Source organism: Hevea brasiliensis, chromosome 17 (genome assembly GCF_030052815.1).
Source record: "Hevea brasiliensis isolate MT/VB/25A 57/8 chromosome 17, ASM3005281v1, whole genome shotgun sequence".
Taxonomy (NCBI): Eukaryota; Viridiplantae; Streptophyta; class Magnoliopsida; order Malpighiales; family Euphorbiaceae; genus Hevea; species Hevea brasiliensis.
In genome coordinates, this window is record NC_079509.1 from 9,777,201 (window position 1) to 9,920,648 (window position 143,448).

The 143,448-nt window shown below is 34.8% G+C and overlaps 10 protein-coding genes, 2 non-coding genes and 1 pseudogene across 27 annotated transcripts; 4 read left to right on the forward strand and 9 right to left on the reverse strand.

Moving 5' to 3' along the window:
* Positions 1 to 3,126: 3,126 nt before the first annotated feature.
* Positions 3,127 to 3,233, forward strand: LOC131175712 (small nucleolar RNA R71). The gene has a single exon (XR_009145901.1). It is a non-coding gene; the product is annotated as a small nucleolar RNA R71 (small nucleolar RNA).
* Positions 3,234 to 6,399: 3,166 nt separating this feature from the next.
* Positions 6,400 to 10,419, reverse strand: LOC110660521 (uncharacterized). Its single transcript, XR_009145396.1, has 5 exons — positions 9,624 to 10,419; positions 8,721 to 8,884; positions 8,429 to 8,511; positions 7,331 to 7,389; positions 6,400 to 6,941 (listed from the first exon to the last, which is right to left on the reverse strand). It is a non-coding gene; the product is annotated as an uncharacterized LOC110660521 (transcript).
* Positions 10,420 to 10,543: 124 nt separating this feature from the next.
* On the reverse strand, positions 10,544 to 12,718 carry LOC110660445 (transcription factor MYB35-like). Of its 3 annotated transcripts, none has more exons than XM_058139831.1 (4): positions 12,462 to 12,718; positions 12,148 to 12,288; positions 11,747 to 11,876; positions 10,544 to 11,573 (listed from the first exon to the last, which is right to left on the reverse strand). In XM_058139831.1, the coding sequence occupies exons 2-4, from the start codon at positions 12,278 to 12,280 to the stop codon at positions 10,724 to 10,726; spliced, it is 1,113 nt and encodes a 370-aa protein (XP_057995814.1). In that variant the 5' UTR covers positions 12,281 to 12,288; positions 12,462 to 12,718; the 3' UTR covers positions 10,544 to 10,723. The 3 variants fall into 3 exon arrangements, with proteins under 3 accessions (XP_057995814.1, XP_021674463.2, XP_057995813.1); XM_021818771.2 differs by having other exon boundaries at positions 12,455 to 12,718; XM_058139830.1 differs by having other exon boundaries at positions 12,439 to 12,718.
* A 7,020-nt stretch (positions 12,719 to 19,738) lies between these two features.
* Positions 19,739 to 24,442, forward strand: LOC110663992 (hydroxyproline O-galactosyltransferase GALT6). The gene is made up of 7 exons (XM_021823502.2): positions 19,739 to 20,920; positions 22,152 to 22,384; positions 22,462 to 22,752; positions 22,836 to 22,964; positions 23,051 to 23,224; positions 23,765 to 23,872; positions 23,990 to 24,442. The coding sequence occupies exons 1-7, from the start codon at positions 20,059 to 20,061 to the stop codon at positions 24,197 to 24,199; spliced, it is 2,007 nt and encodes a 668-aa protein (XP_021679194.2). The 5' UTR covers positions 19,739 to 20,058; the 3' UTR covers positions 24,200 to 24,442.
* A 156-nt stretch (positions 24,443 to 24,598) lies between these two features.
* Positions 24,599 to 41,306, forward strand: LOC110663993 (transcription initiation factor IIB-2-like). 2 transcript variants are annotated; one of them, XM_058140269.1, is made up of 7 exons: positions 24,599 to 25,416; positions 38,461 to 38,485; positions 39,511 to 39,640; positions 39,736 to 39,866; positions 39,939 to 40,027; positions 40,840 to 40,916; positions 40,986 to 41,306. In XM_058140269.1, the coding sequence occupies exons 1-7, from the start codon at positions 25,064 to 25,066 to the stop codon at positions 41,114 to 41,116; spliced, it is 936 nt and encodes a 311-aa protein (XP_057996252.1). In that variant the 5' UTR covers positions 24,599 to 25,063; the 3' UTR covers positions 41,117 to 41,306. The 2 variants fall into 2 exon arrangements, with proteins under 2 accessions (XP_057996252.1, XP_057996251.1); XM_058140268.1 differs by having other exon boundaries at positions 40,840 to 41,306.
* Positions 41,307 to 55,060: 13,754 nt separating this feature from the next.
* On the forward strand, positions 55,061 to 58,276 carry LOC110663996 (AAA-ATPase ASD, mitochondrial-like; annotated as a pseudogene).
* Positions 58,101 to 67,187, reverse strand: LOC110663994 (DDT domain-containing protein DDR4). The gene is made up of 12 exons (XM_021823503.2): positions 66,325 to 67,187; positions 66,102 to 66,212; positions 63,943 to 64,029; positions 63,803 to 63,840; positions 63,440 to 63,521; positions 62,330 to 62,436; positions 61,990 to 62,146; positions 60,098 to 60,190; positions 59,807 to 59,930; positions 59,614 to 59,656; positions 59,276 to 59,464; positions 58,101 to 59,200 (listed from the first exon to the last, which is right to left on the reverse strand). The coding sequence occupies exons 1-12, from the start codon at positions 66,742 to 66,744 to the stop codon at positions 58,453 to 58,455; spliced, it is 2,199 nt and encodes a 732-aa protein (XP_021679195.2). The 5' UTR covers positions 66,745 to 67,187; the 3' UTR covers positions 58,101 to 58,452.
* A 1,313-nt stretch (positions 67,188 to 68,500) lies between these two features.
* LOC110663995 (HIPL1 protein) lies at positions 68,501 to 78,916 on the reverse strand. Of its 5 annotated transcripts, none has more exons than XM_021823506.2 (9): positions 78,761 to 78,916; positions 78,561 to 78,690; positions 78,324 to 78,451; positions 77,172 to 77,329; positions 71,369 to 72,166; positions 71,067 to 71,292; positions 70,734 to 70,912; positions 69,373 to 69,614; positions 68,501 to 69,185 (listed from the first exon to the last, which is right to left on the reverse strand). In XM_021823506.2, exons 3-9 carry the CDS (start codon positions 78,397 to 78,399, stop codon positions 68,783 to 68,785), a joined length of 2,082 nt encoding a protein of 693 aa, XP_021679198.2. In that variant the 5' UTR covers positions 78,400 to 78,451; positions 78,561 to 78,690; positions 78,761 to 78,916; the 3' UTR covers positions 68,501 to 68,782. The 5 variants fall into 5 exon arrangements, with proteins under 5 accessions (XP_021679198.2, XP_021679199.2, XP_057995197.1 ...); XM_021823507.2 differs by having other exon boundaries at positions 78,561 to 78,644; positions 78,761 to 78,910; XM_058139214.1 differs by lacking the exon at positions 78,324 to 78,451 and having other exon boundaries at positions 78,761 to 78,914.
* Positions 78,917 to 79,440: 524 nt separating this feature from the next.
* On the reverse strand, positions 79,441 to 85,575 carry LOC110663998 (protein EARLY FLOWERING 5). The gene is made up of 9 exons (XM_021823509.2): positions 85,219 to 85,575; positions 84,595 to 84,688; positions 83,458 to 83,543; positions 82,751 to 82,800; positions 82,575 to 82,644; positions 82,412 to 82,493; positions 81,922 to 82,319; positions 81,091 to 81,624; positions 79,441 to 80,074 (listed from the first exon to the last, which is right to left on the reverse strand). Exons 1-9 carry the CDS (start codon positions 85,297 to 85,299, stop codon positions 79,850 to 79,852), a joined length of 1,620 nt encoding a protein of 539 aa, XP_021679201.1. The 5' UTR covers positions 85,300 to 85,575; the 3' UTR covers positions 79,441 to 79,849.
* Positions 85,576 to 86,820: 1,245 nt separating this feature from the next.
* Positions 86,821 to 89,649, reverse strand: LOC110663999 (protein NUCLEAR FUSION DEFECTIVE 4). 8 transcript variants are annotated; one of them, XM_058139515.1, is made up of 3 exons: positions 89,243 to 89,649; positions 88,566 to 89,071; positions 86,821 to 88,424 (listed from the first exon to the last, which is right to left on the reverse strand). In XM_058139515.1, the coding sequence occupies exons 2-3, from the start codon at positions 89,040 to 89,042 to the stop codon at positions 87,255 to 87,257; spliced, it is 1,647 nt and encodes a 548-aa protein (XP_057995498.1). In that variant the 5' UTR covers positions 89,043 to 89,071; positions 89,243 to 89,649; the 3' UTR covers positions 86,821 to 87,254. The 8 variants fall into 8 exon arrangements, with proteins under 8 accessions (XP_057995498.1, XP_057995494.1, XP_057995497.1 ...); XM_058139511.1 differs by having other exon boundaries at positions 88,566 to 89,122; XM_058139514.1 differs by having other exon boundaries at positions 88,566 to 89,139.
* A 1,002-nt stretch (positions 89,650 to 90,651) lies between these two features.
* LOC110664000 (protein NUCLEAR FUSION DEFECTIVE 4) lies at positions 90,652 to 92,872 on the reverse strand. Its single transcript, XM_021823516.2, has 2 exons — positions 92,283 to 92,872; positions 90,652 to 91,988 (listed from the first exon to the last, which is right to left on the reverse strand). The coding sequence occupies exons 1-2, from the start codon at positions 92,751 to 92,753 to the stop codon at positions 90,822 to 90,824; spliced, it is 1,638 nt and encodes a 545-aa protein (XP_021679208.2). The 5' UTR covers positions 92,754 to 92,872; the 3' UTR covers positions 90,652 to 90,821.
* A 1,961-nt stretch (positions 92,873 to 94,833) lies between these two features.
* On the reverse strand, positions 94,834 to 96,818 carry LOC110663972 (LOB domain-containing protein 27-like). The gene is made up of 2 exons (XM_021823478.2): positions 95,477 to 96,818; positions 94,834 to 95,249 (listed from the first exon to the last, which is right to left on the reverse strand). The coding sequence occupies exons 1-2, from the start codon at positions 96,226 to 96,228 to the stop codon at positions 95,147 to 95,149; spliced, it is 855 nt and encodes a 284-aa protein (XP_021679170.1). The 5' UTR covers positions 96,229 to 96,818; the 3' UTR covers positions 94,834 to 95,146.
* A 1,139-nt stretch (positions 96,819 to 97,957) lies between these two features.
* LOC110664001 (uncharacterized) lies at positions 97,958 to 108,403 on the reverse strand. Of its 2 annotated transcripts, XM_021823517.2 has the most exons (17): positions 108,209 to 108,403; positions 105,475 to 108,124; positions 105,259 to 105,387; positions 104,970 to 105,161; positions 104,794 to 104,846; positions 104,351 to 104,654; positions 104,002 to 104,140; positions 103,765 to 103,917; positions 102,332 to 102,445; positions 101,896 to 101,943; positions 100,714 to 100,910; positions 100,380 to 100,595; positions 100,004 to 100,279; positions 99,749 to 99,896; positions 99,522 to 99,655; positions 98,869 to 98,955; positions 97,958 to 98,790 (listed from the first exon to the last, which is right to left on the reverse strand). In XM_021823517.2, exons 2-17 carry the CDS (start codon positions 108,097 to 108,099, stop codon positions 98,704 to 98,706), a joined length of 4,902 nt encoding a protein of 1,633 aa, XP_021679209.2. In that variant the 5' UTR covers positions 108,100 to 108,124; positions 108,209 to 108,403; the 3' UTR covers positions 97,958 to 98,703. The 2 variants fall into 2 exon arrangements, with proteins under 2 accessions (XP_021679209.2, XP_021679210.2); XM_021823518.2 differs by lacking the exon at positions 101,896 to 101,943 and having other exon boundaries at positions 105,475 to 108,403.
* Positions 108,404 to 143,448: the final 35,045 nt, after the last annotated feature.

Genomic DNA, 143,448 nt, shown 5'->3' on the forward strand with positions numbered 1-143,448 from the left:
ACAGCTCCAACAGCAAACTCACTTGCATCACACATGATTTCGAATGGCAAAGTCCAATCCGGGGGTTGCATGATAGGAGCCATTGTCAATGTCGTCTTTAACCTGCAAAAAGCAACCATACAATCTTGATTAAAATCAAATTTAACATCATGATTCAAAAGATTTGTTAAGGGTTTAGCAAGTTTAGAAAAATCCTGAATAAATCGCCGGTAAAACCCGGCATGTCCAAGAAAACTCCGCACTCCTTTGACAGTGGTTGGAGGTGGCATTTTTTCAATAATTTCTATTTTAGCTCTATCCACTTCAATTCCCCTATTTGAGATTAAATGCCCTAAAACGATTCCCTCTTGGACCATAAAGTGGCATTTCTCCCAATTCAACACCAAATCATTATCAGCACACCTCTGCAAGATTTTAGACAAATTAATCAAGCATGAATCAAAATTAGTGCCATATACTGAAAAGTCATCCATGAAGACCTCCATAATTTCTTCAATAAAATCAGAAAAAATGGCCATCATGCACCTTTGAAATGTGCCAGGCGCATTACACAATCCGAATGGCATCCTTCGATAGGCAAAGGTGCCATAGGGACAGGTAAATGTAGTTTTTTCTTGGTCATCAGGATGGATTGGAATTTGAAAGAAACCAGAATATCCATCTAAATAACAAAAGAATGAATGCTTGGCTAATCTTTCTAACATTTGATCCATAAAAGGAAGGGGAAAATGGTCTTTTCTTGTAGCATTGTTCAACTTCCTATAGTCTATGCATATTCTCCAACCTATAACAGTTCTAGTGGGTATCAATTCATTATTCTCATTTTTAACAACTGTCACCCCACCTTTTTTTGGTACAACATGCACAGGACTCACCCACTCACTGTTAAAAATAGGGTAAATAATTCCAGCAGCTAGTAATTTTAGAATTTCCTTTTTCACAACATCCTTCATTGTAGGATTCAATCTTCTTTGGTGTTCAATGGAAGGTTTACTATTTGGCTCAAGGAAAATCCTATGCATACAAACTGTTGGACTAATTCCCTTTATATCATCAATTGCATAACCCAAAACTCTTCTATATTCTCTCAAAACTCTCAATAATTTTTCATTCTCAATATCAGTCAAAGATGCATTAATTATGACAGGATATGTTCTATTTGGTCCAAGAAAAGCATACCTGAGGTTGGAAGGAAGAGGTTTAAGATCTACCTTTGGGGCATCCTCTACCTTTAATGATGGTGGTTTGATTTCCAAAGTTTGCACTTCTTCAAGTTGAAAAATTGTGGCTTCAGGATGTGGTGGAGAGCTCTCCAAGTGTTGTGCAAAAGCAGCTATGTTGTGATTATCATCATTAATGCTCCCACCATGGACTAAGCAATTTTCAAGAGGGTCTTGTGGATAGCTTTTTCTGAAATGCTCTTGAACAATCTCATCAATGATGTCTACCCGCAAACAAGACTCAACTTCTTCATGTTTCCTTTTCATGGCTGGATTGATGTTGAATATCATTTGATCATCTCCCACTCTAAGTGTCAATTTCTCACCCTTTACATCAATTAATGCACCAGCTGTTGCCAAAAAGGGTCTTCCCAATAAGATAGGAAATTTTGTATCTTCTTCCATATCTAAAATGACAAAGTCCACCGGAATGTAGAATTTCCCAACCTTGATAGGCACATTTTCAAGAATGCCTTCTGGATACTTAATTGAACGGTCAGCCAATGAAAGATACATGTTTGTGGGCTTCAACTCTCCCATATTTAACTTCTCATAAATTGAAAGAGGCATTAGGCTGACACTAGCTCCAAGGTCACATAAGGCATTTGCCACACAATTATCACCAATATGACAAGGAATGGAAAACACACCCGGATCTTTGAGTTTGGGAGGTAACTTCTTCTGAATTATAACACTACATTGCTCTCCCAAGTTGATGGTGTCATAATCTTCTAGCCTTCTCTTGTTGGAAAGAATCTCCTTCAAAAACTTGGCATAACTTGGCATTTGGGATAGTGCCTCAGTGAATGGCACATTGATATACAACTTCTTTAGCACTTCAAGGAATTTGCCAAATTGTTTGTCTAGCTTATGCTTGATGAATCTTTGAGGGTAGGGAAGGGTGGGCTTGTAAGGTTCAGGTGGGATGTATGGTTTCTCTCCCTCATCTTGCTCACTTTTGCTTTCTTCTTCTTTTTCATTTTTCTTGCTCTCAACTGAATTTTCTTCTTTTGTGCTCTCTTTTTCTTCTCTCTTGTTTTCACTCTCTTGACCAACTTTTTTACCACTTCTCAAGGTTACAACCTTACATTGTTCATGAGGGTTTTGTGGTTGGCTAGGTAGTTTCCCATAGGAATTGCTTCCCGATGAGCTTGCTTGTTGAGCCAATTGAGTCTCCAACATGCGGTTGTGGACTTGTAATTGATCCATAGTTTGTCTCATGTGTTGCATTTCTTCCTCCAATTTGCTATTCATCTTACTTTGTTCAGCAAAAAATTTCTCCATCATGCTTTCCAAGGTTGGCTTCGGTTCATGAGGTGGAAGGGATTGTTGTGCTCTTGCTTGATATCCCGGCTGTGGTTGCCTTGTAGGCTGAAATTGAGGCTAAAATTGAGGCCTATTTTGCTGCACATACTGCTGGTTTTGGCCTTGTTGAGCAAAAGTTGCTTGTGGTCTCCATGTTGAGTTGTTCACATTAGAATAAGAATTTCCCATAGGTTTTTGTTGATAACCTCCTGCATAAGCAGCTTGTTCTTGCAAATAATCATCACCATAAGAAGAGTAATCAACTCCACAACTTTGAGTTCCATATGTGAAGGCAACTTGTTGCATAGTTGTAGGAGTTGAGGTTGTTGCCTTTGTGCAAAAATCACTAAGAAGCTGAGTCAACTGATCAAATCTTGCATTCATGTAGCTAACTGAGTCAAGTTCATAAATCTCAACCTTCTTTGGCTCAAGTGCTCTAGGATTTCCCCATAAATGGGTATTATGAGCAATCTTCTCTAATAAATCATAGCATTCTTTACTTGTCATTCTCATGAAGTCTCCTCCTGCTTGTGAATCAATTGTGTTTCTTATGGCTGGAGTAACTCTGGTGTAGAAATTCTGAACAATCATCCATTTCGGTATTTCATGATGAGGACATTGCCTTTCAAGCTCCTTAAATCTCATCCAAGATTCATACAAAGTTTCATCATCCCTTGATTTAAAAGCTACCATCAAATTCCTCAAATGAGTGGTCTTTCCAGGTGGGAAAAATTGAGACAGAAAAGCTTGAGATAGCTGCTCCCAAGTAGCTATAATAGCTTGTGGAAGTGAGTCATACCACTCCAATGCTGAATCTCGAAGAGAGAATGGAAATAAGGTGAGCCGAATAACTTCATCTGAAACTCCAGGCTGCCTTTGTGTACCACATATCATCAAAAATTTCTTCAAATGAGAATGAGGATTTTCAAGTGGACTACCTCCAAATTATGAATTCTGAACCATTTGAATGAGACCAGTCTTTAACTCAAATTGATTAGCTCCAATGATAGGTCTGTTATCTCTCACATCTGCACATCTAGGAAAAGCATAATCCAACATGGATCTTCTTTGAGGATCATTTTGATTAGCAACTGCATTTTGCCCGTTTTGCTCATTTCTTCCATTGTCTCCACCAATAGCTCTATTTTGATTCTCCATATTTTCAATTGTCACCTCTTGCTCAAATCTTTGTTGTTCTTCTTTTTCTGCTTCTTTTCTTCTCTTGTACTCCTTTTTGTTGGCTCGACAGAATTTTTCAATTTCTGGGTTGAACAACAATTCAGTATCACTTGTGCTTTTCGATCGTCTCATAAACAAGAAAAGTACCTGAAAAACACAAGGAACAATAGTGAAAATAAAAGAAAATAAAAATTCTAATTAGCTTAAAACAATTAAAATCCAACTTAATAACAAACAATTCCCCGGCAACAGCGCCAAAAACTTGATACGGTGTGTCCGCAAGTGCACGGGTCACAGTAGTATAGTTTAAAAAAAATGATATCGATCCCACAGGGAATTGTGCTTAAATTGGAAATAAAAGTATAAGCTAATTAGAATGACAAAAATTAAAGATGTAAAATGAAATTTGGAATTAAAATTGGTATTTGAGAAATTAAAACTAAATCAAACAATTAACTAAAATTAATTAAACTAGATTACCAAAAAATAATTTGAAATTTCTATTTATGAAATTTGAGAGGAATTAAATCTAAATTCAATAAAAAATAAAGTGATTCTAGATATTGGATTTTTCAATATTGTTTGCATGTGGTTTATCCCTAATTTAGCCAAACACATGAGAATTGCAATTTTGAGGGAAATCAATTCTTAAATTTTTGAAACCTTTTTCAAGCATTTCAAAGTTGGTTTTCATTAAATCAAACCCTGTTTTCACGGTATTTCAAACCTAACAAAAACCCATTTAAAGCTCTAATTGATTTTTGGAAAGTTCCCCTTAATCTTCTTAGCTTATCTCTAACACCAAGAAAATAAAGTTTATTGCAAGATTATCTATCCCTAATATTCACTTTTCAGTCCATCTATTAAGGATTAAAGCTTAACTTAATGAGGGCCCATTCATCAAGCAAGGCAACAAGCTCACAAGCAATAAATCAAAATGTAACAAATCCCATTTAAATGGCTAAATCAGTTCAAAACCACAATACAAATCAATATTTACAAACCCATCTCTAGAATCTCAATCAACTACTCACAAATCATTGTTTAAAGACAAACCCAAATGTATAAATGAAGAAATAATGGAAGTGTAAGCTAAGGGGTAGAAAAACCCAGAAATATGCAGCAGAATCTGCTGCAGAAAAGTGCAGAAAACGAGTTCTGCAGGCTGCTGGAAAAAATGCAGAACGTGCTTCCCTCCTTCTCTTTCTAATCTTGCCAAAAATGCCTCTCTTGCTCTCTATGGAAAGAAAATGATAAAATGAGACTTTATATAGGCTAAGGGTCTGCCCTAGAATGGGTAAAAGGGGGAAGGTTCTAGAGAAAGTGAGGTAAAAAGCTGGAGTAACGGAAATGCCACGTCAATTATTTCCAGTAAAAATGACATAAGCCGAGTCAGTTGTGTCGTGGGTTGTGTCGCGGGTTGTGTAGCTCTCGGCCTGAATATCTGACGACCGACACAACTTGCGACATAAGCTAACCGTTGTCTTTGCAAGTTGTGTCGCTCTCGGCCATTTTTTACTCAACTTCAAAATTTTTGCAATTCGACTTTAATCTCCTCCAAATGGCTACTCTGATCAAAATACATCAAATTTCTCCAAATTTACCCTACAAAACAAATAAATTCCAAAAATTAAACTAAGAAAAGTGAAAATTGCAAAATTGACTAAATAAATACTAATATCTATAATAATGGCTATGAACAAGGGTAAATTATGTGCAAAAATTACACCTAAATGATGATCTAAAATGCATGCATCACATTTAGCTGCTGCTAAGAGAGTGTTGAGATACTTGAAAGGTACTACTGATTATGGTATATGGTATCTAAAAGGAAGATCTGTCAAACTTGAAGGCTATGTGGATAGTGATTGGGCTGGGTGTGTTGATGATTCAAAGAGCACATCAAGCTATGTTTTTTTTCTAGGTTCAAGTCCTTTCTCTTGGAATTCTAAGAAACAAGAGGTGGTGGCTCAATCATCGCAGGTGAATATATTTCAATGCTTCGCATAAACCAATCAATTTGGCTTAGGAAGCTGTTGAAAGATTTGGGAATAGAGCAATGTGAGCCTATGGTTATTTGGTGTGATAACAAATCTGCAATTGCCATTGCAAATAATCCTATTTAGCATGGAAGAACTAAGCACATCAAGGTGAAGTTTCATTTTCTAAGAGAGGCTATAAAGAATTTAGAGATTAAGCTGTTGCATTGTAGATCTGAAGAACAACTTGCTGATATACTTACTAAAGCTTTGACCAAGAACAGGTTTGAAGAGCTGAGGAAAAAGCTTGGAGTATCAAGGAAAAATCTCAAGGAGGAGTGTTGACTGAAATGTGATTTTTCCTTGATACTTAGTTGCTTAATTTAATGCTGGAACTTGTACTGAAAATGCATTTTTTACTGATGTAATTTTGCAGCTGTGTTATGTAACTTTTTACCATACTTCCAGCCATGTTTTGCTTATTTTTAGTTGCTAGAGAAGTTAGTTTTTTGTAATAAGTGTAAACAACTCTCTCATACCTATTTTATGAATGAAATTCTAGCTCTCAATGTAAGAGGAATGTTCTGCTGAAGAAGATTTTTTTTTCTTCTGTTTTGCTTTGGTTTTTATTTCTCTGTTCTTGAGAATTTTTTTTCTGCTCAAAATTCAACAAAACCCCAATAACTGAAGTCCAATGCACCAGACTGTTTCGCATATTATCTCCAACAAAATAATCGTATTCTTCAGATGTCTTTTAACTACATACAATCTCAACGCTACAATGCTTGATTCAGTCCCTGTGATTCCGTTTTTTTCAACAATTCTACAGCTTAAATTTGTGAGGATATTCAACGTTTTCAATTTAAGATATTGCAAAGAACAACACATAACTAGCAATGAATGGACAAAGCTACATTTACAATGATTTAAAAAAAAAATAATTTCTGGTACTGCTTGGATTCTGGTCATCTTCAACTTGAGACCTTCCAAACAATGGAAAGACCCATAAATGGAACATTTTAAAAGGTGCCAACATTCAATTGGCATGGGTAAAAACACTGAGCAAAGGAGGATACACCTATGTAAGCTCAGTATGCCTGATCAACAAGACTGAAGTTGCAGAAACAGAGCCAAAATATCAAATCATGTTAGTTCATAGCTTCTAATTCCATGGACTTAGCTGCTGAGCATCTCCAAATGCTGACGTGCCACCAGTTGCTGCAGGGGAAGGAGAAGATGCAATGTAGTGGTCCCTAAACTAGGTCGAGAGGGGTATGGAACCTGCAAAGAATTGCAGCAACAAAATATAAACACCTTGAATCAATATAAAGAAGCTAAAGGAAAGACAAGGGTAACATCCAAATGCAGCCACTACTCAAATCCTCCAATTGTGTTGTAACAGAATAGTGTTCTAATATCATATATCCAGATGCAACTCCTGGATGATGTGTGATATGCAAGTACATAAGTGTATGATTAAGCCCAAAATTTATCTAAAGGGGCATGATTGGCATGTGCCAAATAGCTCAACTCTAAACTTTAAGCACTTCTAACCTCAACATTTTGGACAAAATATTTGATAAAGCTATTAACCTCATATGACATTGTAAATTGCCAATCCCACGTATTTTTACTTCTTTTGAGTACCCACAGCAACTTCTTGGCAAATAAAATTGATGATCCTTTTCTGCTGCTTATTCCTAGCCCTGCAATCAACTACCATTGGAGGAACCAATATTGAATTGCTTTTATTGAAGCCTTCATTCTACCTAGTTTAGTAGCCTACAAATCCCTTGTGCAAGTAATCCAATCAAGAATGGTATAATTTTTGACGTCTCAATGGACATGTTTGAATGACTAAGATCACATAAATTATTAGGTGATCTAGAAGCACAGCAACCCATGAGGCACTCACCTTGTGGGTTCAACAATTGGAAACTACATAAATGTCCTAGGAGCATGGGATCCTAATAATTCCTCCTGGGAGAATGTCTAAAAAAAAAGGCATGCTTCAGACATTATAATTAATTCAGACACTCAACTTGAAGCATCAATTGACTAATCAGGCTAGGTGCCAATCCGCTACAGTTAGAACAAGTTCCAAGCAGATGACACAAGTTATTGTAATTCATTACATAGTAGATAGTACACACTGTTATCTGTGTACATGTACAAATTACAAACACGTATGCTCAACTCAATTAAGTATAATCCTAAACTAGAAGCGTCAGTCATATTGAATTTTTTTTTCTTTTCTTTTTTCCTATTTGACGAGCAGCTAATGGTCCGTGAACATGCACTAATCACTTCTATTTTATGCACAGTGGATGTTCTCATATAATTTTATTGTAAAGGACCTATATGTCTACAACTCTAAATTACTGAAAACAAAACATTGATTTTTTTTGTCTTTTTTTTGGCTGTCATTCCCATTTTCAATTCTGGCTGTCCTTAATTTGGCATACTTTGAAACCTGGCTTGGATTAGGGTATGAAATTAGGATGAACAGGGCAAAGTGTTGAGTGTTGACAGTCTATCAAACATGTAGTTCAGAAAGGCCCTTAATCTAGTTTAATCAACAATTAAAAGATCACTCAAACATGGAAAATATCTAAGGAACATCACAATAGAAGGATACAATTGTAGTGCATTACCACATTGTGCTGAACGTAAGGAGGCTTTCTTAGTGGAGATTCTGATGATGAGATGTACTGTTCATTTGATGTATTTGATGGGAATGATTACTAGGATTTGAAACATCTTCAGTTTCTCCCTTTTCCATATCACCACCAGGATTTCCCTCTGAGCCCATCCGAGGAGTATTATGCCTACTTATTGACAAAGAATCATTAGCAACATCCACTTGAAAAGGGGCAGATGGGCGAATTCCAATTCCTTGCATACTATTTCGTCTCTTTAATTCCTCCTCCACATTCAAGATCGGTAAAGCACCACCAAACAATTCCAAATTCTTCATTTCTTACAAATGAAAGGGGAAATGGGAGTCCAAGAACAGCATGCAACGATTTACATTCACATGATAAAAAAATCTCTTGTTCCACACAAGATGAGGGTAAGATAAGAGCTCATCTGCTTCAGCACTTGTACAAGATTATGCTTCTTCGAGTTCAAAACCAGTAACTTATCCTCAACTTCCTTTTTCCTTTTATCCTTATCATTTACAACATCAACTTTGCACGTCTGACGATGCATAATCACAAATACATGATTTGAGAAAAGTCATTTACTATGGACGTTAATAATTACAAAGAATAACTTAAATACAAGAAATCATTGAAGATACTCCCTCTTTCCCACACAAAGAGAAGTTTACTTTTTTTTTCGCATGGATTTAAAAAATATAGTTAATAACATTAAACTAATAATTTTTTTTTTAGTTTTTTTTTTTCTATTATACCCTCTGTTCATATATTACTCTATTAAAAATTAAATAACTTATATTACTGAATTATCTTAGAACTAATAGACTTTACTTTTTCAATGCATAGATAAATTAATAAATAAACGATTATTTCAAAGAGGAAAGTAGCAAAAAGGAAAGTAAGCTATTTTGTGGGACGCAGTGAGTACAATGTAGCATTTTACCTTCCGTGAAGATGCACGTAATTGTAGGAACGTTAGCAAAATTTATCAAATAAAGGTTTACTGGATCATTCAAAGTTTTAGGGAATCATCAAAGCGCTCGCATATGCACTAACATATGAACCACAATGAAGATATATTTGGCCTTGTGATTTGGTTAATTTCAAGCAACCACATAGGCCTTCCATAAAATCCTTTATTTCCAAGATTCACACAACAGAAGATCTTTGATAACGCAGAAAAGACAAAGGTTGAGCGACAAAAATCAAAATGAACAAAAGAACATGAGATAAGATGCGGTAAAATACAAATGGTGAAATTTTCCATTGAAATACACCTCCGTTTTATGATTCGCTGACAAATCAATCTTTTCAGGCTGAAAATTCCCATCGGCATTAACCGCCTCATCATCGCCTTTCTCAGGAAGCGAAAAATCCGACAAGCCCTCTGGTTTACCCGAGCATTCACCACAATCTCATCCTTTCTGATCCTTGACCTCCTTAGAAGCTGAACTTCTGGAAGTCCCCTCCTCCTCTTCACGATTAGTCGCGTCGCCAGCTTCCAACTTAAGTTCAATTGGACTCACGGTGTCCTTTTTATCAGCGTTCGGGTTATGATTTGAAGTGATGGCGACGGCGTTGGTGGAGGAGCGGAGGTGAGTGAAGGCCTGAGAGCGGCGGTGTAAGAGGGATTTGAAGTCTTTGAGAGAGATTTTACGGGTTGGCATTAGCCATCGACAAGGTATGTCAGGGACTCTGTGGAGCTTCCCCCTGTACAGATAAATCGCCCCCATTTTTCCCTTCTCAGTAGGGTTCTATAAGATTCTGTGTGTGTGTGTGTGTGTGTGCCTGTGTTTAGATTCATAGCAAAGTCCGCCATTCGCTGCCGCTGATTTTCTTCGTTCTGTCAATCCCAGCATTCATATCAATCTACTTGTCGTTGCTTTTTACTGAAGCAAAACGACCTGTCGTTGCTCCATTCGTCAACAATACTACGTCGTTTATGTCTAAAGCGGAAGCGGGCTTCGGCTTTATTTTCCTGATCCAGCCTTAACATTTTGGACTAGACCATAAAAGCTCAAGCGCACATCATTATTAACAAGAATGTATATATATCGGATGCATGGAATAATTTCAACTATACTGTAAAGAAAGCATTCACCATCGAAATACTAGATGAATGGCAAAATCAAGAGTGATGACTTTACCTTTTTGAGAACTGGATTTTAGTGATGTTGAAATAGGTGATTCAAATGACTAAATGAAATTAACTTGTTAATTAACAGAATGATAGCAATAGATCTTAGCCTTTCAATGTCCACTGCAGATTGAAATTAGAACCCATTAAAAGGCATACAAGAAATACATCCTTGTCATGGAAAACCTATAGCTTATTCCAAGTTCGGCTTTAATTCTTTTTGACTTGAAAGTAATTAACTTAGTAGGAGAATGGCTCCTCTACTAGGTTAGGAAAATCCAAGAAATTCTCGTTTCCTTGATCTAACATGGCTTCAACGAACGAAGAAGTATGAGAGGAAGGTGGGAGTTGGAAGCTAGTGCTGGGAATTGCCAATTCTATTCCTTCAGCTCCAACATCGCCTCTCATAGTGACCTCGCTGCCAATTTGACCTTGTGCTATCACCTTCTGTGCTTGGCTAGTTAAGTAATTTGATGAAAGCTCCGTCGCGTTTTCTTTTTCTTGAGAATGATCACTTGGCATAAATGCATCTTCAAGAAGAAAATCACGCCAACTAAAGCTTGGTGTGGATTTTTCTCGGTTTGCAGTTGAGCAAGTTGAAGAAGAAGAGGATGATGATGATGACAATGAGCCTTCTTTAAGGAACTGATCTGAGATGATCTCATAGTTGGAGCAACTCGAGGCTTCCGTCACCAGTTTTATAGCTTGAAGTTGATCAAGAAGATCCAATGAGTGGTTGCTATTACTGATAGTGTTTTTACTGTTCAAGAAACATTCTTGGATTGGTTCCACTTTAGGGGGCACCAAATGGTTGCTGATGTTTGCAATAATTCCTTCTGGTTGGTATGGACATCGCTCTGCAGGTTTGGAGATAAAAGCATTCTTAATGTCTCTAGTGAGAGACCCAATTCTAGTTCCATATTTTGGAAGGCAACCAATGTTTCCATAGTCAGCTAAAATTTGAGAGAATGGCTTATGAGTAACAGGGTCTATTCCCATTTCAGAGAGCTTCTTTCTTAGCTTGGTGTTCCAGTAGTTTTTCACATCATTATCAGTTCTCCCTGGAAGTTGTTGGGCTATGATAGACCACCTGGAACCCAAAAGAAACAAAACCCAAGAGAGACGGAGTAACTAATTCTTGTAAGAAGGCTGTTAAAACAGTTGGGATCAGTTGTATATAGTATCATTCAGTCCTCTCCTCTACAGGCTAAAAGGCCATATAAAAATCTAAGATAATTAAACAAAAGACTGCACCCAACCCACCTGCTACCTATGGCTGCATGAAGCCTGACAATGAGCTCCTCTTCCTGGGGTGTGAAGTTGTCGTGCTTGAGATCAGGCCTCAGGTAATTAGTCCACCTAAGCCTACAACTCTTTCCACATCTCCTAAGTCCTGTACAAACGTGCATGCTTATGTATATAGCATAGCATATGATAGCTTTCACATTAAAAATGACCAAAAATTAGCTATAATCACATAACTGCAAAAACATGGAACTGTAATATACAACTTAAAGATACAGCAATTTTATTCAGTATAAGGGGAAACTTGTGTTCCGCCTTGTCCTTTTTTGAACTTTAATTTGCTCACTTCATTTCCCAAAAAATGGTAGCAGAGCAGTGATTCCTAATCCTACTGATAAGATAAACATCAATATTGTAACCTGCTTTCTTGGGAAGGGCGGTCCAGTTTCCAGTCCCATGCTTGGATACATAAGCAAGTATCTTTGCATCTTCCTCTGCCGTCCAAAGGCCCCTTTTCACATTCAGCTTGTCACAACAAGGAGGTCTCCCCATGATTTAACCTACAGATTATATATGCAAAGTTATAAAATCAACAAGTACAGAATAAAACAAAGGGATGGAGAAAAAAAGAATAAAGAAGAAGAAATGTTATCTGTCGAATGTTAATGATATAAGAGATGTAATAGTTATAGTGATTAGAACTTCAGAACTCAAAAGCCTCTTTACCAAATACCCCTTTTGAGAGTGGTAGAAATCAAGGAGGAGGAAGAATGCGAGTTTAAATGTATAACAAGTGTGGAGGTAAGAAAAGCATGAAGCCCTGCTCCCATTTAACTAAATCTATCTGCATGATGTGCAGAGATCATTTCTTTCTCTTTCTCTTTTCTTTTTCTTTATAAATTCACCACACATATATAAATATGTATAGCAGAATGCTTGGTTTCAAGAGCATTTCAACAAGCTGGTTCGAATTGGGTAAAATTTTTGGTTCAGCTTAGTGTTAATCTAAGTAAAAACAGTATAAACTATTCATTAACAAGATAAATTAGTAACTTGTGTGAAAAGGAAATGACTTGTATGCTTCTAATTTCTAATAATCACAAGTTTGATAAGAGTAACTAATTTATACAGGAGATTCAACTAATTTAAGAAATCAAATAGCTAGTAGGCACCCACTTGAGTGTATGCATGTAGTAATTGTGAGCTCCGACCACAACATTAGCATGACTCATATTTATGTATCAGAATCTGAAAATGCTGAGGTTGTCCTAAATTATATATGTCATCAAGAGTAGTAACTAGCTAGCAAGTTCTCATTTGGAAAACAAATAATTTTCAATGACAAGAAAAAGTTCTGGTTAAGTGCATTTGGATGTGGTGGCAGTTTCTCTCAGTCATTGTCATTATAAATTAATTGAAAGTAAAAAATAAACTTTAAGAAAGACTAATTAAACCTTGGTTAATTTGCTTTTGGGATAGCTTTTATAAAGTAAGAGAGTAACATGTCTAAAAACATTTGAAAAAACAAAATTGCTCCCTTTAACAATTAATTTATGAAAATATGACCACCAATAATATAAATTAATTATTTTTTATTTTAAAATAAAATCTAAAATAAAAATTAACATGATGGGTATTTAACTTTCTATAGTCCACTCCACTTGGTGACAACATTTTGGTGGAAAATGCACTAAAAATCCCACTTTTGCTAAGTTCATAAAGTGTGACTATCACTTAATTTTCAACTAAAGCAAGGTATTCATATCATATTAAATTGTTGGGTTTTGGTGGTAAGGCCATTATGAGTGGTAAACTTTATGAGGAGGTTTTGGATTCTTGTTCTTTTTTTCTTCTTTTTCTCATTATTTTTTTCATTAAACTTGTCATGTTTAGATTGACTATAAATGAGAAAGTATACTAACCGGGCATAATAAATATATTCATGTTAAGTTTTTCCTAATAATTTTTTCATTAATAATAAAAAATTGTATTATATATATATATATATATATATATAAAATTAATTATGAAGAGGTGTCACCGCCCATTTCATATGGTAAGAGAACATATTACTCGTCAACCACATGCTTAAATGATCTTATTTGCCCCCATTTAGCTTATTAATCACACAACATTTTCATGAAAAATATTTTTTTAGAATATTTTCTATATATAAATTATTTTTCGTGAAATAAACAGAGTCTAAGGCTTCATTTATTATGTGGAAGATATTCTTTTAAGAAATAAATTATTTTTCTTGTTTAGTATGACATTAAAAATCAATTAAAAATAATTAAATTTATTATATGAAAACTAAAAAAAAAACTAATTGGTTACTAGTCCTCGCGATCTTAAGAGCCTAAAGAGGTATTTGGTTCACCTGTTGAGTGCAGTTAATAGACACACATATAATTGAACTAGAGTATTTAGTAAGTTTTAAAAAATAAAGCTGATAGCTGATATGGTACCCATCAGCTAACTACAGTTTGTATCAGCTCTATTTTTATGGCCTATTTAGTTTAACTATTGAATATAGCTGATGGTTGTTAGCTTATAGCTGTTACTGTTAGCTGATGATAGTTGATTTATATTAAGTGTTTGGTAAAATTATATTTAGTTGTTGCTGTTGATATATGAAATGACTAATAAGGATATATATTATATAATTTATTTTATTATTTAAATAAATATAAAATTATAAATTTATTATATTATATTATTTACTTTATTATTAAATTAAATATATAATTATTAAATTAATATATTATATCATTTATTATATTATTAAAATAAATATATAATTATTAATCTATAGTATAATATCATTTATTTTATTATTGAAATTAGAAAATAATTATTTAAAAAAATTAAATAACTTTAAAAATATAGATAAAATAATAAAGTAATTATTATTGTTAATAAAAAAATTATAATTAATTTTAAGTATTTAGATATAAAAAAATATTTTATATTTTATATTATTAATAAAAAAATATTTTAATAAAATTAAAATATTAAAATTATAAATAAAAAAGATAAAAATATTAATAATGTTAATTTTCAAGTTAAATAAAAAAAATAATATGGGTAAAATAAAAAATAAAACCAAATCAGCTATTCTTTATCAATAATAATTACTTATTATTTTATCTATATTTTTTAAATTATTTAATTATTTTTAAAAAAAATTAATTATTTTCTTATTTCAATAATAAAATAAATAATATAATAGATTAATAATTATATTTTTATTTTAATAATACAATAAATGATATAATATATTAATTTGATAATTGTATATTTAATTTAATAATAAAATAAATAATATAATATAATAAATTTATAATTTTATATTTATTTAAATAATAAAATAAATTATATAATATATACCCTTATTAATCATTTCGTATATCAATAGTAACAGCTAAACATAATTTTATCAAATATTTAACATAAATCAACTATCATCGACTGCTAGTTATTAGCTATCAGCTAACAGTAATAGTATCAGTTGTATTCAACAATTAAACCAAATAACCCCTAAATGAGCTTCCAATAATAAAAAAAAAATGATATTAAGTAAGCATTGAAAAAAGTAAATAAATTTTTAATTTTAAAATAAGAACTCATTTTTCTAAATTTAAAAATCATTTTCCATGAATGAAAAAATAATTTTCTCTACAACATTATATTTTTAATTTTTTTACTCTCAAACAATAAAAATATAAAAACATTTTGTGGAAAAATATTTTTTTTAAATAAATGAAGCCTAAAATTCAAAATTGTCAAAAGTTTTTCACATCCTATTAAGTAGGATATGATTAATTTAAAGAATTTATACCAACAGAAATAGACTAATAATTCATATGAAAATTTTATATATTGAATCTCTGTTTGGAATGTAAAATTTTGGAGGAATTCAATTTAATTATTTATTTTTGCCTAATTCTTATGTTTATAATAAAAAAATTTTAATTTTTTATAATTTTAAAAAAATAAAATTAATATATTATTATGTTACAAATAATTTATTCCAAATCAACTCATTGAAATCTGATCGCAGACCACACATCAAACATTTATTGGCGGTAGTATTCATCTAAAATAGATAATTACTAAAATTTTAATTAGTTTAATACTCCTATCTTAATAATTAGCTCACAATGCATGCAAGCAAAGCAATCAAATTAAGATAATTATAACTCAAATTTGAAATTTTATAATTTTTATTTATTTTAATTTAATATTAAATTTGTGTTTAGAGTCATGAATTTGAATTTATGGATTTAGATTTGAATCAAATATCTTACTTAAAAAGCTTAAAAAAAAATTTAAATTTCAATCAAATAAAAAAAATAAATACTAAAAAAAAATAAGGATTTAAAATGATAATATTAATCATATTATTTTAAATTTAAATTCAATCCAATAATTTTTTATTATTGAATACTTATCTCTATTTTAAATTTTAAAATTGAAATCCATTCTGTTAATAAAAATAAAATGTGTATAAAACTATGAAATTTTAAATTTTAATTTTAATTAACTAAATAAAAATTTATTAATCTAGCAATTATAATTATTTTTTTAAAATAGTATAATAAAGAAACTTTAAAAAAAATAATAATCTATCTTGCCAATCAAAGAATCAATGGAGGAAATAGGAAATAAAGTTAATTAAGATATTATAATTTAATTAAATTGATATTTATTTTTGAGTGATACTATGTCATTACCATTGAAAAAAAAAAATCTTAATTCACTGTCAACCTTTATATATAACTAGTCTTTGAAGCACGCGCGCATCAAATGATTTATAATAATAATTTATATATAAATATGAAATTTAATTATTAAAAATATTAATTTAATTAATTCAATAGTAAAAATATTTATTAATTTAAAAGTTATTATATTTTTATAAAAAATTTATATATTATAATTTATCTAATTATGACATAAAATATTAAATTAAATTACTAATTTAAAAATATAATATAATATTAATTCTTTAAAAAATATAAATGTATGAAAATATTACTTAAAAGTTAAAATAATAAATAATACTACGTGCAAGTTTTTTAAGTATTAAATTTATTTAAACTCTTTTTTTTTAGTTTTTTTTATCTATATTTTAATATTTCAATAATATATAATTAATATTTTTTTTTTGTAGTAAGACTGTAAATATATCTACTGGTTTAAAATTTTCATATTTCAATAATTTATAATTAATGTTTTTTTTTTTCGTAAATCTATAAATATATTTACTGGTTTCAAATTTTCATTCACATACTTAATAATTTATTATTTGATTGATATACTCGTTAACTTAATTCTATAATAATATTTTCCTATCTAAAATAAAATTATATAATCTTATAATAATTTTTAAGATTATTTCCAAAAAATATGTACCATATAATTTAATGTATTTTCATTTAAAAGATAAAATTTTTATTCTTATTAAATTATCATGGAATTTTATTATTTCATAGTCTCTATATCCATTATCGAAATGCTGTCATGTCAATTTTTTTTTATTTTAATTAGTATTAATGTCACATTAGCATTTTGTTAGAAATTAATATATAAATATATTTTGTCTGATTATTGAAATTTATTTTTAATAATTAAATGTAATAGGTTTTATAACATTCAAATTGGATTAGGATACAAGTTTCAATAATGATATTTTTTTAATTATATTTTAGTATTTATCCCATTAAAATTTGAAAAGTATACTTTTTTATAAATAATATGATTTTTTATAATTAATAATTTACAATGACATATATTTTTTATAAATATAAATTAAAATCATTTTTTAATTAATTTATAAATTCACTCCCTAATTTTTATTTTTATATATTATAGATAGATCACAATTTATTAATAAAAATAAATTATCAAATTTTAATAATTAATTAAAAAATTTTGTCTTTAGAATAAAAAGGTCATAAAATTAAAATTAGAAACATTGGATGGATTATGACTTTAAGTTTTAGTGAAATTGAAATTGAGTTTTTTTTTTTTTCAAAAATATAATTTAATATTGAAAAATATAAATTTACAGTTTTTATTTTTTCATAAAATTTTATTTTAACTTATAATAAAAAATATAAGTAGAATTAAAAATTTTAAATTTATTAAAATTTTAATATTAATTTAAATAATAAAAAATAATATATAATTATAAATAATGTAAAAAAATAAAAATATTTTTGTTCATTTAAGGTTGACCCCTCATTCTTATATTTATATATATCTTATATATTATTTGTATAAATGAGAAAAATTCAGTGCTTGGGTATCTCATATCATTTATGGAGAGTGCATATATTAAACTTATATTGGAGAAAGAATTTTATCAAAGTTGTCATGATTTTAACAGTGGTCTATTCTAATCATTAAATTCTGTATACATGTGTATCTAATCTATTCAACAGAAAAAAATAAAAAATTATGTGAATATGAGAGATATGTGCATAATATCTAATTAACTTAATGAACTAGCATTTTAACGACCCACGTCGCTTATTAAAAATACATATTTTAAATTTATATAATAATAATTCTATTAAAATGATCGTAATTTTAATATTAAACGTTAAATATATCTAATTTATTCTATAAAAAAAAAAAGAAAATTTCCAAGATACATTAATTGCACTTGCAATTCATTGGGCAATGATGGTCAATTCTTTCAACATCACCACCATCAACTTCATTGATGTTATTCCAATGTATTAATTAATTATTGTGGGATCACTTGGATTATTGCTAATGACACTTTAACTATCATAAATAGGATTTGGGTGCTAAATTTTGACTAGAGCAGACTTCTTTGAAGTTTATTTTGGGTCCAAAATCCTTGAATATTGAATTGTATTGCTTTGACTTGTTATAAGCATTTATCATCATTCTTTCCCTCAAAAATAATCCCAATGGAATTAGTCCAACTAATTTATCATTTCTCTTTCCCAACTCACAGTCTAAGTTGATCAAAAATAATATATATTATATATTTTTTTTTTTTTTTTATATATACACAGTATTTATTATAATTAAAAAAAAATAATTTTTTAATTTTTTATTTTTTTTTTTTTTTTTTTTTATATTATTATTTTTTTTTATTTTTTTTTTTTTTTTTTAAAAAAAAAAAAAAAAAAAATAAAAATCATTGGTGAGGGAAAGACGAGTGTAACAACGAATGGTGTGGAAGCACCTGTCTGGTAAGCCCAGCTGAGGTGGCATCTAAGCACTGCTTCCTTTTAAACACAGGTCGACTTTTCAAAATACCCAGAATAAAAGATTCCTCTCTCATTAATTTTCGGTCACCCACTCGCAACACTTGTATGTTGATAACCTACACGCCCTCCTCTTTATTTTTATTGCTTTATATAAAACACATTCTATAAAAAAATATTAATAAAAAATAATTTAAGTTTTTATTTTTATATTATTGCAATTAAATAAATTATATTTTTAAAATATTTTTTTAATAATAATTTCATTTATAATATGAAATTTATTATAATCTTTTAATTATTCAAAGAATTTATAAAATAAAATCAATAATTTATGAAATTAAAATATTACTATTAATTAAAAATAAATAATATAAATAAATTATAACGGACGGTGTTCGAATAACACGCTATGCAAGAACGAGTACAGAATGACCCCACAAGGCACAAGTAAAACCAATTAAAAAAAAAATTTAAAAGCTAACGCACTGAAAAAGAAAGGAGAAAAAAAAAATCCTCAATTTGTCTGTTACCATAAAAGGGATAGTGAGATGATTATATATAAGTGAAATGGTAAAAGAATTTAATTTTCTTAAAAATAAATTATAAAAGTTTACCATTTTTTAAATTTTTATAAAATTTATAATAGTCATTTTGAATTTGTAATTTCTCTTCTTTTTTTTTGTTTTCCCTGGTTAATCCGTGATCCTAATTCGGAGAGGAAAATTCCTCTCTCTCTCTCTCTCTCCCATTCACATTCCTGGAAATAAAAGCTTGACGTGACCGACTTGCTCAAAATGCCCCCATAATTAAAAATTTTGCAAAGGAGGAGAGAGCAATATCTTTTGCGGTTTTGCCCGTTTCATTGCATTTCAAATCTTCTCTCTCTTCTCTACGCGTTTCTTCTGTGAACGTTTACGTTCTTGATCACCTAATTGGTTTCTCTTCTTCTGCCTTTGGACCCTCTATAATACCTATCTTTCGCTTCTGTCTCCTCAATTTCTCTAAACCCAGATTTTGTTTTCCCTCTTTATTTCAGAAATTAGGTTTCTTTTTTTCGTTTTGATATTTGTTTGCAATATGAAGAGGGGCAAATCGGAAACCAGATTGGATAAATTTGACATGTTTGTGTCTTTAAGCAGGCAAAGATCGATTCAAATCCTGATTGGTGTTGGTTTTTTGTATATATGCCTCGTAACTCTAGAAATCCCTTTTGTGTTCAATACTGGTTTCAGTGCTGTCTCTCAAGAAACCCTCACTCGCCCTTCTATGCTTCAAAGCGAAGAGGATTTGCAGGATAGAGATGCTCCAACTCGTCCCCTTGACTGGGTCTCTCATAACTCGGCCCAACCAACTCAGTCCCAAAGTACCTACAGACCCGTTAAAATGTTGTCAGGTTTGAATTTTGATCCGGAAACATTTGATCCTACTAAAAAAGATGGATCCGTGGAGCTTCATAGGACTGCTAAGACTGCTTGGGAAGTGGGAAGTAAGCTTTGGGAAGGGATAGAGTCGGGTAAAATTAAGGTTTTGGAAGTTAAGAAGCCCCAGAACCTATCCGAATCGTGCCCGCATTCGATTTCTCTATCTCGTTCCGATTTTTTGAAGCGAGGGAAGGTCGTGGAGTTGCCATGTGGGCTGACTTTGGGGTCGCACGTAACGGTGGTGGGGAAGCCAAGGAGGGCCCATGCTGAGAACGACCCAAAGATATCGCTGGTGAAAGATGGTGGAGAGCTGGTGATGGTTTCGCAGTTTATGATGGAGTTGCAGGGATTGAAGATTGTGGAAGGCGAGGACCCGCCAAGGATTCTGCATTTCAATCCGAGGCTGAAGGGGGATTGGAGTGGGAAGCCGGTGATTGAGCAGAATACTTGTTATAGGATGCAGTGGGGGACTGCTTTACGTTGTGAGGGTTGGAAGTCTAAGGCTGATGAGGAGACGGGTGAGTTAGTGTCTACTTATTGTTTGTTTGCCAATCGTGTTTGATAGATATTTGATTTTTGTTGATTTATTAAGGCGTGCATTAGAGTTTGAAAGTAGTATAATTGTATATGCTAGTGAGTTCTTAGCCGGTAATGGACATTGGAGATGTTTACTACGGATTATTGTATTATGCTTTTTGTGGTTGATCAGTGGGAATGAATTAGTTATAGTTTAATAACACGTGAACGTGGCTTATAGGTTAGTTAGAATTAGGATGTGCTTTTTAATTTTGGAGTTTGATGCTGTGAAGGGAGATTTATTGTTATGGAGTTAACACAAGGTGAACTTGTAAAGAGCTTGTCTTTCGGTATGTATTGCTACCTCAGTATTAGGATGATGGGTTATAATTTTTCCCCCCCATGAAAGTGAGAGCCTGAAATGATTATCTTTGGTATTATACTGACTACTAAGGAGAAGAGTATTAAGCTCATGTTTGGGGGTGGTGGGGAATTTTAGCTCATTCTAATGTAATTGGATCCTACTATCCTAGTTTGTAATTCACTAATTTGTCTGATTTTGAATGCTTTATAGGTAAGAGGTTTTGTTCTTTTGGAGGACCCTTAAATGTTAGACATGCACAGTTGAATTGGATCATTGTAACTATGTGCTAATGGGTTGTGTAGGTTATGTGTCATCTTATCAACATGGGAACTTTGAAATAACCCTTTTTTAGCAGTCTAGGCCAGACATTGCCAATATTTATCTTTTACTTATCAAAATGGGGGGAAAAGATGACCACTGGAAAGGTAACATTACTCTTGATGAAATTGGATGTTTGAAAGGCCTCCTAAATAGAAGCTACATTGTGGATGCTTTTTACTGATTCTATATTACATTATGATTTATGATATGAAATTAACAAACAATTTTCCTTCCCTTGGCCTCCCTCGGCCTCCCTCCCTCTCCCACCAAAAGGAAAAGAAAAGAAAAGAAAATCCTCCTTCCATAGCCTTGGCAACTGAATAGAACATGCACATTAAGAATGCAGCTTTTTGTGGCTTAGCGTGTTCTTTTCCCCCCACTTCTCTCTCTGTTTCTAGTTGTCTTTTGAAATTGCTTTGGCAGTGATAAAAAATTTCTCTTTATTTGAACCACTTAATAATTTTTTGTACAAGTCCTCTTTTTTTTTTTTTTTTTTTTTTTAATATTTTCTCCAGTTCCACCAGAGTAACTCTTTACATTGGTTGCAGTTGATGATCAAGTGAAGTGTGAGAAGTGGATCCGTGATGATGACAATCGCTCAGAGGAGTCAAAGGCTATTTGGTGGTTAAGCCGGCTAATAGGCCGAACTAAAAAGGTGTCTGTTGACTGGCCATTTCCATTTGTAGAGGAGAGGCTGTTTGTTCTAACTCTTAGTGCTGGTTTGGAAGGTTATCATGTCACTGTTGATGGGAGGCATGCCACTTCGTTTCCTTATCGCACTGTGAGTCATAACCTGTGGTTGTTCTAATATCATGGTAGATGTGGGCATTTTGTAATATTGTTTGGTAATGCTGACAGGGTTATACTCTTGAGGATGCCACAGGGCTAACTGTGAATGGTGACGTGGACGTTCACTCTGTATTTGCTGCTTCGTTGCCCACAACACACCCAAGTTTTGCTCCTCAGCGGCATTTAGAGATGACAGACAGATGGAGAGCACCACCTCTTCCTGACGGGCCAGCAGAACTTTTTATTGGTGTTCTTTCTGCAGGCAACCATTTTGCTGAGAGGATGGCTGTGAGGAAGTCTTGGATGCAGCACAGGCTCATTAAATCTTCAAATATGGTAGCTCGGTTCTTTGTAGCATTGGTATGTGAAAAAACATTAGCAACTGCATTTTTCATTGTTCTTACTATAATTGAAGGTACTTATCTGAATTTATGTTTGAACAGCATGCCCGGAAAGAAGTGAATTTGGAGTTGAAGAGAGAGGCAGAATTTTTTGGTGACATTGTTATTGTGCCTTACATGGATAACTATGATCTTGTGGTATTAAAAACAGTTGCCATCTGTGAATACGGGGTAAGGGAATACTTCTATAATTACTAGAACATTTAGTAATTCCTTCTAATATTTATTTTGTATAAAATAACTTTGGTTTTTCGCAGGTCCGCACTGTGCATGCAAAGTACATTATGAAGGGTGATGATGACACATTTGTTAGAGTGGACGCAGTCATTGATGAAGCAAGAAAAGTTCCTGAGGGTAGGAGCTTGTACATTGGGAACATAAATTACTACCATAAGCCTCTTCGATATGGTAAATGGGCAGTGACATATGAGGTATGGGTAACCCAATTAATTGCTTCATCCTTTAATTTTATCAGATAGCTAATAAGACTTGGTGCATTCAATTTTATGTGAGAGGTCACTGATACACATTGTTGGGTTGCATTTAGTCTGTCTAATGTTTAGATTTTATGTCAATGCTAGCCCCTTGGTTGTGATGGATGTGTAGCATTACTCATGCTATATGTATTGGAATCAAATCTGAAGGAATAGATCTATTAGTTTACCTCTTCAAAAAAGATCATATGCGATGCACTGTACTCTGGGTTTAAATGATGCTTGTCTTGATCAAGTTGTATGCGTTGTGATAATCCTGGATTTGAAAAGCTCTCTCCTATATCCCTTCCCATGTTTATTAATTGTTTGTTTCACAATTGAAAGAAAAAAAATGATGGCATTGATATTTCGTCTGCTGTTCTTTAACTTGGTTGTTGAACTAACATTTTCCTTTTCCTCCTCCTTTTTCTTCTTCTTTTTGCCGATGATTCTTTTGGACGTTCGCTTGCCATTTATCCATCGTTTTTGTGGTTTCAGGAGTGGCCAGAGGAAGATTATCCTCCCTATGCAAATGGGCCAGGCTACATTTTGTCTTCTGACATTGCCCAGTTCGTTGTTTCTGAGTTTGAGAAACATAAATTAAGGGTAAGTAATCCCCCATCTACACACAAACACACACACCCCAAAAGAAAAAACGCATACACAGAGAGAGAGAGGACAGGTAAAACATTGAAACTGATTTGCACCGTGGCCTTTCTGCAGTTGTTCAAGATGGAAGATGTGAGCATGGGAATGTGGGTGGAGCAATTTAACAGCACAAAACCTGTGGAGTATGTACACAGCTTGAAGTACTGCCAGTTTGGATGCATTGAAGGCTATTTCACGGCACATTATCAGTCCCCAAGGCAGATGATCTGCCTTTGGGATAAACTGCAAAAGACGGGAAGGCCCCAATGCTGCAATATGAGATGACAAATCCTTGACACCATGGAGGAGAGTTCAGAGTGCTGGAACATGGGGTGATGGTCACAATATTTGGTGACTGAAGCCGGTGGAATACTACAACGATGGATGATTGTCTGAAGAAGTTGGCATAGGTTACAGAAAGAAGTTTTGCAGCCATAGCATCAAATATTGTATATTCTGTGATGTTGGCTTAGTTGTTCCTAAGCTAAACAAATTCCAGTTCAAATTCATTCATTGTTTTTTCTCCCATTTGCTTTTTATTTTCCTGTTTAGCCCTTACGTTCAGGAACATGGAAGATGATAAAGATAATAGGTGCCATCTTTATCGGTAAAATATCAAATTAAAATTGATAAATATGATTGCTGAACAGTTTCAGGAGTCAAACCGTCCAAGAGATCGGTTTCAATCCATTAGCCTTGGGTGTGAAATAGATGGTCTTAGAATTTAAAATGCAATTTTTTTTTTACGAAAGAAGAAATTAAAAAAAAAAATGTTTCGGCTCCCAATCAGGTGAAATCAAAATCGAAATCCAACTAAAAAAATGGTCATAATCATGCAGGTTCAAACTTCTCTGATCATAAATCAAAACGTGCTCAAACTGGCCATGGCCACCTGTCCTGAAGAGATGTGGGTCTCTCTCTGTCCTTTGTTATGACTTGTGTGCTTGACTGGATTTTCCACCAGGATAGCGGTCTATCTGTAAACAACCTGTTCAATATAAACTATAATAATTAAATTATTTCTTAAAGGAAAAAAAATTGCTCCTTTTGTGCATATGCTAACGGACAAACGAACAAAAATATAATATTGCAAGACCACACTGTACTCACTCTCACGCAACAGAAGATAGAGAATAAAAAGGACGGAACATGTCGGACTCCTACTGCCCTGACTGTAAGCGACTCACTGAGATAGTCTGCGATCACGCCGCCGGAGACACCATCTGCTCCGAGTGCGGTTTGGTCCTCGAAGCTCACTCCGTCGATGAGACATCCGAGTGGCGTACTTTTGCCAACGAATCCTCCGATCACGATCCTAACCGTGTTGGTGGTCCCATTAACCCTCTCCTCGGCGATGGTGGCCTTACCACTGTTATTTCCAAAACGAATGGCTCCTCCAATGAGCTTCGCTCTGGCTCTATCGGGAAATGGCAGAGCCGTGGCGCCAATTCTGATCGTGGTTTGATTCAGGCTTTCAAGTCCATTGCTGCTATGGCCGATAGGTGTGTATCATCATCATCACCTTTGTCTCACTGCTCATAAATTTTGTGTTATCTCTGATTTTCAGCCTTGGAGAACTGCTATTTCTTAAAGGGATTTTTTAATCATTCTTTAATAGCTTGTTCAGCATTCACATGGATTGCTAGTTTCCGCTGTAAAATTGATGGCAGACTGCGAGAATTTTTAGTAACCAAAAAACGTTAACTCTGAGCTTTTGGTGGGATAGCTATGGAACAAGCCTTTTTTTTTTTTTTTTAATGTTAATTCTACTTTATTCTTTTGCTTCCTAAACTTGTGGAGCTCTCTTTACCTGAAGATTTCTGGAATTTTATAGAACATATGGGATATTGAGAGAAATTAAAATGAATTTTCCTTTGTTTGATCAATATATATGATTTATAGTGATAAAATGGTAGCTTTTTTGAAATGAATTAATGTCACGACCCAGAATTTTGTGTCGTAACCGGCGCATAATATAAATATTTTTAAATCATGCAAGTCTTATTTGTCACGACCCAAAATTTTGTGTGATGACCGGCGTATAATTTAAGTATTCTTAAATCATGCAAGCCTTATCAGAGTATCTTGAATAAATATATTGTCACATACTAATCTCAAAAAATGATAAAATCCAAATAAATAAAATACTAAATAAACATCATGAATATCTCATAAGTAATTGCGGAGTCTCTATAGATTTCAAATAAAAACTTAAACTGTTTAATAAACTAAACTAATCATGAGAACAAATCATGAGAACATACCATGAGAACAAATCAAATATTGTCCCTTTCTAGTAAATAGGCTGAATATTTGGATCAATTACAGAATTCTATTGATCTGAAACAGATAACAGACAGAAAAAATGTGGTTTGAGCTAATGCTCAGTGAATGATAATTATAGCACACAACGAAATAGAAACAGACAGACGCTTGATTAATTTCACAATAAATTTTCTATTCAATAAAATTATGCTCATGCTATCAAAATCATTAATAAAATAATTTTATAAAACATATATGTATTCATTCAATAAAATTTTATGGTATAGTATACTAGGGTGATGATACCCCACATCACCAAATGCCAGATGGTAAGCGCGCTACCATATATTAGATACCTTCCTCCTTCTTCACATATAATGCAAACCATAAATTGCAATGATGCGTGACTCAACAATGCAACCTAATACCGTGATGTTCACACGGTGGAGCCAGATAACAGATACAGATACTTGGCATAGGTACCAATTCAAAAGAGAAAATCAATTTGTACAAATAGATCAAAATTAATAAAAAAATTTCAGATAGCAAATAATAACTGATAGTGCAATTGCAACAGTTTGTTTCAATAATTTCAGAGAGTCAATAAGATCAAATAAATCTTGAATAAATTCAGTGTAACACATCGGTAAATTTTATAATCAGATATCAATCAATATAAAGACATTAAAGGTGTGTTCTCGGAATCCTAATGGCTCTAATGCATAGATAATTGACAAAATGAATTATTTAATCAAAATTGGAATAAAATTCAATAATAAAATAAAATTCTAAAAAATCACATTAAAATAATTGTTAAAATATTGATTTAAAATTTCATTTAATAACAAATTTAATGCTAAGAAATTTTAAAAGAGATTAAAACGGTGTCATGTGCTATAATTTTCACTCACATGGAACCTCCAAGACAATGGTTATTTTCAATGGAAGAGAGACAATTTCAACTGACAGATTGAATATTCGAATCTTCTACACACCCAAAATATAAAAGAAAAATTTAAGATAATAATAAAACAAAATAACTTTAATATATATATTTCGATGGATGGTGGAACGACAGGGACGTGGATGGTGGGACGACAGGGACGCAGAACAATTATATATATACACACACACACACACACACACATAACAATAATGAAAGATGGTGAAAATACCGGTTGAGAGTATTTGGTAGAAAAAGGAGGTGATAAATAAGTTTTGAGAGCAAAGTTTAGCAGAAAGAGATTATTAGGGTATATATATTTTAAGAGTTCCATTAGGTGTAGACTGTGATAAGAGTTATTATTGAATTGGGTTGTTCAGATTACAGATATATATTTAATTTTAAAAATAATATTTTCATAAAAATAAATAAGCAGGTCATCCAATAAAATATTCCTTTTTTTAGATAATTATATTAAATTATTGTTAGCTAATTAAAATAAATAAATAAATAAATATATTAAATATTGGGTTTCCACATACTTTCGCCCTTAAAAGAAATTCTGTTCCTGAATTTAAACAGACAAAATTCTAACTTAAAGAATCAAATACGTGAGAATATTTGGCTCGCATTTCAGATTCTGCCTCCCATGTTACCTCACTACTTGAGTGATTATGCCACAAGACTTTGACCAAAGCCACTTCTTTAGACCGGAGTTTCCTAATTTGTCGATCTAAAATCTTTACTGGTTGCTCCTCATATGACATATCATCCTTGAATTGTATGGTTTGAGGTTGCAAAACATGAGATGGATCTGGACATACTTCCTAAGCATAGAAATATGGAAAACTGGATGTACATGTGCAACACCAGGTGGAAGGCCTAAACGGTAAGCGACTGCTCCAATTCTTTCCAAAATTTCAAATGGACCAACCTCATGATTCCTTTCATAGGTGAAACTCTCAGAAATACATGATCACCAACCATAAACTCTACATCTTTACGCTTAGCGTTAACATAACTTCTCTGTCGACTTTGAGCAGTCAAAAGTCTATCACGAATTAGTCGAATCTTTTCTGAAGTTAACTGTATCAACTCTGGTCTAGTAAGTCTTCTTTCTCCAATTTCATCCCAACAAATCGGTGACCTACACTTTCGACCATATAATGCCTCGTATGGAGCCATCTCTATACTTGCCTGATAACTATTATTATAAGAAAACTCCACTAAAGGCAAATGATGATCCCAACAGCCACCAAAATCCATAACACATGCACGAAGCATGTCCTCCAACGTCTGTATGATCCTTTCTAACTGTCTATCTGTCTGATGGTGAAAAGCAGTATTAAATTCTACTCGTGTTCCTAAAACTTCTTGGAATTTCTTTCAAAATCGAGAAGTAAACCGAGTACCACGATCAGAGACAATGGAAACTGGAACACCACGAGGACTAACAATCTTGTTTATATACAACTGTGCAAGTTTAACAAAGTCATATGTAGTCTTCACAGGAAGGAAATGAGTAGATTTTTTCAATCTGTCTACTATCATCCAGATTGCATTGTAACCACCTCGTGTACTAAGGTAAACCCACAACAAAGTCCATGGCAATGTACTCCCACTTGCACTCGGAAATAGGTAACGGGTGAAGTAACCCAGATGGTCTCTGATGTTCTGCCTTAACCTGTTGACAAGTCAAATATTTAGCAACAAAGTCTGCAACATCCCTCTTCATGCCACCCCACCAATAATGCTCTCTTAAATCACGGTACATCTTAGTTGAACTTGGGTGTACTGTGTAAGCAGAATGGTGTGCCTCCTCCATGATTTCTTTTCTCAACTCATCACCACTAGGGACACAAAGTCTAGCGCTATAACGAAGAGCTCTATCATCATATAACATGAACCCTTGAGCTTGGCCTTGATGGATACAATCTATAATCTTACACAACTAAGAATCATTCTTCTGAGCAGCCTTAATTCGATTAATCAAGATAGGCCTAACTAAAAAATGTGCTAAGAATGATCCAGATATGATTTCAAATTCTACTCCCTGATCTAGCAACTCATGTAGTTCACCAATCAGAGGCCTCCTCTTGGTAGATATATGAGCTAAACTATCAGAAGACTTCCTGCTTAGAGCATCAGCTACCACATTAGCTTTTCCAGAGTGATACTGTATGGTGCAATCATAATCTTTCAACAATTCTACCTATCTACTTTGCCTAAGATTAAGATCACGTTGGTCAAAGATGTATTTGAAACTTTTGTGGTCAGTGAAGATTTCACAAGTCTCACCATACAAATAGTGCCTCCAGATTTTCAAAGCAAAAATTACTACAGTTATTTTCAAATCATGAGTTGGATAGTTCTGCTTGTGCCTTTTCAACTGACAAGAAGCATATGCAATAACTCGTCCATGTTGCATCAAAACATATCCTAAACTAACCCTAGAGGCATCACAATAAACTGCATATCCCCCCTGATCCAGACAGAAGAGCTAACATTGGTGTTGTAGTCAAACGATTCTTAAGCTCTTGAAAACTCTTTTCACAAGCCTCAGACCACTGAAATTTCACATTCTTCTGTGTCAACTTAGTTAAAGGTACTGCAATACAAGAGAAGTCTTGAACAAACCATCTATAATACGCTGCTAAACCCAAGAAACTATGAATCTCTGACACATTTGTTGGTCTAGGCCAATGAAGCACTGCCTCAACTTTCTTCTTATCAACACACACCCCATCCTTAGAAACTGTATGGCCTAGGAAAGCCACACTATCTAATCAAAACTTACATTTTGGGAACTTGGCATATAGTTTGTGTTCTCGTGAGGTCTGAACGACAATTCTCAAATGCTGCTCATGCTCTTCTTTTCTCTTTGAGTACACTAGAATGTCATCAATGAACACTATAACAAACTGATCTAAGAAAGGTTTGAAGACTCTATTCATAAGATTCATAAAAGCGGATGGGGCATTGGTAAGACAAATTCATAGTGTCCATACCTAGTCCTCAAGGCAGTCTTAAGTATGTCTTCTTTTTGACCCTCAATTGATGATACCCAGATCGAAGATCAATCTTGAAAAAACACTTTGCAACTTGAAGTTGATTAAACAGGTCATCTATGCGTGGAAGAGGATACTTATTATGCATAGTCACCTTATTCAATTGCCTATAATCAATGCACATTCTCAAAGATCCATCATTCTTCCGTACAAATAACACAGGCGCACCCCATGGAGAAACACTAGGGCGAATAAACCCCTTATCTAGTAGGTCCTGTAACTACTCCTTCAACTCCTTAAGTTCTATAGGTGCCATACGATAAGGTGGCATAAATATGGGCTCAGTTCCAGGAACTAAGTCTACATTAAACTCTACCTCTCGTTCCGAGGGTAAACATGATAAATCTTCTGGAAACACATTAGGGAACTCCTTAACCACTGCAACATTCTCCAAACCTGCATCTTCTACCTGAACGTCTCTAACATAAGCTAGATACCCCTTACACCTCTTTTGCAACAATCGTCTAGCACTCACTGCTGAGATAAGATTATTAGAGGCTATACTACGATCTCCCTGAAAGTGAAATTCTGCCTCCCTAGGAATTTTAAATAGTACAACTTTATTATGACAATCCAAGAAAACGTGATAAGTGGCTAACTAATCCATGCCTAAAATCATATCAAACTTAAACATATCCAAAGAGATAAGATCTGCAGCTAATTCCCTATCTCCAATGTGAACTATACATCCACTATACACCATATCAGTATCTATTGCATTCCCCATAGGTGTTGATACAGATAAAGGATACTCTAACAAAGTAGGTGGTGTACTAAATCTCATGGAAAAGTATGGAGAAACAAAGGAATGAGTGAAACCTCGATCAAACAGTACTCTAGCATCAAATGAACAAATAGAAAGTGTATTTGTCACTACTGCATTAGATGCTTGAGCATCCTGCTGAGTCAAAGCAAAAACCCTTGCTTGACCTCTACCACCAGATGTCTGTCCCTGAGTTTGAGCATATCCTCTACCACCAGAACCTCAACCACCCTGACCATGACCACTAAAACCCTAACCTCTACCACCATACTGTGAAACTGGCTGAACTTGAGAGGGAGCAGGATGTGCTGGCTGACCAGCACTCTGAGTTATCCCACTAGTAGGATAGTCCTGTCTACGGTGTCCCAGTTGTCCACAACTAACGCATGCTCCAGTGACCCATTGATAAGTGCCCTTATGTAGCTTACCACAATGCTGACAAGGAGTGGAAATAGGCCCAGTGCTAATCTGACTATACTGAGCATTCCATGCATGAGTCCTCTGCTCACGTCCCTGACCAACTCCAGATTGATGTGCTGTATTGCCAACTGTAGACTGAGAACCCTGCTTATTACCCTGATAAGAACCCTGATGACTCTGTCCTCTATTAAACTGATTACCCTAACCATCTTTCTTAAATCGCTTGCACTGCTTGTGAGCCCAACGTTTATCATCATACATCTCCATCTGTCTAGCCCGATCAACCACCTCCTTATATTTAGGTAGTCATAAAGGAGCTACACAATCAATTAGCCTGTCTCGTAAGCCCCTTTCAAACCTGTGAGCTTTCTTCTTCTCATTTGGAATCAAGTGTTTACCAAAGCGGGATAATTTGGTAAACTTCATCTCATTCTCTGTAACTGTCATGTTGCCTTGCTTTAAGGTTTCAAACTCTAAAGCCTTAGCCTCTTGAACACTAGGAGGGAGAAATCACTCTAAGAAGAGAGAATGAAACTAAGGCCAGAAGATAGAACGTTTGGGTCGCCCATTCTTCTTAGAGAGATACCACTCACAAGCAACTCCCTTAAGTTGATTTCCTGCCAACATTACCATCCTAGTACTACTATAACCCATTTTGTCATAACACCTCTCCATTTCATCTAAAAAATCTAAGGGATTAGCTAATGCATCATCTCCAGTGAACTCCTTTGGTTTTAGCTTGAGAATGTCTGTAGAGTTAAGGAATCGAGCCCTATCCTGAGTTGGTGCTGAAATAGGGCCAACCACTGGTTGCTGTGGTTGAGTTGTAAGGTACTTAGTTATAGTATTAATAACACGATTCACTGCGTGCAATCCCGTTGCTAGATCTGCCACAGTAACCTGACCAGCTCTAGGTGCTTGAGCTGTAGTAGCTAATTGGAATGGTTGTGCCCCAGTCTTAGCCATAAGCATTTATTCAGATGTTTGATTAATACTTTGAGGTGGTACCTCCCCTATTGGATCAAGATTTGCACCATTAAGACCCTTGGCCCTAGTTCTCCTCTTATATCTAACAGACCCAGGCACCTATTCATTTTAATAAACAAGCATTAAGTGTGAAAATGTGAGTCAAATTAAGACAGGTGAAAAAAGTATAAAGGACGCAGATATCTAAAGCAATTATAAACTGAAAAGACGTTAAGGATCCTATGCTTCGCAAGTTTACTAAACCTCAACTAGGCTCCGATACCAACTTTGTCACGATCCAAAATTTTGTGTCATGACCAGCGTATAATTTAAGTATTCTTAAATCATGCAAGCCTTATCAGAGTATCTTGAATAAATATATTGTTACTTAGTAATCCCAAAAAATGATAAAATCCAAATAAACAAAATGCTGAATAAACATCATGAATATCTCATAAGTAATTGTGGAATCTCTACAGATTTCAAATAAAAACTTAAATTGTTCAATAAACTAAACTAATTATTAGCCCGAGGAAACATGAATTCGAGCATACCATGAGAACAAATCAAAGATTGTCCCTCTCTAGAAAATGGGCTATATATTTGGATCAATTGCAGAATTCTACTGATATGAAACAGATAACAGACAGAAAAAACGTGATTTGAGCTAATGCTCAGTGAATGGTAATTATAGCACACAACGGAATAGAAACAGGCAGACGCTTGATTAATTTCATAATAAATTTTCTATTCAATAAAATCATGCTCATGCTATCAAAATCATTAATAAAATAATTTCATAAAACATATATGTAAAAGAAATTCATTCAATAAAATTTTATGGTACAATACACTAGGGTGATGATACCCCACATCACCAAAGGCCAAAGGGTAAGCGCGCTACCAGATATTAGATGCCTTTCTCCTCCTTCACATATATTAATGCATATGATATATGATACTAATACAACTCAACTCAACTCAACTAAGCTTTTATCTCAAAAATTTGAGGTCGGCTATATGGATTCGCTTTCTCCACTCTAAACGATTTTGGGTTAAATTCTCAGAAATGTGTAATGCTTCTAGGTCATGTTGTACTACTCTCCTCCAAGTCAATTTAGGCCTACCCCTTTTTTTCTTTCTATCCTCTAACCTAATGTACTCTACTTGTCTAACTGGAGCCTCCATATGTCTACACTTCATATGACCAAACCACCTCAATCTCCCTTCTCTCAATGTATCCTCAATTGGCACCACTCCTATCTTTTCTCTAATACTCTCATTACGGACTTTATCTAGTTTAGTATGGCCACTCATCCACCTTAACATTCTCATCTCTGCAACTCTTATCTTAGACGCATACGACTCCTTCAATACCCAACACTCACTACCATATAACATAGCCGGTTGTATAGCTGTACGGTAAAATTTTCTTTTCAACTTATTGAGAATCTTGCGATCACATAAAACTCCCGTAGCATGTCTCCATTTCAACCATCCGGCTTTAATCCTATGACTAACATCCTCCTCACATCCCCCATCTACTTGAAGGACTGAGCCGAGATATTTAAAGTGATTACTTTGGGACAGTGCCATTCCATCCAAACTAACTCTTTTCCTATTACCAGTTTGGCCTTCACTGAACTTGCAATGCATGTATTCTGTCTTCGTTCTACTTAACTTAAAGTCCTTTGACTCTAGAGTACTTCTCCAAAGCTCTAGTTTTTTATTGACTCCTCGCGTATCATCTATCAGAACAATATCATCCACAAACATCATGCACCAAGGAATACTCTCTTGTATATGTTTCGTCAATTCATCTAAAACTAATGTAAAAAGGTAAGGGTTTATAGCTGATCCTTGGTGTAATCCAATTGAAATCGGAAGATCTCTTGTGTCCCCTCCCATTGTGGCACAATAGTAGTTGCTCCTTCATACATATCTTTCAACACTTGTATGTACCTAATAGATATCCTCTTTTGTTTTAACACACTCCATAAGGCATCTCTTGGAACACTATCATAAGTCTTCTCCAAATCAATAAAAACCATGTGTAGATCTTTCTTCACATCTCTATATTTCTCCATCAAGCTTCTACTGAGAAAGATCGCTTCCATAGTTGAAAGATCAGGCATGAAGCCAAATTGATTGAGAGAGATAGAAGTATCATAACGTAGTCGATGCTCCACAACTCTCTCCCACAACTTTATAGTATGGCTCATGAGTTTACTTTCCCTATAGTTTGAGCAACTCTGTATGTCTCCTTTATTTTTTAAAATAGGTACTAAAATACTCCTCCTACATTCATCAGGCATTTTCTTTGAGTTTAGAATCTTATTAAATAATTTAGTTAACCATACCACTCCCATATCTCCCAAACACTTCCACACTTCAATTGGTATTCCATCGGGCCCACAGGCTTTACCCACTTTCATTCTCTTAAGTGCTTCCTTTACTTCTAAAGATCTAATCATTCTAGTATAATTCATATTCTTTTCTATTATTCTATAGTCTATATTCACGCTATTACCATTTTGACTATTATTAAAGAGATCATTAAAATAATTTTTTCATCTTTCTTTAACGTTCTTATCTTTCATCAACACTTTTCCTTATTTATCCTTAATGCACCTAACTTGATTGAGATCTTAACATTTCCTTTCTCTCCTCCTTGCTAATCTATAAATATCTTTCTCTCCTTCTTTAGTTCCAAGTTTCTCATATAACTTTTCAAAGGCTTGTGCTCTTGCTTGACTAACTGCCTTTTTTGCCTCTTTTTTTACTATCTTGTACTGTTTATATGCCTCATTAGGTAATTTCTTATACCATTCCCTTTTTCTCTTCACTGCCTTTTGTACTTCATTATTCCACTACCATCTCTCTTTTGAGGGTGGTCCATGTCCTTGACTCTTCAAGTACTTTTCTAGCTACTTCTCTAATCTTTGATGTCATCTTTATCCACATATCATTGGCCTCCATATCCAATTTTTATGCTTCGAACACGAGAAGCTCATTTTTGAACTTCACTTGCTTTACTCTTTTGAACTCCCACCACTTTGTTTGAGCTACACTATTTCTTCTGACCTTACTTGAATTATTCCTAAACTTGACATCCAAGACCACTAACCGATGTTGACTTGTTAAAGCCTCTCCTGGAATGACCTTGCAATCCTTGCATAGAGCTCTATTTGTCTTCCTAGTTAAGAGAAAATCTATTTGGCTTCTATGTTGCCCACTTTTGAAAGTCACTAAATGTGACTCTCTTTTTATAAAGTAGGGATTTGCTAGTATTAGGTCGTATGCCATAGCAAAATCCAGGATGCTTTTTCCCTTTTCATTTCGACTGTCAAAACCAAAACCTCCATGAACATTCTCATAACCTTGCTTATCACTTCCTACATGTCTATTCAAATCTCCACCAATGAAAACCTTCTCTTCATTCGGTATGCTTTGCATTAAATCATTCATATCTTCCCAAAACTTTTATTTACTCTCACTATCTAGTCCTATTTGTGGAGCATAAACACTAACTACATTTATTGTTTCTCCTTCTAGTACTAGTTTTACTAGTATAATTCTATCTTCTACTTTTTTTACAGCTATTACAGCGTCTTTCAATGTCCTTTCTATGATTATGCCCACTCCATTCTTGTTTCTCTCATTTCCGGTAAACCACAGTTTATACCTTGAATTACCTACTTTCTTGCTTTTCTCTCCTACCCATTTAGTCTCTTGAATGCAAGCAATATTCACCATTCTCCTTTCCAAGGTATCCACAAGCTACATTAATTTTTCTGTAAGTGATCCAAAATTCCAAGTACCAACCCTGATCCTCCTCCTATCCTGTTCCTTCCTAATTGGTCTCCTTCTATGATATTTTCTATTGTTTTCTATGTCTATCTTGTGTTCTGTTCCACTATATGTTCTACTATATGTCATATGGACTAACTTCTTTACCCACACCAGTCCATGATGTGGGAACCCTTGCTCACTTAACACTACACCCGGGTGCTGGCATGGCGCGTCACTTTCGGGCATATTTCTCACTACACCCGGGCTCCGATGTAGAGCGTCGTAAGTAGAGGATGCCCCAATGTTTATATCATTTGAATCCATATCATAAGGTGTGACGAAATTTTTACTCTGATTGTCACCTACCGCAACTCTCATCCTTTATCCAGGCTTGGGACCAGCTAAGTGCAAACTACTTAGGCGGAGCTAATGCATATGATACTAATGCAAACCATAAATTGCAATGATGCATGACTCAACAATGTAACCTAATACCGTGATAGTCCACATGGTGGGGCCAGATAACAGATACAGATACTAGGCACAGGTACCAATTCAAAACAGAAAATCAATTTGTACAAATCGATCAAAATCAATAAAAAAATTTCAGATAGCAAATAATAATTGATAGTGCAATTCTAACAGTTTATTTCAATAATTTCAGAGAGTTAATAAGATCAAATCAATCTCGAATAAATTCAGTGTAACACATTGGTAAATTTTATAGTCAGATATCAATCAAGATAAAGACATTAAAGGCCAGTTCTTGGAATCCTAATGGCTTTAATGCAGAGATAATTGATAAAATGAATTATTTAATCAAAATCGAAATAAAATTCAATAATAAAATAAAACTCTAGAAAATCACATTAAAATAATTGTTAAAATATTGATTTAAAATTTCATTTAATAACAAATTTAATGCTAAGAAATTTTAAAAGAGACTAAAACGGCGTCATGTACTATAATTACCACTCACATGGAACCTCCAAGACAATGGTTATTTTCAATGAAAGAGAGACAATTTTAACTGACAAATTGAATATTCGAATCTTCTACACATCCAAAATATAAAAGAAAAATATCAGATAATAATAAAACAAAATAACTTTAATATATATATATATATATATATATATATATATATATATATATATATATATATATATATATATATATATTTCGGTGGATGGTATAATGACAAGGGCGTGGATGGTGGGACGACAGGGACGCAGGACAGAAAGCGTCCCTGTCGTCCCACCATCCACCGAAATATATATGTATATATATATAACAATAATGAAAGATGATGAAAATACCTGTTGAGAGTATTTGGGGAGGTGATAAACAAGTTTTGAGAGCAAAGTTTAGCAGAAAGAGATTATTATGGTATATATATTTTAAGAGTTCCATTAGGTGTAGAATGATATAATAGTTACTATTGAATTGGGTTGTTCAGATTACAAATATATATTTAATTTTAAAAATAATATATCTATAAAAATAAATAAGCAGGCTATCCAATACAATATTCTTTTGTTTAGATAATTATATTAAATTATTATTAGCTAATTAAAATAAATAAATAGATAAAATATTGAGTTTCCACAATTTATTTTTATTTCGGTAGTTGAAAGTGAGAATAGATGTTATTGTATTGGATTGCATTTATAGACATTGCATGCAGAACCTTGTTTGATGTGTAATAATGTGTTCAAATAACATGTAATCCGAGATTATCGACTTGCCATTTGTGATCTTCAATTTAGTAATATGTGCAAATTATTCGGTATTCTAATATGGACATCACTTAAGCTGTCAACAATTTTTCAATTTCTAAAAAAATGTTTTCTTTGACTTTTTTTGGGAAATTAGAATTCAATTTAATTGATTTCATTTTTGTTAATTCCTATATTTGGAAATCTAGTGGCTTTCTTTGAATAAATCATTCGTAAAAAAAAGAATTATTCCATTTCTTTAAAATGACTATTTTTTAAGTAAAAAATAATTAAATTATTTCATTCCAAAATATAAGAATTGATAAAAAGAAATCAAATAAATTAAATTCTTGTATAATTTCCAAACGGTGAGAGAATTCAATTCTTATTTATTTAAAAAAAATTTCATTTTAAAAGAAATAAAAATCAAGCAAAAAATAAAAATAATTATGTGAGAATTGAAATTTTTTCCAAATGAATCCTTAGTAATTTTTTTAATGGAAGAAATTTTCATGTTATACTCTTGCTATATGTTTTGAATTGTTATGCAATCGTGAAGGTAGTAATTGTATATGTTAACTCATGTACTCAATGGACAATGCCGGTTTCAGGTTGGGACTCGTTACAACCATAAAGGTGAGTCGGTTACTTAAATTTATCTCCATATCTATTTGGTTTTTAGCCTTTTTATCCCTCTTTTAAAAAAATTTAAATTTTATTATTATTTCATATCATCGTGCAAGTTTAAATGCGTTATACCACTTGCAAAACAATTTTCTCTGATCATGGTGAGTTGGTGACTCTGGTGTTTGTCCTTTTAAACTATGGTTCAATTAATGGAAAGTTGGTACGGACGAAATGTCAAAGTGCATGAGAAGAATATAGAGCAGAGGTTAAATGGCTGTCTTTTCTATGAGCAGTATGGGACAATGCAGTTCTCTGTTATAGGGGAAGATTTGGTCTAAATTAATTGACTGAGCCTTATATCAAGTGTTAATCAAGAATCATTGATTAATAAGTTTGAAATGGAAAGGCTAGGTCTTCAGAGATGCTTTGAAAATCAAGTGTGAGAATAAGCCACATATTATAGTATGTCTAGAGGCGTCTTATTCTCGAGTTGATGATTTTGTATGACATGGGAAATGACTTAGTATAGGGAAGTGGCACTGGAAGTAGCTAATACTGGACGCTACCTCCTTTTAATGTATCTGCCAAAATTTGGTGATGTCTAGCTTGTTTAGCAGCCAAATTCTTCTCTTACATGCTAGCTTTGTTGCAACTCATATCCTGTTGAATGTGATAAATACAAATTCTATACTTGATCTGCAAAGCTTTTAAGTTTGTTTTTCTCATAAAATGCTTAATAGAACTAGCATTAGGCATGGTGCTTCTGATTTGGATTCAAACCTTCGTCACCAGCATTTAAACGACCTATGAATTAAGATGTGGAAGCTGTTTCCTTTCTTGAAGTTTAATGCATTTCCATTGTGTTCATATTGTATTTTATGATTTGTTGATTGATTATACCTCATTTTAATGAAATTCTTGGTGATGGAATTTAACCAGATCAAGTAGTCTTACTCTACCGTGATTTCCTTAACTTTTGATTGTGAGTGGTTATCTTCTTTGGGTTTCTAACCTTTTCTTATTTTAATCATAAGGATCGAGCTAATGAAATATATAAGAAGGTAGAAGGTCAGAAACCTTTAAAAGGGCGAAATCAAGACGCAATTTTAGCTGCATGTCTCTATATTGCTTGTCGACAAGAGAACAAGCCACGAACTGTAAAAGGCATGAAACTTTCATGCCTCTGTTTTGTCAATTAATTGGGTTATTTATTTCCCTCTATGCATATGGGAGTTACTAAATTTGTGCATGGCTTCTAGAAATTTGTTCTGTTGTCAATGGGGCTGCAAAGAAAGAAATTGGCCGGGCAAAAGAGTTTATTGTGAAACATCTGGAGGTAGAGATGGGGCATGCTGTGGAAATGGGAACTATACATGCTGCAGACTATCTGGTTAGTTTGTTCTTTTCTTTACACCTCTTGCTTGCTTTCCTGTACTTAATGTAGACTATCTTCATTTTGCAGAGACGTTTTTGCTCCAACCTTGGAATGATCAATCAAGCAGTTAAGGCTGCCCAAGAAACTGTACAGAAATCTGAAGAGCTTGATATAAGGTTAGTTCTGGTTTTGTCTGCTTTACATATATTTTTTTCCCCTCTCTGTTTTATGTTGAAAAAAAAAATGAAACTTATATCCTAAGCAATTTTTACAGAGTATAATTTGAAGACCTTACAAGTATGCTTGTGCATATCTCAATTCAGTAATGGTGTGCACAACTGCCAATCCGTTGATTCACAGATTACTAGCACTAGGCTACCTTTTGCTTTTGCCAGGCACTAGCTCTTGGTTAAATGTTTTCACCTACTGGTTTGTCTTCAATCAAATTGGTAGTTTCCTTCTGGAACCACTTATATGTGATTGTTGATTCAGGTATCAAAGGATCAAATTTACTTGAAAAAATTTGCGAGTGGAAAAAACCCAGTTCCCAGGAATCATACCGTACTTGTTTGACTTAGGTAGTCTGTCTTGATCTTCTCGATCACATGGTCCCCCATTAGATTGTTTGGTTCTCTCTCATTTTCCTGCCTTATATAGTATAAGGATATGATAACTTTTGTCAGACATTCTCTTCACTGTTTGAATAAATCCTTTAATTTATTGGGATCATGATATGTAGCACTCCATGAATGCTGCTTTTCTTGAACGAAGTGGGAAAGGGGTTATATTGGAGGAAAAGCATACTGATCATTGTTGGAGTTGATTGGTCATAAATTACTTTGAGAAACATATTTAAATTTTGTGACTAATTCTCTGTGTGATTTGAGAGGGGCAGGGGGTAATGTCTTGCATTGTCTTTTCTGAACATCAAAGGTCACGCTGGATATTTGGCTTGGACTGGAAAAACAATTTTCTATTTCTTCCGCAGGAGGAGTCCAATATCAGTGGCAGCAGCTGTTATTTACATTATTACTCAACTTACTGACGATAAGAAGCCTCTCAAAGGTTTGGAAGACATGAGTCCTGATACCCATCTTCTTTTCCCAAAAAATAATAATGCTTTTATGTTTGCAGATATTTCAGTTGTTACTCAAGTCGCTGAAGGCACCATCAAGAACTCCTATAAGGATCTTTATCCTCACTTGTTACAGATAGTACCAAGCTGGTTTGCCAAGGAAGAAGATATAAAGAATCTTCATCCATAGATCTATCTACCCACAAGGAGATTGATGATTATACTTAAGTCACAGGATTGAGTTTTGGACATGTATATCTTTATGGTTATTTTATACACAGAACAGGCTTTTTTTTTTTTTCCTTGTATGTTGTAATCTAGCTGGAATTTTCAGCAAGCATTAATATTTAATAATAAATTTAGTTAATTTATTTGACAAAGGAAAAGTGTTCCATATGCTTAGCTTTTCTTTTGTTGCTTTGCTCATAAGATGCTTGATGCTTAAATATCCCCTCTCTCTCTCTCTCTCTCTCTCTCTATATATATATATATATATATATATATCCCTTTCCCTAGTTCCAGATAAATCTGATAATGAGACCAACTTTATCTCTCTGCAAGTCACTCACTTAAATATCAAAAATTTATGGGGAAAAGCAAGCTTTTCAGTGGAAGGAATCGGCAAGTTGCTAGTGAACACCTTCTGGTTTAGTATTCTTTTAATTATTATTATTAAATTGCAACCATATCTAATTAATCATGTTTAGCAGCATCTATGTTGAGTATTTTATAAAGACGAGAATTGAGATGTTTGTGTAGGAGATGGACCTGCTTCTGCTTGCATGAAAAAGTATTATAATCCAATCAAGGAATTTTATAATTAAACCAAAAGTGGCTTTACATGATCCACTGCGTCCATTTCCTTTTTCTTGTTATGGGACACCAGCTAGGAATTCAATTTCCTCTACAGCTAAACCTCATTTCATCTTTCTTCCTATTTTCCAGAATTTATTTAAATTTATGAATTATTTCTATTCATGGACGATATATGCTTTCAAATTCAATTCCTGTTTAACTTCATTGACAGTCAGTCAATTGATATTTTCATAAACTTCAATTTCAGTATCAATTTGTTATTATTTAAATAAGTGTATTTACATTACAAAAATTTTTAAACTTCATTTGAATATATATTTTTTCTTTGACAATAAATAACAAATTATGATTATATAATTTTTATTTCAAATTTTAGACTCGTTTGTTTCATATAAAATATTTTCTATATTTTTTAACGCTTGAGACACATAGAAAAATAAATTAACAAAAAATATTTTTCTAATAAAAGGGAATATTAAGCTATTTTTAAGGAAAATGACTTTTTTTTTAGAATTTAATAATTTTATTAAAATATAAAAATATTTATACATATATGATATAAATATATATCATTAGTTTAGCATTGCTGATGTCCCAAAATATGTCCAAGAGGGGGGGTCAATTGGACTTTAAAAACAATTTTCGGTTCTTGCTCAAAACCTTTGAAAATTGCAGCTAGGTTCAACTAAATTAACTAATGTGAAAAATGAACAATATAGCTCTATTGACAAGTTGACTCAAGGTTAAGCTATATGCAATCAGTATACTGATATAACAGACTATATAAGCATTCAGTAAATATATCAGTAATCTGAATACGTTTTTAACACAGCAACCAGAGCAGTATACCAAATATTCCAACTGACAGCAAATCAAACAACATGCAGATTAAATCAGATATCAGCAGTTTTAGCAGTAAACTAATTTTCTCAGTCTGCAGCAAGATCAACAGCATATGATATCAATTTTCAAATCAGCAAAAGCATATCAATCATAAAGTTAAATTGCATAAATGTAAAGAGCAAGGGTTGAGAAAATGAACACTAAAATTTTTATAGTGGTTCGGCTTTAACTAGCCTACATCCACTCTCTCAAAGATCCCACTTTGAGTCTTCACTCCACTATTCTTCTCTTTTCAAGGCAAGAGACAAAGCCCTTTACAAATCTTCACACCAAAGCTTTTACAAGTAGCTTTACACTTCTACCAAGTGTTATCCCAAACACTTTTCACAACCAAGCTTCAATAGGTGCTTGAATGACCTCTCACAAATGATAATAATGTGTTTAAAACTCACTCTCACTCAATTACAACATAATCTATAAAGAAGAGTTGAGTAAATAAGCCAATGAAGAGCAATAAATCACTTTGAGCACTTTGAATGAAAGCTTTAAAGATTTTGAACAGTAGAGGGACTTTCATTAAGTGCAAAATGGCCAAAGGAAGGTGTATTTATAGCTTTGGAACGTTTTTTACCGTTGCAGAACTCATTTGAACGTTACAGATACGAATTTCAAGAAAATAGCCGTTATTTTGTCGTTTTCTGCGATGTTGTGCAGAGTTGAGACAGTTAGCATACTTGAGAAAATAGCAAACCAGTTAGCATACTAAAATAGTAGCAAACCAGTTAGCATACCAGGAAAACTTTTCTGCATAACTTTCAAAACTATAAAACTTTACACCAAATCATAGTTAAACACTTTTTAGGCCAGTAATGATTAAAAGAAAATCTTTTGAGAGATTGAAAATAAGCATCATTAACTTTTACTCCTCAATTCTTTTCACAACCAATTCTAGAAAATAACTAACTTCTATACTAGATGTACCTTCAAATCTGATATTTCAATGCAGCCTTAGAAGGTAACCTTTTCTTCTTTTATCTCCTTTGATTCGTCCTGTGTTATCCTTAGAATGTCATTATTTCTTCAAGAGCACGAATCCATCATGAAATCCTTAGTCTTTTTCACAACACTTAAAACAATGTTAGTTTGATTCTAGTTGAGTTTTGGTATCATCAAAATCTATGCTCCTTTGAGCTTGTGGGGTCAATAATCTCCCCCTTTTTGATGATGACAAAACTCAATTGAATCACCATGCAAATGTAAATAAGTGTGAGTATGTGTATGAATGTATATGTGTGAATAACTCCCCCTATGTATGTGCTTATATCAACAATTAATCACAAATAACTCCCCCTTAATAATTTTAATGAAATATTCATAAGCATTTTCTTAAGGAGTCAAGTGTGACTAAAGATACTAACTAAATATGCACAATATGCACACTAATCACAAATTATATATCATTCACAAGTGATATCAACAATATGCACACCATAAAGTTATATCAACAATATACTATTCACAAACTATATCATGCACCATTAATCACAAACTATACTTATGCACACTAATCACAAATTGTATATCATTCACAAGTGATATCAACAATATGCACACCATAAAGTTATATCAACAATATACTATTCACAAACTATATCATGCACCATTAATCACAAACTATATCAAGTATCAAGATTACCATTCATTACTTTTCTCCCCCTTTTTGTCAGCATCAAAAGAATATGGGAGAAAGCATGTCAAAATTCAGTCTAAGTGCAGTGAATAAACAGTCAAAACAGTCACTGATATAGCAAACTAATTAAAAGTTCAGAAAAACCAAAAGTAGTAGACTAAGTAGCAAACTAACAGACAGACTGTTAGACAAAATTCAATTAAAATTCAGTTCATCCTTTCAGCCTAGAACTTCTTCTGATTGGTTTTGGAGCAGCCATTTTCAGCTTTTTGGGCTTGACAGGTTTGTCACTCAAGGTTTGAAGAATTGCAGCAGCCAATTTAGTTCCGGGTGTCAAAGGAACAATAGGCCCAGCTGTGAGCTCAGTGACAATAGTAGTACCAGACTCAGCTGCAGACTTTTTGCCAGTTTTAGTCTTTTTGCCAGAGGGTTTACCAGTTTGCTCTTTCTGCTTACTGCTTTGTTCCTTTGGAGCTGTTTTTCCCTTTCCTTTTGCAGGAGCAGCAGGAGCAGGGGTCTCTGGTTCTGCCTCAGACTCTGAGTCACTCATATCTTTCCCACTACCTTCTTTGCTGCCTCCATTTCCATTCTCATCATCAGAATCATTGTCATCTTTTTCTGCTTCAGCTTCTTCCTTTTCTTCCTTTTCTTCCTCTTCCGTTTCTTTCTCTTCCTCTTCTTCTGTTTCTTCTTCTTCTTCCTCTTCTGTTTCTTCTTCTTCCTCTTTTTCTTTCTCTTCCTCCTTTTCTTTTTCTTTCTCGGCTTGAGGAACAGAACCAGTAGCAGCCTTACTGGTTTCTCCAGCCTCAGTGGTTGAAATACCCAAATGAACTTTGATTTTAAACAATTCTTCCACAATCTTGTACATTAACATCAAAGTCCCATCAACTTTAGAATCAAGAGCATTCATAAGAACAGTTTGAAAACTTCTAAATTTCTGTAGCTCTCCAAGTTCCATTTCAACAAATTCTCTCAAGTTGTTTACTTCCTCCAAAATACCTTCAACATTAATAGTGCCACTTGCATTATCTTTGGAGCTAGCACCTTGTTCAAACCTAAGCTTTCTACCATCATCATCTTTTTGCAAACTTGTGATTGGGATCATATTGGTCCTAAGTTTCTCGGTTTCCAAAGGTATCCCAAAGTCTCTAAACAGACCATTTAGAAGATGGGCATAGGGTAGCTTGTAAGGTGGCTTCCATTTCATGATTTGCTTCAGCATAAAATAGGCAAGATTAAACTCAATTTGGTTCACTATATGCCAAATTATGCAGAGGTCAAGAGTACTCAAATAGTTGGGACTACCAGTTCTAGGATTCAACACATAAATGATAAAACTATGAAGAATTTTAATGTGTTGATGAGCATGAGTAATGCTAGTTTTATCCTTCACTTCCCCTTTAAACACCTCACCCTCAAAATCTCTTTTGTTAAATCCACCAACAGCAAAAACATCTTTGTGGGAGCAGATTTTGTTCCCACTGTTTGGAATTCCTAGGGCTTTAGCTAATCTAGCTACTGTCACTTCATAGATTTTCCCTTTCATTTTCACCTTAAAAGACTCATCTTTGTCAGAATCATCAACCCTCAAATTTTTATAGAATTCTTGCACTAAATCCACATACACTCCTTCAGTGTCAGAACACAATTTATCCCATTTTTGATACTCAAACAAGGATTGCAAAGGAACAGAAACTTCAATAAAAGCAGGCCAGTGAATATACCTTGGCTCATGAATAGCCCTCTCCATATGTACAACTGGAGCTTTTGAAGTCTTTTTCTTTTTGGTTCCCTTTTCTTGAACTGGCTCACTGGTTCTTTTCTTGGGTGTTTCTTTTGGTTTGCCAATTACCAGAGGAGCATCTTTTTGTGGAGGAGGTGACGCAGGAACACTTGCGTCAGTTGAGTCCGATGATGAATATGTGGGGATTTTGGCTTTCCCTTTTCCTTTGTCTCGCGCCATAACCAATCTCAGAAGCAAAATAGGCCGTAAGGACAGTGAAGACTGAGATTATAAATTCAGCGATGTGAGCAGCCAATATATATTTATATATATAATCAATCGAAGCATATCATCATTCATTTAGCACAACAGAGCGCAATGGCCAAAAAAAAAATTAGAACAGACAGCAAGAGATATTTGGGTTCTTACAAATCCATGGCAATCAATTTATTATTATATACCACATTTTACGAAATGTTAATGCCCAAAAAAAAAATTAACAACTGAGCGCTAAAACAGAACAAACAAGCGAGAGCAAATCAAACAGAAAAAAAAAAATTATCAGCACATTGCGAAAGCAAATAAAACAGGCATAGATAAAATGTAAAACACGATTCCATTAAAGGTTTAGATTTTATACCTGAAATATACTGAAACAGAGAGTGCGAATCGACTTAGGCAAAAAAAAAATCCAACAGCAAATGATTTCTTTCGGCAGTTTTAGTGAAATAAAGGAAACGAAGAATTTTGGGGATTTTCTTTCTGCAAACAATCAATTTAATCGATTCACTATCAACAGGTTTCGGAAATATTTAAAAATGATGAAGGGAGACGATGTCTTGAAAGGGTGCGACCGAAATGGGTTTGCAGGTGGAAAGGAAAAACGCAGCCGTTCGGGTTCTGGGAGACGGAGCGACGGAAGGAAATGAAGTTTTGAATTTTAAAACTTGAAAAGACACAACTGTAGGTTTTTGCAGGGAATAGGTAGCGTGTAGCAGAGGAGAGACGGCGAGAAGATTGATGGTTCAGAAAAAAAAAAAATTGAATCCTGCGCAAATTAAAGTGTTAAAAGTCCATTTTGCCCTTAAATACATAAAGATGCAATACTCTAAGTAGAGGGGTATTTAAGTAATATGGGCTTTAAACATGCAGAATAGGCGCTCGAAAAAAAAATAATTTTAGAGTTTTAGTGCAATCAGACCTGACTTCCAGTTTGCCAACGAAAAAGTAGGAGCAGTGGTAAAGCATTCAGCAAACAAGAAAATTAGCAAACGGATTAGTATGCCACTGTGATCAAATTCTGCAGATTACTGTTCACATCTGATAAAATCCAGAATTTTTCAAATTGCACCAAAAATATCAGAATGCATCTTTAACACTACAAACCAACATATATCACTTCATTTTCATATGGAAACATAAGAATGCATCAAAACTTAATCAAAAGCATCAATCATACCAAGTTCTCTTCTTATTTTGCAGAAAATTTCCTCATTAAGTGGCTTTGTAAAAATATCAGCAAGCTGTTTTTCAGAAGGGACAAATTCGATTTGAATATCACCATTTTGAACATGATCCCTAATAAAATGATGTCTAATTTCAATATGCTTGCTTCTAGAGTGTTGAACAGGATTTTTTGATAGGTTTATAGCACTAATATTGTCACATCTTATGGGAATGTGATCAAATTTAATTTCAAAGTCTTCAAGCTGTTGTTTCATCCACAAAATCTGTGCAACACAACTTCCAGCTGCAATATATTCAAACCTGTAGAAAGTGCAATGAAGTTTGCTTTCTTGTGCCATGAAACTAATGCATGACTTAGAAATTGACAAGTTCAAGTGCTTTTTCTCATTCAATCTACTACCAAAGAAAATCTGAATCACTATAACCAATAAGATCAAATGATTCACATTTTGGATACCACAAGCCAATATTGTGAGTGCCAATGAGGTATTTAAAAATTCTCTTAACTGCTACAAGATGAGATTCTTTTGGACATGACTGAAATCTTGCACATAAACATACACTGAAATGAATATCTGGTCTAGATGCTGTTAAGTAGAGTAAAAAACCAATCATACCTCTATAAAATTTGTTATCTACCTCTTTACCTTTTTCATCTTTCTCCAATTTAATTGTTGAGCTCATGGGAGTTCCAACACTTTTCATATCTTCCATTTTGAACTTCTTTAGCATATCCTTTATGTACTTGGACTGATTTATAAAAATTCCATCATTCATTTGCTTAATTTGCAATTCAAGAAAGAAAGTAAGTTCACCCATCATACTCATTTCAAATTCACTTTTCATCATGTTGGAAAATTTCTTACAAAGAGAATGGTTAGTAGCACCAAAAATAATATCATCTACATAAATTTGCACAATAAGCATGTCTTTTCCAATTTTCTTAATGAAAAGAGTAGTATCCACTTTTCCTCTTTTAAAATCATTTTGAAGCAAAAATTTACTAAGTCTCTCATACAATGCTCTAGGAGCTTGCTTTAAACCATAGAGAGCTTTAGTAAGCTTGTAAACATGATTTGGAAAGTGAGGGTCTTCAAAACCAGGAGTTTGAGCTACATAAACTTCTTCATCAATATATCCGTTTAAAAATGCATTTTTAACATCCATTTGATAAAGCATGAAATTCTTAAAACATGCAAATGCACACAACATTCTAATAGCTTCAATTCTAGCAACCGGAGCAAAGGTTTCATCAAAATCAATACCTTCCTCTTGGTTGTATCCTTGAGCTACTAGTCTAGCTTTATTTCTAACTACATGTCCTTTTTCATCCATCTTATTCCTAAATACCCATTTAGTTCCAATAACAGAGTGGTTTTTAGGTTTAGGAACAAGTTTCCAAACTTTGTTTCTTTCAAATTGATTTAATTCCTCTTGCATAGCAAAAAGCCAATTTTTATCATTTTGAGCATCATCATATGTTTTGGGTTCAAATTGAGAAACAAAAGCAACATTACCAAAATATCTTCTAAGTTGAGCTCTTGTCATCATTCTTTGTGATGGACTATCAAGAATGTCATCTTTGGAATGATTTCTATGATACCTCCATTCTTGTGGAATATCTTGATGTTGAGGTTCCTCAATTTGTAGTTCTTCCACATTTGGTTGGAAGTCATCTTGAATTTCAACATTTGTGGAGCAAGGGAGTTCTTCTTCTTTGTCATTTTGATCATCCTCCACTGGTTCTTTTGATTCAAGCTCATCATTATTCGAATTCTTTGAATTTAGAATCTGCTCAATTTCATCATCACAAGAATCTTTCCTTTGCAAGGAAGTGTTAGCATCATCAAAAAGTATATGCATTGATTCTTCCATGGTCAAAGTTTTTCTATTGAAAATCCTATATGCTTTGCTATTTGTTGAATACCCTAGAAATATTCCTTCACAAGATTTAGCATCAAATTTCTTGAGATTGCTGTCTTTGTTATTCAAAATGTAACATTTGCAACCAAAGACATGAAAATATGCAATATTGGGTTTTCTTCCTTTCCATAGTTCATAAGGAGTTTTCTTTAAAATAGCTCTAATGGAAACTCTGTTCAAAATGTAGCATGCTGTATTTACATTTACGCCTTGAAATATTTTGGTAAACTGTTTTCATTCAGCATTGTTCTTGCCATTTCTTGCAAAGATCTATTTTTCCTTTCAACAATTCCATTTTGTTGTGGAGTTCTAGGAGCTGAAAATGTATGATAAATACCATTTTGAGAGCATAAATTTTCAAACAAATTATTTTCAAATTCTTTTCCATGATCACTCAAAGATGTAATACAATATCCTTTTTCATTTTGAGTTCTTTTGCAAAAAGCTTCAAATATATCAAAGGTTTCATCTTTATGAGCAAGAAAGAAAGTCCATGTGAATCTTGAAAAATCATCAACAATTACAAATGCATATGCCTTGCCTCCTAGACTTCTAGGTGTGATTGGGCCAAAAAGATCAAGATGCAACAATTCCAATGGTCTAGACGTAGTTACAACATTTTTTGATTTAAAAGATGATTTTGTATACTTACCAAGTGCACAAGCTTTGCATTGAAATTCTTTTTCAAATCTTAGCTTTGGAAGTCCTCTAACAAGGTTCTTTCTAGAGAGCTTAGCAAGTGTACTCATGCTAGCATGTCCTAATTTTCTATGCCATAACCATGCACTATCATCTGAAGTCATAAAGAATGTTTCACAATTTTCTTCAAGACTTGTTAAATCAAGTAAGTAAATATTATCTATTCTAGCACCAGCAAACATAACATTATTTCCATGAATTTCACAGTGTGTGGAAGTAAAAATCACTTTAAAACCATTATCACATAATTGACTAACACTTAAAAGATTATACTTTAATCCTTGAACTAATGCAACATTCTCAATGCAAGGATTTTTACCAATAGTTCCACATCCAACAATTTTAGCTTTGCTTTTATCACCAAATTTCACATAACCTTCTTCTTTCAAGGTAAGAGAGGAAAACTTGCCTTTATTTCCTGTCATGAGCCTAGAGCAGCCACTATCAATGTACCAATGTTCTGTTTCCAAAGATACTCCTTAGGCACTGAAATCGCTTAATCGTTCTTAGTTACCCAAGCAACTTTGGGTCCTTAAATGTTAGTAACATTAGGTAGGGTTCCTTTAGGCACCCATACTTTCTTTGCCTTAAAGGTTCCTTTCCTAATAGGACAAGTATTAATCATATGACCTCTATGATTACAATAAAAGCATGTAATACTCGGTTGAGAAAAGGATGTAGCTTTAACAAAAAATTGTTTGTATTATCCATACTTCATAAATCCATCATAACCAATTCCAGATTTTTCATTTGTGGATCTTTGATTCCCAAGAAGTATATCAAGTGTTTCTTTACCTTTTGTAAATTTAGATAAATCTCTTGTCAAAGATTCAACTTTTTCTTCAAGAATTCTATTTTTCTCAAGAAGTTGTTCACACACTTCTTTTGATCTTTGAAGCTCATCATTAACTTCCTTAAATAATTTCATTTGAGATTTATAAAATTCATTTTCCTTTGAAACTATACTTAATGAAATATTTTCTGATCTTAAAGTACAATTTTCATGAACTAAAATTTTGCATTTCTTTTTAAAAGTTCTATATTTATCATATGTCTTCACAAATGCAAGTTCTAATTCATCAACATTAGAAAGTTCAAGATTTACCTCATTTTCACTATCTTCGATGTGTGAGCTTTCACCTTTTTCTTCAATTGCCATCATACAAGTGTTTGCAGCCTCTTTGTCACTTGTTTCATCATTTGATGAAGAGTCACTATCACTCCATGTTGCTGCCATTGCCTTTTTGCTTTTGTCCTTTCTAAACTTATTTTTCTTCTTCAAAGTAGGACATTTTGGCTTAATGTGGCCTAGTTTGTTACACTCATAACAAACTATTTCACTTGAATGATTTGGAGTCTTTGGAGCATATTTCTTTGTGAACTTCTTGTATTTGCTTCCACCTTTTCTAAATGCTCTTTTGAATCTTTTGACTATCATAGCCATATCTTCATCATCATCACTTGAAGCACTTGAATCATCACTTGAACTAGCTTTAAGAGCAACATTTTTCTTTTTCTCATCTACTTTTTCGGACATGAAAGCTATGCCTTTCATTTTCTTTTGATTACCTTCATTCGCATCTTTCTTATAAATCATCTCATGTGCAATGAGAGAACCAATTAGCTCATCATAGGTGTACTTTCTGAAATCCTTGGTGTCTTGAATAACAGTAGTCTTTGGTTCCCACGTCTTTGGAAGAGACCTCAGAATTTTCTTTACAAGTTCTTGTTCTTCAAATCTCTTTCCAAGAGCTTTAAGTAGATTTACAAGGTCTGTAAATCTGGTACTCTTCTCAAAGAATAGTTTCACTGTGTTTCATCTCAAATAATTCATAATCACGGATGAGGAGGTTTGCCTTTTACTCTTTTACCACATCAGTTCCTTCATATGTGACTTCTAGTTTGTCCCATATCTCTTTTGCAGTTTGACATCCTGAAACACGATTATACTCATTAATATCAAGAGCACAATGAAGAATGTTAATAGCCTTGGCATTTATAGAAATTTTCTTCCAATCATTATCATCAAATTCAACTTCAGCTTTAGGAATTTGTACAGTTCCTTCACTGGTTTTATAAGGAATATAAGGACCATCTTTAACTATTCTCCAAGCATCAATGTCAACAGATTGTATAAAGTTTCTCATTCTAGTTTTCAAAAGGAGTAATTTGTGCCATTAAAAAGTGGTGGTCTAGTGATGGAATAACCTTGACTAAGGGGGCAGTATACGTGAAATTTCTAGATGAACTATCCATGTGTGTGGATCACTCAAAGAGGAATAAACCTCAAGCAAGAGAGACAAGCTCGATACCAAATTGATGTCCCAAAATATGTCCAAGAGGGGTCAATTGGACTTTAAAACAATTTTGGTTCTTGCTCAAAACCTTTGAAAATTGCGGCTAGGTTCAACTAAATTAACTAATGTGAAAAATGAACAATATAGCTCTATTGACAAGTTGACTCAAGGTTAAGCTATATGCAATCAAGATAATCGATATAATGACTATATAAGCATTCAAGAAATATATCGAATCAATACACGCTTTTAACACAAAGAACCAGAGCAAGATACCAAATATTCCAAGCGACAAAGAAAATCAAACAACATGCGATTAAATCGGATATCGTAGCTTTTAGCAAGAAACTAATTTTCTCGATCTGCAAAGAAGATCAACGATATGATATCAATTTTCATATCAGCAAAAGCATATCAATCATAAAGTTAAATTGCATAAATGTAAAGAGCAAGGGTTGAGAAAATGAACACTGAAATTTTTATAGTGGTTCGGCTTTAACTAGCCTACATCCACTCTCTCAAAGATCCCACTTTGAGTCTTCACTCCACTATTCTTCTCTTTTCAAGGCAAGAGACAAAGCCCTTTACAAATCTTCACACCAAAGCTTTTACAAGTAGCTTTACACTTCTACCAAGTGTTATCCCAAACACTTTTCACAACCAAGCTTCAATAGGTGCTTGAATGACCTCTCACAAATGATAATAATGTGTTTAAAACTCACTCTCACTCAATTACAACAGAATCTATAAAGAAGAGTTGAGTAAATAAGCCAATGAAGAGCAATAAATCACTTTGAGCACTTTGAATGAAAGCTTCTGATTTTGAACAAGAGGACTTTCATTAAGTGCAAAATGGCCAAAGGAAGGTGTATTTATAGCTTTGGAACGTTTTTTACCGAGAACTCATTTGAACGTTCTGATACGAATTTCAAGAAAATAGCCGTTATTTTGTCGTTTTCTGCGATGTTGTGCAGAGTTGAGACAGTTAGCATACTTGAGAAAATAGCAAACCAGTTAGCATACTAAAATAGTAGCAAACCAGTTAGCATACCAGGAAAACTTTTCTGCATAACTTTCAAAACTATAAAACTTTACACCAAATCATAGTCAAACACTTTTTAGGCCAGTAATGATTAAAAGAAAATCTTTTGAGGGATTAAAAATAAGCATCATTGACTTTTACTCCTCAATTCTTTTCACAACCAATTCTAGAAAATAACTAACTTCTATACTAGATGTACCTTCAAATCTGATATTTCAATGCAGCCTTAGAAGGTAACCTTTTCTTCTTTTATCTCCTTTGATTCGTCCTGTGTTATCCTTAGAATGTCATCCTTTCTTCAAGAGCACGAATCCATCATGAAATCCTTAGTCTTTTTCACAACACTTAAAACAATGTTAGTTTGATTCTAGTTGAGTTTTGGTATCATCAAAATCTATGCTCCTTTGAGTTTGTGGGGTCAACAATTGCAATCAAATAATAAAAAATATTTTCATAAAAATTATTTTTATAGAAAATATTTTCCATATGCAAGTTATTTTTTACGAAACAAATGGAGTCTTAATAATTAATTTAACTTTTAAAATTTATATTTATTTTTGACTTATTTAAGATAAAATTTACATTTTTGAAATAATCTAATATATTTATAATTAATTATTAAATTTATCTTATTAAAAATTATGTTATTATTATTATTATTATTATTATTATTATTATTATTATTTTCTTAAAGAAAATTAATAATATCGTTTTAATTGCATTGATTTTGGGTTAATGTCACATCTAATTTTTTTCCTTTGATTTTATTTTCATGAAAAAATTAAATAATATATGAAATTTTCTTAATATCAATTAAAGTTAATGAATATGTATGATATATCTAAATAAATTAATGAAGGGCGAGTGAAATTTAGGTGTAAACTAACTTATAAATCGATAATAATAAGGATTTTAATGATATTTAAATTAAAATTTAAAATTTTTATAATAAAATCAAAATTAAATGATTTCATTAATACAATAACTTAAATTAAGTATTGATAGATGAAATTATCTTTTAGTTCTTTGGTCCTTTTACCTTTTTATTTTATTTTTTTTTTCAGTAATTTTCATATTTATATATTTTAAAATAAATCAGTGCTTGTACTTATATTATCTCAGTTTTGTTTTCTTATTTGAGAAAATTTTAATATTTTCTCATCTACAAGGATTTACTATTCATTCATTATGAAGATTATTTATTTATTTATTATATTATGGAGTTATTGATTGTTTTAGTTTATTATTTAAGTAGAGTGAAATGATAAGGATAATAAATTTTTTCTTTCATAAGTGTATCAAAATTTAATAATTTTTAAATCAAACTTGTGAAAAGAATTTAAAGTCAAAAAATGATAAATTATCATAAAATAAAGTATGTTTTATACTAAACTATTCACTTAAATATTCTATTAATATGATCAAATATTTTAAAATATGATAATTGCTAAATTTTTTATATAAAATTATAATAACATAAAACTTTGTATTTCATATGAGACTTGGGATTTGGTATCAGGAAAATCAATTAGATTTTGATTATTTAATTTTACTTTTATTTTGATTTAAATTAAAATATAATAATAATTCTTTTTTTTTTTTTTTTTGTTAATTAGTTCAATACTATAGACGGATCTGGGTTTTGAGTTAGGTCAAAATTATGGGCAGATCAATAATTGTGGAACTGAGTTGGAGCGGTTCTGCCCAGTCTGAGAACAGGAGAGAAACTGGAAAAGCGACAAGCAACTTTCCAAAGAAGAGAAATAATGGGCGTGCTACCAAAGCACTTGAACCATAACGACTAAGCCACGTGAGTGAGATGACTGACCATTTGTCCTCTTTTGGCAGATGAAAGTGACCAAGTCAGATCAACGAGTCTCAATTGCTGATGTTCAGCTCAGCCATCAGCTGCGGAAGCTATCTGTGGTGGATGCCCATTTGCTAAACAACTCCAGCCCTCATAATATTCATGAACTTATGAAGTCAATTATTTGGTGTGCATCGAACAAGGGTGGATAAAATAAACTCTTTTGCACCTTTGAATGGATTTTCTCAAGAGAATCATTAGTAATAATTAACCAACTGATTTTGTCTATTTTCTTTGAAAATTAACACCACCACCGAGACCTTTACCTCCATCCAGGACCACGTGTCCAATAATGTGCCAAATTCAGAGCTCTGTTAGAAGAGGAAGTGTACTGTGTACTTGTGTTATGGCCATTGATTAGCTGCACTATACACTCAAGGACCGATAATACTCTGTAAGAGCCAGGCTTAGTCAGTCTTGACTCTTTTTGCATGCCTTTATCATCTTGACTCTTATTGCTTGCCCTTTGTCGGATTGAGTATCCATACAAATTACCCAAAACTTAAACTCGACCGAAATGGGATATCATATACCAAATTTGAACTCATTCTAAATCTCATTATATAATATTTAAATTCGACTTTTTAGGAAATTGACCAATCAAATGGTCACACCAAATCCTTTGCCACCCTGTTTATTTCTATGACCACCATCCAAACTATCCCACTAATCAAAGTATGATTTTCACCCAGATAATGACACCAAACGTAGCCTATAGAAAAACAAGATCCGTTGTTGCATTAGGCTAAGAGGAAGAGGGAAAACAAAGAAAAAAAGAAGGGGGAGAAACCCAGAGAAAGAGAGCAAAAGAAACCATGTTGGCAATTGCACCTCAAACAATGACTGAGATGTGGGCGACAATGGGCTCAACAATTGCCAGTTTCATGTTTCTTTGGGCTATCTTTCGTCAATACTGCCCATAAGAGGTTCGCCGTTACTTGGAAAAATATAGTCAAAGAATCATGAGCTTCTTCTACCCTTCTATTAAGATTTCAATCCATGAGTACACTGGGGATCGCCTCAAGAGAAGTGAGGCCTATGCTGCTGTTGAGGCTTATCTTGGCGTCAACTCTTCCAAGTGTGCTAAAAGGCTCAAAGCTGAGATGGGTAAAGATTGCAGTAACTTAGTACTTAGCAGGGATGAGTATGAGAGGGTTACCGATGAATTTCGGGGGGTTAAAGTTTGGTGGGTTTCCAGCAAGCTGGTGTCACCTAGCCAGTCTATGTATCCTCAGCAAGAAAGGAGGTGTTACAAGCTCACCTTTCATTAGAGCCACAGGGAGATGATCGCTGAGGCTTACTTGCAGCACGTGGTGAGGGAAGGGAAAGAGATTAGAGTGAGAAATAGACAGAGGAAGCTTTACACTAATAGTACTGGCTACAAGTGGCCAAGCTACAAGCAGACAATGTGGAGCCATATAGTGTTTGAGCATCCTGACACGTTTGAGACGATGGCCTTGGAGCCTGAGAAGAAGCAGGAGATTATTGAAGATCTCGTTACTTTTAGCAAGAGCAAGGATTTCTATGCCAGAATTGGAAAGGCATGGAAAAGAGGGTATCTCCTCTATGGTCCACCAGGGACTGGCAAGTCTACTATGATTGCTGCAATGGCTAACTTGTTGAACTATGATGTTTATGATCTGGAGCTCACGGCAGTGAAGGACAATACAGAGCTAAGGAAGCTTTTGATAGAAACTACCAGTAAATCGATCATAGTGATTGAGGATATAGACTGCTCGCTTGATCTTACTGGTCAGAGGAAGAAGAAAGCAGAGAAATCTTTAGATGATGAGAAGTTAGAAAAGGAAATTCTTCGTAAAGACCTTAAAGAAGAGGCAAGCAGCACGGTGACACTTTCAGGGTTGTTGAATTTCATTGACGGGTTATGGTCAGCTTGTGGAGGTGAGAGGCTAATTGTCTTCACCACCAATCATGTGGAGAAGCTGGATCCTGCTTTGATAAGAAGGGTAGAATGGATAAACACATTGAACTTTCTTACTGCAGTTTTGAGGGGTTCAAGGTGCTTGCATGGAACTACTTGAAACTCAAAGCACACCCTCTGTTCGAGACAATTAAAGGGCTAATGAAGGAGACCAAGATTACACCTGCTGATGTTGCAGAGAACCTAATGCCGAAGTCCCCATTTGATAATGCAGTGAAGTGCCTATCAAACTTGATTCAAGCCCTTGAGGAAGTAAAAGAAGCAGAAGCTCTTAAATCGGAGAAAGAAGAAGAGGCGGCAGCATCAAACGAGAAAGCAGAGAAAGCAGCAGCTAATGAGAAAGTAGAGTACCCTGTCAAGGTGGAAAATGGAGAAGCAGAAAAACCATAATCAGTCGGCGTTGTCATTAAAATTATTGTATTAAATATTCTGCCCACGTAAATTTTCGGGTACAAGCTTGAAGAAATTATTATCATGTACGAGTTCCCAATATCTGTTTGCAACAAGTCCATTTATAACTCAAAAACTAACATCACTGGAGCGTCTGCATCATGTTACATATAATTAGAAAATACAAACAGCATAATAAGTTTCACCCAGTCATCTTCAGCTTAACAAGAGAACAAAGCTCGCATTGTCGTCTCAGCATTACAAACCCAGAGAATGGTGGCAGTACAGTAACAGTAACAGTACAGGAAGAATGCTCATTCTTAACTGGGAAATGAAACATTAGTCACCGTTTGAGGGAGGATGGTCCATTACATAAAAAGATTTCAGATCCAACCAATTTATCCGCAGACAGCCAAGCCCAAATGATCAAATGGGCAGATCATTGTTGTTATCATGAAGGATAAAACTACAGGGCTTGAACATCTAAAAGCCAAATTTTTCAGTTACAATATCAGTTAAGGTTATTGTACATTAATTGGATAACATAACGAAATCCTGACGAATTCTCATTCACCCGTTGTAGGTTTTCTATGAATGTAGGCATACTAAAAAATGACTACCTAATCTACATAGCTCTTGGCATCAAGCCGTTCCCTTCTGCAAATCCTGAATGAATTGCATAAGGCTGTTTCTTACACCCTGGAAGAACTTTGACCATAGTTTCCCTCCACAGGCTTATCACAAAATTTATATTTTTCTTCAACTATCGTACATTAAGCTTCCCTAGAGAAAACCAACAAACCTTGTTTTCTAGGAGGGAGGGAAACTTAAAAATTGTCTCTATCTTCATCTTTCATTATTGTGTTTGAACCATCATCAAAACCAGAGCCTGGGGCAAGTTCATTTAGATCAAGGAAACGCCGCTTTCTTACACCCTCAACTTCATCTTCGCCCAGGCTATTGGATTTCTCTGCTGCTTGATTTTGCTCTTTCTCAACGGTCTCAGTGTAACCTTCATCAGGCTGATCAACTTTCATATCTTGTTCTTCATCCTCATTGTCATCAGAATCTTGACTTCCAGCCGAATACTCTCCATTCTCACTAGCATCTGAGTATTCGTCTGATGGATTTGATTTTTCAGGTTTCATTGATTCTGTTTCTGAATCTGACAGCACATACTGACGGTAATTAAGCCGGTTTCGTGTAGCCCTTTTACTGCGTCTCAAACCTGATTGAAGCTCATCAACAGACCTTAATTTAGTTTCCCTCCGTGTTCGGCCTGGCAGTTTCTTAAATTTCTGGGGCTCATCACTATCCTCACTGATACTTGATGAATCCTCTTCTTCTTCCTCTTCTTCCTCTTCTTCACCATTTTCTTCATCCCACCGATACTCCTCATCCCCTTCTGAGCTGCTTGACAGCTTCCTCCTCTGTTTACGTTTCCTCAAGTATTCCTCATCATATACAGCTTCTCCAACTATGTCATCATCACTGTCGAAGTCTGCTTCATTATCAGAAACTGCTTCAACAAACTCTTTTGCTGAATACCGTTGAGGCCTCTGCCTTCGCCTATTGCTGCAAGCAATTATGCAATGGTAAGCTCATGGTTCAATTACAAGGCAATGCAAGAAGCTGTGTAACTTATCCTACCTTCGGTCCAATAATTCAGGTTTATTCTCTTCATCACTATCATCATAACTGGGTGAATTGGGGTTTGTCAAACTGAAGGTGTCATGTTCAAAGACATGTGAAGGACCACTCCATCTACCATTTGTTGAAGCTTCAGGTTTGATAATACCTTCTCTTCTGTGAATAGGCTCTGGGGATGGTGGTTTTCGCCTATCATAAGGGTGAAGAATGCAAAGGATTTAATAAATTAATAATGCAAGTTGGTCCCAATGGAAATATAACTTCCTCCCAGAGGGGAAAAAAGAGGAAAAAGGAGTAAATAAAAAAACAATTTGAGCAATATTTAATAAAATTCGTACTTGGTTATTTTAATAGCCTCATTGATTGACCGGTCATAATCATCTGCAAAAACATTTGGCAGAAATGTTCAGATTTCATGCATCCATCAGTTTATGAGTAATTATCATCAGTAGAAACTTTTATCGCTCACTGTCTAAAAAAGAAGTCTAACTCTTGCTTATGTGTTTAATAATATATATTTTTTTATCTTACCAAAAGTATAAGTAACAGGTTTTCTGTCACGAAGTGAACGTCCTAATGAGAGACCATCCACACTCAAAAAGTTATCAAGAAGTAGAGCCTGTCTATGTTGCTTTTTCAGCAATCTTTCTTTCCTCTGAGTATTCACAGAAAAAGCAAACAAGATGATTTCATTACAGGAAAGCAAAAATTGATGCCAAATATTATTAAGAAATATAAATCGAGTCAAGAAAGCAACATTTTTCTCTTTCTTGGTCAACATTCAATCAAGTAAAAATTTCAGTCAAAATGCAATTTTAATACCTTATGAACCTTCTCAATCTCAGGAAGCATGTCATTCTTTAGCTTCTTCCCTACCGAAGCCTCTGTTCTATTTTTACTTGTAAAAAGCTTCTCCTGCAGCAGCAGATGGACAAGGCCAAATGAGAAAATACAATAAATAAACAGCAACAGATGGAGAATATCGAAATATCATGCCAGCAGGCAGCAGCAACAAATTTGAAATTCTTCCAAATCTCATTACACCAAATGGACATACAAGAACCATTGTCTTTGCCAACACCAGGCAGAGAACAATGTCCTAAAAATAGAGACAGAAGGCATGGCAAGTTGGCAAAAAATAAAATGGTACAAAATTTGTCAGCTATAACAATGTTGCACTCCATCAACAAAGTTCCCAAAAATTATTGAAGTGCTACTCACAAGCAGAATGGCAGAATCAATTGCCAGTGTATACATCTTTTTATCAACTGTATACATTATAGAAGAAACGCCTAAAAAAACCATTATTCAGCACAAAAAAAATGGATATAAAATCTCCCAAGAACAAAAGGGGGGCTACAAAATCACAAGAAATTTAATTTCCAACAACTACACTCCCAAAAATTGTATCATACAACTAAAACAATTAAAAAAAAAATTGTATTCATAAAAAAATTAAAAATAATTTGTAGTACTTGGGTTATAGTATATATGCCTACCTATATAAAAGAACTTATGGCAGTAGAAAACTATATACGACATGGAACAAAAAGCTAGTATGCACAGAAAGCCAAAAAATTATTCAGTAAAAATAAAAATGATTGCAGTTTTTCAAAGAAACCAGGGAAAAAAAAAAAGAAGAAGAACAAGAAGAGAGAGAAAATCTAGCCTAAAGAAAGCAATTCCACCAACAAAGAGAGATTCAAAAAACTGTAGATCATATAAGGTCAAAGTTCAAAGGAATAATAATGATAAGTTGCTAATCCAATCTCAACTACGCATTTATTCACAAAATTATTCCAGATATCTTAATATGAGTCTACAAATCCAGCTTGTAGGACAAGCCCTGACAATTAACTTGCTTCATTCTTTCTACATATCACAAATGTCTATTCACACTTAATATATATAGGTACGTATGCGTGCAAGTATGCTGCATTTATGCGAAACCTTTTCAATCTCAAATTATTTCCTCCTGAAACTCTGAGAGGCAATTAGGCTCCCTTGTCTATTTACGCAAGGTTAAAGGAACATACTGGGAGAACACCACTCAACAGACTAGCCCACCACTGCACATTCAAGGAAGCTTATCTAAGATCCATCTTCCAAGTATAAACTAAATCTTCTAAAAGAACACTTGGCATATTTTTCCTAAAACGCTCAGAATTATAAAAACCCAACACAAACTAGTCTCACATGTTAAGTATCCCTATTTCTTTGTAAGAGTAATCCCTTCTCCATTAAATCAATAACTAACATTCTTAACATCCAGAATTTCATCTGTCCCCTTCTATCAGAAGTTTCCATTTATAATATTAAAGGTGCAGCAGACTGAAGGGACAATTTGTATGGAAGGCAATGTACACACCAAGATTAATGCATAATTACAAAGGTACTTTAATACATTTAGGCACATCAAAACATTGCAAATTGCCATCCAAGAAGAACACAACAACATGCTCTTTTTCAAATGAAATGATGGATATACTCGAAGCCCACTTCAAGTCATCAAGCATACACATTCATTCTACAATATAAAATAACAAAATATGAAAGGAGATCTTCTATGGCCAAAAAAAAGAAAAAAATGTTGAAAACCAGTAACTAGCTTTGATTTTGCTGATCAGAAATTAAAAAAGAAAAAAAAAAAAAAGAAAATGCATGGAAATTTAAACAAGGCAGGTGTAAAAAGACAGGCCATCCAAGTAACTTACGGAAGCATCTTGAAATTCATCAAAATTAGTTGCAACTGTTTCCCACTGGTATGTTTCGTTGGGAAGGACCTGGGAACCTTTTGTCTTTGCCCTCTTCACCTCAACTTTTCTTATTTCTCGGTATAACCGATGACCAATTATTGGATCATCTTCATACCTGAACCAACAACAAAAACGTAGATTATAGAACTTCATGATATATGACATCAAAAACTTTAAACCAAACCAAGATCTTAGAGTCTTGCACAGAAACAAATGAAGTTGATCTTTTACATCATTTGACAGTACAATACGAACTAAGAGTACTCTAAATTGAATGATTTTTGGGGATCTACATTACCAGTAATTAATTCCTTGTGAATCACCCCCGACTCGCTCTTTACGAAATACAGAAAGTTGAATACCATGTTTAACGGAGTTGTCAATATAATTCCGAATGTCTTCTTGCTGCAAATATCGCTCAGATTCAATTCCTTTACTAATATACCAATAAAAAGAGGTATAACAAAGTTAATGAATTTGCCATATACACTTAGAATTAGATACTGTATATAGGCTATTTGTCGAAATTATGAATTGACAAGATATTCAGAATATGGATGTGAGCTAAATAAAAAATGTACAGGGGAAACATTCCTACAAACTAGAGCAAAGATTTAATCTTAATTGAAATTGTAGAAATGCCCTAAGATGTGAAGGAATGCAAAGGTATTACAAGTCTACAACTAGAAGAATTCAAAGTAGTTGAACTAGGAGTAAAATTAGGAAATAATTGCTAGAAGAAGCCAAAAATGAATGCTGGATTGTCATAATAATTAAGGAAGAAAAAGTTGAAGAAGATGTTGCACAAACAATAAACAGTCAGCTGCTTCTACAATGCGCATGTAAGCATAAACATATGAATACATTCAAGAACTGATCTATAGGATATCTCATAAAGTGAAAACTTGTGCCAAGACGACAAGGCCAGATGTGTCCAAAAAAAAATAAGAGAAATTATTTATGAGAACATTGAATGGAACAGTTCTTTACCAACATGAGTTGCACAACAGAGTGACGCGAAGAAATTACAAATAAATACACCAGTCAGGACACATTTAACTTAAATTGAAGGGACAAGAAAACAACACAAGTCAATGCACTTAGGATTTGAGCTTTGTAAAAACCATAAGATCAACAACTAAAGGAAAACATCTTAGATGCAATCAAATCTTACAAGGAGATTCATTTATCAGCACAAGTAATTTGGAACCGAGCCCCAATTAAGTTAACTTCTCCTTCTAAAAATATCCAACTCCATTATGAATAGTGCAATATTTGGTCCATGAATCAGTATATATTATAATATTATAATGCTCATTTAAGCTTTAATAAGATTCAGTAGAAAGTTGAGTGTAGAAAGAAATTTAAAAAATAACATTGTAGGCAGCAAGCAAACATCCAATAATACCTCAACACGAATGTCACATAGCGCTTTCAAGATCACCACACGGACCCCAGGATCAAGAGTTTTATACACTTCAATCTCAACCCTAAGAGAATAAAGTTACATGAATAAGGAAGATTAAAAATAAAGAGTTTGTTTGGAATTGCTATTGAGAAAAATATCATCTTGAATATGTCAATTAGAGGTCATTAAAAATTGTTTTTAAGATAAATTTGACATGTTTTAGTTATGAAAACTCCAAAACAGGTAAACAATAATTTCAAACTACTTTTTGCAATGGCATCTAAAAGAGTGCTTTCCAGAAAAGAAAACTTCAACTTCAAGGCCAAAAAGACTTAGAATATTCTAAGGTGCAAAAATGCTCACCCATGTGACGCAACTATGGGAAGTTCCCCATCTGCAACCTGCAACAAGATGCAAAACTCATCTTAGCAAGTTACAAGCTGTAAAGGGTCGGTACTATTATTGTTAAATGTCTGTTAAAAGAAGTACAATGACTGAGTTACCCAGTGCCACCAGTCTCTTAATTTTCTGCACAAAACAGTGATCCAAGTATCTCGTGTAAGGGCAATCCGGGTAATAGGAGGGATTGCCTGTAAAAAGGATAGATCGAAAGAAATAAGTATGGTAGTTGCAGTAGCATGCAGTATTTCTATTGATCATGTATTAACCATCAAGCAGAAAATGCATGAATATGCAGGTAGCACTCGATTACTATATTAAAAACAAAATTTATATGATTAGCTGAAAATTTTCAGCATAAACAATCAAGGCTCAACTCAAACTACAACTGCAAAGTAGATTTTTTTAGCTACATGCAAATTCCATCCTAAGTCACAGAGAAGGAAATCCAAGAAAAGGAATAAAAGCATTAGCAAGTATAAAACAAAATTTAGAAATCATGCTTCCATCTGCAGCTTCTTCCAGGCTTCTTATCCTTCTCTAGATCAAATTATCTCAATCTAGTGCTCAAACAATTCAAATTAAACTACTATTTTCTGGTGCATATATTCTACATATTGTATAGGATCTAACAATACAGGGGAAATTATTACCAAGTCAACAAGAACTATCCTAACAGCATATGCACTGGTGAAGAATAGCCTACATAAGAATATGCAGATTAACCATAAAGTAGTGAGGATCCTACATATACCCAAACAGCCCCCAACAAAATGATAAGTAAATTACTTCTAGAAGCAAGTGACAAGAACATTAGTAACGATAGGAATTCCACAAGGTTCTGAAATATCATCATTTCGAATTAAAACAGCTTATAATCTGTCCGAGTTGTATGAATTTCTCTGTAATAATCACTAGTCATCAGTGTCATTTCTCTTCCAAAATAATTATCATAGTCATGTCATTTCTATATACTAAAAATCCAGCCATCCATTTGTACACAAAATTATGATAACCCATAAACCTATCACTTTAAAATCAAACTTTGAGGGAGGGGGGGGTGGGACGGAGAACTAAATCTTGATGTGCATCTATCACCAACACTTTTATCGTAATCTGCAATATTGAATAATAAAGTTTTATCCAATTAAATTAGGTTGGCTTTGTTAATCCTTCTTTGTAGTGAGCTCTGAAAGACTGAACATTTCTTCAGCACATATCTAGGCATGCAACAACTTGTGTATCACAATGTGCAACTGCCTCTGAGAAAGCCAACAAAACTGATAGCAGAACTCCAATACCTACCTCAAATAAAACACTCATCACTCATAAAACTGAACATTTCATAATATCACATCACAAGGCCCTGGTACTAAATATCTGCAGATTCAAAACAGTGCTGTAGCCACCAACACCACTCACATCTAAGTGGTCAGTGGCACAGGCACCAATCTTGCTTCCTGCGTCAAGTAGTTCCAAATCAGCTTGTGCCTAAAAGACTACAATTCTGTCCTAAACATGTGATGCAAATAACCTCAAGAAGCACCTATGACATCATGCCAAGGACTTACACTCTCCAGAGTCAAATCTCTCTCTCTCTCTCTCTCTCTCTCTCTCTCTCTCTCTCTCTATATATATATATATATATATATATATGCTATCAGCAACATGCAACTGCCAGCATATTTCAAAAGTGTAATCACAACTAAACCTAAATTTCAAGATTCAAAAACAAAGTGCTTCTGCATTTCAAACCAAATTTGGCATACAAAAAGAATTTAATTGTTTCGAGTATTTAATTTCCCACAATAATCCTCCTCTTAGCATTTTTTTCCTTCATGGCTTTCAATTCTGCCAGCCAAGCAACATTATGTCAAATCTTTTACTCACATGAGGATAACCTAAATCAATCAATAACTCCGGCACCATTCATGTAAAGTGTAATCAACTCTAGCAATAATAGGGATGAAAAAGGGCATGTCCTGCATCCCCTACAACACTTTACATGATACTGACACTATCATCAGCCAGTTCTCCACTCAACAAAATCATAATCCCAAGTTCACACATACAATCAGCCAATTCACTTCCTCTGCATCCGAAGTAAAACATTTTTGGCACACTTAAATCAAACAAGAAGTAACACCTTCCAAGTTTCTAAAATTAAGCTTCTCACAAGTGCACATTGCCAAAGTGTGAACCGAACAAAGGCACAAGAAGTTTGATTAAGTAAGAATAAACTAAAAACATCAAAAGCACCGACCTTTAGCAAGGGCATGTGAATATCTCCCAAAGTGTCATTTGGTGTAATCAAAGCTGTCTCGAACTCCTCGGCTGAAAACTCAACCTGTATATTCAATAAAGGCCTAAATACCTGCAACATGAAAAACATAAAAAAATCAAATCACAGGCCACCAAGACACAAAAAATGCAGGTAATTAAAACCAACAAAGTTCCCAACTTTAAGAAGCATTAGAAAAGCTCACATGCAAGAAATTAAGTACGGAAGCTAATTCCCACATGGAGCGGAGGCTCCACCTCGGTAACTGTGCTGGCTCAGGCGGCCCAACCAGTGGGGTAATGATCTTACTGCTGGCGCTGCATTGCTCTTTCTGCTGCGGCGACTCATCGCATAGCTGCTGTTGCTGCTGCTCCTTCTTCGGTTTCTGCTTTCGCTCGATCGCAGCCTGCTGCTGGGCAGCCTGAAGCCTCTTGGCGGCACGTAGAGTACAAGCGCGGGACGGTCGATTGCTCCTGTTGGTGGGAGGCGCCGAAGCCGGAGACGGAGACGGCACCAGTGGTGGAGTTCCCTCGTCATGAGGGGCGGAGGAGTGGTTTAAAGCAGTGGCGGAGTGAGGGGCGTCGTTTAGGAGGATCGGAGAAGAGGAAAGTTGTTCGCGGGACATGGTTGGAGAGATCGAGAGGGTTTAGGGAAGCTAATGTGAGATTACATGTAGAGGATCAAGGGTTTGCATTGGAGAGAGGAATCAAAGGAAAGAAATAATTTTTGGAGTGAGAAAGAGAAAGGAGAAGAAGATTGAGGACCAAAAGTCCAACCCATCATTTTTCTTCACATATACATAATATTTGCATATATGTTCCGTTGTGTTTGGCTGAGTTAGGAGACCAGGAGGTGAAATTGAAGGGAAAGGAAGGGAAAAGAAAGATAGGCAAGGGAAGGGAGAGAAGCTAGACAATGCCTGGGATTTTGTGTAGGACTTGGATTTTTATTACTTTTTAACCGCTTGAATTTACTAATTTCTTCTCTCTTTTATTTAGAATTTCAACCTGTTGTTCTCAGAATTTGGTGTTCTTAGGGTTGATAATGAATAGTTTGCTCTCCTTTTGTGGATTTTTAATTTTTAATCGTGGGTAATTGGCAATTTGGCAATTTTTACAATTAGGTTTTTTGATGAATTTATTACGCATGTAATATAAATTTAAATACATATAAAAATAAATTTAATTATTATTAAATTAAATATTTATATTAAAATATGAACACAATTAAAATTTGAGTTTTAAAAAAATTAAATAAATATTATTTTAATAATAATTATTATAAACAAATATAAAAAATAAAATAACTTTAGAAAAATTAAAAGACATCTATCAGAAAAGCATTTTTTTTTCCAATTTTTTAATTAAATTTTATAAATCGTACATCTGTTATGTAATAATGTTATCTAACTCCAACAAGAGATCCATTTTTTCTTAAAAGAAAAGATATGTAAACCCAGTTTAAGCCCAATGATATGCATATGCTGGAATCGGTTTTGGGTGCAAAGTGAAAGAACTCAGTAAACTTATTTCACCAATGTTTTGGGCCTTGCGACAAGGAATCCGTCGTTTATTAATTTCAGCTAAACGTTACCGCACTTTGTTAGATGATGACTGCCTAGAATGACAGGGGAAACTTTTCCCCTTTGATTCGCAAAGGAAATGGAAAGAAAGCTTTTCCTGTGTTCGTGAACGACATGGAAAGAAGAAACTTGAACTTTTACATCTTTTCAACGTGAAATCTCTTGATTTGCCATGAAATCAAATTTCATAAACGATTTGTACAGTGTCCCAGAAGATTAATCATATGAAAATAAAGCAACTTTTTGTGAGAATTCACATTGATATGCATATAAAAAATCAACGATCACATCCATGAATAACAGGGAAAACTTTTCCCTCGTCTCAAAAAATTGTTATCATGCATGGATTCTCTTGATTTGCCATGGAATTAAATTTTCATAAGCCATTTGGGAAATTTCCCAGAAGATAAATCATATGAAGATAATAAGCAACTTTTCAGGATTCACTCTGATCTGCATCTTAACGTCAAAATACTAATCCTGCAGCCATCATCACTACCATAACTACATCAAGAATAAGACTAAAACGAATGCCTACAGCAAATGACCTGCAGGAACCTCCGAAATTGACAGATGACAACTCCACCAAAAGGATCAGTTATTCTGACCAACGACAAGTCGGTTGAAAGAAGAGGTTGCATTGCATCGACCAGCCAAGAACGCTGGTTGCTGATGTGTTTCCTCTTTCTCTACACTTCAACTGCATGTTGTTGCAGCTTTATTCAACTCATCAAGTTTTACAACGCTTCTCATTTGGATTCAGCTTTTGTTTGATTAACCATAGATAAAATAACAAAAGTACGAAATGGTATAATTGCCATTAAATTTTTTTGGTTCTCTGTCTTGTAAAAGAATACTTAAATACCAAGTATTTGTCAGATGAAAATGGAAGATCAATAAGCCGGGCAGACGTGCACAGCTCTCACTGAATTGCCATATGAGTCGCAACTCACGAAAGGACAAATGTGAGTGTCAAAACCTGAATATGTTTCATTAGTCATAGGTTGATGATACTTCTATTAAAGGAATACACGAAGAACTAAGAAGGCCCCGTTATACTGCATACATCAGTTGCTATACGCTAGATAACATCCAACAAAAACAGCAATAAAGAGGAGAAAAAGACCAAAATCCTGCTATATCGGTAATGAGACTGGCCTGCATTTGAAGGGGGTGATGTGGTAGGGCCTGGGCTTGCAACGTTTGTGACATTTTCCTTAGAACAGGTGTAATTGCAGCGACTTGGACGAACAACTCTATAAACACCACTGCTAGCTAGAACAAAAATATCCTTGCGGTTGTCCTCTCCAAATGAGAAAATGTAACCCAAGGATGGAAAGTTACTTCCAGCTACAGATATGCACTGGATGGGAGAGTCCTTTGCACAACTGAAGGGAATTTTGCTGGTGGTAAAGTTACCACTATCTTCAGGGGTTTCAGTAGCTGCCCACACAGCACCAGCATACAAATCTGCATACAAGTACCTAAAAATATAAAACAGATCAGCTAGCTACAGTTAACAATGTGAAGTAAGGTGGTGGTAGTCCATAACCATATGATTTTTGAGAGTCTGCTTGAGCACATAGTCACTTCTAAGGGGCACCTAACTCATCATTATCAATTAGAATGGCTCTGTAGAACATTTGAGCAAAATGTACGTTGCTTACATACCTCCCATACATGCATGGATCAGTCATTGAGCGATAGAAATATCCCCCGGTAATTGATGCTGACCCTTCATTCTTGTTTACTTCAGAGTGGTTGTATCCCATAACAGGAAAAATTGGGCTTATGTTGTTCAGAGATGTATTTCCACCAGGTGATGATGGAGGATTATAAGGATAGGGGCCCTCATAAACACGCCAGCCATAGTTTCCCCCCTTTGTTATGATATCCACCTCTTCATATAAATCCTGCAGGCCAAAAATAAAAGTGTCAAACATTTTCTACCTTCAGAAATTAATTGCACAGAATTGGATTGTCCAACTTAGGCATCTCAAGAATCTTTGCATATGACTCAAATAGACTGATACAAGACATAAGCATAACCATTACAAAAGTGTAAATGATGACATCCATTGTTATTTTGAAAGGTCCTTGTTTCCAACACTTCTGTCCCCTAATACTCGGTAGACTAAATTAGTTCCCATGTATTAATGAAACATCTAAGCATAAAACAAAATAACAAACTTATGAATTAACAGAGATTTTTTTGAACCAATGACATAGCAATTACTTCCATAGTGGCTATGTAAACTGGTTGATTAGATATCTTCTATTGGCACTAGAAATGGCAGTTTTTAGGAAATGGGCCATGGATGTGTTTTTTTCGTTAGGAAAGAGCACCAAATATTTAGCAAAAACATTAAAACTTTTTTTCACTTGCAGTTCCAAAAAGTATTGTGAAAGCTTTACATTATATTTGAAAAATAGTCCACAAAAATTACTAAATAGTATTTGAAAAGTCTCCTTCCCCCAAGGAAAAGGAAGCAATATGTTCAGCAATAAGACTAGCAAAGTTTTAGCTGATTGGTTCTATCCAATATTCTTTTAAAGCAGATCAATGTGTCAAAAATGATTTTAAAAACTTGTCCAATGTAAAATGAAATCTCCCTGACACTACTACATCTGTTTTTGGTAGAATGGTTAATTATAATCTTATAGAATAGTGCTTACCTATACAGGTCCACAAAAATTCACTAAAGAACTCCCAAAGGAGAACTTCAAATGTTTCTTCCCTTTACAGGAAAAGTGACATGACCTGAAGTCACCAAACAAAAAAAATAACATGAAAGCCAGGAATGAGTGATGCCATGAAAGCCATCATCTTGATGGGAATAATATCTTCTGCTAATCTGGGAACAGACCTACTAACCATTCCAAGTTCCAACTACCTCACCCTTTTGCTACTCAGCCAATGCCCAGAAGCATGATTTTCAAGTCAATGCAAACATAAGGAATAAATAAAATTGAATTACAAGATTTGCGCTAACTAATTGTCAAGATTGTGGGAAGCAAAACACATCACAGACCTGGCCAACATCTGCGCACATAAAGTAGGATGGCCTTTCTGAATCAAAGCTGCAGCGCCAAGGATTTCTTAAGCCTAAAGCCCATATTTCTGGCAGCAATTCACTGTCTTCACTAAATGGATTGTCTTTAGGGATAGAGTAATTTCCCCATAGACCAAGGTCATTAATTTCTTTAGCACCTGCAAAAGTGGTAATTATGAGCTCTGCAACAAGGCCTCTCAACACAATGCTTTCCTAAAGGATGGGGAAAGAAAACTGAAGCTGCAATGCAGCAATTGTTCACACAAACCAATGAAAAACTACTTATAGAAACAATTCTGTTCTGACACTCACTTGGTATATTATCAACATCCAATCGCATGATCTTTCCAAGCAATGATTTCTTGTTTTGGGAAAAATTGTAAGGGTCCCCTGCATTATCTGGTCCACCCCCATCTCCCATCATGAAGTATAAATGCCCATCTGTAGGTCCAAAAAGAATCTGTCCTGCATGATGCGATGTGAATGGAAGGCCCATTGTAAGTATCCTTCTAACTTCCAATGGTTTCGCAGTTGTTGCCTGGAAAAATTATCAGAAGTCAGAATCACTGAATTAAAATAACATTCCAAAATTATTTGTGTACAGAGATTTGTACCAAGGAAGCCTCAACGGCTGTACTGTTTGCAGTATATTCTGCAATAACACTATGATATTGGCATGGCTGTGCACCATTATCAGGAGCCAGCTTTGAAGGATCACAATTCACATCTGAATTACATGAACATCTTCCAACACATCCTGGCCACCTGACCTTGTCACAATTAAATGAAGCAAAGAATCGACCATTTTGTGCAAAGTTTGGATGAAATGCCATACCCATCATCCCAAATGCATTGCTAAAATAAACTTCATCAGTTAGATCAATAAAAGGACTAGACTCGTCAATTTCCAGTGTTCCTCCAGATCCCTCTTCAGGAATAGTCGCCAACCAAATCTTACCTCGTTGGCTGGAGAAGAATGCACGGTTAGAGCCATCAGGATGAGCAACCATATTGAGGTAAGATCCATTTCCAATTTTCTCAAGGCACAAACCAGCTGGGGGACTTGGTGAACCAGTGTTATTGAGTATAACAGGTTCACCATTAAAACATACTGATCCATCAGTAGATGCACCACCAAATGCTTTGCAGAAATCGGTTTTTGATTGCCAGAGATCAGTCAATTTGCTAACACTGGAATTGACAGGTAATCCAGCTTGGCCTTTTAGTGAAGGGGCAAAAGGAGAATTCAACACAGATACGTTTTCACATGCATTCCATACTTTAGAGCAGAAGTCATTCACTAGTAGGCTAGACTGAGATGAATTTCTAGAAATAGTGGAATTACAGAGAAAAGGAACTGGTCGGTGCACAGAATTGATTGTAAATAACTCTGATGAAAAGGGATCACATCTCTGTAAACCATGTTAACAAAGATATCAACAGAGTGAGAAAATTATTTAAAAATTATGCAGTAGTTAAAAGATCATTTGATATGTGTAAATTCTCACTAGCTTTAAATGCATATAAGGTATTCTTATCTTTGCAAAAACTTCAAACAAGTCTATCAATAGACATTTAATTTCATTTTATACAAGCTTGCAGTAATTAAGCCTCTGTTTAGTTCCAAATTGTTGGAATTGATGAGATTTTACTTTAATTTATGGAATATAATTATGACAAAATCATGTGATTGATTAGCTTAATTGGTGCTTGTATTAAGAAGTGATTTAAGGAGTGCTATATATTTTATATATTCCATTATAAATATGGACTCTTATGTACTATGCTAAGAACACTAAGAACAAGAAAATAAAAATGTAATCCTTTGAGGTTCATTCCAACTCTCTCCCTTTCTCTCCCTTTTCTTCTTTGCTTTCTAAAAATTCAACATGGTATCAGAGCCAGCAGAAAATTCTAGGGTTTCTGCTTTCTTATTGTCATCCTTCTTCACAAAGCAATTGGTTTCAGTCCCAAAAGCTATTTTCCTTCTTCAGAGTTTGAGTCCCAAAGCTATGGGTTTTAGTTCCAAGCTATCCCATCTTCCTCTTCTTCTCCTTCTTCATGATTTGAGAGTTTAGGGTTGAAGTCTCTACTCCCTTCTTCTCCTTCATCAGAGCCTACAGTTTGAGTAGCAGCTATTTTTCTCCCATATTCTCATTCGTCTTCATTTTAGCCTAGGGTTTGAGTCCTAAAACTATTTTTCTCCCAAATTCTCATTCTTGATGATAGATCCATAACTTCAGCAAAAATCTCATCAAGAGGAAGTGTTGGAATTGATGAGATTTTACTTTAATTTATGAAATATGCTTATGAGAAAATCATGCGATTGATTAGCTTAATTAATGCTTGTATTAAGAAGTGATTTAAAGAATGCCATATATCTTATATCTTCCATTATAAATATGGACTCTTATGTATTATGCTAAGAACGCTAAGAACAAGAAAATAAAAATGTAATCCTTTGAGGTTCATTCCAATTCTCTCCCTTTCTCTCCCTTTTCTTCTTTCCTTTCTAAAAATTCAACACAAATAAAGAGAAGAACCCTCCATCTCTTCATCAACCGAAATGAGAAATTTTTATTCACTCAGAAATGATACGTTGAAACAACAATTTATCAATCTTTAGTAGTTAGTCTAGGAAGCATGGATACAGATGTAGAGTACAGGTATGGCATGGCACAAATAAAACTATCAATAGGATAAAGAGGACAGAGCAAACTGTCGTTTAACCTTTTACTTAAAAGCAAAAGAATCAACAAGTAATCAAATAGGGATAACGACTCAAAAAATACATGTATCATGTTTACCCAATAGACATTCATAGCAAACATATCAACTTCATAATTTTCATTTCTCTCAACAAATTTGCTCTGGTCTTGCAGTTACAAATCCAAAACATGATTACACATTTTCAAAAGATAATAATCATTAATGAGAACAGCCTATGGTAATGTGCAGAAAATGTTGAATAGACATCTGGAAGTATCAGCAAGTATTGGTACCAGATTGAACCCACTACACTGGGGAGATCGAACCATTTATGCTTCCCAGATCTTATTTATGACAGGTTAGTGGGGGCTATTAAATGCACTGGCAGTTAAGCATGAGGTAAAGAATATCATGGTGGTTAACTAAGAAAAACCATAAATATTGAAGCTGTAAAACTTCTTAATCGAATATTTTCATACAACCTATCTACATCTAGCTAATCATGTGGATTAGTCTCTGAATTCATGAAAGGTGCACAGCATCATTAACTGAATACTAGAATAGGTCTTGATCCTTAGATTTTGTATATCACTTGAAATGATGTTGCAGACTGTAGACCCTTATTTTGTGATGAGTATGTGCATTAAGGCCGTAAGAAACCCAATGATGAAAAATTTTATGACTGTAAGATATAATTGAAGGTATAGAACTGAATTATTAATTCCGTGGCATGATCTTGACAAAAAAATAATAATATGCTTTTTGGGAAATTAATTTAATTTAAATAAAATTTTGTTTTGTTTAAATTTATTATGGGTAATTCTTAAATGGACCTAATTAACTTTAATTGGGCGCCATGAGCCTAAGAAAGCCTAGTTAGAAATTTTAAATAGGACCCATTTAATTTATTTTTTGAAAACTAAAATAAGAAAATATCTTTTTCTTTATCCCTCTCCTATACAAACTCTCTCTCCCCCATTGGCCCCACTCTCTTCCTCACTTCCTATTGGTGCCACCCCCTTTCCCTTGGTTGGAACACCTCACCCATATCCCAGTCTCACCCAATTTCCTCAATCCCAGTTGTTTAAGTTATCTGAACCTTATCACCCTAGGACTCCAAACCCTACCACACATCTTCCTCACTTTCTATTGGTACCTTCCCCTTCCTCTCTCTTCTTATTGGTTGAAATACCTAATCCATATCTCATTCTTACCCAAATTCTGCAATCCTAGTTGTTTAAGTTATCTGAACTTTATCACCCTAGGACTCCAAACCCTATCACACCTCTCTCCCAAAACCCTATAAATACCCCACTGATAAAAAATAAAAAGAGGGAAAGAGGAGGGAAAAAAAAAGGTGGAGGAAAAGACAAAAAAAGAAAAAAAATTAAAGAGAAGAATAGCCAAAATTCTTTCAGTTCTTTTTTTTTTCTAGCGATATTTCTTAAATGTTAGTTCTTTTATCTTCTTTTCAAGATCTATGCCATGTAATGTTTAATTCTATGTTCCCTGTTTTTAATTTATTTTATATGTTCATATAGATCATGTAATCATATTTAATTTGGGGGGATAAACAATTCTGCACATATTCAGTTTTCGATCTCTCACGTTTTTATTATTTTTTGTTATTTTCTAAATCTGTAAAAATTTTAGGAAAATTATATTCCTATTCTTCACGAAATTCAATTAATTTTAGGCTCAAGAATCACTGAAAAAGCTTTTTTATTTTGTAAGTTATGATTGTTTGAAGTTAGGGTTCCTGTAAAATCCGATTTGCAGGATACCCGACTTGTGGAGCCCATATCTCCCTTGTTTCTTAATATTTTTGTGTAAATCTAGTGTCTACAATTAATTTCAGAATCTTATGAATCTTTTCCAATTGGTTTTGCATTCATATCTGTTGTGGTTAATGAGTTATGAATTTTACAAAAAAGTAGTATGATTCTGTCACTTAGAAAAGTTACGATTTATGTAGACCATTCAGCTAGGGTTTTGTTTGATTTATAAATTTTATGATCTTGTATGATATGTAAGCTGTCTTTTGTAATTTTTTTTATGATTTTTAGGCATGTCTAACAATTTTTAAAAATCGGATTTCTTGCTACTATCAATTTTCCAGAATTTGAAAATTGTATATTTATGCATGTTATTGTATTTTCTTGGGTTTTAATTGATATTTGATCTATTTTTCTGTATTCTTTTAATTCAAGAAGTGTTATGAAGTGTTTGGATCATATTAGAAGAATTAGACCATTCGGTAGTTATAACTAATTAGGAATCTTAACCCTTTAGGAGACTAGAGTTAGAATCCAATGTAAATTGTTATTAATATTTTCTTTATTTTTATTTTTTTCTTTAGTTTCTTTATTTTTTATTACAAACAAAATTGGTAAGTAGTCCTAAGGTAAGTGTCAAAGAGGGCATTTGCGTGGAGCTTACATGGAGCTAAACAGGAGTAAGCCAGAAATATCATTGTCATACTAGAAGAGAAGACCCTTTTTTAAGGGTAGCTTGCCCCAATGGCAACTGCATTTACCAACAGGTAAGTGGCTCTAAACTCCTCGAATAACCATTGGCATAAAATTGTAGTAATAATAGAATTTTTATTTGGTAAATTAAAATTAACTTTGTTTTTAATTTAACTGACTTTTGCATGTAATTAATTTAAATAAATACTTTATAAATTAAAATTAATCTTGTTTGTAAATTAAACTAACATTGGCATGTAAAATAAATTTAATTTAATACTTGGTAATTGTAAAATAAATTTACATGTTAGAAATCTTTATTAGGTTGTGATTGTTTGGGCCTTATGTGATATTAGAATAAATTACACATGTACATAATTAACTTAGTTCAATTATCCTTAGGGTAACTTGGTGAAAATTAATTAATTAGGTTAAATAGAAACGTAGGGTTATTTGAAATTGAATTTGTTTGTAAATTAAATTCTCAATAATAAATTAATTTTAGTCATCTGGTAAATATCATTTAAATAATTAGCAACCCCATAGATAGGAATTACTTGTGCATGCAAATTATGTATAAATAATAACCCTTTTGTGAATTACTTGCATGTGTAGGATTAGAATTGCATTTTTTAGGATAAAGTTTAATAAAAGAATAATAAACAAGACTTCTAAAAATATTAGTAGAGGACTGGCACTCGAATTAACAAGGTTAGACCAGACGTAAGGGGTGCCTAACACCTCCTCTTACGTACCCACTATTTCGAGCCTAGACATTGGGCTATGGTAATGACGGTTGTAGAAACTCTGCAAGGAGTAAGTTGCCATCAATGACCCTTGGAAGAAACACTGAATATGTCTCGGTTATTACCCGGGTGGTGACTCCTGTCTATCTACGCCTTCGTGTCATAAATCCTTAGTACCGTGGTAGTGTTATGGGAAGACGGTACTTACCAGTAGTTTGATTTTATTAGGATTGTTTGAAGTGCATGTCTAGAAAATGCTGCCCCTAAAGAGGGGGTACTTAATGAGATCATTGTGACTCCAACATCTTTCCTGGGCATTAGTGCATTTTATACAATTCTAATGGATGATCATTTAGGACCTACAATAGCTCATCACTTCCCAATTAACAAATAAAAAATACTGATACTGTTGCCATGAAGCAATCAACCTGGGTCAAATTGAAGATTTAATATGGGTTATTTTTATTTGACAAAAGGGGAAATAGAAGTCTTACAGCACAAAGGATAGATTTCAGGAGAGAAGCACAGCCAGGATCGGAGATGTTCATTGCCTGAAATTGCTTCTGCAATTGTATATCTGCAGTGGAATTGCAGCAGGTGCTCCCATTGTAGGGACAAAAATTCAGAGTGGTGTTTAAGGTAAATGGTGCTCCTAATCAACAAATTCAAAATGAGAAAGAAAATTAATTTCAAGTACATAATCACACAGCCACTAAAGTTTGTAAGTTAAAAACTCAACAAAACTTAAATAATAACAGTATAGCCTACATCTACAGGTTTGAAACCTACTTGAATCAGTGCATAATGGATGAGATAGAGAAGGATCAGGAAGAAACAATAAGTTAAAGAACAGAAAGACAATGGCAGGAACTGCCCCCATCGCACCAAACAGACAAAGAAATGAAGATGCTCCACTACAAGGGCCTCCTTTTTGCCGATGCCAGAATCATCTTAAGCAGCAAAACTTTTGGCTTGGAAGCCACTATTATTTAAAGGAGAAAACCTTTTCTGTGGTTTGAACTTTCTCCTCTCTACCAAATGCTGCATTTTTTAGTACCTTCAGGCTTCAAGTTCAATCTCTCTCTATTGGTGGCCGATCTGTAAGCTCTTTCTATGTATCACTCTATTAAAGTCAGCTTCCAGAAGGGAAATATCTTTCCTTCTCTGTATAGATGTCAACCCTTACGGAACTGCCGCAATGATTTTTCAACTCTCTCTCTCACTCTCTCTCTCTCTCTCTCTCTTCCAAAAACTCTCTGTGTCACAAGTTTTTTGAATTTTGAAATTTTCTATCCCGGCTTCAACGATAGAAAGCACCAGTAACTTTTGATCAAGTCATTAATTGGGCAGCTTTACATAGTTAACCCTACATGAACATGTAAACTGAAATATGAGGTTGTGGAGAAGAAATCCACTTGCTTTGCGCCCAATACCAAGTTGGCTAGATATTGGTTGGTTCAATATGTTTTGTGCACAAATCGGCAAATTGCACATGCTGGATAAGTTCTTTTAAAACTAAATCCAACAATACAAGCCAAAAAAAAAAAAAAAAAACCAGACCATATTCACATTCAAACATGGATAGAATTTTCAACAGCAATAAGGGTGACCCAATGCACCAAGTATCTACGCAGCTTTACCCGTACTTTGTAGAGAGGTTATTTCCGCAGCTCGGCTCGGCTCGATCTCATTTGTGACTTTATTCAACAGCAATAATGACATCAAAATGAGAAGAAACGGACAAAGATATGAAAGTTGAATGAGGGCTGCAAATCTAAAATATAAAGAGCTTGTAATAGCTAAATAAACAAAAGGGACCAATCACATGTTCACATCATCTGCTGTGAAATAATTGAACAATAAACGAGTCAAGGTCTACTCACATTACTTTATCAAAAGGGTAGCTGGACCCTAAACCAAGGAGACAAGTACTGCCCAGAGGAGCTTCCTGACCACTGATTTGATTACTGAAATTGAAATTGCTTTATTGAGAAATCACAATATTTTGCGTGCCTATCAAATGAAGTTAACCAAATTACTTGAGGTCTAAAAATGAAACAACAGAAAGAAGAAGAAGAATTACCAAGTCAAGCATCGCAGAGTAGAGCGGTGGGTCCTTTGAAAGAGGGGTGAAGGTCGGCTATTTCTTTTTGTTTGCTTTTGCTACTGCTAGTCTTCAGTTCTCACCTTTCACTGACCCATCTCTGCTCAGTTTCTGGATTAACATATTCCAGGTCAATGTTATTTAAAACCACAACAATTTTCCGATTTTATTTAATAAAAAACTAGTCAAATTTTAGAAGTTTAAAGCTGAACTTAAACGAATCATTCATTGTATGAGATCAAGTAGTCAGTCTAATTTATGTGGTCTTGGAGTCACAGAAGCTGTCCTAGTTTCCCTGTGCTTGTTTCTCTTTATTTCTCTTTATTTCTCTTATTTCTATTTGGGATGCCCTGTCATTTGAATTTTGCCTTAAAAACACATTTTCGTCCATATTGTTTTAAAAATTAACAAATTTTTTTTTTCTATGGTTTTTAAATTTTAGCAATTTCAATTCCTATGTTTCAGTACAAAGTTTTGAATGACGTTTAATTGCTTTATAATGTAGAACCGCAAAACTAAACTGACATTAAATTTTAGATTTTAAAAGACAAATTGTCAATTTCAACACAAAATATGACTCTACTTAAATTTCAGATAATCCTTTTGTAATTAGCCCCAAATAGAACACAAAATGAACAGAGTATCCTAGACGCTCAAAATTGAACAGTACAGTCAACATATAATGGAATTACATCCTGGAAAGTTATAAACCAGACAAGTAATACATATAAAATTCAGTTGGCAGTCGTTAAAAAAAAATTGAGAATGTAAACCAAATATTGAATTTCAATGAAGTACAGTTATCCCCCTTGTTCCCGTTGATATATCCACCCTCCACTTGGAAAAATTGGCCCCATTCACACCCACTTCACGTATTGAGGGGTTCTATCAACAGGAAAATGGATTAACGATACAATGTTGAGTTCCTAAACCCAATGACCGAGATGGAACCAAGGCCACCGGCAACAACAAATTTTTCTGATCAAGCATCTGTTCCAGCACATTAACCTGTACACTTCGTTGCCTTGGGTTCCTTTTTCTTTCTCCCTCTAGCCTGCAATGCTGAGATCAAGCATCAAGCGCGCCAAGTGCTTTCATGTCCTCCAAAAAGGCCATATATGAGTCATCAATACTCTGAGTCTTTGAAGCTGATGGCAAGTTAGTGGACTCTGGCTTCATGATGGTAGAAGCTGCTGGTCTGGTAGCTGCTGCTGCTGCTGCAGTAGAAACTGTTGGCTTGGGTTTTGATTTTGGGAGAGCAGTCTCTCTCCTTACTCGAACTGAAGCAGGAACCTGATCATAGACTAAAATTAGGCTCAAGTATGGAAAACTATGCAAGTAACAAGATTTAAACATAAATGGAGTTTCTCCCCTCCCAGTGAAATACTAAGAGCTAGACCCGGCCAAGGACCGGTTCAAAACAGGAACCGGATTGGTTTAAACTAGACCGGAACCAATCAAACCCATCTTTGGCTCATAAATGAACCGGACCGAGATTGAACCAGAACCGAACAGACAATTCTGGCCCGAACCCCCTTTTTTCATTTAAAAAAAACTTAAAAAAAAATTTCTTGACCATTCAATTTGGACCTAGATCAAACCGGAACTGAAACCAGACCGGAACCTGAACCAGAACTATGGGGAGTTTCATGGTTCCGGTTCTGGTTCACTAAAAACCAGCGGTTTTGAAACCGGAACCAGCCTAGTGGCTGGGTCCACTAAAGCCATTTCAATCCAAGATAAAGAAATGGATGGCCATATGAAAACTTCTCAGCCAATCCTAGCTGGGTGCCACAATATCATACAAGCAAGGTTCTTAAATCACATGCACAATTTTATAGCAATGCCAGACAGGGTCTAAACATTCCATGCACTGTATGATGATCCCACTTTCAGTGAAAGTTTGCTTCTCTTCGTATGTAAATTGATTGTTTCCAATAATGACTTATGGCAAGTGAGTTCAGCAATCTATTTTCTGATTATAAAAAGAGAAAGGGTTCAACATCTACAAATCATCAATGCATTTCAAATGTTTTCCATGTTTCAAGATGTCTTGAAACTGTTCGCTTAAAAACCTTCAGGCAATTTGCCTCAAAGTTAAGCACATTAGAAATGGTCTAACTAAGAATTAGTATTCTTTCTTTTCCATCAGGCAATTTGCCTCAATGTTAAACACATTAGAAAAGGTCTAACTAAGAATTAGTAGCCTTTTGTTTCCTTCATGCTATATATACAACAAAATTTTTAAAGAGAGAGGAGAGATTTTACATAAGATGGCTTCTCATAACTAATCAGAGAAATGTACATACCATAGCTGTAAGTTCAGGAGTGTGCTGTGCTAGTGGCCTCTTAACAACAGTGGGTGCAGCAGATTTGACATAAGATGGCTTCTGAGGAACAGTTGGCCTCACTGAAGCATCTTCTTGTAAGGTAGGAGGAGGACCAGGTGGAAGAGGTGGCCTCATCATTGGGGGAGGTCCGGGGGGAAGACCATATGGTGGTCTTGGAATTAGTGGAACCATTACTCCTGGAGGAGCCACTTGGCCTGCAAGTCCAGGAGCAGCCACTGGTGCCCGCATACCTGGTGGAGGTGGAGGAGGGGGTAGGGGCAAATGTGATATTCCTGGAGGTAATACATCAGACTGTAATGTAGGTATCACGGTTGGCCCAGGAACAGGAGGTGGTTGCCGTGGAGGTGGTGGTGGGGGAACCATGTTAAGATTATCCTTAGTTGCTGTCAGATTATTGCCATTGACTTCAGATGAGGCACCTTCAGACTGACTGCTGGCTGCCTTCAGCAGCATACCAGGAGGAGGTGGTGGTGGAGGGAGTACAGTAGGCACCTGAATAGAGAAATGAAGATGTTAGATTTATACCAAAAGTTCAAAAAAGGTCTACAAAAAATATTCAAAAAATAACATTTCAGTTCAACTGTCAACATTGAGACCTGTTACCAATTCTCTGAGTTTGCAAATACCTACTAAATGTCTTGGTTTTGAATTATGAACCAAGTGCAGACTTTTCTTTCTTTTTTTTTTTTTTTCCTTTTTTGGAAATCTGGATTCTGGTGCAATGTCTCCATCAAATTTAGGTTGCCTTTATTAGAAAGTAGTTGCAGAGGAGGTGATAGATAAACTCACCTGAACTGTTTCTTTGGAGGATGGTTCATCTGACAAAGTAGATGAATTTCTCTCATGTTCAATTTCGTTGGTGCCAGGTGGAGGTGGCTGAGCAGACTGTTGGAGGGGTGGAGGTGGTGGTAGTAAGGTGTGACTTGCAACTTGGTCTTTTGGTGGGGGGCCCGGAGGAGGTGGAGGCAGTGACACACCCAAGCCTGGTGCAGGAGGCTTCGGTGGCAATGGAGGAGGAGGAGGTAGGGGCAAGGAAGCAGCTATAATAGAGTTATCCTCAGAGGCCAAGTTAGTGCTTTCTGGCAACGGAGGAGGTGGGGGAGGTGGCGGGGGAGGCACTGCTAAGGCAGCATCCTCTGACTCTGTATTTGAGGATGATGAAGCAGCAGATAAGGGAATCCGGGGCCCTGCATGTCAAAATCAAAGAAAAGTTAATAGAGGTAGAGGAGAGAGCACATAACAACTTATTCAAGCTGAAAAATGGGAGAGAAAAAAGGACCTATGGATGACTTATACATAGGAGGCTTTCCCGGTGGTGGGGCCCCGGTAGGATTCAGTGTAGGGTGATAATAGACAGAGTCCTGCAAGCAGAAACTTGGCAAATGTAAGATCATTAGATAGCAAAATAGGACTAAAATATTATTGATGTGAGTCAGACATACTTCAGGTTTAGGGTGCTTGACTCTCTCTTCTTCTTCTGCAGATGTTCTCCTCCGAGGTGGCCCCAAATGACTGCAATAGAATACATACTTCAGTTTGTCAATAAAACAAAAGATGTTAAAAATAAATGGCTTGCTGCCACATACAGAAAGGAATGAGAAAAAAGAAGACAATCTACCTGAACATGACTGGGGTTTCGCCCTTCTCCTTCATCTTCTCTTCATACTCCTATTTGAGATATTAAAGAAAACTGGTTATTATGTTTTTACGGCCAGCATTTCATCTTCTTATTCCGTATCTACTTTCTCTATTTAATTCTGTATGAAATCATCATAGGCCTAGTACTTATAGAACCATCTATTAGAACTTCTTCAGAAAATATTATATTAATGTTATTCCTTCCCACATTTCAAGTGTATAATACAGTGCTAATTAAGTTATTTGGTGCTCTATGAGCATCTATGCTATTGATGAACATTAGTAATCCAATAAAAACCATCAACCATTCATCAACAGTATGCTGTTTCTGCCATAATTAAATGTTCCCGTCTTGATCCAGATATCTAAGTGCCCTTGTAATTTTTTAATATGAAAGAGATGAAAATGAGACATACGGAGGCTCCAGTTAGACAAGTAGAGCATGTTAAGTTAGAGGATAGAAAGAAAAAAAGGGGTAGACCTAAATTGACTTGGAGGAGAGTAGTACAACATGACTTAGAAGCATTACACATTTCTGAGGATTTAACCCAAAATCGTTCAGAGTGGAAAAAGCGAATCCATATAGCCGACCCCAAATTTTTAGGATAAAGGCTTAATTGAGTTGAGTTGAGTAGAAAGAGATGAAAATGAAACTAGGAGCAGAAAACATAGTGTCGTAGCCATTACCTTTCTCTTTTTTATAACCAGGTTAAGTGTATCCTCAAGTTGTCTCTTCTTGTGTTTTCTTGCTTTATCCAAAGCACCATCAGCCTCTGCACCAGTTATTAAGACACAAGGATAAGTTTGAATAGGAAAAGGCTAGCATAGCAATTCCATATCCAAGTCACATGCAAGAAGAATATAGTCCAGATAAGCACAACGGCTAGAAAAGTCATAAAAAAAAACCCATGGGAAAAAAATCAATTAAAAGTTAATGCAGCATGAAAAAGTGCCAGAGGAATGGATCTTTCGAGAAAGAGAATTTTCTTCTTTTTCAAAAAAAAAAAAAAAAATCTATCAGTGAAGTACATTTACTATAACTATAAGCATCAATGGTTACAGAATACCCAAAAGTTGTCTCTTTTTTTTTTTTTTTTTTTTTTGTAAACAATGAAGCCAATAACCATAGCATCTATTTTAAATTCTATAAACATGCGCCCCTGCATCCCCTCCCCCCCCCCCCCCCCCCACCAAAACCCCCAACATACAGGCTCATATATGCATGCACAGATACAAACACCGATAGAAATAGTAAATCAATCCCCACTTGCTTCCTCAGTTCTTTTAGCAAATTAAAATACTTAATGTATGGTTGCATCTCAAGATTTATCAGCAATTATTAGGTTTGAACTTGCTATAGTTCCACAATCTTCCATGGACTTAAAAATTTCAACTTCACAAACTTAAAGTTCTCAAGATGGCAAAAAAAATCTAGTGCCTCATAGCAAAGAAAGCTTATTCATGCTTGAATTGATGTTTAAGAGAAGAAATGTCACTAAATTGTGATGTATTAAACAAAATAGCAGGAAGAAGTCACTTGGCATGGAAGAAGCATTGCCACATGTTATGTGGAATATAAAATTAGTTCAGAACAGTCATACTTTTGAAGGGAATTAAGCATCTATTATTAGAGAATAGTATTCTATCCATGCTTGGATCTCAACTTCCATAAGCTAATAATTAGGAATCCAAAAAAGTATTAATAACTCCTGATTATGATCACATGCATTCAAATATGACACTTTTTATTCAGAGTGTTGAGCAAGACATCTTTCAGTTAAAAAAAAAAAAAAAAAAAGAATACTCAAGCAGATTATGACTTACTCATCAATTCCAACTTCTCTATTTGCTCCCTAAGCACCTCAGGATCCTTCTTCAAAATACCCACCTCCCTCACCTTCTTTCTTTCTTTTTTGTTCTGTTAAATTCAATACAAAAGGTTAGAAGTTTGATAATTTGTCGACTAATGCATACGATTTTCAATGATCCAAATGACAATAAAATTACTTGGGGCACCAAAACAAATAGGCATGCATGTGTCATGAACCAAAGAAGCAATAACTAAAATAATATTTATGAAAAAACTCCAGAATCTGAGTAAAAGTATACGTTCAACTACACTCCTGGTGCCAAAGAAATTATGAACAATTTGGGCCACATTGAAAAGCGTTTCCTCTCTTTCCCTTGAGTTTCAGGAAACAAACTTAGATTTGAAAAAACCACCCAATTTCTGAATTTTTATAGAGCTTAATTTGGAGTAAAATTTCAATCACTTCTTGCAAAACCAAAACCAAACATTCAAATTTCTCCGTTATTGCTACCTTTTTTCTATCCTCAGCAATTTAGTATCCAAAATCCAGTTAGTGGGAAAAAAAAAAAAAAACAATTCGATGATCAACCACAACCACCTTCCAGAATTTAAAATTGGGAAACTAAAAATGAAATTACCCGTTTTAGTTCCTTCTTGCGGAGCTCCTTACGATATGCATCAGTGGGGTTCATAACTTTGCCTCCTTTCGTCGTCTTCATCTTGTAAATAGAAAAATTGAAGAACTCTCTCCTTTTCTATATATCTCTGTCTCCCCAAAAAAACAAAAACAAGAATCTAAATTAGCAACAGTAATGATACGTATGCTTGTTGTTGTGATTGTTCAATGTGGATTTTTGCAAATCAATCAGACGCTGAAGAATCTTGCGGAAACCCTTTCCTCGCTTCCTATTCCGTCGCAAATCGTCGGCAGCTTAATATCTAAAGGGATCACATTTATCTATCGCTCCCTAATTTCTCTGTAAATCCTATATCTGATCGGGATCGACGATGCTTATAAGCCCATTTTCCAAGGTAACGGGCCGGAGCCATCAAACCCAAATTCAGTATGTCTTGTAGAAGCAACGAGTACGGAATAAAGCTTAAGTTTAATTAACTTATTTTTAATTTTTTATTTAATTTATTTTAAAATTTTGAATTTATATCCAATATAATTTAATCTTTTTAATTTGTATTATATGCGGTATTTGTTAAATATTTATTTTTTTATTTTTAAAAATAAAATATTATTTTATATTTTATAATTAATTAAACTAAATATAAAAAAATGTATTTTTACTATTGAATGTTATTAATTAGAATGAAATATAAAAAAAATATTATTTTTATATTTTCAAATAATTAATTAAAATAAAAAATTATAATAATTATACTTAATTAAATTGAAAAATAATAAAAATATATTTTTTTTATTTTTCATATAATTAATAAAATTAAAAATAAAAATATTATTTTTATATTTCCATATTATTAATTAATATTAAAAAAAAGTAAAATATAATAAAATTAGATAATTATAATTATTGAATTAATAGTAAAAAATAATTAATTATGTTAAAAAATTAAAAAAATTAAGTAATTAACATTAAAAATATTAAAAAATAATTAAAAAAAAAACAACTTATGCGCTATGTGGGTGAGTTACACATTCTTTAATTTTAGGTTAAATTAAACATAAATTAAAATTTTTTAAACTAATTTAGATCAAATAATTAAAAATGAGTAAAATTGAACTTTGGACAAATTGAGTTTTACTCTCAGAAAGCAAACACTAACACAAATTTTGAGAGAAAATGTTTAAAGGTAAGGTATAAATTTTAAAATAATAAATTTATTTAAAAGTAAAGTATTGTTTATTTTAAAATAAAAAATTATTTAAATATATGTGTCATGCGTATATTTATATATAATAGGGTTTTACTCTTTCTTTTCATGGCATGTTCATGATTATGCTTAATCGATGAAGCATAATTAATACTCAACCAAAATTGGCGTGAAGTACGTATAATTACCAGCTCCATAACAATTTTCAATATAATTATCGACTTTGTCATGTTATTTAATTTAATCAACTTGTAATATTTCTCTTTTTTTATTGGAGAAATAAAATTTATTTTTAGAATTTTTTTATCTATAGATAAATACACAAACATATGACACGTTACTTAATAAAACTTATAATACGTATAATATAAAATTAATAATTTCTCCTGCTAAGTGAATAAAGGCAAAACCACTAGGATTGGATATAGCATATTGGAAAAACAGAATCAAGAATAAACTGGTTTCCTGCATAACCTTCAAAGTTTAATTTCAAACAAAGAACAATGAAGGCTATGTGCAGATCAAGGATATTTACATTTATTATATTATACATCGACAAAAGGGGCACCATTCTTCTGTGTTGGGCATCTTATTGCTAAAGAAAATGTTCTTTTGCTACAGCCATAGCATCAAGCATGTTGCCTTTAGTTTCATCTGCCACCCTGCAATGAGCGTGGAAGGCACAAGATGTTAATACTGAAAATATCAAATATGTAAGATATGAGCTAGTAAAAACATTATTGTCTTTTACTATATAGCTAGCGATCAAATCCAGAATAAACAGTAAATGAAACAGAGAAATACCTATCTCTTATCAAATAGTAACATCTTCTTAAATTCTCATTATATGTGGTGGTCTCTCTCTCGTGGAATGTTGTAATCTTCTGAGCACGATCCGATTATAAAAACATTTTGTCCGTAAGAACAATCCAAAAGCAGCAAGAGCCCCCAGAAATGTAGCCGATGCCATGATCAGAAAAGATAACATGAAACAGTGAGTTCCAGTGCATGTGATCCCTTCCCCTGATGCTTCCCTGTCATATATATAACCAACGACTCTTACAGAGAATATGTAGGATCCAACAGGACTAGCAATAGTGATGGTATTGAATATGGTGCCCATATGTCTTACCCCAAATATCTCTGAAGCAATTGTGGGCATCAGTGACCACTGAGAACCATAACAAACACCCACCAAAACAGAACCAGCATAGAGAGCACCAGGCAAACCAGAAGCAATCACCAAGTGACCAATGGTCATGCCTGCAAGAGTGATGACCATGAACAATGGCCTTGCCCAGCCTCTAGCGTGTAAGAAATAATCAGATATATATCCAGCTCCAAATCGGCCAAGAAAGTTCCAAATGCTCCACAAGGAAATTAAGGTATTAGTTTCGAAACTTGCATAACCAAGAGATCCTCCTACTTGGCCCATATTATTCACTGTGGCAAGTCCTGAGCCCATACCACAAGCCATGGCAAGAAACAAAATCCAGAAATCCACCGTACAGGCAGCTTGCAAGAGATTCACGTCTTCGTCATTTTGCAAACAATTGTCACCTTCAGGGTCACCAGGCAAACTTCGATACCCTGTAGCACCATGTCTTGCAAGCAACTTAGACTCATCCACTAAATGATTCCTCTCAGAAATAATATCAGAATTCTTTTCCCTAGCTTTGATTGCAACGAAAAGAGGCAATACAAGCAACAGTATGAGCAGGATAAATGCAACCACACGCACTGAAAATTGGAAACTGAAGACATGTTCCAATATTATAATGATCATAAGATATGCAGCCAGAACCAATGAAATCACTGAGAAACTATCAAGGTACTTCTTCTCCTCTGCTTCACTCACACTGTGAATTCTGACCAACCACATTAGTATCATCGGATTGATGCTGGGCAAAAGTGCCAGCAGCAGGAGATACAAGGTGGGTTTGTTGTTGAATATTGTTTGATATACTTGTATTAATATTGCTCCACTTAAACCAAGAAATCCCTAGCAAGTAAAAGAAAAACTTTTCACAAGAATCAATCAAATTCTCATTAATCCATGCAATTGATTTCGAATTGGGTTGCTAACCATTTTCTTTTATATGGATGATGAATAAAAATTGGGGGAAAAGCAAGAAAGAGAAACCTTCATGATGCCAACGGCAGTGCCGCTATAGTTGAGGAAATTCCGCACAGAAGTGACGACATTAGCGGTATTAAAGAAACTTTGGCCGTGCGCCGCCAGAAACATGAACAAACACATCGCCGCAACCGGCGGTGTCTGAATTAATCCGATAACAGCAGCCCACATAAAAAAATACCCAGCGAAGCACTGTATGGCGCCAACCAGGAGGACAACCCATGGCCCACTAGAAATTGTCGAAGTGGGTTCGTGGTGGTGATGGGTGGTGGCTTTGGTGTAGAGAACACCGGAAAGAAAGCCGCAGTTGGCGCCGATGTCTTTGAAAACAGAGACAGTGTCGAGCGTTGATTGATCATAGCCTTGGGTACACTTAAGAGTCGGGGAGTAGATGGAGAAGGTGTAAAGAGAGCCGCTGGTGCACTGGATCCATATGCTGGCAACCGTAGAGAACCATTTCGTGTTAAGCTTCAGTCTCTCCATTTACCATCTCTCTCTCTCTCTCTCTCTCTCTCTCTCTCTCTCTGCAATTGTTCTTATCTTAGCAGATGATACATAAGTTTCTGCACGGTAACGACAGCTTTGGTTCACCGTACCAGGATATGAGTTCGAATCTTGGTTTAAGCCAATAAAAAAATGGAATTAAAAAATAATAACATAGCTTACAGATTGCAGAAGTGTACAGTGGCAATGGCTTGTAAAAGATTCACTTCGTCATCACCTTGACATATTTTCGAATCTAGGCCTCTTCTTGACTTGCATCATTGTGATCCATTAGAAGATTGGTCTGTATTGCAACTGTCTCTGAATCCTCCTCTTCTCTTTAGGCTTTGATTGTAATTATAAGAGGCAAAGCGATAAGCACAAATGAAAAGTTACATCAAGCACAAAGGACAATCAAGCTGAAAACAGATATTGCAACAGGAAAAGAAAATTTCGCTCTCATAGTACTTGTGGGAAGATAAATATCCTGGAAAAGGGCTCAATGCAATACTTGTAAGGAGCAATGTCACAATGAAAATTTTTACAAGCGACGCAAAATAAATCTCAAGAGCAACCTGCCCAACAGGATAACTTCAGTGAAAATCAACAAGGAGCTGCAAAGGTTTTTTTTTTTTTTTTATTGCTTCTTAAGTGTGTAAGTCATTAGAAAATTGGAAAAGTTCATTTTTGGCAATGAACATTTTGTCCATGTTAAATTTTTCTCCTTCTTTACGTTTTTTTTTTTCCTATTAACTCAAACCTTTGGATCTTAGCACCAATTAACCCTAATTAATTAAAAAATATTTAAAAATTAAACTTTATTTTGCCCAATTAATTCAAATCTTTAGATTTAAGTTAAATTAATTTTAATTTCAAATTAGTTAGAATGGGCTATATAAAATTTTTTATTATTTAATTTTATTAAAACACAAGTCTGTATAACATTTAAAACTCATAAATCTATACGCTTAATTTAGGCTTTCATCTCCTTTCCTCGCTTTTGTTTTACTAATTTAATATAATTACTAACCTATTATAATTTCACGGCGAGGCATTTATTCAAACAATTCAACTTAAAATATTTTTTTTTTCAAAAAAATTCCATGAATAGCATTCAATTTGTTTTTGTTTAATTAGTTATCTGAATATCTTCTGGAAGTCGATCATACTTGTAAAAGGAGATGAACAAATTACCCACTGCATTACAAAAATAGACATTGATCACTTGATTATTGGTTTCTCTTATTAAAAATGGAACAAAAAAATAATAATAGTAAAACAAGGATGAAATTCATAAATTTTAAGAGTTATAATAAAATATAATATTAGAATTCTCTAAATTCTAAAATTTTATATAATAAAAATTTTTTATTTTTTTATAATCAATTTATATAATTTAAAATAATGATAATGTGAATAATTTTTCACATTTCTTTCATATAATAATAACAAAACTATTAAAAAATTTTAATTATATGAGATAATAAAATATTAAATATACAATAACCGATTAATAAGACTTTACTTTTAAAAAATAACAATAACTACATACGTTACCATCGCTTTAAATTAAATTAATTATTAAAAGTTAAAAAAAATTTACTATACTAAATATTAAAATTCAAAAAATTTTATATTATTTTTTTAAGTTCACAGAGATAATTCTATTATAATTTTTAGAGTTTAAGTATTTGCTATTGAAATTTTTCACCAGCCACAAAAAACACAGCACTTCTTTCTGGATTAATACAAGCTCCATCGTCGAATTTCTCGCGGTCTCTAAGAACGTTGTACCCGTCTAAGCAGCACCACCTGATAGAACCTCCTTGTCCTAAAGAACAATGCAAGAGCAACGAGAACCCCAAAGGAAGCAACAAATGCCATGATCAGAAAAGAAAGCAAGAAGCAGTGAGTTCCAAAGCATGTGTTTTCTTCACCTGTTGCTGCCTTATCATAAATGTACCCAATTACTCTTACAGAGAAAATATATGATCCAAGAGGACTTGCTATGGCAATGGTGTTGAATATAGTACCCATATGGCCAACACCAAATATCTCAGAAGTGATTGTAGGCATCAATGACCACTGTGAACCATAAGAAACCCCCACAAGGAATGAACCCAGGTACAAACTTTTAGCAAAACCTATGGCAATAACTATATGGCCAATGGCCAAGGTTGACAGAGTGACAACCATGAATAATGGCCTTGCCCAGCCACCTCTGTGCAAGAAAATATCTGACACAAACCCAGCTCCAAAACGGCCGAGAAAATTCCATATACTCCACAACGAAACCAAAGAATTAGTTTCAAGGGTTGTGTAACCAAGGGATTCTCCTACTTGACTGATGTTATTTACTGTTGCAAGTCCAGATCCTAATCCACAAATTGAAGCAATAAATAACAACCAGAAGTTTACTGTTCGCAAGGCTTGCAAGAGATTCAGGTCTTCTTCATCTGATGAACTTCTGTCATCAGTAACAGCCTTAGCTTGACCCTCACCACTAGGCAGGGCATGATAATCCGTAGGATCCTCTGCTGTCGAAAACTCTGGCTTTGGTTTGTGACCCCTCTCTTCCAATAATGCTTGTGCAAATCTATCAGAATTCTCCCTCTGAGCTCTGACTGCAACTTCAAGAGGCAAGGCAACGAGAAACAGCAGGACAACAAATGTAACGATGCGTGACCAAAGCGGCAAAGTAAAGATGTTTTCCAAAAGTATGTTGATTGTGAGATAAGCAGCGACGATCAGAGCAATTGCTGAGAAAGCATTTAAGTGCTTCTTGTCATCTTTTGTGTTTGTGTCATAGTTTCTTACCAAATTCATAAACAACAGAGAGACAGATGTTGGTGTCAGTGCAAGTAGTAGAATGTAAGCGCTTGGATTGCCACTGCATACTGTCTCGTAGAATTGGATTAGTATTGCTCCACTCAAACCAAGAAAACCCTGAACAGTAACATAAAATGGCAATCTTCTTACAACTCTATACAAGTATAACATACTTTGAGAATAAGCATAACTAACAGATCATACTACGATTCCATTTGGGATTGAGATTCAAACCCCTTCTCTAAAAAAATGAATCATATTAGATGTTATTGGAGAAAAAAAACTATTTTAGAGTTTTCATTATCAGATCTCATTTTCTGGGTTTTCTCATCACTTCGCCATTTTTTCTCATCCTCAATTATATAATCAAACCAACCCAAGATCAAAGAAAAACAATAACGTGTATCTTACCTTCATTATGCCAACAATAGTCCCACTATAGGCACTGAAATTATGAACACCGCTCACGACGTTCGACGTGTTAAAGAACGTCTGCCCGTGAGCCGCCATCCACATAACCAGGCACATAACCGGCACAGGCAGCCCGGGAATCAACCCAACCACGGAAGCCCACATCACGAAATATCCAATGAACCACTGGATCGCCCCGGCCGCATGGACTACCCATGGGCCGGTAAAGACTCCAAGACGGCATGGGTTGCGGCGGAGGGTGACAGCAGAATAGAGAATGCCAGAGAGAACGCCGGCGTTGGCTCCGATGTCCTTGAAGACAGAGACGGTGTCGAGTGTTGACTGGTCGTAACCTTGGGTGGACTTGAGGATGGAAGAGTAGATGCCAAAGGTGTAGGTTGCACCGCAACTACACTGGATCCATATACTGGCAACTGTGGCCATCCATTTCGATTTTAACATCTCTTCCATCTCTCAGTCCCTTAGGCGGTCTGGCTTAGCATAGATTCGTTACAGTGCGCTCTTATTATTATTATAGTTGGAGACACACACCCATTATTACAAGTTAATCATACTCTACAAATTAATTATTATTATCTATCAAAATGATATTTTAAATTACAAAAAATATATTTAACACCCACACTATTTTGATTCAATAATAAATAAAAAATTAGTTTATTATATTTCATCCAAATTGTTGCATTTATTTTCCACGTTGCATTCTGATATTTTTCAACCACAAATGTTAGTATGCCATCTGCCCACGTGGAATTTGTAAGACTCTAATCGTTCTGTACGGTCTTATCATCACTCTTAATTGCTGACGGTGACACCAAACCATGTGATGTGTCTTTTTGTCCTGTTTTTTAATTTTACATATTAATTAACCTATGAATTTTTAATCACAATTAATCTCTGAAATTCCTAATCTAAGGGCAATATCTCCAAACTGGAAGTTCAAATTCACAGTTAGTTGAGACTAACTAAAGCAGCTGCTGATTCTTCCCTTGGGGCAGGACGAGTGGTGCGCCATTGAGATCAGAATTTTTTTTTTTTTTTTTAAATCAAAGTAAATACATGCGAATCCGTTGTTATAACTAGCCGATCTCGCAATCACAATGTGTTGTATTTAGCATCCAAAAGAGACCAGATACATCACACCAAATGCAATTTCTATAAAGACGGGACGACGTCATCTTCTAATCTTTCTTATCTTTTTTTTTTTTTTTTTCAGAGATCTTCCCTTTGGTTAGATACAAAACGTCTATTTATATTTTTTATTTTGAATTATTTTCTAGTTAATGATTTAAAATTACAAGCCTCCACCTATAAACCCAAGTTAAAAATTATGGAATTAGGGATTTGAGAAATTTAAAGAAATTTTTTAATTTGAAAATTGATTATTGTCGATTTGAGGGAAATTTTTTTATAAAATAAAATTAAAATTAAAAATTTTTTTTAATAATCAAGCCATAAAGCTCGATATGATAAGAAGATGACAGACTGTATATTTTAATTCCAAAATCCAAAATATTATCCATGACAGTAGTCTCAATATTGACTGCAATGGCAAAGTTTTGATACTTGCCATTTGAATTTTTAAAAAAGAAATTATAAAGTTTGTTCTGTGAAACTTCATAACAGCAAAGAAGATCTCTTTGACTCTGTCGTTCAATTCTACAAAAATAGAGAAAAAGAGAACATAAGCATCAAATGGTAATAAAGACCCTGTTTGGCAATGTAAAAATAGAGAAAATTAATTTTTTTTTTAAATATACTAATTGAAGAATATTAAAAAATAATTTTAAAATAAATTTGATAAATTTTAATCATATGAACACTAAAATAATAAAATAACTAATTTCAAACCGATTTTTTTATCAGCATCTAAAATAGTACTTTTATTCAGAAAAAATAATTTTAACCCTTCAACCTCAATATCAAATAGTACAAAATAGTCTATGCAAATTTCATGAATAGCCTGACGACTTGTCATTGAAGTGGAATTATATTATTTTCCTTTCACTCATTTGACATGAGTTTTATTGTACGAGTAAAATGCGATTTAACTAATAAGTAAGTCCTGCTGTAAATCTTGTGTCTTAGATTTAAATAAGAAAAACTATGTGGTTAGAAGACAATTAGCTTTCCAAATGGAAGTTGTCATTTGACTTGAAAAAAGAACACTTTGTTGTTATTCTCAAACATGTTATCTCTCTAGAGTAATTTGTCACTCATTTTTTGCATAAAAATCATTTATTATGGACTCAACACATAAATATAATAAAATTTATATATTTAATAAATAAGTCTCAACATAAATTTTATATCTTAAATTTATAGTGAATCGGTATTAGACGAGAAAAGTCCTGATGTTTGAAATACAATTAGCTTCCTGGGGGAAGTTGTCATTTGACTTTCGACATTGCATGCTTCTGCTTACACGGCATGTCATTTTCAAAGAAAAAAAAACCTTGTATCCGCTGTCACGGCATGTCCTCAAACAAGTTGCCTTTCTGGGGTAATGTATCGCTCAAATTTTATACCCGCTTAGTAATTTTGAGATATGACTGTGTTTTCTCCCTTTACATATGCACTCTATACTTTGATTATGATCGGTATTTGATGACATACGGTCATTCAAAAATGATTACAGTTATTGAAAACAACAAGACATTATAAAGTGAACAATTGATTCTAAAATCTATTGTAGAAACTCAAAGTTCCACAAAAAAAAAAAAAAAGAAAAGGGAAAATAGAAGTTCAAAATTATAGAATGTACTCTATCGTGTGATTAAGGGGAAGGGAAAAAAAAAAGGGAAAAACAATTGAAAACTCGATACTTTTCTCCAGCTTACTAATCAATTGACACTGGTAAGACTGAAGCATGCAGCAGCACTCTTCAATTCATTCTCAGCAACATGCTCAATGGATTGTGTTGTGTCCTTAAATGATTCTTCAGAGCTGAAATATAAATTTACACCGTCAACTTTGAAACCAATGAGAAATAGAAATTACAGCATTATTTAATCATAATTTATGTCTTTTACGTCCATGCTAAACCATATCTAAAGGATAAACAGAAGTGTAACTAAATATTAAAGAAAGAAAGGCCAAATGAGAGTCTACATCTTCTGTTTTTAAAGAAAAAAGAAATTGAAGAATGATTAAAGAGAAGCAGAAGATCGTACCTTGACTCATAGGCCTCTTTAGAATCAATGTAGGATTGCCTATCATCAATAGTATCGAAAAATGGATGGATTTCATCATAATCAACTTCTTGTTGGATTGCTAATGGCTGTGAGGCAACCAACTGAGATTGAATCGCCATAGGATTGGTATTATTGTTATTGGTAGTTGCATACGGATGCTGAACCCACATGGAATTGCCTAATTGATCCTTAGAATCTAAGTAACCAGAACTATAACCAGGATTGCTGCTATTGGAGTAGGAGTGCTGCTGCGAAACAGGCAAAGCATTGTAAGGCTGAGAGGTAGTGTGACCAAAAAGCGAAAGGGCATTACTGGGAGGAGCCATCCCTAATTGTAATTGTGAAGGGACATCATCAGTTAAAGAAGAAATCTGATGCTGTTGATGTTGCCTGTACATCTCGAGCTGTGCATGAACAGCATGGAGCTCTTCTTCAGCCTGCCTAATCTGGTAATGGAGCTGACAAATTATGCCCCAACAACCATGAACAGGGAACCTATCACGAACATTGGCTTGATAGATAACAGAACGCATTGCCTCTTCCCGTTGAGAGGCATCAATATTATCGAGTAACTTAGTTATCTTTTTAACACCAAATAATTTATGGGCATTCTGAAAGAGCTGAGGTTGGTCAGGAGGGAAGTAAGGTTTTAAAGGACACTCAGAGGAGCACTTTCTCCTCTGGTATTTGCACGCAGCACAGGCCTGGCTGGTGCCACCCTTAAGGGTCATATTTCAAGCATCAAAATATTGGAAAAACAATATGAGTTTCAAATCTACAAGACAAACCAAGAAGAAGAAAAAGATAATGGCTTTGCTGGTGATGATATAGCTAGGGAAAGAGATATGGAAAAAAAATGGCAGAGAGAGAAAGAGAGGGATGCTGAACAAGTCTGATACGTGCGGATTTGCTGGATGTGAAGAGACTGATTAAAAGGGAAGATTAAATATTGGAGAGAGAGAGCGAATTTGGTGGGGGACTGATGCTGTTTCTTTAATTCTTTCAAGGATTATATTATGACCGTTAGGGACAAATGTCGATAGTCTAAGCAGATTCCTATTTTCTGGGGCTATCTATGGTAAATCACATCTGCTTTACACTTAACCTTCTCTTTGTTACTTAAAACGTGGCTTCAACAGGCTTCGGAGGCAGATGTGAACATCTGCCTATGTCTATTATTCTATGAAGCGAAAGTTGTTAACTCATCGATATCTTAATATTCTTAAATCTTAACTTTGTTACTTAAAATGTGGCTTCACAAGTTTCAGAGCCAGATGTGACCATTTGCCTATGTCTCATTCAATACATAATTATGAAGTGAAAGTTGTTAACTCATGGATATTCTTAACTAGAAAACACCCAGAAAGCACAATGTTGTTTATCAATTTCCTACCAAGAAACGATTTATTAATGATTATAAGGAACCCAAAAACCAGAACATTGATTTAAGCCATAAACATCTTGCTTCAAAAATTGATGTACCCCTTAATTAGAAACGACAAAATTAAATTGTAGTAAAACGATAAATTAATCTAATCAACATCAAAGTATTCGAAATTAAACTTGTATTTTCTTGGGTAGTCACCTCATAGACCTCATAAAAAATATTTCCTAAATATTATCTCTTAAAGTACTATCTTTTTATTTTCATTTTATTTTTAAATTAGAAAATTGTCGTTTTAATTTATATATATATTTTTTAATTTTAATATATAAAAATAATATAATATTTTATATTTTTATTAATTATTTTAAATTTTACTTTTATCTCTTAAATATTTTAATAAAGATTTAAATAATCAAAATTTATCTCTATATAATACAAATATAAATATAAATATATGTAATTAATATATATTAATATATTATAAGTTACTTATAATAATTATTATTTATTATAATATTGATAGAAAAATTATTAAATAATTTATAATATACCTATAATAGAAAATATTATACGATAATATTAGAAAAGAGAATAGAAAAGAGAATGCTACGTACATTCGATGAGAAAAGATAATTGTTATGTGTGACTTTATTTGGTTGTCAATAGCTTCAAGGCAATTAAGAGGTTTGCTTTTCCTTTTTTTTGGGGGGGATATTAAACACATCCTTTGACAACTTATTAAGAATCCAACATTTTAGATTGAAACATCTATTTAAATTCAGTATTAACATTTCAATAGAAATATATTTGATAGCTTTATATCATCTGTTTAGCACTTCAATACAATGTCTAAAGGACTTCACAGTTGGTGTGTATATTATGTTAATAATAAATGTAGAAAGACAATGTTGTAGTCTACAGCAGAAATATACTTCCATGAAAAATGTATCGATTATATGAGATATTATGGTGAGAACATTTCTTACAAAAATATAGAAGATTTATTCTACGTCAGAAATGCTGCATGTATGAAAGCCAAAAAAAAACTACCAACAGATGTGCAACCATGTAACTAAAGAAGAAGAATGAGCAATAAATTTACCATTAATACCCCATCCTCATTACATCATGATCATATTCGACAACAAGAAGCTGCATATGAAAAGTTGAAAACCCGAAGGGCCATGATGTAATCTATACAAAAGGGGGAAATTTCTCAAAATTTTGTATCTAAAAGAAAGTTTGAATCCATTTTTAACTAGATTCCCCACTTACAATTGCTATTACTATATGCTCCTGGTAACACCGATCATTATTTGCCACCTTACAAAAAGCATCATAAGTTTCAATGCATTCACAGGCTGGTAACCAAGAAAATTACTGCTCTTCTTCTCAACCACCCACCTTATTTGAAAGATCCACGAAAGAAAAAGAAAATTCCATCGACAAATCTTGATTACCCAGACGATACTTTTTGATTCACAGAGTCCCAAGAATTCTACACACCAGTCTATTGTGTTACTGATTTCTTCTAGCCGAAAGCTTGAAGAAGAAAATTTCCTTGATAGTTATTCTTCCCTGAGAATATCATTTTTCCAAGAAAACCTCCTATCTATGTGACAAAACTTTTGATCTTATATCACAACTCTCATTTTGTATCAAAACTGAAGCCAAGCTGTATATTTCACCATATGAAATGCGTCAGGGTAGAGCTACAATGCAACACTACAAACATCTCACCACAGACAGCAATCAAATGTCAAGCCATGCTGAACTCAGTGCTCTTCTGTGCAGAGAATAATTTGATAAGTTCCACTAACTAGTTTACAGCTTCAAAGAAAAGAACCTGAGGTTGCAAGTGCCCTCTTTCACACATGGAAAGAACATCCACCCAGCTGCCAATTACCTTGAAACAAATGCACGCTTTAACAAAATAGACATGCACACAAAATAAAAGTCATCATTTTACAGTAGATAAATTTACCTTGACAGTTTTGTCATCATACATAATCCATCGTTCATGGTCCTGACTATAGGCAAAGCAATGATAATGTTGCCCATAATAGCAAACCTAAAAGTAAGAGGAGTAATACAAGGAATGCATCATTAAAAAATTCAGGATATAAGCATACACATATAAGAGAGGGCCAGTTTCAGTTTGAATATGAAAACAATTGTATAAAAGTTGCTTCATTATAAGCCTATCATCAATACCAAACCCCCACCCCCCAAAAACCCACCCAAACCGGAAAAAAAAGATGGCAAAATTTAAGTTTCTCAAGAACTTTCTCCACTTCATGCTTCTGCAGCTAACGAATGTTAAATTTTATTCATCATTCTCATGCAGTAATCAAGAAGTATAAAATTGCTCATATGTGCTCCCGTCTTCCCGACTTTTAAGCACCAAATTCTCAAGATTTAAGGCACCTTTAGATTTCATGTATTTGATTTTGATATCTCCTACCCTCTTAGTGTTCAGCAAAGCTATTGCTTTTCAATCAACATTTTCTTTGCTTTGCTTTGCTTTGCTTTGCTCTTCAAATATTTCTTTATCTCAATCCCTCAGAAAACTCATCAAATCTGATAAGCTTTTTATCAATTAAATAATACAATGGATGGTCATTTAATTATACGTACCACTGAAACCAAGCTATGCATGTTTTTCAGATCTAGACCACGGTACAGAGTGCCAATGTCGATCTCAGTATTAATAGCTGCCAATGTTGCTGCTATATCCTCAGCACTTTCACATGTATTTTGCCATCCCAGAACTGCAGCCCAAACACATACATAATTTTGAGTTTCTACAGGAAAGCACCACTACTCAGCCAAGTACAAAAACTTTTTGTTGCTAAAAAAAATACCTGTTGTAAAAACATGTGGTGCAGTTGACAGAATATGATGGATACAGTTAAGCTTCCCACAACCACCAACCTCAGGATCACAAGCCAATTGATGATTCATCTCTACTAGATTTAATAGCTCTTCAAAAGAGTTTTCAGAACGCATGACCTGAATAGTAAGGAAAATTTAACAGTTCAGATTACCAGTGATTGTACAAAACTAAAAGCTCCAGTAATAAGAAATTATAAAAAAACAAGATGACCAGCAACACAAACCTTCATTGTTCGGAGGGCACTAGCATTCATATTATGAAAGAAAGAAGTGTACTTCAGATGTCTGGACTCCAAATCACAGCTATTGCAATTCATTCGTTCAAAAATATCCATTCCAAAAAGAGAATGCACTAAACAAGCATTGTTTGTACAATCCCAAGACCCCATGCCATTGCTTTCCACTGATTCAGAATCAGAACCACTTGAACCAGAAGCAAATGCCTGATGAAGGCAATTAAATATTACTGCCAGTACTTCAGATGCATCATTCATCTGACCCTGTTTATGTGAATTCTTAAGTTATGAGCAAATGACAAAATCACAATGAAGGAGAACTTACAATAGGCAAGGGGTAGGAAACAAAGTTTTTGAAAAATACCTCCTGGAAGAAATTACTATCAGGGTACAAGTTGCTTAGAGCTATTCTCAGAGATGTAGGAGCAACAGCTTCTCTTCGCATATCTGCAGATGCAGTGCTCAGAGAAGTGAAAATATCATATAATGCACAGACAACACATGGTTGCCCCACATGAACATGCTCTGATGTTGATCTCTGCAAGAACTCCTCTCGAAACCGTCTTAAATGCCATAAGGACTGAGCTTATAGAAGAAAAGACGAACAAAAAGAAAGCATATAACATGAATCAGAAAAGCATACATGAAATGAACAATGCAATGATAAAGAAGTTAATGCATTATTGCATGGACCATACCTGTATAATAACATTCAGAAAACAATTGTATTCACCAACATCATTCTGCAGGCCTGTGCCAACCACATCAGTTTTGTTCACATTTTCAATTGCAACTTCAGCCGGTGAAACACCAGCACTGTTAACTTCCAGAGATATATTTTGGGACATCCTTGAAGTTGAAATCAAGGGTGATTTCTGATGCGCTTGAAATGTGTCTGGATCAACAGAAATACAAGGAAAAGTGTTGAAAATATTTTTAATTCAAGAATCAGCAGAAGGAAAGTAGAATGTTTAAGATGTTGATAAATGCATTTAGATGCATAAGATGTATGCAACCTCCAAAAAGGCATTCACCCAAGCTCAAGTTAAAATATAGGTAAGGCTCCATCAAAAACTAGCATAGCAAGATTAGCAATCACAAGAGATTAAGCCATACAATTATAATAAAAAGTACATGTATCATGCAGTGATAAAATGCATCTAACAGGGAGAGAGACTTTTACTTTGGATGCAAATTTGAGTTCAACTTTCATACATGTCCATCTTGTCATACATAATATGGAAATGATAGTTTCCACCTGATACAGTGCCAATATATACAAAAATAAACTTGTCTAACAATTATAATTACAATCATTACAAGCAGTATCCTATAATCTCACTTCAAGTTCATTACTAAACATTAATTATGGAATCTTAAGTATATTTCTTTATTAAGTCATAGATAGGTAAGAGTTTAGCCCCACAATTAACCAATTAGTCGAGTTAGATTTGGCTTGTAAAGGTCCCCAAGACAAAATACAACAACAACTAAGTTTTAGTCCCAAACTACTTGGGGTCGGCTATATGGATCTTTTTTTTCGCCATTCAGCTCTATTGGGTCACTAAGACACAATGAGGTTGGAATATTGCATACTAATTGCAACTAAAATCACTCTCCAAGTATTTCTTGCAACAACATGTGCACGCATATCCAATATTTGAGAAACAAGATTCACTCAGATAAGCCAAACAACAGCATGCTTGTTGCTGCTTAAAGCAAAACAGAACTGACAGCAGGCCTAAGTGGTAATCCCATAATTATGAATCACGTCAAAGTTCTCATCTAAAGCAAAAAATAGTTAAATAAATAACTCAATGAATATTATAAGGAACCAAACAAAACAGACTGAATTAATTGCCCATGTTGCTCAAAATTACCAACAAAACTTGGTTTGGAAAATTGTGGTCCTAAAAGGGCGTCCCATCCTACAAAAACATACGATAACCTCAACATAGCATGAAGCCTCACTAATTCCACAAAGTAATAGCAATATGCAACTTGCCAAATATAATAATACAGAAAACCTATATTAAGTATAGATAGTTCATAATTTCAAATCAGTAGGATTGCAGGAGTTACGTCTTGGTACAGAAATCCCCTCACATGAGGATTCTGTGCCATAAAATTACCCATGCTGTAAAAGCAAAGGTTACGAGCTCCAAACAGAGAGAAAAAAGGAAAGTAACGTTGACAAGGGCATCAAGATAATTTAACTTGTTCCCTCATAGTCCATCTAGATAGTCCCTAGTTTTCACCACATATACTGATAAAGAATGTAATAATAACAAAAAAATGGTGAAAGAATTTTTTTACCAAGGCTTTGGCGTACAGCCTTTTTTAGATCTGCTTGGAACCTTTCCTCATCATCCTCCTCTGCCTGTAATTGTCTCAGCGTCTTAGTTCCATTGTCCCCTATGTAAGGATTAACTGGTACATAGACAAACCACAATATTATCAGTTTCAACTTCATTGTAATTGAGCATAAAATGCTCTATGATATGATGGCAGAATAACATTTGCTGATTCTAGCAACTGTTGTTAAGTGGCAACAAGAATAAGGGCAGTAGAAATGACAAGGGAAAAAAAAGGAAGAAGAAGAAAGGCCAAAAGACCATAATAGTATATTAGACAAATATAATTAAAATGTACAGCTCATATATGAACGTTAAATAAGAAAATTTGTTAATATTACTATTACGGACATGCTCCACTACATTCAGCATTCACAAGAAAGCTTCAGGAACAGAGAAATTATTCATATGCCAATAGTGATTACACTCCAAAATACCAGAAACTTCTCAAACAACCCATTCCAATATATCAATTCATCATTAAGTTTCAAGCAAGCAATGAGAACTCAAAGAAGTAAAGCAATGTTTGGTATGACGTAATCAAAGGTGTAATGTAATCGTGATTGTAATACATATTTGATTACTTTGGCAACACAAGACAACTTGATGTAATAGAATGGTAATTACATAATGTAATTAATTACACTTAAGTAATGTAATCACCATTACATTCAAAAATGGATATACTCATAATTACTTGTTTTGATATTTTTTTTTATTTATTGTCAACACTACCACCAAACCACTACCACCACTACTTAGCCACCGCCACCGCCACCGCCACCGCCAACACTGCCACTAGCAATACCCCCGCTTTGTTACCACCACTAATTAGCCATCATCAGCACCACCATCATTCAGGTAGTGGTAATAGTAAAATATTAATAATTTCAAATTAAATAATATATAACAAAATATTATTACTAATTTAATTATATTTCATCAATATGTGTATATGTATATGTAAACAAATATGATATTGTGATGGTGATTGCATGACATTTTTGTTCTTCCAAACAAAGTAATCTAATGCTTAATACATTCATTACATTACAATTCTGATTCCATTACATAGTTGATTACATTCCATTACATTACGTTATACCAATCGTAACCTAAAAACAAAATTACAACATAATGAGCAAAAAATGAGTAATTTCCCCAGAGAAATGAAGGAATGAAATAGTACAACATCAGTCAGAGGGAAACTCTATTAGATGTCAATATTAGTGACATGCTTCGTGGTATTACCAGGCCATTTCAAATTCAAACAACTGTGTTTAATTAAATCACTTCAGAAACAACTAACTCCAACTCATATGAATTTTTCTATCCATCATGAAGTCTGTACAACAAAGTTGAAAACAAAAATAATCACAGAACAAAAACACATACCACTTCCAACTTCAACATTGTTATTTTCTGATGAAACTGGTTGATATTTTCCATCAAAAGATCTAGTGATACTCTTCTGCCGCCTACCTTTCCTTCCTGGCCGCCGGTCAGAAGGCAAAAGACTGTCATCTACAGTTCCTCCACTAGATGGCCCTGTAAAATAGAGATAATGAAAATGCTTCCAAGAATTGCACCCAAGCATATCCTGATTCAGAAACTTTATTCTATGATGCTAACCTTGGTTTACTTCTGTGTTATGAGTACCATTAATCATTTGGGTACCGGATATCAAAGATTTGACTGGTATTGCAGCACCATTAACCATAGGCATGACTTCCATATCATTGGGAAACCCATTCTTCAATGTCAAATGTTCCTGAAAGTGAAAGATTGTAAGGTTCCCCTTAGTATTCAAATGGCGTTCTCTACAGATAGCATAAAAGTAGTCTAGGCATAATCTCTGTCATTCAATTGAAGAATACCAATTTCCAAGGAAATGGAACTAGGAAACCAATAGCACCAATTTCTATTTCATCATAATATCATATCATATTGAACAGGAGAGCCTCAAAAACCAAATGCTTACTAATGGCTCATGTACATCATCAGCATCAAATTCCAAATTATTATCATGCAGTCCACCAGCCACCTTTTCTGGCAATGTTTGATTGGATTTCTTATATTGTTGCTCAGCAAGGTGCTTCATTTTAGCCTCATTCTCAATTCGTCTTTGATACTCGAGAGTTTCTTCTAGTTTTCTTTCCTCTTCTTCAAGTTCAATTTTAAGTCTGAACTCCTCCTCCTCCTCCTGTTGTTTCAAGTCTTCACCATTCATCGAAAGAAAAATCTCAGAATCTGGGTGATCACCACCAGATGCAACTGGAAAGGAACTGCAGCAGGAAACAAATAAAACACAACAGGCTGTACTCACTATTTGCATTCATAATATGTAGGTGCAAAACAAAATGGCGTCACTCAATGCAGAAAACAAACATAAATATGCAAAGTGAGATCAACAGGGAGACATACCTTTGCTCAGCAGTCTCTTTGTGAAGCAAGTGCTGCTCATTGCCAAAGGTAGCCTGAAATGTACAAAGACATCAGAGTGGCATTACCAATTATGAATAATATTATCAATCCTACAGTGTGTGTGGGTATGTATAAAACATACAATAACACACAAAACCAAAACATGAATTTGAAACCTTTGAATCTTTGGTTTTTTTGTATTCTCTGTTTTTTTTCTTATCCTTTGACTTGTCCGGTATATTTCTCAAATTATCACTTCCTCCTCGAGCACTCTTCTTAGAATCAAGTGCCAGTTCTGCTAAAAATGCTTCTCTTGCAGCGTCAGACTTCTCTGTCGCATCCTTCTCAGCTAAATCCTCCAAGTATGCCTGCAAAAGAGAGGTTGTTAAAACAAATAAATAAAGGAACTTGTTTTCAGAAAGCTTGGAGGACACCGCAAAAGGTTATGACTAGTCTGATACAAACCCCCATGTATGACTTCACTAAAGGTAAGAATATCAACCGATAATCATGGGCAGAAACAGGCTGAAGTTTGAGCTCCAACTGATGCATCCCAGTTACATTCCGCATGATTCGAGCATCAATTTTGCTTAGCTGTGTGACCAAACAACCAAGTTAAAGCAGCAAGAATCATTAACAATATTTATCATATACAAGAGCTTCAAGACCAAACACACTAACCTCCACTGATAACTGTTGTTTCTGTCTCTGAATCACAACTTGTATGCAAGTGTCCATTTGATGTGCATCGTCCTTGGTTTTAAAAACATTTTCTTCACCAGATTCCAAGTCGCATAACTGAGAATTCATACCATTGTAATTGTCCTCATATCCAAATTGATTCCCATTCTGATCTTCTGCTTCTTTTAATACATTTGCTATGACATCTAACTCAAACCTACTGCTAACGAACAGAGCATCATTTTCATTCTCAACAAGATCATCCCTCCGCTTTCTAAGTGCATATTGATAGCAGCTACGACCATGTGTGTCGGTCTCCCTTTTTTTAGTTTCTTTGAGACAGAGATCCTCCACAGCCTGTAATGCTTCCTTATAGCTTAAATGCTCACATTTTCTCTCACAAAGGCTCCGCAGGTGGTAAAACTCCTTCTCAAGCATTTGGAGAATTTCAATTCCTTGGTTCACTTTCTCTTCTTTCATACGAACCCATGATTGCAATTGCTCCCCACTCAAGGGTCCTGCAAATATCCACGAAAGCAAAGCAGCAGCATCAGGTTGAACCCCATTTCCATAGCCAACATTAGTAGAAGTTACTGTGGCCATATCATCACGAAGAAAATTGCCAGGAGTACATTCAGATGGCAATAGACATTCATCCAGGTAAAGACATGATGCATCACCATTAAGAACAATTTTCTCTTTTATCTCAGGACCTTGAGCAGCACTTACATCATCTACAGTACTACTTTTCTCAGAATATCTTCCCAAACCACAGGAATGAGATAGTTCCTGCAAGAATTTGAGGATCTTTCTAAGCTGTGATGCTCCCAAAAAGCAAATGCACAAGGGTGTCTGGTTTTTGACATGGTTTAGAAGCAGAGAACCAGAAGCAAGAGTCTGTAGCTCATCCATAGTAAGCTGTATCACTTTGTTCACATGGCTTACAGCTAGATACTTGTGTTTAATAAGTGCCTCAAATACAGCATGAATTTTTTCCAGGAGCTTTCCTCTCTCAGAATCCTCTGATAATGGCCAGCTATCAATAGTGTATGCCATTGAACCCTGTTTTCCATCACATTCTTTGCAATCAATACTGGAACCTTTATCTGCATCATTGCTCCCTGTAGGAAAATCGTTATAGCTGTCCCTCAAATTTTCCTTCTTTGGGGAAGAATTCGAAGCATCTTTGAAGCAATCATCACACTCCTCATTATGACCCCCTGAGCAAAAATCCTCAACAAGGTCTGCATCCTCGCCTTTCCCTTGACTTCCAAGCATCTTCACTGCAGATGAAAGATCCAGTGGCTTCCAAGAACAATTAAGAACCATCTCGACCCATTCATTATCAACACCCCGAGGCAAAACTGCCTGCATTTTAGGTATAAGACTCCCCATATGCTCTTGCACAATATGATGCATCTGACTCTCAGGATCTAAAAACTTCTCAAAGCATCTACAACACATCCAAAACCCCCATGCCTTATTCTCCTTCGCAAATGCCAATGCCTCATTTAAAACTTCACTAGCCAAACCATCCTTGGAAGACCCAAAATAACTCTTCAAATCAGTGACCCGAATTTTTAACAAATCCCTCTTCATTTCCATGCTCATTGAGTTCCAATATGACCGCACCCAATCCCTCCTCTGCTTGTTAGTACCGTTCTTCCTCACATTAATCCCATACTTCCTCCTATCCCCTCTCTTATCACTCCCTGATGGCGTTTCCACTCCCTTGTCACTGCACTCACCCTCATTATGTCCCGAACTACTCTCTGATTTCTGCTGTAATAGTCTGGCAGCAGCGACCCTAACTTCAATCTCTTTCCGTCTCTCTTCAGGTGTCTTTGTCGCTTTTTTAATCTCATTGGGCCTCCTAGTTTGCACTAACTTAACCTCCATAGGATCCTCAGTTGCTCTCCGTATGGGTATCAGTCTAATTTCTTCTCCGGTACCTAAGTTCTTCATCCAAGTAGAAATTGAAGCAATGCTCGATTTCTGTTTCAAGCTCCTCAGCTCATTCTGCACGTGAGCAATCCTTGCTTCTGCAGTCGTTATCCTCTGCTGGCTCTCGTCTTGCAAGCTCTCCTTGGCGGGATCAATTGGGTTCGAGATATCCAACGCGCGGTCACACTCTTTCATAACATCCTCGTACTCTTTCCCATCATTTGCAGCCTCGTAAAGCAGATTAGCATAGAAATGCGCAAATTCTATCGAGTTAGGAGACAATTCCGCGGCTCTACGGGCGGAGTCGATTGCGTTCTTCAAATGCCGCTGTTTAGCGTTGGGGTCATCGATTATCGTGGCAACCTTTACACAGACCGTCCCTTGCACGCGGTGGATTAAGGCAGCGTGCGGCGAGTTATCGCCGTGCCGGATACACGACTCCTTCATGAGGCGGAGGGCTTTTGTGTGATTGCCTCGGCGAAGAGCCGTCAAGGCCCGCTCACATTCAATTTTGATTGCCGAGTAAGACGAGACATCTGGTTCAAGAAAGATAGACGGTTCGATCTTGACAAGGGAAAGATTAATCGGATTCTCGGCTTCATCGGCGGCAGCAACTGCCCCCGGCGTCAACGGCGGAGATTGTTTGGAACGAGGAGTGGGGTTACGCTTCTTATGCCCCATCAATTATAGGGTTTGTTACAACAATCTGATCAACATGCATATAACCATCTCTGTGCATAAGGAAAATGTGAATTGGTTATAAAGAAATAGCAAAAGAGAAAAAACTTACTTGAGAGGAAAAAAAGAAAAAAAAATGTAGGTGTAAAGTGAGGATTTGAAAAGAATTGCCGGCGCTGGTGACAGTGAACGAAGGAGATGCAGCGGGCAGTGAAATCTATGAGGAGAGCAGACGATTAGTGACAGACAGGCACCTACACATGGAATGGAAGAAGAAGAAGAAGAAGAAGCGCAGAGGGTGAGGTTTGATGAGGGAAATGATAAATTAAGGAGTTTTTATTTATATTATCGGCTGTGATTACTGTGACCCATCTCAAGGCTAATTTATATCATTATATTTATTCATTTATTATAAATTATTTATCTACCAATTACTTTCTCAAATCATATTTATATAATATTTTCAAAAAGGAAAAATCATATTTCTATAGATTTTCATAACTAAAATTATAAATAATAGGTAGGTATAGATAACAAATATTGAAGATATTACAATTTTTAAATATTAAAAAAATATTATTTATATTTAATGATATTTAAAATTAAATCCTCGTCGACCGTTCAAGTGGGAGAGAATATAAAGGGGTTAGAAAGTTTAAGTAGTAATATGTAAATTTCAGAGATTAAATGGAATATTTTGTAATTATTTTCTATTTATGTAATTTTGAAGTGTGATGGCTCAAGCATATTGATGTCTCCTCCTGTCACACCTCATTGTGTTCCTAACGCTTTTTAAGGGGGAGTGACTAGTTGACTATCATGAAGCAACCGGTATAGCTAGCCACTGGCATGGTGAGTATTTGTCCCGCTACTCCTTATAGATTCCCCCTGCCTACAAGTGATGTATGGACAACCAACTTAATTGTATCGATTATGACTAATGAATGAAAGAAGTAGCATGTTCTTAATATACTGGTGCCTTGTTCTTTATTATGCTTGAGATGTTTGCTGAAATGTGATGCTTGTGATATTTTTCCCAATTGGCTTGCCAAGCCATGCTAATATATTCATCATATTGAACAGATTCTCTTGGCTGACTTGTCTTGAAAGAGTTCAAGCCAAGTGCCGCACGGTTCCAAGTGAGGGCTAAAACCTGGACCCGTGACAGTTGTTATCTCATTTTTACTAATGAATTAGACATATATTGATTTTTATTATTATATAAGATAATTATTGAAAATATGATCATCAAGATTAATTTATGAAAACTTTATGGCACATCAAATATATTTACCTATATTCTAATAATTTGAGAGAAAAGTATATATAGAGAGAGCAAAGGATAAGATTAATTTTATCCATCCTACTTAAGCAACTCCTATAAATTTTAAACATATTTCTAAATTTTCTTTAGTTAATATTCTATTTTCTATAAATTTTTTTCTTTATTTTTTTAATTTTAATTGAACCAATTGAAATTTTTTTAAATTTAAAATTAATATTTATTTATCATTAATTATACTTTTGTAAATATAAATCATTGAGAAAAGTTTATTGTGTTTCACTTCTACTAGACAATTCTTATAAATTTTAAATATATATTTATAAAATCTCTTTATTCTAATTTTTTATTTTTTAGAAATGCTATACGCTACATTTTTCATGTTAAAAATAAACAACATACTTTTTTTACTAAAACATAAGCAAAATTAAAAATAATAAGTAACGTAAAATAATTAAGTAATTTATTTAAAATAAGAACTGCATTAATTTTAAAATCTTAATTTCTTAAAACTTTTCTATATTAAAGCTCAACAGTTATGTTCAAACAAGTACGGATATAAAATTTTATATTAATGGGCAATATATATATATTCAAAATATTTATAATTTTTTTATATTCCAAGATAAAAACAAAAGTAATGTTGTTTTCAATATTTTTATATTTCAAATTTATTATTAAAATTTTTTTGATTAATTTACTTTCATTGAAGCAAGACAAATTTTAACTTAAATATTTTCTCAAATTTAATCTCACTTTTACCTATCAAATTAAAGTAATATTTCTTAATTAGTATTATTAAAAATATTACTTTTTTTTTTGTAATACCCGATTTTTTTTTTAAATTCTATTTTTCTTCAATTCAAAAAAAAAATAAATAAATAAATAAAATAAAATAAATTATCTAATTGATTTAATTTAAGTGTTTCAATATTTTTGTAATTATTAGAATTATTATTAAACTTTAGTTTGAAGGTATTAAATGTTTTGGACCTACTTGAATACATCTAAAAAATTTAGAGACCAATAGGATAATTAAAAGTAAAAAAAAAAACCAGAAAAATCTTGTAGCTTCTAACCCCCCCCCCCCCCCCCCCCCCACATCACTCTCTTCCCCTCCCTCATCTTCATTTTCTCCCGCGACCCAACAAGCCCCACTGCCGACGAGGCTTTCGGCAACTCCTCCTTAAGTAGACGATGGCAGTGCACAGTAGGACGTCGAGGAACAGCCGCTCACCGCGCGAGGAAACGAAGAGAGAGAGTGAAATCGCACAAAAGGGAGACCCGACTTTCCAACATCATTCCAGCCATTTCTGGTGGCCATTTTTTGCTATTCTAAGTACTATGAACTCCTGAAATGACAAGCTTCCAAATGGGACTTGTGGCAATCCATTTGGTAGTTAGAGAAAAGAGATCTAGCGAGTGAAAGAGGAGAGAGAAAATGGGTGGCAGCGAGCTTTACGACCACTTTTTCGGTGATCTGACCATCGGATCGAAAATTTGAGACTACTGATGGACTTAAAGCGATGAAACCTTCAAGCTGGTGGGACTGACCGACCTCCGGTCGGACACCGTTTGAAAAAGGTGATCATCGAAAGATCCAAATCACTTGGTGAGATTTTCGAGCTTTTTTAATTTTTAAAAATTAAAAATAATTTTGTGATAATTATTCATAATTTTTTGGCTTTATTTAGGTGCGATCGGATCAATGATAGTCCATCAACGTCTAGGACTGAGTATTTGGCCATATTCGGCTGCCTGGAGGCCCGCCTCGGAACATAATCAATATTACAATCGATCCTAGTATTTTCAGATGTTCTGGATGCGTTCCAGTGTCAGATTTGACATAAGTAAACCCGAACTCCAAGTTATTTATTTTTGCCAAATACCGGATTTAAAATAAAATTCATAAAATATTCGTGAATAGTCAAAAAATTGTGATTCCTTTTGCAATAGCCTTATAATATTGTTAAGGACTGCGGTGTGAGTTTATAGAATTTTTAAAGTTTGTTTGGATGGTTTTTAAAAAATGTTAGTTTTAAGCCTTATAATTGAATTGTCTGATTTCGTGAGTTTTGTCTGATTTGGAGGGCCTAGTAGGGGCCATGTGATGTTATTAAGTTGTGGATTGAGACTTGTGATTTTAGAAGTGTGATTTAAACTACTTTACAGGTTGGATAGATCTTAGATACAGAGAAAACTCTATCGAATTTTCGACATAAATTATAATGTCTTTCGCCTCTTTAAGTTCTTGATTTGAGTTAGTACAAATAAATCCATTAATATAATTATTTATGTGAAAAGGGTCAGTCATCGTCCTCCACCCAGCAGCCATAATAGTCTTCGATGTACTATGAATAAATATTGATTTTATTTATAATTTCAATATTATTATACATACAAGGCATGCTCATGCATCTACTTATAATTATATGTATATAGCTATTATAGGCACGCTTTGTGTTGCATTATTATTTGATGAAATTGATGTGGGTGTCGCCTTAGGGTAATTTAGAGCTGTGTGCATATGTCGACATGTGTGAGGTGTGATACTGGATATGGGTAAGATGGGCAAATCAGCTTGAGCTAGTCTCACTTAGGGCCTGATCTTTTTTGTAATAAGTTAGGGTGAGTATGGCTTTGAATTGATTTCGCTAACCCCCGCATTTGGATTATTAAGAGAAAGTCTGACTTGAGTTATCTCGCTGGCAGAGGTTGGAATTAAGAGAGCTATATAGGAGATCAGCTCCCATATATATATTTTAGTGATGTGACACTCGAGTTTGTGAGTACTCCAAATTATTCTTTGTGCAAATATTATCTAAATCTCATTGACTTTAATGATGTATGTTGCATTTCATCATTGGGGAAGCATTAGCCCTAGATGGTTATAGAAATTGTATATAAAATCAATATCTTACTCCATGAGTCGAATGCTCATTTTTGTTTACTCTATTTTTCCAGGCTACAGGAAGGTTTCATTTTCAGAATAACCTGTTTTTTTTTTTTCTCACACGTTTATTGTAACACCCATAATTTTTAAATTTATTATTTTATGGCTCAATATTAGTATTTTATTTTATTAAAAATTTTGAAAAATTATTTGAAATTTTTAAAATTTTAGAAATCGGGTTTGATTTTTCAAAATCAATAAACTTTGTTAATTTTTACGAATTCATTTAAAGATCACGTGATAAAACTAAAATATATTTAGACTCTAAAAATTTTTCTGAGTTTTCTAGGATTTTTTCGAAACTTTTGGGTCTCGTTTTTTATCCCAAGGCAGAGTAAAAATTTAATTTCGGGTATCCATAATCTGACTGGCCAAATCAAACCGGATCAAGTCAGACCGATCGAATCGGACCGGCCCTCTTCTTTTTCTTTTCTCTTCTCCCTCTCGCGCCCCGACTCCCTCTCTTCCCTCTCCATTCTCTCTCTCCTCACTCCTCCCCTTACCGCCCCACCACCGCACCTCCCTCCCCAGCTCGCCGACGCACCTCCAGGGACCTTCCCTATCGCCGGTCGCCACTCCAGTGGCCAAAAAAAAAGCCCCCAGAGTCCCTTCAATGCGCTACGAGACTCTTCATCTTCCCTGCTAAAATCCAGCTGATCCAGCTACCAATTGGACCGGATCTTGTCTCAAAACCCATCTATATCTCGAGAGCTTTCCATAGACACCAAAAACGCAAAAATTCATCGAGCGGTTTGTCCAATTTTTTTCCTGGGAGTTTTATCCTATTTTAATTTTTGGGCTAGATTTCTCGCAAACCGTGAACCCCACAAAAAATATGAGAGTACCAAAGTGCTTCTCTCGACGAGAGCTTCGCAGCAATATCCATTTTGAATTTTTCCAACACCGTTTTTTGGTAGATCCCATGAAACTTCATAGTATTTTTGCAGGCATTAAATGAGCTTAATAAATTTTGTAAAAATTATGTACTAACCCCCGTATTGTGGGTTTCACGTAAGTATACTCGTTTCATGGAAATTCGACAGTTACTCAGGTCTGTAATTTTGGGTCGGACAGGCAAGCTACAAAAAAGCTTCAAAATCCGGTCAAGATTTTTGGCTACCCCTCCATTTTGAGATGCCCCGGACGCGTCCCAAGGGCCGAAATTGTTATAGGTAAACTCGAACCCTAATTTTTTTTAATTATCTAATGCCTGATTTCTATTAAAAATCTATAAAATATTCGTGATAGGTTAAAAAATTATGATTCATTTTGTATTAGCTTAATAATATTGCTAAGGACTGCGGAGAAAAATTTTAGAATTTTTAGAGCTCATTTGGATAGTTTTGGCAAAAGGGTAAGTTGTAGGGACTAAATAGTAATTTTTCAAATTGTAGTTGTTGACTGTTTAGATGGGCCTAGGAGAGGCCATGTGATGTGATTGAGTTGTGGTTGTGTAACTTGTGGATATAGAAGTATATTTTGAACCCTTTTGCAGATTGGGTAGGTCCTAGGTATATGGGAGACTCTGCCGGATTTTTGCCACGACTTAGGGTGTTTTTGATTTTTTTTTTTTTAACTAATATTGAGTCAACTCTATTAAATACTTATAATGAAATTGTCAGGTGAACCAGGACAGCCTTCTTCCTCCGTCCAGCAGCCGCAGGGTTCACGTCTGTGAGTAAAATATTGATTTTAATTGTAATTTCAATATTATTATATGTTCAGGCATGCCCATGCATCACTTATAAATATACATTTATGTAGTTAAATACTAGGCACATTTTATATTACATCTTTATTTGATGAAATGATATGGATGTTGTTTTATGGTAATTTGGAGCAGTGTGCGTGTGTAGGCGTGCATGTGGTGTGTGGTATTAGATATGGACAGGACGGGTAGACGCGGCTGGAGCTTGACTCGCTGGGACTTGATCCTTTTATGGATAAGTCGGGGGAGGCATGGCCCATAGGTTGGGTCGTGACATTTATCAGCAGTCGTTTCTTGTATTTCATTTTCTTGATTTAAAATTTAAAACTCTGCATGTGTTGGAATTATTTTTAATTTGTGGGACTGTGATGATCTATTTTCTTTTGAAACTAGTAACTTAATTTTAATGGATATATTGAATGTATGAGATGGATTGTTTTAAGGATGAGGGAGCTATGCTCCCATTTGATTATATGATTGATTGAAGATTGTGAGGGTGAGCTGAGCTTTCCAATTTGATGTATTCTATGATTACAGGCCAGGTGAGCTAAAAACTCTCTGTTGGATAGTTCAGGTTATGGTCGGACTCTGTCTAGTTGATTCTTTAAAATGGGACTTAGAGTATGGGCTTTACGGTGGGCTAGAACAGTTAGGCTTACCACGGACTTTGGGGTCCTTATGCTGACCCAAGTTCTAGTGTCGATCTGGCCTAGAATTTGAGTCGTGACAAAGTAGGTATCAGAGCTTAGGCTTCAAATTCTTAGGGAATAGTGTATTTGGGAATGTAAAAGGAGTTTTATCAGGAGTCACATGCAGAGTATAGAATCCTGTTTTACTTCTTCTGTAATTCCTTATTTCTAGATTCTGTGTTATTCCTTGGGTAGTGTAAGAGTACTTTAGTTTAGTGTCTCAGTTTTCATAGAGTACATGGTGATGTGAACTAGAGTTAGCAGACGTGTTAAGGCCTGCCATGAGAATACATACTCCAAGAAATTCTGTGTTTTTATCGGTATGGGGCTAAGTTATGTGCCTATTTAGCATAAAACATGAGTACATAAAGCTGAGTTATGGTAGTATAGTTGCCCTAGATAGGGGTGTGGATACCACTACTGGCACTCATTAGTGGACAGCCCAATCAGAGTAAGTTTACAATATCAGTGGATTTGAGAGAGATAAGAGATTAGAAAACCTAGTCTGTTGGGACGTACCATAATAACTACACAATGTTCTCAATGTTTGTGGTCTCTCATATGGGATCTTTAATAGCTTTAGCATTGCAATAGATATTTTGCCTAAAGTTTAGCACAAATAGTATCTTTTTGTGTGGCAATAAGGCGTAGAGTATGACTTTACTCCCTTGAGAGAAGGCTGGATGCTATGAATATGTTCATAGGTTGTGAAATGACACTTTAAGGGGTTTGTAATATGATAAGACTTAACAGAGTTATGGCAAGGTGGCAGATGCAATACATCTGTTGTAGTCAGTTGTGATGTAGGGTATGATCTTATCCTTTCAGGAGAAACAGAGGTTACTACTATTAAGGGTAACCTATAGAATAGTGTCCCAAATGAGATTGTGGAGTGTGGTAAAGAATGGTTGGCTCAGGTATCTTGGAAAGGGTGCAAGTTCCCTTGTAGGAACTATAAGTGATAAGATCATGATGTATATAAAGCCAGTGAACTGAATGATAGGTTTGGATACCCAATATTTTAAGTTTTAGCCAATTAAATGGATATGGAAAATTAGAATTACTACAGAAAGTACATGGATTAGATAAGTGATTATTGGTAAGATTGGAGTAGATCTGAAAGAATCTGTTAGTACTTTATCTCCCAAAATATAACCAAGTATAAGGTGCACTAAACAAATAATAATATATATGGAGGACAAATAGAGAATAAAAAGAGATTGTAAATTCTAAAATGATATGTCAGATGCGACAACAGTACAACAAAAGATAGGTGCAACTGATATCTTATAATAAAAAAACAATAATTATAAAGAAATAATGGAATTGAAAAGGAAGACTAAGGGGTATGAGCTAAATATTGTTTACAAATAATGGTGTACTATAAATTATAGGAGAAGATTTCTCCTTCTTTTCAAATTAACTTGTGTTTCAGTCCTACGAGATTGTGTTAAGTAGGAAGACCGTGTCAAGGTAATTCAGTTAATTGAGAATTAAGTAGGCACCAGTTTATACATAATCTCTTAAGAAGAGAATGACAGTAAGTGCATCCTTAAGGTCAAGGATGAAAGGACAATTAGGGCAGTGACCGGAGTTAGATCAAGTTAGTTATCAAAACTTATAGCCTTCTGAAATATAAGCTAGATGGAGTGCTACCTGAGGATAATATTCGATGGATGTAACTTTACTGATGGGTAAATTGGATATTAAAGTTTGGAAAGCTGTGGATAGTAAATGTAGCTATATCAAGAAGAATAAATACATAAAGTATCTTATCTGGGATTATGGTACAACACCCATTTCTTGCTACCATGAAAATTCAGATGGAACTTATAGGTTAAAGAGCCCCTAACTAACAACGATGAGCAATTCCCCATAAAAGATAGTAGGAAACGATAATATTTTGATGGTCAAGTTAGGAAGGAGGTACAAGAAGGAATCATCCATGGTGAATGGCATGTGTTGTAGAGCATCAGTAGTAGGTCAACACTGTAGTGTTATATAACATGAAGAATGTGTTAATAGGAACAAATTGCAGCGTTAAAATTTTAGAAGTAATGAATGCTCAAATTTGATGATGGGATGGACATTTCCAAAGAAAGAGACACAAAGGTGAAAAAGGAAAAGTTATGAAAAATGATAGATTAAAAAAGTAGTAAAGCCTCGATCTAAGTGCCAATATGTTAGAAAGTATGTTAAATAGCAAGAAAATTTCAGGTTGAAGTCGAACAACTCTAATCCTAGAGGAATGAGAAATGATAAAGTCGTGCTAACTAAGCTGTTTTGGAATACATAGACTTTTGTCAAGTTAGAGAAGAGACTCAGTTTGCTTTTCGATATTGATAAATAGAATATGGATGTTTGGCATTTGGATGGAACTCTACACAGCTGGTACATAAGATAAGCAGGAGTTGGTACAAGGATCTCATGATAAAAAATAATCTAGAAGCTCACAATACCATGGAATTGAGAATTACAGGTGCTTTTAGCATGAAGAAAGTATTACTGAAGTTTCAATGGCCAACAAAATCAGTAATGATCTCAGTTCAGGCACATGCAAAAGTACTTATTTCAGAAGGGCACTTCACGAGACTTTATGAAGCAGATAGTATAAGTCACATCTTTGTGCCACAAAGATTGGTAACAGAAGAGAACAAATATTAGATCTTGAAACTACTACATTAGAGTGTGGTGGAAGCATGGTGGTTATCAGAGACGTCACAAAAAGATCAACAAGTAGTTAGGTGTCTTGTTTTAGTTTTAATGGAGGATGAAAGCTAGCGTGCTTAAGCAAGGGCCGTACAAGTAAAGTGTTTTGACCATCTCTGCATGGAAGAGCAAATGCTCACACCTGTTCCCGTAAGTCTCCTTTCTTCATACTCTGTTTGTTTGAAAATTCAGGGATAAATTTTTCTTAAGGGGGGAATATTATAATACCTTGATTTTTTTCATAAAAATTCTATTTTTTTTAAAATTAAAAAAAATTAATAAATAAATAAAATGAAATATATTATCTTATTGATTTAATTTTAGTGTTTCAATATTTTTGTAATTATTAGAATTATTATTAAACTTTAGTTTGAAGTTATTAAACGTTTTGGACCTACTTGAATAAATCTAAAAAGTTTAGGGACCAATAGGGTAATTGAAAGTAAAAAAAAAAAAAAAAAAAAACTAGAAATGTTATGCAGCACCTACCTCTCCACAGCAGTGTATGGCAGGACGGTGAGGAACAATGGCTCGCTGGTGAGGAAACGAAGAGAGAGAGTGAAATCACACAAAAGGGAGACCTGAATTTCTGAAGTCATTTCGGCCATTTTCGGTGACCATTTCTGGTGATTCTAAGTGCCATGAACTCTTGGAATAACAAGCTTCTAGATGGGACTTGTGGCACTCCGTTTAGTGGCCGGAGGAAAGAGATATGGCAAGTCAAAGAGGAAAGAGAAAATGGGTGGCAGTGATCTCTTCAACCACTTTTCTGGCAATTCGACTGTCGGATCGAAAATCCGAGACCACCGATGGATTCAAAGCGACGAAAGCTTCGAGGTGGGACCAGCCCCGCTCCAATCAAATGCCATTTGAAAAAGGCGATCATTGGATGGTCTGGATTGCTTGATGAGATTTTCGGGTATTTTTAATTTTCAAAAATTAAAAATAATTTTATGATAATTATTGATAATTTTTGGGCTTTATTTAGGTGCGATAGGATCAATAATAGCCCACCAGTATCTGAGACTGAGTTTTTTACCAAATTCGACTACCTGGCAATCCGTCTAGGAATATGGTCAATATTACAGTCGATCCTAGCATTTTTAAACATTCCAGAAGCGTTCTAGGTGTTAGATTTGGCATAAGTAAACCCGAATTCCAAGTTATTAATTTTTTCCTAATACCGGATTTAGAATAAAATTCATAAAATATTCGTGGATAGTTAGAAAATTGTGATTTCTTTTGCAATAGCCTTATACTATTGTTAAGGACTGCAGGGTAAGTTTATAGAATTTTTTAAGTTAGTTTGAATGGTTTTTGAAAAATATTAGTTTTAAACATTATAACTAAATTGTCTGATTTCGTGAGTTTTGTTTGGTTTGGAGGGCCCAGAAGGGGCCATGTAATGTTGTTGAGTTGTAGATTGAGACTTGTGATTTTAGAAGTGCTATTTGAATTACTTTGCAGGCTGGGTAGGTCCTAGGTATAGAGGAAACTCTGCCAGATTTTCGGCATAAATTAGGATGTATTTTGTCTCTTTAAGTTCTTGATTTGAGTTAGCACTAATAAATTCATTAATATAATTGTTTAAGTGAGCAGATCAGCCATCGTCCTCTACCCAGCAGCCACAATAGTCTGCGGTGTACTGTGAGTAAATATTGATTTTATATATAATTTCAATATTATTATATATACAAGGCATGCTCATGCATTCACTTATAATTATATATACATAACTATTATAGGCACGCTGTGTGTTGCATTATTATTTGATGAAATTGATGTGGGTGTCACCTTAGGGTAATCTGGAGCTGTGTGCGTGTGTCGGCGTGCATGAGGTGTGGTACTGGATATGGGTAAGAATGACAAATCGGCTTGAGCTAGTCTCGCTTGTAGCCCGGTCCTTTTTGTGATGAGTAGGGGTGAAAACCCGAAAGGGCGCTCCTAGCAAAATGTGCGAAAGAGGTGAAAATCCAAAAGGGCGCCTTTAGAACCGGAAAATGGAGAAATAAGGAGGGGTACTGAACCGAGGAAGAAAGTAAACTGCCATGGAATGAATATTCGTCAACAGAGTAGTTGAAGTAATGGCAGTTAAGAGACTTCAAAGTCAACTAAAAGGAATCTGTGAGATCTATCCTTGTACCCTTTTTCTTTGAAACTGTACTTTTATCTCTCAAGCCATAATAAAGTCATCCTTTTACTTTAATCTATCTTCTTCACACATTTGCATTTTTAATTTATCCTTTTGCTTTATCTTTCTCGTATGCTCACACTCTAATGCTATCTTTTTCTACATCTTTATTTTGTGCGCTATTAATCCGTTGAAATTTTGTCATAAGATTAGGATTTGGATATTGATAACCTCATGTACTTTGCTATGAGATTTTGCAGGGAATGATCGAAAAAAAAAAAAAACTAGGGGTGAAAACTCGGAAGGGAACTTCTAGTCAGATGGGTAGAGAGGAAAGTGAAAACCCGCAAGGGCGCTTTTCGCAAAGTAAGAAGTCAAGGACCAAAAGAGCATACTGGGAAGTGAGTAAGAAATAGAAGGTGATAAGCCAAGTCTTGTGACTCGTCCTCCATTAATTATTTATCTTCGGGATCCTGTTAAGTACACTTCGTCGAGGAAGAACTTCTCGTGTCATGTTAGGCTTGTTTTGTAAGAATTTTTAATTTTTCAGCATTTAAATTTTTCCTATCAACCTCTGGTTCCTTGATCTAAGTTAATTTTAATTTTTAGCATTTAAATTTTCGTTATCAACCTCTGGTTCCTTGATCTAAGTGGATTTTAATTTCCAGCATTTAAATTTTTGTTATCAACCTCTGATTCCTTGATCTAAGTTGATTTTAATTTCTAGCATTTAAATTTCGGCCATCAACCTCTGGTTTCTTGATCTAAGTTGATTTTAATTTTTAGCATTTAAATTTCTACTATCAACATCTGGTTTCTTGATCTAAGTTGATTTTAATTTCCAGCATTTAAATTTCTGTTATCAACCTCTGGTTCCTTGATCTAAGTTGATTTTAATTTTCTAGTATTTAAATTTCTGTTATCAACCTCTGGCTCCTTGATTTAAGTTGATTTTAATTTTCAGCATTTAAATTTCCGTTATCAACATCTGGTTCCTTGATCTAAGTTGATTTTAATTTCCAGCATTTAAATTTCTGCCATCAACCTCTGGTTCCTTGATCTAAGTTGATTTTAATTTCTGTTATCAACCTTTGGTTCCTTGATCTAAGTTGATTTTAATTTTCCAGTCTTTAAATTTCTGTTATCAACCTTTGGTTCCTTGATCTAAGTTGATTTTAATTTTTAGCATTCAAAATTCCTATTATCAACTTCTGGTTCCTTGATCTAAGTTGATTTTAATTTTCAGCATTTAATTCCTGTGATCAACCTCTGGGTCGTTGACCTAAGTTGGTTTTAGTTTCCTAACTTTAATTTTGAGTTTCAACGATTTAATACCCAATCGCCCAAAATATGGGTCTGAATCTTTACATAATTTCTATACGGAAAAATGTCATTTCCTTCAATAGAAATTATGTAAAGAGGGACAGTTGTCGACACCATATTTTGGCCGATCCCCAAAATCAATAGACTTTGGAATCGATCCCCAACACCAAGTCTCCATGTTGTTCAATTCATTACCGATCTCTCTTCAAAGAGATCAAACCAATGCCCAGTCTCCGTATCGTTCAATTCATTACTGATCTCTCAAATCAATTATCAAGTCTCCTTGCCAGTCAATTGTAGACCCTTATTTTGTGATGAGTATGTGTATTGAGACCGTGGGAAACCCGATGATGAAAAATTATATGACTGTAAGATGTAATTGGAGGCATGGAGCTAAATTATTAATTCCGTGGCATGATCTTGAAAAAATAAAAAATAATAATAAAGTTTTGGGGAAATTAATTTAATTAAATTTAAATAAAATTTTATTTTGTTTAAATTTAATATGGGTAGTTCTTAAATGGATCTAATTAAGTTTAATTAGGCTCTATGGGCCTAAAAAAGCCTAGTTAGGAATTTTAAATGGGACCCATTTAATTACTTTCTAAAAATTAAAATAACAAAATATCTCTCTCCTCCTTGGCCCCACTCTTCCTCATTCCCTATTGGTGCCTTCCATTTTTTTTTCTTGTCTTCCTATTGGTTGAAACACCTCACCCATATCCCAGTCTTATTCGAATTCTGTAATCGTACTTGTTTAAGTCATCTAAACTTTATCACCCTAAGACTCCAAATCCTACCACACCTCTTCCTCATTCCCTATTGGTGCCTTCCATTCTTTCCTGTCTTCCTATTGGTTGAAACACCTCACCCATATCCCAGTCTTATTCGAATTCTGCAATCGTAGTTGTTTAAGTCATCTAAACTTTATCACCCTAAGACTCCAAATCCTACCACACCTCTTCCTCATTCCCTATTGGTGCCTTCCATTTTTTCCTGTTTTTCTATTGGTTGAAACACCTCACTCATATCCCAGTCTTATTCGAATTCTGCAATTGTAGTTGTTTAAGTCATCTAAACTTTATCATCCTATGACTCCAAACCCTATCACACCTCTCTCCCAAAACCCTATAAATACCCTACTAGAGAAGGGAAGAAGGGGATGATGGGAGGAAAGAGGAAGAGAAAATTTAGAGCTATAAGAAATTTAGAGATATTCAAGACTCTTTGAGTTCTTCCTTATTTTTTCTTTTCTTCAAGAAGATTTTCATACAAGATTTCTAGAAGGTCAGTTTTTATTGTTTTCTTTTCAAGATCTATGCCACACAATATTTTAATTCTATGCTCTTTGTCTTCAATTTATTTTATATGTTCATATAGATCATGTAATCATGTTTAATTTGAGGGGATACACAACTCTGCACATGTTTAGTTTCCGTCTCTCGTACTTTTATTATTTTTCTTTGTTTTCTTTATTTTTTATTACAAATAAAAATTGGTAAGTAGCCCTAAGGTAAGTACCAAAGAGGGCATTTGCGCGGAGCTTATATGGAGCTAAACGGGAGTAAGCCAGGGATATCATTGCCATACTAGAAGAGAAGACCCTTTTTTAAGGGTAGCTTGCCCCAATGGCAACTACATTTACTAACAAGTAAGTAACTCTAAACTTATCGAATAACCATTGGCATGAAAGTGTAGTAATAATAGAACTTTTATTTGGTAAATTAAAATTAACTTTGTTTTTAATTTAACTGACTTTTACATGTAATTAATTTAAATAAATACTTTGTAAATTAAAATTAATCTTGTTTGTAAATTAAACTAACATTGGCATGTAAATAAATTTAATTTAATACTTGGTAATTGTAAAATAAATTTGCATGTTAGAAATCTTCATTAGGTTATGATTGTTTGGGCCTTATGTGATATTAGAATAAATTACACATGTACATAATTAACTTAGTTTAATTATCCTTAGGGTAACTTAATGAAAATTAATTAATTATGTTAAATAGAAACGTAGGGTTATTTGAAATTGAATTTGTTTGTAAATTAAATTCTCAATAATAAATTAATTTTAGTCATCTGGTAAATATCACTTAAATAATTAGCAACCCTATAGATAGGAATTACTTGTGCATGAAAATTGTGTGTAAACAACAATCCTTTTGTGAATTACTTGCGTGTGTAGGATTAGAATTGCATTTTTAGGATAAAGTTTAATAAAGGAATAATAAACAAGACTTCTAGAAACATTAGTAGAGGACTGGCACTCAAATTAACGAGGTTAGACCAGGCGTAAGGGGTGCCTGACACCTTCCCCTTTACGTACCCACTATCCCGAACCTAGACATTGGGCTATGGTAATGACGGTTGTGAAAACTCTGCAAGGAGTAAGTTGCCATCCATGACCCTCGGATGAAACACTGAATATGTCCCGGTTATTACCCGGGTGGCGACTCCTGTCTATCTATGCCTTTGTGGCATAAATCCTTAGTATCGTGGTAGTGTTATGGGAAGACGGTACTTACCAGTGGTTTGATTCTAATAAGATTGTATTAAGTGCATGTCTAGGAAATGCTGTCTAAGGAGGTGGTACTTAAGTGAGACCATTGTGACTCCACCATCTTTCCTGGGCATTACCTGGTGCATTTTATATAATTTTAATGGATGATATTTCGCCTCACGCCCCACCCCTACAGTTTGGCAACTCCGCTGGGGACTAAATGGATAGTTACTCCAACATGTTTCTATTAGTCTAATATTATTCCTTTGTTAAACTTTTTGCATTGCACTACACTATCACAAGGATCACCCTTACCCTTTTTAGCCTCGTTAGTACTAGCCAAGGAGACCATGGTTCTACTCGAGCTATTACGAATTGGTGAATGCTAGCACCCTATGCCTGTACCTTTGAGTATATAAAAGAGCCACAGCTCCGGCCGTTGTGCTTAATGGATAAGCTCTCGCATGGGTGACCCTTTTCCTACCCAATAAAGCCCATGAGCCATAGATTTCAACCTTAGGTACCCCGTAGATTTTTGTTATGTTGGATTTATAACCTTACTATTTAAACCATAAGTTATAGTGGTAGTTGAGATGAACCTAGGCTTATGCATAAACCCAATGTGTGTATAGGCCCAAGTCCATTTAAAAACCCATGTTAAGCAAGAGGATGCTTACTTATGGTTAAACTTTAAGGATATAAATCCTTTATTTGTGAGGGAAGGATCATTCTAGACCACCCCCTGTTGGTGTGTCCATTGTACCATAGCCTAGGATAGATTTTTTTTCTTACCCTGCACGTGAGAGTTGAAGGTATAAGGGGGCGAAGATTCAGTTCTAGAGAATTTTTTTTTTCGATTTTGATTCAGTCTTTGGTCCGGTTTTGGTTCAGTTTTGGTTCTATTGGTATGGTTTGGTTTTAGTTTTATAAAAGTAAAGGCAAAAAAAAAAAGAAAAAAAGAAAAAATGGTCCATTCATGCATTGCATTCATATACATAGCATGTTTAGGCTAACCCTTAAATCTTTTTTTTTTTTTTGAGCAAACATAGCCTCAAAACACACCAAAGAGACTTCCAATCAGGTCACTTGGGTTAGGAAAGGGAAGAGACTAGTAAGAATTTCACTTGCACTACTTAAGATGGAAGAAACTATGGCCGTGCTTGATGAAATATTGAACGCCAAGATGTTTGAGCTAGAAGAGACAATTGTGGTCAACTTTAGAAAGAGGCCTCAAGGTAGGCCAATTAAATGGCATTAAAGTTATTGAGGTTCAAATTGTGTCTCACACCCCAAGGAGATTTTTTCCAATTCAGCCAATGCTTATTCGAAGTTTTGGAGCGTCTCAAAGTTCAAGACCTTCTATAGCTCTTAGCATCCAGACCACTACCAAATTCACTCTCACCTAGCTAAGATATCAACCAATGTTGTTGGTCCTACCAAGCCCACAGTCACGACACCGACTGATGCTTTCAACTTAAGCATGATATCTAAGACCTAATTGATGCCAAAAGGATAATTGACCCAGAAAATCAACCCAAAAACCCCATGCCTAGCCAAAATTTCCACCTACACCAGGTCTCTACATGATCTCCATCACCCTAAATAACCCTAACAGAATTATTAACTTTATCCAACCCATCCAAAAGCTCAATGAACTTATTCAACCCATCCAAAAGCCCAGTGAACCTATCCAACCCATCCAAAAGCCCAATGAACCTATCCAACCCATCCAAAGCCCAATGAACCTCAGTCTATAATGGTTGTTGATATTTGTGATAATTTTAGCTATGATAAGGGTCCTTTGGATGTTTGGACTGATTCTGATGAGGAGATAGTTGCATTATAACTAGATGGTTCAGTTCCACTAGTGTTTGATTTTCAAGTTGTTGGGATCTATAAAAACTAGATGGATCTAAAGGTGGCTACTATGAAGAAAGGGATGAAGTTTTTTCTTAGCACAGGCCTAGGAGAAAGTATAGATGGTCTGGTGACTTTTCTTGGGATAAAGGGGTAGATCACAAGGTATGGTTTGGGCTATGAGCCAACTAAAGAGGAAAAAGAGTCAAAACCTCCTAAGTTCTTGAAAGAGAGGGGCAATTACCTTGATATATGATTAGAGGTTACCACATGTGAAAGAGCTAAAGCAGAAAATCAGGATCATTGATCTAAGGACTTCATGGAAAGCTAGGCACCTAAAGTTGCACTCCTAAGTTTGAGTTTGTCTTTTGTAATGCTCACAGTAGTGATACTGATGTTTCCAATTCTGATGTACTTGATAAAAATTTTGAGGCAAAGATCAATAACATAACCAGTCCTTTTACTTACTTGTTTGATGTTTATTCTAATAGGCGTATGCATGGCATTCAAAATCATTTAGAATTTATTTCTATTAATGCATCAAAATCTATCTCTATTAATTTGGGTATACCAAATAGTCCTAAAGACATTAAGTTAGCTGAAGATTTAACCCAAGAAGAAAGAGATAAATTTATAGCCTTGTTAACAAAGTACCAAGAAGCACATGCCTTGAGCTTAAAATCAGATGGCCGATTCCCAAGCCAAGCTAGTGTCCCCATAGGAAAAGAATGATCAAAAGTTGACTTAGCTAGTTATCCTAATGAGGAGTAAAATTTCATGCTATGAAGGATTACTAGTAGCACATGTGGACCTGGAGGGAGAAGGAAAATGATATGAAGACATAAGGAGGTCTCTGGAAGTGAGAAAATAATCACAATAAGCCTACAAAAGAGATAGAGCAATAATTCATAGATTAGCCACTCAATTTACTTTTGGCTGGGGGGCAATTCTACAAACTCTTATGTGTGATAGAAAAATAGGCTGAGAAAAAAATGAAAGAAGTACATGCAGGAATGTGTGGTCTCCATATGAATGAAAAATGTTCTAGTTGAAAAAAAAAAATTGTTCAAAACATATAAGGATTGGCTTGAAAAACTCCTTTTATGTTTTTTAAGGTTATCGTAGTACTACAAGGACATCCACGAGGGCAACCCCCATTCTCTTTAGTGTATGAGACTAAAGTAGTGCTATCCATTAAGCAAGAGGTCAAATCCTTAAGAGTGATGCTAGAAGCTAAGATCCTAGAAAATAAGCGGGCCTAGAAGAGATATGAGGAACTAGCTTTGATTGATGAAAAGAGAATGTGAGCCTTGTATCATATGCAGGCTTATCAGAGGAAGATAGCTAGAGCCTTTAATAAGAAGGTGAAGCCAAGAAAGATCAAAGAGGGAGACATGATTTTAAAACAAGCTCGGCCCATCCCTTTTGATTTAAGAGAAAAGTTTACCCAAGCTAGGATGGTCCATACATAGTCAACAAGATCTTACCACAGTAAGAATATCAGACTTGGATGGGAATGAATTTCAAGAACTAGTCAATTTAGACAGGCTCAAATGGTACTTTGTGTGAGATAGGCCCGCTAGGCTGAAAACTTACAAAAGATGGTATAGGCAAAAGTAAGGGTCAAAGAAAAAAAAAGAAAAGAAAAGAAAAAAAATGCTAGATTGAAAACCGGCAAAAGGCAGTCTAGACAAAAGGAGAGATGAGAGAAGATCTGGATGGAAAACCTGAAAAGGCCATTCGGCAGGTTATAAAGCTTATTTCTAACTTTGGAAGGTTAGAAATTTGGCAAAACTAAATGTAAGAGGGAGTAATGGTGTACCTGAATAAATAAAGAAGTTTTTATTGCATTAACCAGGAATAGGTTTTATTTAATTATGATTGTGAATGTTTGTGTTTTGAGAGATACATCAAAAGATTAAGTAATTGAACTGCATTGTTTTGATTTAACCTATTGCCTTATGAGCATGATAGAATAGGTGCTTGATATGAATATCCTGGTGATTGTCTAATTTCAAAAAAAAAAAAAAGAACAAGAAAAAGAAAAAGAAAAAAGAGAGCTCGCTAAGTGGAAAACCCGAAAGGGCCGCTTAGGCAAAAGTTAGAGCAAGCTCGCTGAAATGAAAACTCGAAAGAGCATTTCAGGCAAAAGTTAGAGCACAAAGAATTGAGTTCATGGAAGATAAAGGAGTCAAGGCAGAAAAGTTTTGAAATAGCTGTAGAATAATGAAGCATGGGGGAGAGAAGAAAAAGAAAAATCAGAGGGAAATTGTATTGTGACCTTGAGGAAGTCTTTTTTGGTGAACAATTCTTCTAAAAAACTTTGAGGCTATAAGAAAGTTTTTGCAAAAAGAGATTCCCCAGAGGACTAAGTTTTTTTTTTTTCTTTTTTTTTTTAGAATTTTTAGTAAAATCAGCATGCCCATGATAGGAAGTAGCATACAGGAAACATAAAAATCAGAGAGAATTTTGAAACCCAATCATTCTAAATTTTTCAAATCATGACAGATATTTTTTAGTAAGTCATTAGACGTTGTTTAGGGCGCATGACATAGTTGTGTAAGGCATAGAAGAACATGCATCAACATGTCACCTGTGGGTGTGTAAGGCGTAGAGTAACATGCATCTCCACAGTTTCAATTGTCGAACTACGAGGGGGTCTGATTCTTCCTCAGGATAGCGAGGGGGATACGTAGGTAGTTTAGGACCGCTGTCCTAAATACGAACCCATAACATTTCATGATAGATATTTTTTGGTAAGTCCTTAGACGTTGTTTAGGGCATATGGCATAGTTGTGTAAGGCGTAGAAGAACACGCACTAACATGTCACCTGTAGGTGTGTAAGGCGTAGAAGAACATGCATCACCACAGTTTCAAGTGTCGAACTACGAGTGGGTCTGATTCTTCCTCTGGATAATGAGGGGGATACGTAGGTAGTTTAGGACTGCGGTCCTAAATACGAATCCACAACATTTCAAATCACACAGTTATCACTGTTATGAGACTGTAGCTAGTCTCATAACGCAGAGTGTATTGACAGAGCAAGATACACTCATTTTTCACATGACACAGTTATTACTGTTATGAGATCGTAGCTAGTCTCATAACATAGAGTATGTCGACCGAGCAAGATATACTTGATTCTCATAGCCAATGTTTTGTAGTTATTAGAAATTTGAGTTTCACTTTGACGAAACTTGAACAATGCTTTCGCATTGATTTCAACTTTCGCCAAAGTGGGGGGCAAACTGTAGACCCTTATTTTGTGATGAGTATGTGTATTGAGACCGTGGGAAACCCGATGATGAAAAATTATATGACTGTAAGATGTAATTAGAGGCATGGAGCTGAATTATTAATTCCGTGGCATGATCTTGAAAAAATAAAAAATAATAATAAAGTTTTGGGGAAATTAATTTAATTAAATTTAAATAAAATTTTATTTTGTTTAAATATAATATGGGTAGTTCTTAAATGGATCTAATTAAGTTTAATTAGGCTCTATGAGCCTAAGAAAGCCTAGTTAGGAATTTTAAATGGGACCCATTTAATTATTTTCTAAAAATTAAAATAACAAAATATCTCTCTCCTCCTTGGCCCCACTCTTCCTCACTCCCTATTGGTGCCTTCCATTTTTTTTTCCTGTCTTCCTATTGGTTGAAACACCTCACCCATATCCCAGTCTTATTCGAATTCTGTAATCGTACTTGTTTAAGTCATCTAAACTTTATCACCCTAAGACTCCAAATCCTACCACACCTCTTCCTCATTCCCTATTGGTGCCTTCCATTCTTTCCTATCTTCTTATTGGTTGAAACACCTCACCAATATCCCAGTCTTATTCGAATTCTGCAATCGTAGTTGTTTAAGTCATCTAAACTTTATCACCCTAAGACTCCAAATCCTACCACACCTCTTCCTCATTCCCTATTGGTGCCTTCCATTTTTTCCTGTCTTCCTATTGGTTGAAACACCTCACCCATATCCCAGTCTTATTCGAATTCTGCAATTGTAGTTGTTTAAGTCATATAAACTTTATCATCCTAAGACTCCAAACCCTATCACACCTCTCTCCCAAAATCCTATAAATACCCTACTAGAGAAGGGAAGAAGGGGATGATGGGAGGAAAGAGGAAGAGAAAATTTAGAGCTATAAGAAATTTAGAGATATTCAAGACTCTTTGAGTTCTTCCTTATTTTTTCTTTTCTTCAAGAAGATTTTCATACAAGATTTTTAGAAGGTCAGTTTTTATTGTTTTCTTTTCAAGATCTATGCCACACAATATTTTAATTCTATGCTCTTTGTCTTCAATTTATTTTATATGTTCATATAGATCATGTAATGATGTTTAATTTGAGGGGATACACAACTCTGCACATGTTTAGTTTCCGTCTCTCGTACTTTTATTATTTTTCTTTGTTTTTTTTATTTTTTATTACAAACAAAAATTGGTAAGTAGCCCTAAGGTAAGTACCAAAGAGGGCATTTGCGCGGAGCTTATATGGAGCTAAACGGGAGTAAGTCAGGGATATCATTGCCATACTAGAAGAGAAGACCCTTTTTTAAGGGTAGCTTGCCCCAATGGCAATTGCATTTACTAACAAGTAAGTAACTCTAAACTTATCGAATAACCATTGGCATGAAAGTGTAGTAATAATAGAACTTTTATTTGGTAAATTAAAATTAACTTTGTTTTTAATTTAACTGACTTTTGCATGTAATTAATTTAAATAAATACTTTGTAAATTAAAATTAATCTTGTTTGTAAATTAAACTAACATTGGCATGTAAATAAATTTAATTTAATACTTGGTAATTGTAAAATAAATTTGCATGTTAGAAATCTTCATTAAGTTGTGATTGTTTGGGCCTTATGTGATATTAGAATAAATTACACATGTACATAATTAACTTAGTTTAATTATCCTTAGGGTAACTTAGTGAAAATTAATTAATTATGTTAAATAGAAACGTAGGGTTATTTGAAATTGAATTTGTTTATAAATTAAATTCTCAATAATAAATTGATTTTAGTCATCTGGTAAATATCACTTAAATAATTAGCAACCCCATAGATAGGAATTACTTGTGCATGAAAATTGTGTGTAAACAACAATCCTTTTGTGAATTACTTGCGTGTGTAGGATTAGAATTGCATTTTTAGGATAAAGTTTAATAAAGGAATAATAAACAAGACTTCTAGAAACATTAGTAGAGGACTGGCACTCAAATTAACGAGGTTAGACCAGGCGTAAGGGGTGCCTGACACCTTCCCCTTTACGTACCCACTATCCCGAACCTAGACATTGGGCTATGGTAATGACGGTTGTGAAAACTCTGCAAGGAGTAAGTTGCCATCCATGACCCTCGGATGAAACACTGAATATGTCCCGGTTATTACCCGGGTGGCGACTCCTATCTATCTATGCCTTTGTGGCATAAATCCTTAGTACCGTGGTAGTGTTATGGGAAGACGGTACTTACCAGTGGTTTGATTCTAATAAGATTGTATGAAGTGCATGTTTAGGAAATGCTGTCTAAGGAGGTGGTACTTAAGTGATACCATTGTGACTCCACCATCTTTCCTGGGCATTACCTGGTGCATTTTATATAATTTTAATGGATGATATTTCGCCTCACGCCCCACCCCTACATCAATCACATTTCCGATCTCTCGTCAAAGGAAATCAAACCAACATCAGGTCTTCGTGCCATCTAGTCTTATTTTCGATTTCCCTTTTATAAATATTGTGGATAATCATTTAATAAAGTTAAGGTTTCAATCCGGCTTAATGGTGCTTCCGATCTTAAGTGTTCAAATCAAGTTTCTAATTTTAATAATCTTAAGTTCCATTCGGTGTTTGTTCTCGGCTTAAGCCGATCTCATGCTTATAATGTTTTTCCGACCTCTCATACATTGATTAATAATTGCTTTCAAGTTTGATGTTCTAACATGTTCAAATAATCAGGCTCTTGTACAACTTAGATACTTTCCGATCTCATCAAGTCATTGAACAAAAGAGAGAATTTCATTTCATTTCAAAATAAAAATACAAGTCATTCGACTGGAGGATCACCCCCAGCCTGTTCTACATTTCGCTCACCCTCTCTATCTCCCTCAGCTTCCTCCTCGCTCTTCTCTTCGTCTTGGGGAGCCAGATCCACTATCCAAAAGGTCCCTGTGGGCGTTCACGTAAGCACCATCCTCCCTCGTCACTGCCTCTTCTTCTTTCACTCTAAGTTCTTCAGTGAGCCGAGCGATATCAGCAGCTCGGAGTGCCCAAGCTTCTTCAAGATCATGAGCCTGCTCGGCCAATTTATCCTCATAGAATTTCATCCGCCCATTAATTTCAGCTATATAGTCCTAGGTGGATGAAAGTTGGGCTTGGGCAGAAGCTGCATCCAGGCCCGCCTTCAGGATCTCCTGCCTCAAATGATGAGCCTTTTCCCTGATGATGTGCTAGTTCACCAAGCTCTCCACACTCAAGCTCATCGTCTGGGCTAGCAGATCATTGATGTTGCCCTGGGTCAGCCTGTGCTGATCTTCTTGGAGGCATATGGAAGCTCCCAGAACCTTTGTCAAACCCGGATTCTCCCGTACAGATCGATTCTTCTCCAAGGAACGAATAAGGACCTGGGCGTTGCGGAAAAGGGGCCTCGTAGCAGATTGGGAAGGACCACCTTCTGCACTCGAAGGAGCAGGTGGGGGCGGTGGTTCTTCTTGTCGAGGAGGAGACCAGACTACTTCTATTTCAGGGATCGGCAGTCCCCAGGGTCGGGACGAGCCTCTCAGCACCTCTCCTCAATCATGCCTCGGCGTCTGTGAGGCCTCGGCGAGCTTCATTTCCCGCACTTTCCTGGAGACCTCCCTCTTACGCTTTTGGCTCTCTTTGGAAGTCTCGCTGCCCACCATACCTGCACAAAGAAAAGTCAGTGAGTTCGCTAAGACCCAGAGATCAGAGATGTAGAAAGTACCAGGGCCGAGGTCAGAGAGCTGAAGCCCGCGTTCTTCACCGGTAACCAACCGCATCATCCAATGGTGCAGTTCGGCCATCACCGCATCTAAGCAGGAAAACTTCTGAGTGGCCGCCTGGTCCTTTAGCTCCATTACCATTGCACCCTCTTCCCTGCTCAAGGTGACATGCTTCTGAATTGATGGGCCCAGATGCAGCCAGCTACGTGGGAAACCCTCAAAACCATTCAGAGTCTTGCTCCTCAGAATAAAGAAGCGATTCTTCCAATTTTTCAATGAAGAGGGGAGATCGGTAAAAATCCCACAGTGTGGTTTGGCTTGGAAAAACCAATACTCGTCATCCTTTCGATGAGTAAGTCTATGCAGCTCGGCAAAACCCTTTGCTGTGAGCTCGAGCTTCTTGGCTCGGCATAAGCCTCTGAAAGCCACTAGAATTCGCCATGAGTTCGGATATACTTGGGCTATACATACTTGGTGGAATTTTAGAACATCCTTGAAGAAGTCATCAAGAGGAAACCGCAGCTCGGCTTTTAATTGCTCTTCATATATCATGATCGCATCATTTTCTTCAAAGAAGTGATCGGCTCGGAGATCGCCCTGGCATCTGATAAGCTCGTATGAGTCAGTCCGAAGGTTGTATTCTTGGCTAATCGACTGTAAATCGGTTTCTTGGAGGATTGACGGTAACTCATCCAAGGGAAGGTTTTCTCTCCCTGAGGAATGCATTCGTCTTGATGGTGCTGCTTGACCAGGGGCTAAAACGGAGGTCGTAGGAGGTTCAGATCGCCCACCTGGTCCGACCACTTTAACTTCATCCGACGACCACGAGACATGGACGAAAGGGGGGCTCGCCACTCTTTGACCCTCGGCGCCGCTCATTTTCAAAGAAATAAAAAGGTTTAAGTAAGAAAAGGATTAAAGTCCTTACCGGAGTGTGATCGATGCCGGAAGAACTTGAAGAAACATGAGAATTTTGGAACCGCTCGCCAAGTGCTGAAAATAACATAAAGGAGCAACTGACTGACTCTTCCCCTATTTATACTCATCTGAGCATTCAATGCTCACAGTGTCCCAAGCGGCGCATCGGTTAGCGAAATTCGCCAGCTTTTCTTATACGTCCCAAGAATATTCCAGAAACTCCATAAATAAATAAGGGGAGATTGGTTGATTAAAGATCGGCGAATTAAGGTAGATGTTCAGAATTACAGATTGGATAAGGGCTATTCAGTTAGGAATCAGATCGGATATGCACATTAGAGATCGGAAAATAACCAATGCAATAATAATAAAATGATAATTGTCAAAATAAAATTTCAGTTCCAAAAGATTAGATTACATCCTTTAAAGGTCATATTACATCATTTGGGCGATCTCAAGAGATCGGATTACATCATTAAGAACCTTTAAAGGTCAGATTACATCATTTGGGCGATCTCTAGATATCGGCACTATGTCCTACCTAGCAGGGACCTATATCAAAGCCTAGTCTCGTGGCTGAATCAAAAGATGTCTGATCAGAAAGCCAGCCATAGGCATCGAATAGATGTGCAGCTCAGAGGGAGTGACTATGACTCTCATGATAATGAGGAGTCATCGTCGATGTCATCGACCAGAACCAAGCTGCAGTCGAAACGCCCGATGTAGTGAGGAGCCAAGTGAACTTCAAGAGGCAGTCACCGATGTTAAGAGGGAAATTACCAGTCTTCTCACTCGAAATCGGTTCGCCAATTATATCGGTAGATCGACTCGAGATCGATGCGATCGATATTTTCGATCTTGAGCGGTAAATTAGTCCGATTCTCTCACTGTCATCAGATATGGTTATCATCATTTTCTGATCACCGTGGTCGTAAATTTTCAGTCGGGGAGCAAAGAGAATAGTCAGAAAAAGATCAAAAGCAGTCACCATGGCCATAATGTTACTGGAAAACTAGAACAGAAGAAGAGAAATGGAAAGAGGAAGGAATGAAATGTGGGAGAAATTCCCCGTTGAGGCATATATATAGGGGGGGGGGGGTCTGAGCATTTATTACTAGCGAAAATCGAAGCGGATGCATCGGTAATCGAAGGATTAAATGCTTTGACTGAAGCAGCTCGGATAGAAAGGAAGGTTCTGGAATGGGAGAGATCGAGAGAAGGGCCCGGTACTAGAGATCGGAAAAGGATCATAATAGAAAGATCGGAAGGAATGAGAGATCGGAAAGCCAGGAGAGGATGAGACAACTTTCAATAACTGTCGTCATAATTAGAGCCGAGGTAGTTAAAGAGTTGCAGACGAGATCAAATCTTCACCGCACACCTCATTTGCAGAATCGCCCACATTGCTAACAGGTGCCAGGACATGTCATGATAGTCCTGTACATCTCGATCTCCACCGTTGATCTTACATGTAAGGACAAGCCCGAAGCCCTTGGATCAAAGAGAAGACGACAAGACCGGCATCTTTTATTCCCGGCCCTCGGATCTCCCTTGACATGAAGATTTTGAATTGTTGGATTAGAAAAGAGAAAGGACAAATGTTCTTAATAGAATCTCAGCTGTCCATTTTGATTCTCTTCAATTCTCAGGCATCAGATCATGTCCTTTAAAATCCAAACCTTCCATCTCCCTCAGAGAAAATCCTGACCCTTCATTGGGAGCACCCGTTTCCTATAAATACCTGCATGCGATACTGTTGAAGGGGACGAAAAAAAAAAAAGAAAAAAATGGTGGTGATTATAGTGGAAAGGCTCTGAAACTTAATTCAGTCTTGCTACTCTGCTATTTTTAAGCTTCCAAAATATAGAAACTTCAGAAACCAGTTTTCTAAAGTATTTCTATTGAAGGAGTGTTGGACACTGAAACTCTTCATTTTCAATTTGTTCATTACTCTGCGATACCATCTCTCAATTTCAGTTTTGTCTTCATCATCTTTATATCCACTTTTTATTTTCCAAGCTCAATCTCATTCCAACCCGGTTAGGGCTGTGCAAATGGTCGGTTCGGTTCTGAACCGAACCGAACCGATAAAACCGAAAATCAAAAATAAAAAATTTTAAAAACTGAACCGAACCGATTGATAAGAGAAAACCGAACCGAATCGAACCGATAAATATCGGTTCGATTCGGTTTTAAACCGATCAAACCGAAATTTATAAAATTTCATATTTTTAACATTAAATCTAAATAATAAAAACATAAAAACAAAAAAAATTAGAAATCAAAACTCAAAAATCTTAAGGTTCGGTTCGGTTTTCTTTGATTTCGGTTCGGTTCGATTCGATTCGATTCAATTTGGTTCAATTTTTTTTATTTCCTATATATATTAATAATTTCGGTTCGGTTCGGTTTTTTTGATTTTTTATGAAAATAACCGAACCGAACCGATTAATCCGAAATTATCAAAATTATAAACCGAACCGAACCGATTAAATTTTAAAACCGAACCGATTGAACCGAATTAATCGGTTCGGTTCGGTTTTTCGATTTAAACCGAAAACTGCACACCCTTAAACCCGGTTACTGTCACTTCGACTCGACTAAATTCTAACTTGGTATTCTTTATTTCAAGGCAAGCATTAGTCCCCAGACTATTAGCACGCAGCTCTACTGTATTTGCGACTCTATAGTTAGTTCAATAGATTCAACTCCCTACAGGTGAGCGTTTAGACCGTTGCTTTATCAAGTGCTCGTTTTTTTTTTTCTTTGTTTTTATGCTCATAATTTTCGTCAAGTTTATGCTATGTTAAAGAGCCCCACGTAGGTGGTTATTCTCTTGAGTTTTCCTTTTGATTCATCAGTTCATGTTATTTATTTGTTCTTAGCCTTTATTACCTTCAAATGTAGGTGTTCTGGTTACTGGTAATGTATAGGTAGTTTGATAAAATGTTGGTAGCTGTATCTTAACACGAGAGTTTCTTTAAAATAATAAAAATTTGGATAATAAATCGGAGGAAACGTTATGAAGTAGAACCACTAAACTAGCTCAGAAGATAACTTGGTATAGCGGGGGATCGAGGTAAGATCGGATCCTAGACTAGTAAACGGAAGAGATCGAATATTCCCTGTCAAAAGGTACTGGTAAGGCGATCACAAAGGAGATCGGTAAAATTCAGTCTAGTATCCCCTCCCTAGTTATAAGGTATTAATGGGTTTAGAGAAGCCTTGTTCGGGTTCCCAGCGTATTCAGATGCCAGAACCCTTAGTCTAAGGTTCTTACGATATACGATCGTAATTAAATTTTAAGAGGTCGGGGAAGAGTTCTTACCCGATCTTTATTCAAACAAAACAGGAGATCGGAGAAGAGTTCTTATCCGAGACCCTTCATTAAATTTTAATAAACACTTATAGAGATCGGAGGAGAGTTCTTATCCGATTTTCAGTTAAAATTTTAAAAAATACTTAAAGCGATCGGAGGAGAGTTCTTATCCGATTCTCAGTCAAAATTTTAATAAATACTTAAAGAGATCGGAGTAAAGTTCTTATCTAATTCTCAGTCAATTTTAATAAATACTTAAAGAGATCGGAGGAGAGTTCTTATCTAATTCTTAACCAAAATTTTAATAAATACTTAAAGAGATCAGAAGAGAGTTCTTATCCGATCCTCAACTAAAATTTTAATAAATGCTTAAAGAAATCGGAGGAGAGTTCTTATTCGATTCTCAATCAAAATTTTAATAAATATGTGGAGATCGGAGGAGAGTTCTTATCCGAGGTTCCTCACTCAAACTTTAAACAGATTACCCCTAGAGATCGGGAGAGGTTTTTACCTGGATTCTCTCAAATCCAAGCTAAAATATCACAATGCGCAAAGTAACCCTCTAAACAAAAAACCGCTACACAACACCGACTCACTAAGGGTCGTCTCATGTACTTATGCATCTGGGCAACCCGAAATAGTGAAAAATTAAATATTCCCTTTCACCTAAGGGATTAACATCGCTATCACCTAAGGGATTAACATCGCCATCCTAAACCCCTAATTATCGATTTTAATTTAAAGAGCATAATATTAAATCTGTTTACCCCCATAAAGGGATGAGGCGGGGTGTCTAACACCTTCCCCGCCCGTACATGGACCCCGAACCTAGAATCTCTGTTTTCGAAGTGGTTTCTTTTATTTTATCCTTTTTTTGTGTACAAATGGTTTCCTTTAATTTCCCTCAAAATTAAAGTGACGATTCCTCACTCTTTTTCACTTCGGTGAGAACTCGTCCAGGCGACCACAAAACACCTTGCGACAGTGAAATTTGAATTTTGTCTTACTCAATCTTAAATATTTTAATGTAAACCATTAAGTAATGACTAAGAAACTATTTATAAAAATAGGGATAAAATAATTCTAAAAATATGAGAAATTCCCCACATTTTGCATATGGCATCATGCGGTCCTCATTGGTAATTCACTTTTTTCACTAGTTTATTCAATAATTTAAAATAAAATAAAATTATTTTATATAAAAAAAAGGTAATTTAATGAAATATTACAATTCATCTCGTTAACTCTTTGTAAAATGATATTTTTTTAGTAAAATAATTAATTAATAAAAATTTATTAACTTAACGGAAAAAATAAAATTTCAGCATCTTAAATTTTCATATTTTTCATAATATTTTAAATTTTAATTAAAATAATAAATATTAAATATGAAATACTAAATAAGTATATGTATATTTAATTTTATTTATAATATTTTTTACATTATTAAAAAATATTATATATCTTTTTTTAGTGAAAATTTTATTTTTTTAAGCAAATAAATTTTTTATAATTGTTTATTCTATGAAAAAGATATCATTTTACAAAAATTTAATAAAATAAATTATAAAATTTGATTAAATCACATTATTTTTCATAACAAATTACTTTGTTTTAAATCAAATAACCATAAAATACACCTAAAATATTTATTTAATCATGCACATAATTTTATATATAGAAAGAGCAAATGATAAGATTAATTTTCTCGATCATATTTAGCAACTCCTATAATTTTTAAACATATTTTTAAATTTTCTTTTTAATGTTCTAATTTTTTAGAAATTTAAAATTTTCTTTTTTTTTTTAATTTTAATTGAATCAATTGAAAATTTTTTAAATTTAAAATTAATATTTATTTATCATTGATTATACTTTTGTAAATATAAATCATATCATTAAGAAAAGTTTATTATATATCACTTCTATTTGGCAGTTCTTATAAATTTTAAATATATATTTATAAAATCTCTTTATTTTAATTTTTTATTTTTTAGAAATACCAAAGGCTACCTTTTCCATATCAAAAGTTTATACTGATGGGCAATATGTATACATACACGAGCACGCGCGTGTAAAAACACACAAACATATATTTTTATATAAACATTCAAAATGTTGATAATTATTTTATATTTAAATATAAAAGGCGAAAGTAGAATAATGTTTTTTTTTAATATTTTTATATTTCAAATCTATTATTATTATTTTTTATTAATTTACTTTCATAAAAGCAGGATAAATTTTAACTCAAATGTTTGTTTAAATTTAATTTCACTTTTACCAATTAGATTAAGTTAATATTTTTTAATTGGTATTATTAGAAATATTATTTTTTTATATAGTATTAAATAATAATAAATTATTATGGGTGAAATTTTAATTTGGTTATGCTCTTTCTTAGGTATTTTAATGTAAGCTATTATATAATCATCTAAGAAACTTTTTATAAAAAAAAAAAAGTGATTTTAAAAAATTAAGATTATGATGAATATAAACAAAATAAAAATATTAATAAACAATTTAGAGTTAAACTTAGTATGTTTCAAAATTTTGGCAACATTATTTATTTTAATTATTAAGATTTAGATTGATAAATAATGTTGATGTATATAGTTTTGGTTTAGTTTAAACAATGAAATAATATATATATATATGTCACGACCCAACCTATGGGCCGGACCGGCACTAGGACCTGGGCCAGCCTAAAGCCTCCGAGGCCCATAGTAAGCCTAACTATTCATTAATTCAACTCTAAGGCCCATTTGGGTCCAATTTCAAGAAATCAACAGGACAGAGTCCGGCCATAAAGTGGACCTTTCAACGGGGAGTTTTTGACTCACCCGACTTGTAAACAAAATATATCATCAATTAGGGAGCTCAGCTCACCCTCCACATACTCAAATCAACATAAAGATAAATGGGAGCTCAGCTCCCTCATCCAATCCATCAAACATGCATATAATAATTTTACAGGTCCACATAACAATTTATATTACAGACCCGAATCATTTAAATATTTCTAACACATGCAGAAATTCTAGGAGTAAATAAAATTACACAAATATTGATGAACAACCTGCAAAGGAGGAAAAGCAGGTTAACCACAATAAAATCCTCCTGTAGCCTAAAAAAATGTTGAACAGGAGTGAGCGTTCGACTCAGAGAGTAAAATATTAATTTTAACCATAATCTCTATAACTATCTAAAACTAATGCACCCTGTAGAGTGAAATGCAACACCAGCAATAATTTCACATCATAACATCAAAAAGGTAATTTGGAGCACTCACGCACCCAGTAATATCAATTATAATATATATATGGGAGCTGATCCCTTATACAGCTCTTTTAATTCCAACTGTGCCAGCGAAGAACTCAGCTCGGACTTCCACTTCATAACCAAATCAGGGTCCAGCGAAGAACTCAAGCCGTGTCTACCCTGAAGGGTCGGGTCCCAGCGAAGATCTCAAGCCGTGTCTACCCATCCTATCCATAGTCCACACCACATCACACTCACGCACACTGCTCCAAATTACCACAACAACATACATGGCATTTTTACAGTTATGAATGCAACATAAATCGTGCCTAAAGTTTATCTACATAGATATATGCATATAAGTGATGCATGGGCATGCTTGAACATATAATAATAGTGAAATTACAATTAAAATTAATATTTTACTCACAGACTTGACAACGGTCATTGTGGCGGCTGGGCGGAAGAAGAAGGCTGTCCCGGCTCACCTAACAATTACATTACAATTATTTAATACAAATGACTCAATACAAATCAAGAAAAGACCAAATACGTCCCAAGTCGTGCCGAAAATCCGGCAGAGTCTCCCCTATACCTAGGACCTACCCAACCTGCAAAAGGGCTCAAAACACACTTCTATATTCGCAACTCATATATCCACAATTCAATCACATCACACAGCCCCTCCTGGGCCCATCAAATCAGTCATCCATCACAATATGTAAAATTTCAATTTAGTCCTTATAATTGATCATTTTCGCAAAAACTGCCCAAATAAGCTCTAAAAATTCTAAAACTTTGCCCTGCAGTCCTTAGCAATATTACTAGGCTATTGCAAAAAGAATCATAATTTTCTGAGCTACCACGAATATTTTATGGATTTTTAATCCTATTTAAGCACTAGAAAATTACTAAAAAGCAAGGTTCGAGTTTACCTTTGCCGATTCCGACTTCGGGAACGCGCTCGGGATGTCTGACAATGGTGGGGTAGCCAAAACCTAGATCCAGTTCAGAGACTTTTCCAGTAGCGAGTCTGTCTGGCCGGAAATTCACAGACTCTGACAACCATAGAATTTCTGCGAATTGAGGATACCTACATGAAGCCCACAACACAGGGGTTAGTACATAAATTTTACGAAATTTTCTAAGCTCATTTAATGCTCGGAAAAACACTACGAAGTTCCGTGGGACCCACTGAAAAACGGTGTCGGAAAAATTCGAAATTTATGTCGCCGCGAAGCTCTCGACGAGTGGAGCGCTCTGGTGCTCTCGGTTTTCTCGTGGGGTTTACTGTTTGTGAAAAATCTAGCCCAAAAGTCAAAATAGGCTAAAACTTCCCGAGCAAAAATTGGACAAACCGCTCGATGGATTTCAGTGTTCTTAGTGTCTATAGAAAGCTCTCGATGAGTAGATGAGTTTAGACACAAGACCCAGTCCGATTGGTGGCCGGATCGGCCGAATTTTGGCCGAGAAGACGAACGGTCGCGCACGTGTGCGCGTCACTTCAGGAGCAGTTTTTCGGCGTTCCAGGCGGCGGCCGGCCATGAGGCAGGGGAGGTGGCTACGCAGCAAGGGGAGGAGGGAGGAGAGAGAAAGGGAGAGGGGTCAGGACGCGCGGGGAGGAAGAAGGAAGAAAAAGAAAAGGCCGATCCGATTCGACCGGTCTGATCCGGTCCGGTTCTATTCGACCGGTTCGATTCAGGATACAAAATTTTGAATTTTTACTCTGCCTCGGGACTGAAAACGAGGTCCAAAAATTCTGAAAAAATTTCAAAAAACTCAGAAAAATTCGTAGACTCCAAATATATTTTTAGTTTTGCCACATGGTCTTTAAATAAATTTTTAAAAATCATCAAAGTTTATATTTTGGGAAAATCGAACCCGATTTTTAAAATCCGAAAAATCTCAAATAATTTCTTAAAATTTAAATAAAATTAAAATATCAATAATACTCATAAAATAATAAAATTTAAAATTTTGGGGTGTTACATTCTTCCCCATCTTACAGAAAATTCGTCCTCGAATTTTACACAAGGCAGAATAAAGTACAAGATTACACATTGAACAGATAAGGGTACTTGCTACGCATGTCCCGTTCTGACTCCCAGGTACACTCTTCCACTGACTGACTCCTCCACAAAACCTTAACCATAGGTATCTGTTTTGATCTTAGCTGTCTCACTTGGTAATCCACTATGGCTACAGGTTGCTCCTCAAATGTCAAGTTCTCTTTTAACTCTATTACATCCGGCTGTAGTACATGAGAAGGATCTGGAATGTATTTCCTGAGCATGGAGATGTGAAACACAGGATGAACATGAGAAAGGTTGGGTGGTAGCCCCAACCGGTAGGCAACTGCTCCAACTCTATCAGTAACCTCAAAAGGTCTGATATACCGAGGTGCCAACTTGCCCTTCTTTCCAAATCTCATGACTCACTTCATTGGAGAAACCTTCAGAAATACATAGTCGCCTACTGCAAACTCCATATCCCTCCGTCTGGGGTCTGCATAACTCTTCTGCCTACTGAAAGCTGTTTTCAATCGTTCCCTGATTAAAGGAACTACCTGCAAGTGTCTTGCACTAGGTCTACATCATGCACCTTCGCTTCTCCCATTTCAGTCCAACACAGAGGAGACCTACACTTTCTTCCATATAGTGCCTCATAGGGTGCTATCCCTATGCTGGAATGGTAACTGTTATTGTAGGCAAACTCCACCAAAGCTAGCTGATCATCCCATTGACCTCCAAAATCCAAAACACTCATGCGAAGCATGTCTTCCAGTGTTTGGATTGTCCTTTCGAATTTGTCCGATGCATGCGAGGGTGGAAAGTCGTACTGAATATCAAATGAGTGCCAAGTGCCTCCTGCAACTTCCTCCAAAATCGAGAAGTGAACTGGGGCCCTCTGTCAGATATTATGGAAGCCGGAACTCCATGCAATCTGACTATTTCTCGAATGTAGAGTCGGGCGTACTGTGCCACAGAATATGTAGTCTTCACAGGCAAGAAGTGAGCTGATTTGGTTAGACGGTCTACAATTACCCATATCGAATCATATCCTCGCGTGGTATGAGGCAACCCAGTCACAAAATCCATAGTAATCATTCCCCACTTCCATTCTGGGATAGGGAGCTCTTGCAGCTTCCCTGACGGTCTCTGATGTTCAAACTTCACCTTCTGACAAGTCAAGCACTTGGACACAAAGTCTGCTATGTCTCTCTTCATGCCATTCCACCAATAGCTATCATTCACATCATGGTACATCTTGGTGGAGCCTGGGTGGACATTGTACAGTGTATAGTGTGCCTCTTGCATGATTTCATTTCTGAGATTATCCACATCGGGCACACATATCCTAAAACCTTGCATAAGGGCGTCATCATTGGCAAACCCAAACTCACCACCTTCACCTTGCTGTACTCTTTCTATGATTTTCATCAATTGTTGGTCTCTGTGCTGGGAAACTCTAACTTTGTCTCGCAAGTCTGGCCTCACTAAAAAATGAGCTAATAATACCCCCTCATCTGAAAAATCTAGGATTAAACCTTGATCCATTAACTCATGTACTTCCCGAATCAACGGTCTTTTCTCTGCTGAAATGTGCGCCAAGCTACCAGAAGATTTTCTGCTCAAAGCATCTGCTACTACATTGGCCTTCCCAGGGTGGTACTGGATGGTGCAATCATAGTCTTTCAGAAGTTCCATCCATCTCATCTGTC

Bases quoted from the DNA above. Each gene is read 5' to 3' on its own strand.
- LOC110660445 (XM_058139831.1), bottom strand. From the start codon at position 12,280: ATGGGGAGACCTCCTTGTTGTGACAAGCTGAATGTGAAAAGGGGCCTT. The intron at 11,877-12,147 runs GTTACAATATTG...ACGTTTGTACAG, and splicing joins CGCCCTTCCCAAGAAAGCAG to GACTTAGGAGATGTGGAAAG. The intron at 11,574-11,746 runs GTGGGTTGGGTG...TTTGGGTTCCAG, and splicing joins CATGCAGCCATAGGTAGCAG to GTGGTCTATCATAGCCCAAC.
- LOC110663992 (XM_021823502.2), top strand. From the start codon at position 20,059: ATGAAGAGGGGCAAATCGGAAACCAGATTGGATAAATTTGACATGTTT. The intron at 22,753-22,835 runs GTATGTGAAAAA...ATGTTTGAACAG, and splicing joins CTCGGTTCTTTGTAGCATTG to CATGCCCGGAAAGAAGTGAA. The intron at 23,873-23,989 runs GTAAGTAATCCC...GCCTTTCTGCAG, and splicing joins TTGAGAAACATAAATTAAGG to TTGTTCAAGATGGAAGATGT.
- LOC110663993 (XM_058140268.1), top strand. From the start codon at position 25,064: ATGTCGGACTCCTACTGCCCTGACTGTAAGCGACTCACTGAGATAGTC. The intron at 39,641-39,735 runs GCATGAAACTTT...CATGGCTTCTAG, and splicing joins CAAGCCACGAACTGTAAAAG to AAATTTGTTCTGTTGTCAAT. The intron at 39,867-39,938 runs GTTAGTTTGTTC...TTCATTTTGCAG, and splicing joins TACATGCTGCAGACTATCTG to AGACGTTTTTGCTCCAACCT.
- LOC110663994 (XM_021823503.2), bottom strand. From the start codon at position 66,744: ATGTCCCGCGAACAACTTTCCTCTTCTCCGATCCTCCTAAACGACGCC. The intron at 63,522-63,802 runs GTGAGCATTTTT...TTATTCTCTTAG, and splicing joins CCCATAGTTGCGTCACATGG to GGTTGAGATTGAAGTGTATA. The intron at 60,191-61,989 runs GTAAGTTACTTG...CTGCTGCTGCAG, and splicing joins ATGAATTTCAAGATGCTTCC to GAGAAGCTTTTTACAAGTAA.
- LOC110663995 (XM_021823505.2), bottom strand. From the start codon at position 77,557: ATGGGGGCAGTTCCTGCCATTGTCTTTCTGTTCTTTAACTTATTGTTT. The intron at 71,293-71,368 runs GTACAAATCTCT...TAATTTTTCCAG, and splicing joins CAGCCGTTGAGGCTTCCTTG to GCAACAACTGCGAAACCATT. The intron at 69,186-69,372 runs GTATGTAAGCAA...TTATATTTTTAG, and splicing joins GATCCATGCATGTATGGGAG to GTACTTGTATGCAGATTTGT.
- LOC110663998 (XM_021823509.2), bottom strand. From the start codon at position 85,299: ATGAAGACGACGAAAGGAGGCAAAGTTATGAACCCCACTGATGCATAT. The intron at 82,320-82,411 runs GTCCTTTTTTCT...TTTGACATGCAG, and splicing joins TATGTATAAGTCATCCATAG to GGCCCCGGATTCCCTTATCT. The intron at 81,625-81,921 runs GTGAGTTTATCT...TTCTCTATTCAG, and splicing joins CCTCCAAAGAAACAGTTCAG to GTGCCTACTGTACTCCCTCC.
- LOC110663999 (XM_058139515.1), bottom strand. From the start codon at position 89,042: ATGGAGAGACTGAAGCTTAACACGAAATGGTTCTCTACGGTTGCCAGC. The intron at 88,425-88,565 runs GTTTCTCTTTCT...TTTACTTGCTAG, and splicing joins CTGCCGTTGGCATCATGAAG to GGATTTCTTGGTTTAAGTGG.
- LOC110664000 (XM_021823516.2), bottom strand. From the start codon at position 92,753: ATGGAAGAGATGTTAAAATCGAAATGGATGGCCACAGTTGCCAGTATA. The intron at 91,989-92,282 runs GTAAGATACACG...GTTACTGTTCAG, and splicing joins CTATTGTTGGCATAATGAAG to GGTTTTCTTGGTTTGAGTGG.
- LOC110663972 (XM_021823478.2), bottom strand. From the start codon at position 96,228: ATGACCCTTAAGGGTGGCACCAGCCAGGCCTGTGCTGCGTGCAAATAC. The intron at 95,250-95,476 runs GTACGATCTTCT...TTTATATTTCAG, and splicing joins AAAGAGGCCTATGAGTCAAG to CTCTGAAGAATCATTTAAGG.
- LOC110664001 (XM_021823517.2), bottom strand. From the start codon at position 108,099: ATGGGGCATAAGAAGCGTAACCCCACTCCTCGTTCCAAACAATCTCCG. The intron at 105,388-105,474 runs GTTAGTGTGTTT...TTGGTCACACAG, and splicing joins AACAACAGTTATCAGTGGAG to CTAAGCAAAATTGATGCTCG. The intron at 100,596-100,713 runs GTATGGTCCATG...CTATAAGCTCAG, and splicing joins TTCTGAATGTTATTATACAG to TCCTTATGGCATTTAAGACG.